The sequence below is a fragment of the Equus caballus genome, chromosome 12, assembly GCF_041296265.1.
Source record: "Equus caballus isolate H_3958 breed thoroughbred chromosome 12, TB-T2T, whole genome shotgun sequence".
NCBI lineage: Eukaryota > Metazoa > Chordata > Mammalia > Perissodactyla > Equidae > Equus > Equus caballus.
Genome location: NC_091695.1, coordinates 45056962 through 45197838, shown reverse-complemented (window position 1 = coordinate 45197838; position 140877 = coordinate 45056962). Strand labels below are relative to the sequence as shown.

The window sequence follows — 140877 nt, the reverse complement described above, 5'->3', positions numbered from 1 at the left end:
GCAGCCTCTGCGGCCCACGCCCCAGCCCCTCCCCTCGCTCTGTCCACAGGGCCAGCCTGTATCCGTCATCAGTTCACAACTCGCGACCAGCCCACTTCAAAGTGCCCTTGTCCTCCCCGCGGTCACTCGCCAGCAGCACGCGCATCCCCCACACGGCCTGTGCCCCACCTTCTTGTTGAAGCATCACTGTCCCTGAGGATGCAGAGCAAACATCGTCCCTGCTCCCAGCCATGTCAGGACAGCACACTGAGCAAAACCGGGAAGAACATCCACTTCAGACACACAACAGATGGACAGACTGGACAGTGTGCACACGTTTTAATTTTTAAATAATTTATCTCCCTTTGAAACAAATAAGACTCGGAGACTAGAATAACACCCCCCCGAGGCTCTCTTCAGAAGCGTCGGCAGGGAAGGCCACAGAGCACCTCCAAGAGGGCACTGGGCTGCAAGGGGAGCCGGGCCGGGACCGTCCCCAGGGGGATGCAGGAAGGGCTCACAGGCTGGCAGCCTGCAAACCACAGCCAAGGGCCACGCTCCAGCCCGCTGCCCTACAGCGTCAGGGTGGGGCCACTGCAGCCACCGGGGAGCCACAGACAGACGGGAGGGGCTCAGCGAAGTCACGGTTCTGACAAAGGGCGAGCAGCCACACGGGACACACGGAGAAGTGGCCAGCGTGCAGGGGCCACCGCCAGGCACATTCTCTGAGCTTGCGAGCGCCCTCTCTCCTCCACACAGGCAGGAAGCTGGCTGGCCCTGGACAGCAGGATGTCACTGTCAGGGAGTTTGCGGCCCGGATGCCTCTGGAGGGGAGTGGACCCTTCCCGACCCTCACGGCAGCTCCCAAGATTGAGACGGTGGATTTCAGTCTTGACAAGGAGGGAGGGAAGAGACTGGGAGACGTCCGAGGCGGGAGTGAGGACGGAGACGCAGTGTGCCCGGGCCTACCCCTCACCAGGCCCCGAGGAAAGGTCAGCTGGCACTGCCAGAGCGCCCGGGCGCCTCCTCCACCAGTGGCCATGCTAGAAAGCCCCCCACAGGGCATGTCGCCCTGCAAGGCCTGGGTAGAGACAGCATGGGGGGCGGGACTGTCACCCAAGCAGCCACAGGGAGCGGGAGCTCTCGGGCAGCCCTGATCGCCCCCGCCACCTCTGCACAGACAGGCGCCCTGGCGGCCGCGTCCTCTGAAGACGGTCCGTCACTTCTCCCTCTCCTGCCTCTTGCTCTTCCTCTGGCTGGTCAGCTCGCCCAACTTCTTATCCAGCTTCCTCTGCAGCTGGGCCCTCTTGGCTGGGTCCAGGGCCCTGTCCTTGGTCCCACTGCCAGCGTAGAGGACTCCTTCCCGGCTGATCCTCTGCCGGGCGTGGGCTCGAGCCCGCTCACCACAGCCATGGATCTGGGGGGACACAACGGTCAGTACTGGGCCAAGGGGGACGAGGTCCTGCAATTCTGCCCATCGCAGAGCTCAGGGACCATGAAGCCCCAGAGTAAGATCTCGGAGGGACTCCCTACTCTGGCCACACATGGATCCTGCAGGCTGCTGGGGGCGGGGGACACACCACACCCGTCCCTCCCCGCTCCTGTCCTCTGTGCTGATGTCAGCGCAGGGCCGGTTCCCCACAAACTCCCTGCAGGGTGAGGTCATCCTGTACATGGGTAACACAGGCCCACGTTTTGCACGTGTGACACATACGGTGACACGTCAACACGCTATCTGTAAATCACACTAGTGAGGTCACGCTGTCTTTCCTCCTAATCACTTCATGGCACGCATCCCAACTAGGATTAGATTCCCCTCTGGGAAAACTACTTTCATGTATGTCTTCCACATGCTAGGCCTATCATAGGGGCTCCAGTGACAAATGTCCATCGCAGGGGGACATGCATCCCGCTGCTGTGTCTCAGGGAAACCCCAGCATGCCTCCCGTGCCTGCAAGGAGGGAGGGATGGAGAGGGAGGCAGGAGGGAAGAAAGCACCCAGCACCCCGTGCCAGCACGTCCAGGTGCCCGACGTGTGCGATTCTCGGACTCCTCCTGGGCAGCGGAGGGGCGGACTGAAGCTGCGGCCTCCGTCCCCAAAGCCAGTGCCTCCTCTGCTGCACGAAGCAGGGTGTTCCCCTGGGAACTGCCAGGCGGGACCTGAGTTAGGGCCTAGTAAGATTCCAGAACAGCTACTGGCTCACCCAGCCCTGTGCACAGGTCACCAGGAGCCCGGGGGCTGCCAGCTGCCAGGGCCCATCAACACCCAGCTCACTGAGTGTCCTCAGCCCCGTCCTCTGCCCCTTCTGGGCTGTCCCCACCCGGCAGCCCTGGCCCAGGGCCTGCCACCACAGCTCTCCCAGAGACAGACGTGCAGTCACCCCTTCCACAAGGCCCAGGACCCACATCCATCACCATAACTGCTCCTCACAGCCCAGGGGACGGGGCCGGGGCCAGGCACACAGTCCACCTAACAGGTGGGGAGAGGGGCTCAGAGCCACCGTAATGTTAATCTGCCCACGTTACAAAGTGAGCAGGTGATGGGGCTGGCGCTGGAGGCCACATCCCCAATACCGAGCCCTGTGGTGCTTCCTCGAGCCCTCTGCCCGCACGCCGTCTCTGAGCGGGGGATGTGCGCCCCGGCACAGCCCCCTCTCCTGCTGGAGGAGCCACTGTGCTCCCCCTCTGATGGCCAGGCTCGAGGAGCCCACCAGCTCCCTGTCTCGGTGTGGGAGCTGCTCCTGCACAGGAGCCGCCGGGGGCTCCCCACCCCCACGGCACTGGCGACACGCACAAGCCGTGCAAACTCGCCCCCAAGCCTTGCGTTTGACAACTTATAAACGTTGTAGGTAAAAACCTTTCTAAAACACTGTATGTTTTATCGACAGGCGTGAAGACGGGCAGGCTGCTTGGGTGTGTGAGGAGGGACAAGCCCCTCGCCCGGGACGAGGCCCTTCCTGGGTTCAGAGCAGGGCACAGTTGCCCAGCGGGCAGGCAGCGCCAACCCCTGACCTGGAGCGGGGACCCCCCGGGACTCCGGTGCAGCCCCTGCAGGACGGTGTCACCCCAGGGGCTGCACGCCCTCCCTCACACCTGCCCCCCTCCGACTTCAGAGAGCCCCACTGCCGGCCTCCCATCTGCCCAAACCAGAAACCCGAGGGCCACTCTGGGTCCTCCTTCCTCCTCTCAGCCTGACACACAGCCGATGGAGGCCGCCAATCCACGCCAACTCCCTTCCCGCCACACCTCGGGGATGGACGCCCAAGACCCTCACCACGTCCCTGCGGCCGCTCCAGCCTGCCTCCAGCCTTGTCCTCACCCAGGCCAGGCCTCCGGAGTCCCGGCCCTGCTGAAGCGCCCAGGCCCCCCCACGGCCTTCAGAACCAGGGCTGAACTCCCCGAGGCAGCTCACGGGGCCCTGCTCACACTCAACTCTCAGCATCCCGCCTCACACTCTCCTCCTGGCTGCCTGAATGCCACCACCTCTCCCTGGGGGCCCCGTGCAAGCCGTCCCCTGCCCCGCTCCCCACCTCCATCTGCCACGTCGGCCCCAGGGTTACTTCCTCTGGGAAGCCCACTCTGCGGGCTGCATCTGGGCAGCCCCCACCCCTACTGCACCTTGCCCCCGCATCACTCCCTTGGTGAGGCGCTCAGCGCACTGTACCACATGCTGGTCTCTCATCCAGCTCGCCCGCCCAGGGCAGAGGTGAAGCCTGCTCTGGCCCCCGCTCCCCACACCTGCAAGAGGAGCTCCCGTCGACACATGCTCAAGGAACGAACGAACGAGCAGCCAGGCTGCCGGCCCACTTCACACAGTGGCCCCCAAGGCCCTACCTCCCCTCTCCCCTGCGCTGACCCACCGACAGAACCCAAGGACGCTGGCACCACATTCCCTGCCCAGAATGCCCAGGATGTGGCCCTAACTCAGCAAAGGTGACGTCTGACTTACTTGTGCCCTGACACACTCAGAACAAACCGAGAGTCAACGTCTGCTTTAAGGCTGGCAGAGCTCACCACCAGCTGCCGCTTCCATCTGGAGCGTGTGTGCCCTGGCTCCGAGCCCTGGAGAGGAGCCCGCCGCCCTCCCCACTGCCTGGGCCGGGATGGGCCGCGTACCTCGGGCAGGTGGTGGCTGAGGCAGTACCGGCGGCCACAGTGCAGGCAGAGCTGGCCCAGGGTCACCACGCTGGCTGTGCACTTAGCGAAGCCACAGGTGTTATCAGCCTTAATGGCAGCCGAGACGAGGGCGTCAAAGTCCTCCTGGGCAGGCAGGTTCATGGCCGCGTGTCCTGGAGGAAAAAGAGCGTCACTCAAACAGGGAAGAAGGAAGTTGACAAGGACTCTCCCGCTGGGCCCACGTGGGCCCGCCGAGCAGCTGTGCCCCGGGCCCTGCTTTTGGGTTCACAGTGAGAGAGCAAACAGCGCAGCTGAGCTGGGACCCTTCTCCACGGAGCTGATACCCACTCGCTGCCGGGAGGCGAGCACGGACTTCCTACGAGGGGCTGGCTGCGCATGCAGAGTGCCTCTCAAAAGCTCAGCCTCTTTAATCCAGAAAACACTTAGGCACGAGGATGTTCCTCACAATGTTAACTATAGAAACAAAACCCCAAAGCACACTCGACACGCCACACCCGGGAAAAGGCCAGATGGACCAGAGCGCACCCACGGGGCATGATGTCAGGAGACCCTGATGTTTGCAACCAGATGCGTGGAAGTCTTAAAGTCACAGGAAGATGCTCAGGAGTGGAAAGGAGATATAAAACTCCACGTGGCTGTAATTCCGTAGAATGCACATGTGTAACAAACACACACACCAGGGACGCAGCTGCTCAGGCAGCAGTGGGAGGGCTCCACCCTGGGCGGCTGGTAGTGACGATCCGGGTGACGGGCACAGGCAAGATTCGCCACCGCTTCCTGAGTCATTCTGTCATGGGAACCCCAGGTGCACAGCACACAGGCCAGGACGGCCAGCCTTGGAAGACACCGGGACAACTGTGACACCGCCCAGGGGCTCTCAGAGCCCCCACTGGCCTGCAGCTGCCTCAGTCTGCAGCAGTCACTTCAACCCTTCTAGGCAGATGCTACTTTGCCATGGCCCCCTGTAAATGGGGAGATGCCCCCACCCCATCCCGGCAGACAGGCTGTAAAGCAGACACGCTCTCCTGCACTCACACAGGCCCAGTGGACACTGGGCTCAGGGCAGGGACATGAGCACTGATGCCCCGAGAGCAGCACCGGGAGGCTCGGAGAGGCCTGGACATGCTCGCTGCCCACAGGTGCCCACTATCTCACGGATCAAGTGACCTGGGGAGACGGACGAGACGCAGCGACCAGGCAGAGGGTGTTCAGGCCCCAATCCAACAAGAAATCTCATCCACACAAGTGCTGGCCCCTCTCCTCCAGGGACTGCGCACCCACCGTCCTCACCCCGTGACCGGCAGGCCGTCAGCCCTCGCTCCATCCGGCAGCGCCCTGCGCAGCGTGGCCTCCAGCTGTGGCCCCGGACCTGCTCAGGATGGCCTCTGCTTCTTGGCTGCTGGGACGTCAGCACAGAGGCCAGAGGCCGACTAGACAGGCCACGTGGCGAGATGGACTCTGAAGGCGGCTGCCTGAAGGCCTGCTCCGACCCTGAGCTGTGCCAACAGCCCTGAACGGGCCAAGCCCCAGGACAGCCTGTCCTCAAGCACCACGCCGCAGGCCTTCTCCCGGAAGGAGGCCAGGCCTGCAGTCTCTCCCCCGGCCCCGGCCCGTGGCGGAGTCTGCTGCATTCTCAGTGCGGTTCAGGAAGGCGCTCAGCGTCTCTCTCCTCTGTGGGACATTGGCTCCTGGAGGCAGGGGCGACGCCTGTGCCCTGGAGGCCCAGCGCATGGCAGCTGCTCACTCGATACCATGGAGTGGACCCAGCAGAACCTCCAACCCTGGGAGGCCAGTATGAAGCCCTGATTGTGCTGACGTAGTTGTGCTCGCAGGAAGCACGTGAATGAAGGGGGAGCTGAGCGGCTTCATGGTCCTGCTGAGGGGAAAGGGCCGCAGCAAGATGCCCCAGACAATCCAGGCCGTGGCCACCAGGACACTCACCAGAGTGCCAGACGGGGCATCGCAGATGCCCACAGGACCACCGAGACACAAGACAGCGTCGCACGAGCATCTGAGTGGGCAGCAGGGCTGGCACTGCAGCAGGGTGTCTGTGACGCTCCTCCCACCCGGAGGCTCCCCACGCCGCCCCCGCTGCTCTCCAGACCCCTTCCCCACAGTGCTGCCATCTGCCAGCCCTGCACATGCCCTGGGGACGCCAGGATCACGTGACTCGGCGCCACCCTCACGGATCTCAGGCCGATTAAAAATAAGGTGCAAAATGCAGAATCAAGCCAGTACCACCAGGAAGAAGTCTTAATTCTTCTCAGGGGCAGTAGGCGGGCGGGTTTCAAGTGGGGCAAACACCCGGTTTAGGGGACAGCAAGCCTGTGCCCTCGTGAGTTGACCCGACTTACCTTTACCATCTTTCTTCTTCTTCTTTTCCGGCACCTTCCGCGGCCCTGAGCCTGCGGCCTGTGGCCCGTCCTTGGCCCGCCGCTCCTGCCCGCTCCTCTCCCTCTGCAGTCTTTCCAGGTGCAGGGCCTTCAGGTCCAGCGGGTCCCGGCCGCTCTGCTCCTGGACAGGGGGCTCCGTCTGCACGGGGCCTGGTGGCGGGGGTGGGACCGGTGGGCTCGCCGGGACCCTCTTGCTCACAGTTATGAACCTCTTCCTGCCCTCTCCGGTGCTGTCGTGCCTCAGCCCGTGCTCCTCGGCGATCTGGTGGACCTGCATCCTGTCGTGTGAGTTGAGGGAGGCGGGAAACTCCAGTTGTGTCTCCTCACTTGCCATAAAGTCGGCGATCAGGGCCCTGAAGTGGTCTGCACTGTCTCTGCTCTCTGCTCCCTCGGGGCTGCCTCCGTTGAGGCTGGGCTGACAACGCGCCTCAGAGCCCAAAGCCCTCCCGCCTGGCTTCTGGCCCAGCCCGGCAGCCGCCCGGGCCCCCCGGGGCCCCTCCTGCTGCCTGCTCCTGGGAGCCTTCCTAGCAGGCACAGCAGAGCCTCGCGACTTCACGCCAGCCTGGCCAGGGCCCTGGGAGCTCTCATGGGAGTAGTTCTCGGGGACGATGTCGTCCAGGTACTCAAAGGCTGTGCGCACCTCCCCATGCACTGTGCAGTAGTCCAGCAGGGTCTTCAAGAAGGCGTGGTTGTTGACAGTGCGAGAATCACAGACGACCGCCACGTGGCGCCGAGCGCGGGTGACAGCAACATTGATGCGCCGGTCCTCGGCGAGGAAACCAACTTCCCCTGAAAAACGAGCCGGAGTGAGTGGCAGGGCAGGTGGGAGACTAGGGAACAAGGAGCTGGGCTTTCGCCCCCTAATCAGCAACAATCACCCCACAAGGACCATCCATCCCAGCGCCCCATCCCTCCCGTGACATCAGTCACCCCCCGTCGCCCACCATGATCCACCCCCAAGCCGCTGCCTAATCCGCCGCACGAAGGCACCGCCATGACACAGGTCATGCTGGTGGCTTACCACAGCCTATCAAGCCTGGCGCCATGGCACCTGATGTGATTTTGGCAGCTATTTGACTGTTGCTCATTTCCAAGAAGGACAAACGCCTCCTCCCTAAGCCTAGACCTAGGAGATGGCGCAGAAGACACAGCTGCAGTCGATGCGCAAGGGAACGCACACGTTCCAGTATCGTCTCCCCACTGCAGCTTTTCCCTCCTCTCTCATCTGTTTTCAACCTTGCCCTGAAAATGCTTTACAAAGCCCGTGGACTGGAAACCACTCTGGGTTCGACTTTCTTACTAAATGAGACATCCACACCCCCAGCAGCACCAAAACCACAGCCTGAAGCTACACTCACCTGGAAGACGCAAGACCACCTCTGGCTTTGGGGGGCTCCGCCTCCTCGGCAGGGCGGCTGGCCAGCCTGCACGCCCAGCCCACCACTCCCACCGCACACTCGTGCCTCTGAGCCGCCACACTCTGTTGCCTCTGCCTGGAACACCTTTCCCCACCGCCTCCCCAGGCTGACACCAGCTCATCCTGTGACCCTTGGCTCAGATGTCCCCTCCCCAGGACCATTTCCTCCCACCCCAGGTGCTGCTGGCCCTGAGCAGGTTCCCATTAGCGCTCTCGTCACACTGCACTCGGGCCAGCCTTCAAGTTAGTGCCCTTGCCTGACGGTGAGCTGGTAGAGGAGAGACTACTCCACGCAACGCTCCCAGCCCCCGGCACAGCCCCTGGCAGAAACCCGGCGTGCCCTCTGAATAAACAGCTTGCTTCTGCGCTTCCCCTTGGGCTCTGACGAGTGTCCGCACCTTTCCTATTGGACCTGACGAAGGACAGGATCACGGCCTCCTTCTCCCGGCCCTGGAAGCCATCGACAGACTTGATCTCAAGCTCGGGGTGCCTGTGAGCGAGGCTCTGTCTGAGCAGGTCCACCTGGAAGAAGCGAGGCGCGGCCGCGTCACAGCCCAGGTCAGGCGGCTCTGACGCTCTGCCCTTCAGCTCGGCAGAGGGCCTGGGGCCGCGGAACCGCCAGGACCGTGGGAAAGTCCCGGAGCGACAGTTTCCAAGCCGCCCTGCTCCCAGGGGTGCAAACGAACAGACAACACAACACGTCAACATGGCAAATGCAACCCCCAAGCCCCCGCGCTGATCTTCTGTCACTCCTCTTGGTCCAGGACAGCTCCCACCCCAGACACCCATGTGAGGCCTGTACACCCGGGAGGCGCCATGCTCACAACACTTCGAAGCAGGTGCGTCTTCCCACCAAAGGAGATGGGCTTTGCTTCCTAAGCGCACAGGCACGGAGAGAGAAAATGTGAGAGAAACTGAAAAGGAGGGAGCAGACGCCTGTCGCTTCTGCTAGCCCGCCATCTACGCCTCTCCAGGGACAGTGGCACCTCTGATTTCCCTAAGGAAACCGCCGCTCCCATGCTCAGTCCTCCCGGAGCCCATGAAGCCACGCCTGCCCCAGCCCAGAGATGGGTGAGGGCCCCAGCTCCCCACCACAGCGACTGGCTCAGGGATGGGGACCGCCTGAGCCAGACCAAGATGATTCAAAGCTGAGACTCTGGGAAATGCCGCAGGAGGATAGGCTGCTCCCCCGGGACGGCCCGTGTCAGGACAACTGGGCTGCAGATGAAGCCAACACAGGGAACCAGGCCGAGAGGTCACGACGGGCGGGGTGTGGCACAGCGAGTGAGACAGACAGACGGACACACAGAGGCTCTCGCTAATACCACCTCAGCCCTGGATCCAGCCACGACGCGGTCAATCCCACCCTGGTGCTTTCTGTCACAAGAGCCGATAAACTACCCTTTTTCTCCAGCCACTTTGGGGTGGTTGAGTCCCACCGATATACACAGAGAGGCGCGAGGGGGCCCTCTCACACCTGGAGGTTGTACGGCGTGATGACGGCAATGTCACTCGCGCAGACACCAGCATCCACCAGAGCCTGGACGTGCAGAGCAACGAGGCGCACTTCACCTGGAGGGGCGTAAACAGGTTCTCAGTACAGGGACACTGAGCTGACACCTACCACCAATGCTTGTCTTTAAGCGCTCCTGTCTCTCACAGCGAGCTGATTTTACATTGTGCCTGTGGTAGTGTCCTGGGAGCTGATAACCTGAGTCGGACGGTTGCCAGATTTAGCAAAGAATCAGGAGCCCCAGTTGCACCTGCGTTTCCAGAAACAGCGAGCATCTTTTAGTCCAAGCACGGCTGGTTCCTCCATTCACCTGGCAGCCCTGGGAGTGGATGGAACCCAGCAGTCTGCTACCACCAGCTGAGCAACGATCTCGCCCCCGGGCTCCGCCAGGCAGCGCTGGGCCAGCCTGCTCAGAACAAGACTAGAAACCCCGCCCAGGCCTACGTCTTCCCTGGGGAAGAAAGCGATGGTGCTCAACCTTCTGGAGCTTGTGGCTCAAACCTCCCACAGCCCGTCAGTGCCGCGTGCCCCCCCGCCTTTGCTCAGCTCGTCTCTGAAGCGGGCAGTCTGGAGGGACTTCCGTGCTTGGAGAGGAGCTCAGGTGTGTTTAAGCTACAGGCCGGCCCTTCCCAAGCAGGCTCACCAGGGTTCCCCTTAGACTGCTCATCCTCCTCTTCCAGCTCAAATAGCCCGCAGCCAGCCGTGTCCACCAGCAGCAGGGGGACGCCCGTCTCCTCCGTGGCAGCCACGCCCGGGAGGTCCCTGCTCGAGGGAGGAGACGGAACAGTGAGGCCGGCAGGAAGGAGTGCTGAGGCCCTCAGACCAGACCTCGCCTCCCCCTCACTCCCTGCAGCGCGGGCCCCTCCCCCAGAAAAATGGGGAACTGCCCCACGGGGAACACAATGAGCATGAGGAACGTCAGAGACTCAGAGGGGCCCAAACCCAGCCCTCCAGGGCAAGGCCACACTCCTTCCCAGAACACCAGGCCCAGAGCCAACTTTTACCCTAAAATCTTTACGGAACACAACTCAGGTGACACGGGGGGCTCTGTCAGGCAAGGAGGATGAGACAGGGGACGCCAGGCGGGGGTGTAACTGAGTCACTCACCGCAGGAGGTGCCCAGCCACGGAAGGGTGCGCCGTGAGCTGCCCGGCGTACAGGGCCTCCGAGGCCCATTGCATGATGGCCTGGTGCATGCGGTACTGCACGGTCAGCGTCCGCACCACCCTGGCGCCATACTCCTGGTCCAGGCGCTCCATCAGGCTGAGCGACAGCCCGGCCAGCGCAGCCCTGCACCCGAGAGGAAGGAACCGGAAGGAGGGCCTGAGTCCCTGAGTCCAGCTTGAAACCAGGGCCCAGGGAGGAAAGCGGTCCTCAAAGCTCAGGACCTAACAAAGCCCCTGCTCTGACCTAAGCTAAGTGTGTGGGCAGCTGAAGAGTGGCCCCTCAAAGACGCCCACGTCCTAACCCTGGGACCTGAGAACATGTGACCCTATGTGACAAGACGGACTCTGCAGACGTGATGAAATTAAGGGTCGAGATGCGAGACGATCCTGGATGATCCAGGTGGGTCCAATGTCATCACGAGGTCCTTAGAACAGGGAGGCAGGAGGGTCAAAGTGGGAGAAGACGAGGGGACAGGAGAGACAACTGAAGATGTTATGCTGCTAGCTTTGAAGACGGAGGAAGGGGCCACAGGTTAAGGAATGCGGGCACCTCCAGAAGCAAAAAGACAAAGGCACGCATCCTTCCCTGGAGCCTCCGGAAGGGACGCAGCCAACGCCTGCACGGAACCCACTGAGGCCATTTTGGGTCCGACTTCCAGAACCGTACGAGATAATAAATCTGTGCTGTTTAAGTCTGCGGTAAGCTGTTACAGCAGCAGCAGCAACTAACAGAGACATTCTTAAAATTCCGCACTCCAGGGGCTGGCCCCGTGGCCGAGTGGTTAGGTTCGCACTCTCTGCTGCAGGCGTCCCAGTGTTTCGTTGGTTCAAGTCCTGGGCGCGGACATGGCACTGCTCGTCAGACCACACTGAGGCAGCGTCCCACGTGCCACAACTAGAAGAACTCACAACGAGAAATATACAACTATGTACTGGGGGGCTTTGGGGAGAAAAAGGAAAAAATAAAATCTTTAAAAAAAAAAAAAAAAAAATTCTGCACTCCAGCCGTGAGAGTCCATCGCCGCGGGGACAGAGGCTGACGTTCACTGAGCATTCCTCCGTGCCAGGCTCTGCCCTCAGCACCTCACAGCCATCCACTCGCCAGCTCCCCCTCCAGAAGCACTTCTCCCCCACGACAAGCCTTCAGAACACACTGCCGCCTTTACTCCACCCCAAACGTCCCCCTCCCAAGGCCTCACTTGAAGCACCATGTCGGATAGCCTCGTTCTCTGCGGGCCCCTGACCGAACCGCCCCCAGCTCCCTGGGAGGCTGCACCTGACACACTCGCTTGCACATCTCGACTCAGAAAACAACGAGAGTTCCAAGGCCGATCATGACTTCCACGCACACGGCAGCAGAGAACTGTGTCAACCAGCACCAGGAAGAAGAAAGCGATCTTCAAGTGACTCGGGAGTCTTCACGGGTTTCCTTCCTTCTGGACACGGACTCTGGAACTGCCTTGTAAAAGGCCAGTTTGTTCACAGATACCCACATGCTAGGCTCTGTCCCCAGGCCTCATGTGACCCACATTCTAGCTGGGAGGATGAACGAACAAGTCCACATGTGCCACCACAGGGAGTGACGAGAGCTAAGGAAAACGAAGTAAGCTGACTAATGGACCGCAGGTGACGGGGATGTCCCTGCGACGGGGCGGTCACGGGAGACCACGCGGAGAGTCCAGCTGAGAGACAACTACGTGAAGGGAGGGCGTGACCTCCAGATATCCGGGAAGGAGTGGTCCAGACGGGGGGCCCTCACGCACAGAGGAGGCCAGCGTGGCCAGAGCAGGGAGGGAGGGGGAGTGGTGGGAAAGGAGGCGAGGAGAGGGGCCAGGCGGCAGCGGCACGTGCCCCACCCAGGAGGGCGCTGTGCTCGGTCACACTAGGGACACCGCGTCTCTGCAGCGGGCAGGATCGTATTTACTGAGTCCCTCCTCACGTCCCAGGCTCAGAGAAGCCGTGCTGGGCGGTGAGCTTGTCGACCCCGAGGTGAGCACAGCCCTCGCAGCGGCTCTCACGGCAACGTGCGCATCAACCTGCCTGGCTCCCTGACTCACTGCGGGACGCTCCACTCGGCAAGCGCGGACCGAGACCGTACCAGGTGCTGAGGCTACAAAGATGATCGCCATCTGACCCCTGACCTCATAAAGATGAACTCCATCCGACCCCTGACCTCAAGGAGCGCACGGCCTGACAGAGCAGACGTCTAAACGACTCAGTGCAACACGACGGGGTAGAAGTGCCATCAGGAAACGTGCAGAGGAGGGCAGACCCAGGACCTCCCGGTGAGCCCGGCGCCTCTGGGCTGGACTTTGAGGGATGGACCAGAGGGGTGGCGGGCGGGGGCGGAGAAGGCCCTCCCGCAGACGCTCTTACTTGTGAGAGACGATGGTGGGGGGCAGCTGTTTGTGATCTCCAGCCAGGACGCACTTCCTGGCCTTCAGCAGGGGGATCCAGCAGCTGGCTTCGAGGGCCTGGGCACACTCATCGATGACCACCACGTCGAAGTAGCCGTCGGGCAGCAACTTCAGAGGGCCGTCGGGAGAAGCACCTGCCGGGAACCAGAACCGTGAGCCCTTCCAGGAGGCACTGGCGTGTCCTAACAGCAGCAAGCACACCGGAAGAGACACACAAGCCAGCTGTTTCATAACCCAGTCTTGCATTAAAGACTGTGTGTGATAACCTTGAGTCTTGGAATAAACACTTGGGAAGGACATTAAAAAGCTCATGGTTCCAGCCCACCTGTGTCTAAGAGGGCAGCGGTGTGTCCCTAGCCACGGGCCACTCCGACGTTTCAATCAGCAAAATCAATCACCCCTTTGGGGCCGGGACCCCAAATCCTGGAAGGCTGTCTTATTTCTAAATATTACTTCCGTATCATTTTCTGAATTTAGAATTTAATTAATTCTCCTCTAAGTTCTTCTTGAACACACAGAACAACCAACTGCTGAGAATTCACCAGGAGAAAAAAACTCCGTGTACGTGACAACATAAACCACCATACCAGCTCCTCCTTCCTGGAACGCAGAGTGGTACAGCGGACCAAGTCCAAGCGTGAGCAGGACCTGAGCCCCACGCCAGCTCTCGCGAACTGCGGCGGGGCCCGGGCAAGCCACCCAACCCCTGCACCTCATCCACAAATGTGGACAAGGGCTGCATCTCTTCGATGGTCGCGATATCTAAAAACTAATATACCACGTGCATGCCAAGTAGTATACAGAAATCGCAAAAGGATGCGTATAAAAATAAATACGTGTATTTAATAATATACATAAAGTGCCTGCCACAAGAAGGCAGGTTTTAACACATGCTGTAAATGCTAGCTCTTGCCCTTTTCTGCCCTGGTTAATTATGCTGAGATATACAGAGATGCACACCCCCACATACGTTATTTGATGACTAAGATAGAGAACTTGAACCTCCCCAGCTTGACCCTCAGGACACGGGCGGAAAGCGTCCCCAGCACAGTGAGACTCAGGACCGCGGTTTGGAGAACTGAGAGGCGAGTTTAGACTATGTGAGCAACTTCACGGAGCAAAGGGAAGCCAGCAGACTCCTTCCAGCTCCCCAAGCCAACCAGCAGGGACCTAAAGGCCACACGCCGACCTTGCGGTGGGGGTTGGGGGCCAGCTGCTTTGTGATTTACAGAAAGCGCTGCATTTAAAGTCAGTCGGAGAGGATGTCAGCAGAGACGGCTGAGTAAGGACCTGAGAAAGTTCCCTCCCCGACTAAAGCACCGAGAACACTGGCAAAATTGTCAGGAGCAGCTTTTTCAGAACTCTAGAAATTAACCAAAGGCTTGCAGCCATCCAGGAGCATTTATTCAAAAAATAGCTAAGTCTGGGCAAGAGCAGCAAGCTTTATGGCGTTCCTATGGAGCAGGCACTGCTCCCCAGTTCCATGGCAGACTTGAAGCCAACAGCCTGCAAGCACGGTGAAAACCAGCAGCCTGACAGCCACCGGGGAACAGGGCTCCTTCAAAGCCCCATCCAAGAGAACTGTCACCACCAGACCCATCTGTGGGTCCCTAGTAAGATCTCCTCACACTGCCGTCAGCATCTGACCTGACCTGGAGCTCGCCCCGTGCAAACAGCCGTGTCTCCGGGGGTGTCTGCTGAAACCATCAGAGGCAAGTGTTGAACATCAGAGCTCTCGGGGGCCATGGGCAACAGGTGGAGCCAACGACAGGAGGACCAAGAGCTTCAAACGAAAAGCGAGGCAAAGAGAGGTCCACAGGGTCTTTGAAAAGCTCTGACACATTCCTGCGAAGCCAGAAGGCCACGTGCGTGTAGGGGTGTGTGCACACCCAGGAATGACCCGAGGAGGCCCCAGGTGCGTGCCTCTGGCTCACCTCGAGGCTCTGCACGAGCAGGAAGTGAAGGCTGTGCTGCAGACTGCCTGGCTGGGCACTCAAAGTGCGCCCCTACACACTCGGAGCCCCTCGGCAAAGACAGGAGACTTCCTGGTGCCAGGAGTTCAATGAATCGATTTAATCATGACCAACCGCTAAGCTAATGAGCAGAGGCTTCAGTGGCCACCCTGGGCGAAAAACACAGACTCTGCAGAATCAGCTCAGAAAAGTCACTAAGCAAACAAACAACAACAGAGCAGCGACAACCAACCCTGGGGAGGGAAGAGAACCTGACGTCTAGAGGGGCCACGGGATGTTATTGCAAATGTTCAGGCTTCCAGGGAAAATTCAAGACGGGCAAGGAGACACAGTGTGGCCCACACACGAGGAAAGAGCAGTCACCAGAACCTGTCCCTGAGAAAGCACAGACGTCGGTCTTACTAAACATCAGCTATTTCCAGCCTGGTGGCGCAGCAGTTAAGTGTGCACGTTCTGCTTCAGCAGCCCGGGGTTCGCCAGTTCGGATCCCAGGCATGGACCTACATACTGCTTGTCAAGCCATGCTGTCCCACATATAAAGTAGAGGAAGATGGGCACGGATGTTAGCTCAGGGCCAGTCTTCCTCAGCAAAAAGAGGAGAATTGGTGGAGATGGTAGCTCAGGGCTAACCTTCTTCAAAAAAAAAAAAAAAGCAAAACCACCCAACAGCAAAACAAAATGTTCAAAGAGCTGAAGGAAACCATATCTAAAGAAATAAAGGAATGTATGAGAATGATGTCTCACCAACTAGGAACTATCAATAAACGGACAGAAATTATAAAAAAAAGAAATAGAAATTCTGCAGCTGAAAAGTATAATAGGGGTCGGTCCCGTGGCCGAGTGGTTAAGTTCGCATGCTCTGCTTCAGCAGCCCAGGGTTTCACTGGTTTGGATCCTGGGCACAGACATGACACCGTTCCTCAGGCCACGGAGGTGGCATCCCACATGCCACAACTAGAAGGACCCACAATTAAAATATACAACTAGGTACTGGGGGAATTTGGGGAGAAAAAGCAGGGAAAAAAAAAAAGATTGGCAACAGTTGTTAGCTCAGGTGCCAATCTTTGGGGGAAAAAAAAGTATGATAACCAAAATTCACTGGAAGGGCTGAACAGCAGATCTGAATAGGCAGAAGAATTAGTGAACTTGAAGAATTATTCAGTGTGAGGAACAGAAAGAAAAAAGAATGAAGGCAAATGAAAGACTGCAAAGACCCATGGGACACCATCAAGCGCATCAATATCCATACCACAGGAGTCCTGGAAGGAAAGGAGAGAAAGGTGCAGAAAGAATATTTGAAAACATAATGGCTGAAAACTTCCCAAATTTGAGGAAAACATCAATCCACACGTCTAAGAAAGCCAGCACACTCAAAGTGGTTTACTCAAAGAGCCCCGTGGAGACACATCGTAATCAAGCTGCCAGAAAACGAAGAAAGCAGCCATTGGTCACGTACCAGGGAATCCTGGATACGGTTAACGCCCACTTTCTCATCAGAAACTTAGGAGGTCAGAAGGCAGGGGGTGACAGAGTCTTAAAACCAAGAGAAAGACTGTCAACCAGGAATTCTACATGCAACAAAGCTATCGTTCAGGAAGGAAGGAGAAAAAAGATACACCCAGATACAGAGAAGCAAAGAGGACTCGCGCACAGACCTGCCCTTCAAGAAATACTGACGGGCATCCCCTGGGCTGAAATGAAAGGACTCCAGACAGGAACTCAAACCCACAGGAGGAAACAGAGAGCAGAGAGCACGGAGGGATCTGGTGTTTGACTCTTCTTCTGTCCTATCTGATCTAGAACACAAGTGGACAGAACGCTAATGATAAAGCCAATCAGAGCCTGGACTCTTCCTCTGTGCCCCACGTCCTGGCCCCCTGCTGTGCACGCCTTGTGCGATCCCCCCACTTGTGCGGCCCAGACCTGCGCCTTGCTTCTAACCAACAGAATATGGCAAAGGTGACGGATGTCACGTCTGACAACATTACGTAGGATTACGGCCCCTCCTGCTGTAGGCTGTCGCATGCCGGCTGTGAACAACGAGCGGCTGTGCCGGGAAGCAGCTAACCCCATCGCCAGCAACTGATGGTTTTCACACCACAGGAGATTTCAAAGAAAGAACATTACCAGTGATAAAAATGCTTATTTCATAATGATAAACTGATTAACGAATCAAGAGAACGTAACCTGACATTTATGCTCCTAATAAAAGAGCTTCAAAAGAGATGAGGCAAAGGGGCTGGCCCCGTGGCCGAGTGGTTAAGTTCGCGCGCTCCGCTGCAGGCGGCCCAGTGTTTCGTTGGTTCGAATCCTGGGCGCGGACATGGCACTGCTCGTCAGACCACACTGAGGCAGCGTCCCACGTGCCACAACTAGAAGAACCCACAACGAAGAATACACAACTATGTACCAGGGGGCTTTGGGGAGAAAAAGGAAAAAATAAAATCTTTAAAAAAAAAAAAAAAAGAGATGAGGCAAAAACTGACAGAACTTCAAGGAGACAGACAAATGCACAAGAGAGATTTCAAGGCCCCTCTCTCAACAGGCGATAGGACCAGCAGACAGGAAATCAGCAAGGATAGAGAAGACTCGAACACAACCATCAACTATCAAGAAATCGATGAAATATTCCAACAAAACCAGAAAACACACTCTTTTCAAGGGTCCACAGAACATTCACACAGACCGTATTCTGGACCATAAAACGAGCCTCAGGGAAACGATCCAAGTCTTACGCCCCACGTCCTCCGACCACACAGAACCATGTTAGAAATCAATGACAGGAAGGTATCTGGAAAATCCACAACTATTTGGAAAGAAAATAACACCCTTCTAAACAACCACGGGTCAAAAAAGAAATTGAAGGGAAATTAGCATTTTACAAGGGATGAAAACGAAACACAGCACATCAGACTCTGTGGGACAGCACGCGAGCGGTACTAGGGGACGTTTATAGCAACAAATGCCCATATCAGAAAAAAAGACAGGTCTCAAATAAACGGAAATCAACGACCTCAGCTTCCACCTTAAGAAAGGAGAAACAGAAGAGCGAACTAAATCCAGTGAGCAGAGAAAGGGAATTAATAAGGATCGATGCAGAAATTGATGAAACAGAAAACACAAAAACTAGAGAAAACCAGGGAAACCAAAAGATGGTTCTTTAAGAAGATCAATAAAATTAATAAACCTCTAGCCAGAAGATCAGGAAAAAAACAGGATACAAACGACCAACATCAGGAATGAAAGAGGAGACACCATTACAGATGCTGGAGATACTAAAAAGATAATCAGGGACTATCATAAGCAACTTTACACCTATAAATTCAACAACTCGGATTAAGTGGACAAAGTCCTTGGAAAATACAAGCTCCCTCGGGCAGAGAGAACCTGACCATCCCTACATCGATGAAAGAAGCTGGATCTGCAGTTAAAAACCTCTCTACGAAGCAAACTCCGGGTCCAGAAGCTTCATGGGTGAATCCCCCAACACTAAGGACGATGCTACCCAGACCCCTCCAGGACCCTGAGGAAGAGACCACCCCGCCCGCTCCCGCTGAGGCCGGAGGGCTGGAGGACGCCCCTCCTCACCCGTGTTTGTCGCAAGGACCACGTCCGCCGACGTGAGGCTTTCCAGCATGGCCGCCTCCTCCCGTTCCTTGAGTTCTTTTCTTAGCAGCTTGATTTCACTGCGAAAATTACTTTTCTCTTGCTTCTCCTGGATTTTTTTGTTTTTCACCTACAAAGGAAAGCAAAGAAAATAGAATTATTCGGACGTGACTTTGTACTTATTTAGCTCTTTTTCATTGATGAGGTGCTTTTATTTATAATCAGTTGGTCCACTTCAGTAAGTTCTTTAAAAGACACTAAAAGTCAAAACTCTTTCTTGAAAGAGGACACACACACAGGTGACTAGGCGCCTGACAGCCCGACGGGCCTCAGAGCCGGTGTCGCCTGCACAGGGAGAGGCGGAAAAGGAAAGTCCAGGGCCTCGAGGCAGATGGCGTTTTACTCTGAATGCAGACGAGACCAAAAAGTGGCCCCCAGCCCTGCCCTGCCCAGAGTCATGGACGTGCTCTCAGGGAAGAAAAAGCCCCTGCTCGCCCAGGGTTGGGGTGCGAGGCGCTCACACAGGACAGGCTGAGCTGCACCTCCCGCTCCACACTCGTCAGGAGGGAACAAGACTGCTTCAGCCATAAAAGGCTCACCTGAACCTCAACTGACTCTAACACCGGAAGACACGTAACCCCTTCCTTATCCCTGATTTCTGCTTTGGAGGATGGGGGTTTGGCAGGAGTGACACGAGGGGTTTTATCGTGCCTAACTCACAGAGAAGGAAGTCCTGACTGACTTAAACAGGAGCGAGGAAATGAAATCCCCCACATGTGGGATGGAGCAAACAACGTCGCTGCACATTCCTGGACAGCTTTAACTGCGTTTGCCCTGTTCCCACCCCGCTATTCCCAATACGGCACCCTGCGCGCTATCCCACTACTCCTCGGGCCCACGGGACAGGCTGACCCACAGCACCGCCCTGAGGGCCCAGGACACCGAGGAGTGCCGACCTGAGGCCGGGAGACCAGCCGATGGTGGGCAAACACAGGGCAGGACAGGCAGTTCAGGAAATTCGGGCGGACATGGAAACTAGAGAACCAAAGAGCTCGGAAGTACTGGATTGCCAGAGAAAATGCCATCTCAAATTGACCTGTCACTGACCACGCTCTCTTTCACAAGGATAAGGCAAAATGGACCAAAAAATTGGGGAGGGTGCATATTTTCTGAATTTTTATTTTCAGGTTTTTTTTGGTTGCCACTATTACCCAGACAACATGACCAGCCATGAGGAATACTTAAGAGAAATGTTTTTTTTAAGACCATCCCTCAGCTTCTCATGGAACTACCCTGAAGACAGCTGAGTCCCTATGAAACCCTGAGTAGAGGTCTCTATCAGAAAGGGGCAGACACAAGGCTTGAAATGATCAGATGAGTCGATGGAGGCCAGAGAAAGGCAAGAAGAATACAGACAGATAAAATCCACTCCTTGAAAAGGCCGCAGATCAGAACACCACACACTAAGTGCACACTGGCTGAGAGACACATACAAAGACCTGGTCGATGTCCTTTCTGATATCTGCGACAATCTGTGCGTTGTCACTCCGCGCTAAAACCGCGTCGAGGGAATGCTGCTGAATGGATTCCAGAAGTCGGGCAGGGTGCCCGAGGCGCAGGATCCTCTGCTTGCACTGAGCCAGACGCTCCACCAGATTGTCCACTGCGATGTTGGAGGGCGCACAGCACAGCACCTGGGGAAGCAGAGAGCCACTCAGGCTTGGTGACTTCCTTTTTAATGAAACCACTTAAGTTTATGCTAGAATAAACAGAAAGCCTTACAGGTACAGACAGGCGGGTGGAGTGTGTACAAGTGGGAGTGTTAAAGGGTAAACACACAGCTACAAGGACGAGCAAAGACGCCTAAAGGGGACACAGCACTGTGCACTGACACGACATCTGGGTGCCTAGCGCCAGGTCTGAAGAACCTTTAGTCTCCAAAGCACCAGAAACAGTAAGTGACTTGCAACTGGAAGGAAAAGGACTCGAAGATTAAAGTGTGCCCTGAATAACTGAGGCTGGGACACCCATTATCACCAATCAAACCATTCTACCATCCGACCAAGTGGGACAAGGAAACTCTTTCTGAATGGGCCCAGTCTGGCTCCAGAACCGCAGCCCCACTACAGACGCAGGTGGCAGCCGGCAGAGGAGGCAGGGAGGAGGGTCGTCACCCGCAACAGGCGGCTGGGCCTCCCCACGTCCTGGCATCGCCCCGACCCACACTGGGGTGGCCAAAGGCGCACCTGCGCCCGAGCGTGCACACAGGCGCGTCCGGTCTCACCGTGTAGCGAGACAGAAGGCACCCAATTAAACCACCAACTCTGCTGCCTGCCCATAGGTCATCTTGTGATCCAGTTTTCAAATGTCTGTGTCAAGACATCCCTTTGTAGGAAGGCATTAGCCATGGTTTTGCAACCGAGTGACAGATTCCCTGCAGCTCCCAGGAGCAGTGGTTCTGCCCAGAGGCTCTGGAGGGACCGTGTGGCCGGGCTGAAATCCCAGCCCTGCCGCTCACCAGTGAACGACTGGAGCACGTGACCCTGCTTCGCAGCTTCCTCTGTAAACTGGGGCCACTGACCGACCATGGCGCCCAGGGTCTCTGTGGGGATTAAAGGAGCGCATATGTGGAAAGCACTTAGAAGGGTGCCCGGTTTATAAAAAGCACCCAGTAAACGTCAACCTACAAGTGTTGACCGTTATTATTCCAATTCTCACCATTATTCAACATTTAGAAACCAGAAAGATTTTTTTAAAAGCTTTCTTGTTCTCAGAATCCATGATGACTCGTGTTGATGCAGATGAGGATGAAAGAGCCTTTCCCAACCATTAAAAACGTACGTGAACACTAACGCACATTAGAGTCCACGTGTTGGAAAAACCAGTGACCTGCGCACTGCACCCGTGTGTCGTCTCAATTAACCAGACCACCTGACTGCCCATAAGCCATCCGTCTCTCCCAACCAGCCACACCTCTGAGGGACACAGGCGGCCTCAGTCCATGGCACGCCCCCTGCACACCCGGCATGGGCCTGAACCCAGAGCGTGGGCCCACGAGTGCACTGAGGGGACCACCTGGACTGGGACCTGGTGACAACAAAGACCTCAGCCACAGAGGGCTCGCAGGGCCTTTCTCAACAACTTAGACCGAGTGCCTGGGCATGGACACAACAATGCATGCAGCTGCCGAAAACCAGAAAGGGCTGAAGCCAGTGCCCGGTCAGCGAATAGCCAGGAATGTTCCCAGACCCCAGGCTGGGACCCCACGGGCGCCCACGAGCACGGCACACCGGAGCCGCTGGGTGCTGCCGGGACACGGTGTCTGCTGCCCACCTTCAAGCCCTGCTTCACAACTTGGAGGATGACTTCAACTACCGTGGTGGTCTTCCCAGTGCCAGGAGGCCCGTGGATGACGGCCAGTTCCTTCTGGGACAGTGCAAACTTAACAGCTTCCTTCTGGGAGGCGTCCAGGGAGGCGTTGCAGAACGTCAGCGGGCCTGCAGGAGAGGCGGCAGCGTCAGGCTCCCCGCTCGGCCCCTGAGCTCCAGCCACGCAGAGCACACGGAGGACACAAGGAGAAAGCCGGCCCTGCCCAGGAGGCACCGTCTATGCAAAATCGATCTGCTTTGTTTCCAGAGGGTTCTCCTAGAACGGGGATGGGCGACTGTGGACCACAGGCCAAACCCAGCCCGCGCCTGCTCCGTGAGTCGGGTTTCACTGGAGCGTGGCCACGCCCGCTCGCCTGCACGGTCTCCGGCTCTGGCCCGCCAAGCTACAACATTTACAACCTGCCCCTTTATGGACAAAGTCTGCCAACTCATGCTCCAAAATAACAGACTTTTCTGAAATAAATGTTTCCTGGAACACATCTGTTTCTACCATATTGTCCCTTTTAAACTGCCCGTAAAATGACAAAAACAAATAATAAAAAGAACTACGAGCAAATTCCAGGATTGCGTTTCTATTCTGCATCTTTCATGACCAATACTATCTGCTCCGTAGGCCCTGGGCTTCCGGAGAGCAGGTGCTGCTGTGTCCAGCTCTGTGCCCACAGCACCTGCCACAGGGCGCCTGCTCCCCAGAGACGCCCGACACAGGAGCGCGCCCGTCTCTCTGGCACAGGGCACCATCCAGCCTGGACGACCCAGACAGACTAGGAAGCCGTCACAGGCCGTTGGACCGAAGTCCCAGTGCGCGCTGCCCTGCTCCATACCGTGGCCCTCTTTCCCACCACGATCAAGATATATCGTGTTCCTTCAAACATAAGAAATAAATGTCTAACTCAGTTTCCAGCACATAGCAGCCTCTCAATATTAACATTTGGCAGAAATAAAATATCATTGAAATGTGAGTGCTTTTAGAACTTGAAAAAGTCCTACAAAGTCGCCCCGGGTTTAAAGCCAACACAAGACTGGGTGTGCCAGCACGGGTATGACTATGGTTGCGGGATATCCTTGGGTTAGAAGTGACTGAAGGATGCTGGAAAAACTGGCCAAGTGCAATATCCAGAGGATCGTTAAATTATAGGCAGCCGCTTGAGGAGATAATAAATGCTTCTCAAAAATGAGGTTCTTCCAGAACACTCAAGAAGGATAGGACAAAGTGCACAGACTACCATAAGTTAAAAGAGCATGCGTGTGCATACACGTACATGTACATACGTAAAACAGACATACTGTTCTGCATGGAAGTGGAAAAAACTAGAAGAATGCCCACAAATAGCAGTGAGGCTGACTCTAAATGGGAGGTTTTTCACTGATTTGTTTCCCGTGTTTGTATGCCTCTTTATTTCCAAATTCTCTATAATTAACACATATCACTCTTATAATCAGAAATAAGCCATCTTCAGTTTGAAGGATGCTGAGAAAATAATCAAATGCATTTAGAATTGAGAATTTTCAATCCCTGAAAAAAGCTATGGAGCATAAAGTATGATCAGCTAGCCTCTATTTTCACAGAGCACTGGGCTACGAGAAATATCCCTACGTTTCAAAGTAAAATATTTAGACATTAGAAACAATGTTACCAAAAAGTCAATGAATGAGCCACTCCTTTGACATCTGAGTACAGAAAAGAGTCCAGTTCATTCTAAGAAACTGACACAGAGATAAGAAGGTGGGTTTCTTCTCATAGTACATTCTCAAACTCTTGCTGAAATGGCCCGAGGTCACGCTGTTCCCGAGACTTTCTGTAGTGATTTCAATCAGAAAAGAAAAACCAAAGGTTCTTACCTATTTCGCTGGCGGGACTGGGGGCTGACGCGCCGAAGAGGACCTCTATGAGCGAGGATGCTGGGCCAGAATGGTACTTCCTGAGGGTAATCAGAGCTCTGCCGAGGGAGAAGAGAGTCAGCAGCTCGCTGACAACCAGTAGCTAACTCAGCGCCCGAGCCCTGCTCCCACCTCACGCGAGGGGCACGCGAACCACCCAGAAAATGGCGAACCACCCAGAAAATGCGGCCGCTCTCTGCCCAGCGGGGGAAGAGCAGCCGGCAGGAGGGAGCTGCTCTTGAGGAAAGCATCCCACGTGGTTCCCAGGCCCATGCTTACTTCTTCTGTCGCTTATACGTGACGTCATTGGCAAGTTTTAAAAGTCTGTAGGAACTCTCTCGGTCCAAGCTCAGCTGGCAATCATGGGATTCGTCAAAGGCCACCGAGACCGATTTCTGGGTGATGCGGGTCAGGATCCCAGTGGCCAACTGACTGCCTTCATTAGCAGCATCATACAGACCCACTATATCACCTGCGGAAACAGAGGCTCGGTTACATACAATCCTGGACAAAGTTAAATGTGAATTATTCCACATACGAGGTCTAGCATACTTCAAATATCAGATCTGTTACTTTCTTTAGAAACGAAATCAGTAGCAGTAAAACAAAATTTTCTTAACACACATCTAACGAAAACTGACTTGAGATCACTGAGCTCAATGAACAGCTTGAGACAATCAGCAGAGTCTGCGCAGCGGTTACGTGCCTCCTCGGCCAGGCACTGGTCTAGGCGCCGGCCCGAGGAGGAATAAAACCCAGGCCCTGCCCTCCCACTGGGGACAGAGGAACAAACACTGCCGTCCGTCAGACGTCCGCGTGGAGGGCTCCGGGGAAGACAAAGCACAGGGCCGGTGGGAGGAGCCAGGCCTCTGTGGGGACCCGTAAGCAGGGTGGGCCCTGAGGTGGGGGCCACGGGCACATCTCAAGGACAATGTTCCAGGAGGAAAGGAATGTCGACAGAGGAGGGCCAGGGAGTGTGTGCTGCCCACTCGGCACAGTGCTCCCCACTCGGTGATGCTGTGCGGTGATTTACCCGGCCACCAGGTGAGTCTGAGGGGTTTCCCCCAACGCAAGGGACAGAGCAGGCAACCCACGCTGGAGCCAATCAGGGTGTCCCAGCCCCCCAGTGACTGGCTCAGGGAGAGCCCCTGAGAGAAGAGACACCCTTGCGTGGGCATGTGGGAAAGAAACCCTCCCTCTTTGCAGCTGACCAGAAACCTGAGAGGACACAGGGGCTAGCACTGCCACCACATGGCACCTGAGAAGGAAGCCAACCCAAGAGAGGGCAAAGCCAAGAAAGGGAGAGAAGCTGAGTCCTCCCAGCCGCGAAGCCAGCCTGCCGCTATCGCGACCAACGCAACCCTTCCTGCCCAAGCCAGGCTGGCCTGGGTTTCGTCACCTGGAACACAGATATTCGGACCCAACAAGAATCCACTGAGACAAAACCAGGGCTCCCCCACATCAGCAGCCCCTTCAGTCTGTGTGGGAAAGCACGCGCCACGCCGCAGCCAGGCGCAGACTCAGCCCCAGGAGATGACTTCTCCTGCACCTGACTCTTTCCTCTGCCCTCTCCCCGACTTTTAAAGACAAAGAGCAGGCTGCGGCCACGCCGCTGGGGCAGAGGTCTGGACCCGTGTGCCGAGACCGCCACGGGGACCCCACCGCACTGTGCCCTCTCCGTGGGCGCCCTGAAGAGGACCTCACATCTCGGAATTTACGTCTGTGAGCTACTGAGCTTTCGAACGGCCCCTCGGAAGATGAAAAGTAACAGCTCCACCTAAATCGCAGGAACAGCAGCAGAAGCACACGGAATTTCCAGCTCGATACTTTTCCATTAAAGGCCACTTTCTCCGACTGCCTGTCACTCCTCGATCTCTGAGGTCACTCACTCCACAACGCTACTAACTGAATGCAGATTGTCACCTTTGGTTTCCAGAGTTTACAAGCCCCTGCACAATCAGTCCTGCTCACTGAATCCCGACGGCGAGGCCGAGAGGCAGTGCGGTGACCCCTTAGCCCAGGCTCCAGAGAACGGTCACTTACAAGGAAGCGTGAGACCTCAAACTCCGCTCGGGGAGGACTCGGACCAGCGGCTCCCCTCATCGCTCTCCTCCCATCTGTCTCCAAACCCAGCCAGTGTTCCAACCACTGCGGGACAAGCATCCAGGAAACCAACAAACTGCCCCACCAAGACGAGGCACAGAGACACATGTAGGGAAAGTCAGCGGGGCTCTCTCCAGGTTTCCAGTCTGAGGTCCGCACAAGCATCCCTGGCATGTGGTCAAGAAGCTGCCTGTAAATGCCCCTCCTTTCCAGCAGGGCGGCCGCAAGCTTAGCTGAAGTGTGCCTGGACGAGAAGGGTGTGGGATACAGAACTACGCCTGCTGCACCCTGAATGATGGGGACCAGGGCCGCCCAGGAGAAAAATAATGACAGTCATGTGTAACCTTCAGCTTTCCAGGAGCCAAGTTAACAAATGTAAAAGAAACAGCTAAACTGATTTTAATAATAACATATCTCATTACTCAACCCAATATATGAAAAACACTATCACTTCAACATGGGGTCAGTATTCAAAAAAATTACTCTTGAAGGATTTTAACTTCTTTTGTGCTAAATCTTCCAAGTCTGGTGCGTGCCTTACACGTGTAGCCATCACCAGCCACACAACTGCCACTCAGGACAGTGCCCATCTGGGCTACGAAGAGCCACGTAACTGCTGGACTTCTAATTAAGCATTCATCATGGCAACGCTTTCTCCTCCAACTGATCACGCGCAACCCAGTCCTCGCGAGAGTAAAAGACACAGGCTGCAGGCCAGCAATAGTCAATGTACGTCAAACATGCACAGACCGGAAGTAAAGCTGTTACTGGGCAGCACGGCCGAAGACACACATCTCCGGGGCTCAAAGGTGACCAACAGCCGTCCGTACAGCCCGGTGCGCTGGCTGGACACCTGCAGCTTCAGCAGACAGACGCCTCGGCTCTGGAGTTCCTTCAGAGAGATGTTTTCCTGCCAGGACCTGGAAGACACGATATTGAAAGCTTCATGCAGGAGGTATGGAAAAGGGAGAGAAAAGCAGACAGAGATCTGTGCCTGGGCACTCACTATGACCCAACGAAACTCCCAACCTGCCCCTCTCGAACCTGCCCCTCCCACATCCTCTGGTGCAGTCATGCCACGGCCCTTCTCCCAGGTCCTGAGACAGAACCTAAGGTCTTCTCGACTCTCTCCCCACATCCCAGTTCCACGCGTCACGAAGGCCTCGCAGGCCCCCCATTTTCACCCTCGTGACTCCGCCTCTGCCTCTCATCCTCGCTGCCACAGCCTCGGTCCAGGCCCCCATCACTGATCCTCCAGACTATCGAGCCTCCCACCTGCCTGGCCTCGGGGCTCTCCCATCCAGTCACGGGCAGCAGCGCCCAAGTGATCCTGCCAAAATGCCCATCTGTTCGCCTCCCTCACCCGATTTAACTGTGCTGGGGACCCCCTCTGCACACAGGACAGCACACGAGCTCCTTGGCAAGGCATTTCTCAAACTGAGCCCTGTGTGTCTTTTCGTGGGTGCTGACTCTGCATGGGTGCCACGCTGAGCACTTGATTCACAGAGATCACTTCATTCTCACAGCAGTCCTGTGGGGTGGGAATGACCTATTTCACCGCTGCAGTAACTAAGGCTCAGAGACGTAACCTGCAAAGTTGCACAGCCATAAACAAAGGAACCCAGATTCCAGTAAGGACCGAAACAAGCGGGGCTCTGGCTGGCTCCTTCCTCACAGGCAGGCTGCCCGCCCTCCCAGCGCCTTTGCCAGGAATGCTCCTCTGCAGCCACCTAACTCCTATTTTCCTGCAGTGCCTCCTCCTCCCTGAAGCCACCTCTTTTAGCCGCCCCCCCACCCCAGGGTGAGCCGCCGTCCCTCTGTCTGTCCACGGCGCTGTTCGTACCTGCGCTTGCACAGGTCACGCTGCAAGGGCACTGCCCACGCTTCTATCCACCCCCCTGCTTGGACTCGGGCTCCGGGTAACCACACAGATCGCCCCTTCCCTCGGGCCTCTGGGGGATGGGTGTGAACATGCACAGGGACAACAAGAGTGGACCAGAGTGGACAGGCCAGGAGGAGGGTGGACGAGCGTGGACGGGCTGGGACGAGAGTGGATGAGCCAGGACCAGAGTAGAAGAGAGTGGACAAGGGTGGAGGAGAGTGGATGAGCCAGGACGAGAGGGACGGGCCAGGAGAAGGGTGGACGAGAGTGGACCAGAGTGGACCGGCCTGGACAAGCGTGGACAAGAGTGGACGGGCCAGGACGAGAGTGGACCAGAGTGGACGGACCGGGACGAGAGTGGACCAGAGTGGACGGGCCGGGACCAGAATGGACGGGCCGGGACGAAGCTGGAGGCCCGCGGGGACGCGACCGGGCAGACAGGCGGGCCCGCGCGAACGTGCAGGGGGCACTCTGGGAGAGGAAAGAAGGGGCTCCCAGGGTCCAAACCGGAGCGGGCTGCCGGGAGCGGACGCGATGTCCATCCCCGAGGCGGCTGCTGGGGCCGAACCCTCGGAGGCCCGCCCGGGGCCGAGCGCGACGGGGCTGGGGCCCGGCCGCCGCCGTACCTGCGCTCCTCCACCTCCGCGTCCCTCTCAAGCTCCAGCAGGTCCAGCTGCCTGGCCACGAAGCTCTCCACGGCCGCCGCTGCCATGGCCGCCGCCTGGCCCGGCCCGGAGCCGCCGAGGTCCCGCCGCTGCGCGGGCGCTGTTCGCCGCCGGGCGCGGTGCGTCGACGCACCAGGTTCGCGCCGCTTCCGCTTCCGGCCGAGGCTGCGGGAAGATGGCGGCGGCCGTGGCGGCCTGGGCCCTGCCGGTCACCTTCGGGCGTGTGGTGTCCGCGTGCAGCCGCAGCATCCGCAGACCGCCGGGGCCCGGAGCAGGTGAGAGCCACGGGTGTGTCTGTGTCCGGCCTGTTGCCTTCGGGGCTGATCGCCCTTGTTGATGCGCTGAATACAGCACGGGCTTTGGAGTCGGGGGCACCTGGGTTCAAATCCTGGTTCCTTTAGGTTAGTAGCTTAAATACGGACGATAGCTCTTCAACTTTTGAATATGCTCTGTGTTACCGGGGAAGCAAACAGAGGCTCAGAGAGGTTGACTAACTTGCCAGAGTCACCCAGCAGGGAAGTGCGACAGGAGTGATTCAAACAACTCGGTCCGGCTCCAAAACCTGTGCCTTACCATTGCCCCCAGGCTTCGAGCCACTTTCTAAGCCTCATTGTCGTCATCTGGAAAATGGTGGTGAATGTCCTCGCCTAAACTTAACCCATTCGGCAAAAACCAACAGCTGTCTTTTAGGCCCTGAGTTGTTATGAGGCCCGAAAAGGGTTATGTTCATCAAAAACATAACCTTTATGCCAAAAATGTAACCATCTGCCTAAAAACAGTCCGAGTGTGTGTTTGTGTGCATGAGTGCTTATATATGGTTTTAAATTGGGTTAGATGTGTATTTGATGATGTTAAAGAATTTTCCCTGTTTTAGGTAATATGATAGTGTCGTCGTTATGTTGGGTGTTTTTGAACAAATACTTACCTGTCATAGAAGTATACTGGCATCTTTACTGATGAAACAGTATATGATTTGCTTTAAAATAACGGCAGAGTTGAGCCAGAGGCAGTGGAAATCGAACAAGACTGGTCGCGGGTTGGTAACTGTTGAATCCAGAGACAGAACTTTGAGGGCTCAGGACTCACTATTCTCTTCTCTTCGCTTTTGTATGATTGACATTTTCCATAATAAAACTTGAGTTTAAGTAGCAGGGAAGTTTTTACAAAAGCAATAGGACTCACTCTGTTCTGCTGACGTGAAACCGCCTCTCGAAGGCGGTGTTCCATCCCAGACTCCAGCTGTTTAAGAGAGAAACACAGAGGAGGTGTCTCGAGTACAGAGAAGGTGACCAAAATAGTGAGCAGGTGGGGCCTTGAGGAGTGAGTGAAGGAATTGGGATGAGAAGAGGCAGTCACAGCCCTGAGACTCTGAACGACGGTCCGTGGAGAGGAGGGAGCATGTCTGTGTCCTGTGGGGTCGAGGGCTGGGCAGAGACCATGGGCGAGAGGTGCAGGGAAGCAGGGCGGATGCAGAAACTGACGGAGCTTCTAGCGGTGGGACGGCTCCCAGGAAAGTGCAGAGTTCCCAGTCATGGAGTGTCCAGGGGCCTTCGTTCAAGGACGGAGCAGGGTAGGTTTCATTCATTATTCACCATTTATTGAGTACCTGTTAGGTGGGGATGCGTCAGGAATAAACATAAAACAATAGTCCCCAGCATCCTGATGGGAGAAGGGGTCTGCGGAGAGACAGCAATTTTTAAAAATAAGCACATGACATAGCATGTTGAGCTAATGGGTCTTATGGAGAAAACTAAGGCGTGAGTCGGGAGGGAGGGGTTCGGTTTTAAATAGGATGGTGGGGAAGGTGTCCCGGCTGAGATGGTGTTTGAATAGAGACCCAGAGGAAATGAGGGAACTAGCCTTGCAGATCCCAGAGGGGCAAGGGAGGTTCCGGGGGAGGAGCCGGCAGGGCACAGGCCAGTAGGCAGGCACGTGTGCCTGGCGTGTTCTAGGAATAGCGAGGAAGCCAGAGTGAACGGGGGAAGTGCTTGAGAAATGGGCTCCAAGTGACAGAGGGTCACACTGCCCGCCACCCTGTTGGCCACTGGAGGGGCTTCGAATTTTTCCCTGAATGAAAGGGGAAGCTCTTGGAGACTTCAGCAAGATAGTGACATGATCTAAGTCTGAACACGGTTACTCTGGCCGCTGTGCAGAGAAGGGGGACGAGAGGGGGAGGGAGGTGTTCATCATCATCCAGGCAAGAGGTGGTGGTGGCTCAGATGATTCAAGTGGTTGGAGCCTGGATCTCTTGAATTGAGCCAAGAGGACTTGCTGATAGGTTGGCTGAGGTGTGGGAGGGAGAAGGGTCAAAAATGACCGAGCCTTTTGGCTGGAGCAGCTGGAGGATGCCGTCGCCCTTACGTGAGGTGGCGGGAGTCTGGGAGAATCAGGCGTGAGGGGGCGGTCAGGAGCCTTGTTCGGTTCTGAAATGCTGTTAGACGTGCACGTGGCCATGGCAGTGGACAGGCGGCTGTCCAGGCCCGGGCTACAGGGTAAACCCGGGAGTCAGCGGCACAGTGATCCTTAAATCCAGTCGACTAAAGCCATCACCAGAGGAATGGCCACAGATGAAGCAGAGGGGAGGTCTAGGGTCCGAACCCCGGGCACCGCACCATGGTGGGGAGCTGAGAAACCAGCCAGGGCGAAGAACAGGGAGCGGCTGCTGATGGGTGAGGTTTGAAGGGTGAATTTGTGGTATGCAAATTATAGCTCAGTTTAAAAAAAAAAACAATAGTTACAGAGAAATGTGTCCTCTGCTTTCTGCCCTAAGCACGGTGCGTTTTGTGCCTGAGCCCTGCCCGCCTCTGTAGACTGCGAGGGCCTCTGTCTCTCGGTGCGTTAGTTGTCTACTGCTGTGTAACAGATTGCCCCACAGCTTAGCCGCTTCATGTGACTAACTTTTATCCCACACCATTCCTGATGGTCGGGAGTGCAGGAGGGGCTCAGCGGGCCTTCTGCCTCCTGTCTTTCCATCTCTCGTCGGATTGGAGTCACGCTGTCAGCTGGGGCCGCACTTCCCTCGAGGCTCCAGGAGGCTGGAGAGTCTGCTGCCCGGCTCGCCGCCCCGGCTGTGGGCAGGCAGCCACAGCTCCTCCCCACGCAGTCGTCTCCATGGTTGCTCACAGCCTCTACAGCCAGAGATGAAAGAGTGCACAGCCAGGGGGAGCCACGGTCTCTCCTAGTCTCGCCTCGGGAGCGGTTCCATCGCTCTGTCACACGGCGCTGGTCACAGAAGCCAGCTCCACGTGGGGCGACAGCACAGGGGCAAGGATGCCCCGAGGTGGGCTCACGGGGTCATCTTGATGGTTTCTGCACACGGGCACAGCAGGACCTGAGCCTGCTGGGCGCTTGGTGGTCAAGGAGTGGGTTCTCGGGGGTGATTCGGTTTGAGGCTCTCAGGAGGAGGGTGATGAGTGCATCTGCAAGCTCATAGTAACAACGAGTAGCTATAAACTATGCTCTTTTCGTTTTGTTCACTTACTTTCCTGTAGACAAGTCGTGATGCGGTTTAAACTGTCGCCAGTGACAGCAGCTGGCGTTCAGCATCGTGACGGGCAGTGTGCGTTTCGTGTTGGTAACCACCCGTGTCTCTCTTCCTCCCTCAGCTTCCCTGTGGTCCGCTCCTCGGAGGTTCCGTTCGCAGATCGCTTCATCTCCGCAAGGGTAATATCAAAATGTGGGTCTTGGTGACTCTCCTCCCTTCATTTGTAGGACTGTCTTTCTAAAGTCAAACTTGATACGTTGGGGTTTTCAGGAATGTTTAAATTTTCCCTTAACTTTTTTGACAGTATTTTTCTCAGACCCTAAATGTGGGAGAACTCCCAGAGTCCACACAGGAAGGGGTTCCTGGGCCTGCCGTAGCTCTGTGTTATTAAGGAAAAGCTTTCACCTCCCACTGAGAGATTTCTAACTGGGTGGCTGAATCGCAGGCGGTCTATGTCAAAATCTCTAGGAGGAACTTAGGTAATTTGGAAAAGCATCTTCAGTGTTAAAATTCTATGCTTAGGAAAACACTTTTTTTTTTTTTTTTTTTTTAAAGATTTTATTTTTTCCTTTTTCTCCCCAAAGCCCCCAGGTACATAGTTGTGTATTCTTCGTTGTGGGTTCCTCTAGTTGTGGCATGTGGGATGCTGCCTCAGCGTGGTCTGATGAGCAGTGCCATGTCCGCGCCCAGAATTCGAACCGACGAAACACTGGGCCGCCTGCAGCAGAGCGCGCGAACTTAACCACTCGGCCACGGGGCCAGCCCCAGGAAAACACTTTTTATATTAACATACATTACAGAAAATAAATGACGAAGTCACACTCGCTGGTAGGAATAAACGGGAGCCACACAGGGAAGCCCCTCGGGGTCTATCCCAGCCCCTTGCAGCCTGGGGACCCGGAGCTAGTGGTCCACTCTGAGCTTTGTGTCCTCTTCTGCAAAATGCAAGTGGTGTTAGTATCTACCTCACTCGGTTTCTGTGAGAATAGTCATTTTCTACGTTGTAGAAGGTAAGTTTCTGCATTTGAAGCGCTCAGAGCAGTGCGTGGCATGGAGCCAGCACTCAGAAAATGCTGCGGCTGCTGCCATCACTGTGCCAGAGACTCAGCCGGGGGAGACCCCCGGGGTCTTGTTTGTGTCTGAAAAGAAGTTAAAAAGCCGAAGCAGGATGTGGGGAGAGACCCTGACTGGGCATTTGAGTGAATCTGGCTTTTTCCTTGTCGCCTCGATGAAAGCCACTGCCTTCCCTCCAGGCCCCAGGTTTCCAGCCTTCGTTCCTCTCATAGTCTTCCGTGGGGCCCTCCCAAACAGGCCAAGAGGCGGAGGTCCCGCGGGCAGATGGCTCCGAGGGGAGAGGGGAGAGACCAGCCCTCCCGCTCCTCCGTCCCTCGGGGCCATCTCGGCCACAGAGTGTGGCGTTCGTGCTCCCAGGTGTTCTGAGCTTAGCACGGCGGGGGAGCTCAGTTCACTATTTTGGCCAATTAATGCCAAAGGGCCAGTGAGCTCCAGCGGGGAGAGCATTCACCCGTTGCACGGGTTTGCGTGGAGCACCTTTGGGCGCCGCTGGCAGAGACGCTGGGGCCTGTGCTGGAAGCCAGCTGTTTTTCCCTGTGGAGCAACTTCCTTTTCCTCATGCAGCCCTGGAGCAGAGAGACTAGAACTTCACTTTCTGGTGGCAAACAGCACCAAGAGCTTAAAACCCTTCTGAATGATTTGATTTGGCTCTGCCAGCCTCTCCCCTCTCTGTGGACTTCAGGAATTCGAGGCAAAAATAGGTGTGGAAGTTAGGGAGACCCCCTCCTCCTTTCACTTCGAAGCTCCCCTCCTTGTTGTCCCCCTCCCCTCACGCCCCACTCGATTGCCCCAGGCGGAGGGCAGACAGGTGGCCCCAGCACAGGACGGACTCGTGGTAACAGTGCTCCCGAGCACTGCCTGCATCTCCACTCTGCCACGTCCTGCCGGGCCCATCATCCCCTCTGATCCCCACGGCTTTGCAGGCAGGCGCTTTTATTGCCGTTTCTCAGTTAAAGACAGCGGGCCGCGGAGAAGCCACATGCTTGCCGAGGTCACATTCGTCTTCGGTGGCAGAGCTGGGCTTCAGACCCAGCCCGCCCGCCTCCCGTCTGGGCTGGCGGAAGAGGCGGCAGCTGCCCGGTGGGACTCAGAGGTGGGCTGAGCGGCTGAGGGAGAGCGAGGGAGGTGGTCGCATCCAAGCAGCTGCAGGCAGGGATTGGAGGTCCATGAGGGCCCTTGGACGCCGGGTGAGGCATGGGGCCGAGCTTGGGGGGCAAGAATGGTTTCTTGTCCCCGCATTGTGTCTTGTAGGGAACGAGGGAGAAGGGGGCAGCGTTTCAGCCTGGACCTCTGAGAGAACGTGTGTCCTCAGGGCACCAGGAGGGCGCAGCCTTCCTCGGAGGGCCACCCTCCCAGGATGGAGTTATTCCAGGGAGGGGCCCTTCTGGAACAGAGTGCTTAGGTTCCTGTTCGATCATTGAATGATGAGCCATTCGTCCTTGAAGTGCATGGCCCTTCTAGAAGGATATGTGGGAGCCTGTCCTCAGGATGACGCCAAAGGGTGGGTCTGTGCTAAGGAGGCACGCCACGCCGCACATGCTCGCCCCCTCCCGCATCCGGGCCTCCCGGGGATGTGGGGGCGTGGCTCGCTCTGGCTGCAGGGGCCGCCCCAGCCAGTGACATGAGCATCCGAGACGTGAACTAGGGACGTCGTAGGTCCTTGTCCACCTAGTGTTTTGCGCACAGCCGCTTAGAGATTTTGAACTGCCGTTTCACATGTGTGTGACATGCATCTATAAAATATTTTTTACAGATATGTTCCTAAAACATCACTGAGTTCACCACCTTGGCCAGAAACTGTCCTGCCAGAGCCAGCTGAGGAGACCAGACACCATGCAGGTAAAAGAGGCGGCAGCTCAAGGCCGCTCTGGGAAACGGCCCAGCGGGAACCTGAGGTCCATTTTCTGCCACGCAACAGCAGAATGCAAAGCCTCATTCGTTGAGCAGATACTCCTGGAGCACCAGCCGTGTTCGGGCGGGTCGCGTGAAGGATGGAGGGGGCCATCGGTCCGTCTGTCTTCACTGTTGGGAGAAATGTGGGTTGAGGGAACGACTTCCCTCCAGTCAGAAGAATGATACGCACGATAATCAGTGGGGCCGGTGCTGTCCTGGTGTTGGAGAAGCCATCCGGGTGTCAGGAAGCGTGTCACCTGCACCACGGGTGGTGAGGACGGACAGTGTGGCCAGCCACCACAGCCACCTTCGCATGAGGGAGAGCAGGATGCTCGGTTTTCGAAAAAAACGCTGGGGATCTGAATTCCCATGCGGGCCCTCCCAGCATTAGAGCAGTTTCAGACGCCGTGTGAGATCACCAGACCAGGCTGCAGGCTGGGGCTGCCCGCTTGCAGGCGCGCTCTGGTCCTGACTGCAGGGCAGGAACTGGATCGTGTTCATGCCTGGGCGCCCAGCCCCAGACAAGGCCGGTGGGTCGGTGCCCAGTAGATGCTGTTGTGACAGTGACAGAGCAGGTGGAAGGGCTTGTGACCTGTCAGGCAGTGACCACAGACACGGGAAGCAAGGAGCCAGAATCCAGCGCCCCAGGGTGTAATTCAGGTTTCCTTGTGGGCAAAAGGGGCTCTGCTCTCCCTTCCTGGGGTTTGCACACCCCCAGGCCCCTGGCTCTTTCTCAGCACTGTCTGGGAGTCCAGCATCGTGACAGTTTTCCACCCCAGCGTCAGAGAGAACGAGCCAGGCATGCTGAGGGCGGGGCCAGAAACTCTCAGGGCAGGGAGCATTCTCTGACCTCCAGGGACCCTCCATCTGTAAAGCCCCATGTGCGCACGTGCAGAGGGACCGGTGCTCCTCGGAAGAGCAGGCGGGCCCTGTGCCCAGGTGCCAGGGCGTGCAGTGGGGAGAGCGAGGGCGCAGCCACCAGCAGTGAGCTCACCCCACAGGAGGGGCGGCTGCGACACCCGCCCTGTGCCACTCCACAGGAGCTCATGTCACCTGCTGCAACCTCAGAAGCAGGCCGTGGTTAACATAGTGGAGTCCCTGCGGCCTCTGCAGTGGTGAGTAACCGGCTGCCCTCTCCCCACAGAGGTCGTGGGGAAGGTCAACGAGCTGATCGCCACGGGCCAGTATGGCCGGCTCTTTGCCGTGGTGCACTTCGCCAGCCACCAATGGAAGGTCACCTCTGAGGACCTGATTCTGATTGAAAATGAGTTAGACGTTGCGTGTGGAGAGAGGATTCGGCTGGAGAAGGTGAGACTCAGGGCTTCCTTGTGCATTCAGGGGCTCGGTCACCACGTGTGCAGGCCCTGCTCCCCGGGGTTCATCACGGGGGAAGTTTCCTGAAGTCGGGGGGAGGCTGACAGTGGTCAGAGCCAAGGGAGGGGGAGCGAGAGGCCAGCCTCCTCCCCCAGGAGTGCGGCGCAGGCCAGGCGGGTGATGTGGGCAGAGCCCTCCCTCAGGGGTTCCTCCTCCCGGGAGACGGTCAGTGTGTCTGTCAATTGTCTCACATCTCCCGAACGTAGTCCTGTAGAAAAGTGTTTGATCTCAGATACACTAAAAATCCCAGCCAAGGATGGAAAGAGTTTTCAAGCCCATATTTTTTTCTTTTTTAAAGATTGGCACCTGAGCTAACAACTGTTGCCAATCTTTTTTTTTTCCTTTCTGCTTTTTCTCCCCAAATCCCCCTAGTGCATAGTTGTATATTTTAGTTGTGGGTCCTTCTAGTTGTGGCATGTGGGACGCCGCCTCAGCACGACCTGACAAGCGGTGCCATGTCCAGGCCCAGGATCCAAACCGGCGAAACCCTGGGCCGCCACAGCAGAGCGTGCAAACTTAACCACTCGGCCACGGGGCTGGCCCCATCAAGCCCATATTTGTGAGGAAAAAAAAAATGCTCAGTTCTGGCTAGAACACCACTGTGACGTTAGATTTGATGGCCACCTCGGCTTTAGACGGTAAGGACTGGTTCGGAGGCATTTCCCTGGGCACCGATGTATCTTCCTGGCCCTTCTCAACCGATGGCCTGTCTGTTGAGCTCAGCATTTCCACCCGTCGGTTATGATTCTGTTTGCTGCATTTAGGGGATCTATTTGTTTTTGTCTATTCTACATATAGAACTATATATAAAACATTAAGCTCTCTGGGGCCGGCCCGGTGGTGCAGCAGTTCCACGTTCCGCTTCAGTGGCCCAGGGTTCGCCGGTTCGCATCCCGGGTGCGGACAGGGCACCACTTGGCAAGCCATGCTGTGGCAGGCGTCCCACATATAAAGTAGAAGAGGATGGGCACGGATGTTAGCTCAGGGCCAGTCTTCCTCAGCAAGAAGAGGAGGCTTGGCAGCAGATGTTAGCTCAGGGCTAACCTTCCTCAAAAAAAACACACATATATAAGCTCTCTGTATGTACTTAACTGTTAATATAGGATGTACTCAACTGTTAATATAATGTAATATATGAGATTTTCCTTGTTAAGTGAAACTCCTCCTTCCTTTGTGATGGCAGAGTTTTTGCGTATTTACACCAAGGAGAGCATTAACCTCTGTTTCTCTGATGGTCTTCTCACAGCCTGCGGCCTGAGCACAGCTGCTTAGCTCAGAGCTGGACTAGTTAAACGATAGGACGTGTGCAGCCGGCAAAGCTCGCTTCTCCGTGACGTCAGTGACTGTCATGAGCTCATGAGCAAGAGCACATTTAATGTCTGAGATAAGTAGGAGACTTCAGGAGTGTAGCTGCAAAGATTTCTAAAAAGACATCATTTTGAAACATTTCACATTAAAAAAAACGTTATAGAAAGCCCCACTTAATGCCGACTGTTTTTCATAACTTAGGAAATCCGGTGGAGAGAGCACCTTGCTCTGACAAGTGTTTTATTGTCTGCCGTCCACTGGTGTGATCATGAAATAGGCTTTGTCTTTAATCATTTAAGTTTAGTCTGATCGGATTTTTTTCTTAGGAGTAAAATTTAAGGGTCTTCCAACATCTAATAAAAACCCCGTTGCACTTGGAAGACAAAGATGTCTCCTTCTGAGGCCACACTTGGCGTCCCAATTCCCCTGACTCCAAGAACGTTTGCCTGACTGTACGGAATTCTGCAGTCATTAGAAGTTATTGAAAGAATACCTGGAACCTAATCTTTGCACTATTAGCAGTGCTGTGAACGGCTTCAAAAGGCAACAGAGTATGATCTGTGCATTTTTTCCCTGTATATGTTATACTTCAATAAAAAGTTTAAAAAAAGGCAGCCCCAGTGGCCTAGTGGTTAAGTTTGGTGCGCTCCGCTTCAGCGACCCAGGTTCAGTTCCTGAGCGCAGACCTACACCACTTGTCTGTCAGTAGCCATGCAGTGGTGACAGCTCATGAACAAAAAGAGGAAGTTGACAGTGGATGTTAGCTTAGGGCAAATCTTCCTTAGCAAAAGAAAAGTGTAAAAAGAGAAAAGAAGCCACCATTTCTGTAGGATTTTAACGCACTTATCTGGATGTGTGGTCACCACATCGAGTAATCAGTTTATACCTGCCTTGCCGCCATCAGGCTGGGACATATCCATAAGCTGGCCCCAGGGCTGTCGCACACCCCCACATTGTCAGCTTGCGTCCCCCCTTCTTTAAAGTTAAGGAAAGAATTAGATAGCAGATCAAGTCCGTATCTCAGTTTCAGGTACCAATGTGTTTCTCATTTCCCAGTGCATTCTTGTCACTACCTCTTCTGGCGACTTTTCAATTACGTGTTGGTAATGCACCTGTTTCATTTTCCAGGTCCTGCTGGTTGGGGCTGACAACTTCACGTTACTTGGCAAGCCCCTCCTTGGGTAAGTTGCTCTCAGATGCTGGGCTCTGGAGGGCGCAGGCAGCGAGGCGGGCGGAGAGCCTCACACCAAATCGTTGGTCTGTTAGTAGTTCATTACAGTGTGGCCTTTAAGATTTGTTAACAGACTACACCGTTCTTTATTATGCTGCCTTGTCACTTTCAAAATGTCTACAGGGAGGGCGTGTTACTTTTATAATCAGCAGAAAAGAAGGTAAACCTTCATTTTAGAAATCCTTACATAAAGTCTCAGTAAAGCTGAAAAATAATCAAGAAGGTATATCATTGTTTCTTTTCCTCCTTTTTAGAAAGGATCTTGTTCGAGTAGAAGCCACAGTCATTGAAAAGACAGAATCATGGCCAAAAATCAATATGAAATTTAAGAAGAGGAAAAACTACAGGAAGAAAAAAAGTAAGTGACAGAAAGCGTTAACTGGCCCGGAGTGTTCGAGTCCTGCTGTGGGTGTGACCCATGCGTCCTGCTGCTGGGCTGGCTCGAGCCGGGCGCCTCTCTGCCTGGCACCATTGGGGGCACGGTGGCCACAAAGACCATTGAGAGAGCTCTGCCCCGGTCTGCAGGGTGTGACGGGGGCAGGAAGAGGTCCTTCTGAACCAACCCAGGGGTTGTGGAGGGAAAGGGCCCTGGGAGCCCTCAGACACTGCCGCCAGACGTGACCTGGCCAGTCATTGCGGCGAGGTGAACATTTGCCCTCCCTGCAGCCAGGCACAGCACGGGCCACAAGACACATATGGAGACGTCAGTGGCACCCTCGTTCATGCTGGAAAACACCAGAAGCCCCGTCCGTGTCCACCACAGGGACTGGACAGATATGTGGAGGGGTGCTCTCAGAGGAGTAGTATCTGGGGGTGGGAAAGGACTCTCCCTTCACAACCGGAAGGAGCCTTAGGTCCCGGCAGGGCGACGCCTGCAGGTGAGCAGACTCAGCCTTGCACTTCCGGGCCCACGTGGTCCTCGTACGTTATATATGCTCATCCGTGTGCACAGAACATTTCCCAAGGCAGCACAGCAGTGCACAGGCTATGGTGGTGGTGGTCGTCTGGAGGGGGCAGGAGAGGGGGTCCGGTAGACGCAGAGGCTCTGTCGCATCCTTTCAGGTGCATGTGGCGGCTTGCCCAGCTTGTCATGCTGTTGGCCTTCAGATGGCTTGTGTTGGTCCACGCGTTCTTTCCTGTTACAAGGGTTACATTAAAATCCACCACGTGGGCTGTGAAATAGAAGCGGGAGGGCACAGTATCCTTTGAAGGTGATTAGAGGTGGCGGCAGGAAGGGGGTGAGGTCAGGAGGGGCTGGTCCCTTTTAAGTGGCCGGAGGTGGAGGAGGGGCACTCCTGAAGCCTGGAAGAAGCGAGACGTGGGCGAGGAGGAGAAAGAGGAAGGCAGTCTGGAGAGGTCCAGGGAGACCCAAGGGCGCATGGCCGCTGGGGGTGAGGGGTGTGTTGGTTGTCCGAGGCGTCTGGATGCTCTGAGCCCCCAGGAGGAGCGTGGGCTCTGGGGCACAGGTGGGGAGAGGCCTCGGACGGGCAGGCCCCCATCCTGGCTCCGGTGAGATGAAGGGGCACCCAGTGCGGCTGGGTTTAAAAGGTGGGTAACAAGGCCAGGAGCCAGTGGGAAGGAGAGGAAGCCCAGCGCGTGCGTGGACACGGATGTGGACAGAGGGGCTGCTGGTGGCACGGAGCTGAGCCGCAGCAGCAGCCAGTCTGAGGGGTGGTCTCGCCCGTGGGTGTCCTCCCGGGAGGGCGCACAGGCAGTGGCCTTGTTGACAAGCGCGTGAGGGGGCGGAGGGGCTGGGTGTGGGCTCTCAGCCGGTTAGCGGGAAGTGAGAGGAAGCTCCCCTGAGTGGCGTTTTGCATCCATCCTGAGGAAGGAGTGTTGGGCTGACAGCCCCTGGGTGGGTGGGGATCAAGGCGAGCGGTCTCGGAGGGAGGGAGATGTGAGTTCCTCCGCCCTCCCTCTCGGATGGGTGCTGGGCTCCACGCCTCCGGGACGAGGGCAGTGGGGCACGTGGGTGGTGGGGAGGAAGCCCTGGGCAGGTCTCGGTCCAGCCGGCACTGCCCACTTCTGCCGTCCTGTGCTGGAGGGAGCCCGGCCGAGGCCTGGCCTGCGCGCTCCGGTTCTCCTGGAGCCGTCACGTTCCCTTCCTTGATTCCGATCCCCGGCCGCCAGCACTGCCTGCGTGCTCCACAAGCAGGACAGGGCTGTCCTCGCAGGAGCCTACCCCAGAAGTCACAGTCCCCACGAGGCGGCCCGCAGGCTGGAGAGTCTGCGGCACTCACATCCTCGGGTACAGCAGTGACCGCTGGCCTGAGCTGCCGCTCACGGGGAGGGATTGCCACATCCCTGAGGCAGGGGTGCGGCCTTACCCAGATGCAGGTCAGCAGGAGCCTCGAGGGCAGCGAGACGGGCCGGCCACCCCGCTGCAGTCCAGGGGGCTTGTGGTGTGCATGCCGGGGCGGGGGGAAAGGCTGGGGCCGCCGCAGGGGCTCTCCTGGCCACCAGGCTTCTGGGGGTCACAGCCTCTGCAGCTCCGGACGGGCTCACAGAGCCAGTGGGGGACACAGTGCAGCCCACGAAGTCCTCGGGGCACGCGGCCAGCAGGGCCCACGTGGGCTGTGGGCTGTCACCTGGTGCCACCTGGGGGGGGCTGGTATGCGGCAGAGCCCTCGTGGAAGGAGCGGGCGGCAGGGCTCCCGTAGCCCACTAACAGCATCCGAGTTTGTGGTCCAGCTGTGACCATGTTCTCGCTCTGTTCCAGTTATTGTGAGCCCGCAGACTGTCCTCCGGATAAACACCATTGAGATTGCGCCCAGCTTGTGTTGATCGTCCTGCTGATGGTCACAGAAATGTAGAAATAAACTCCTGTTTTCTGAGGAGACTGCGTGTCTGTGTTCACATGGGAAAAGCTCTGCGTCCTGTTCTCGATGGTTCTCCCTTGAGCGCCGGGTCTGTGAGCTGCTTCTCAGTAAGCGGCAGCCTCCCTGAGCCAGAGCAGCCCGGAAGTCGGGAGGAATTACAGGCGGCCCTCCTGGGGCTGGAGCCGGGATGCTTGTGTAAGAGACTAGCGGGTGTTCTTGGCTGCCCTCCACCCGCACCGCAGGCAGCAGGCCGAAGGGTGGGGATGCAGCTGGGCCCCGGGCCCACGCCAAGAGACACAGGCTGGACTCCCCCTCTGGGCCAGATGGACGAAACACCAGCCAGCTCCATCTCGGAGTAATCCCGCATACCTGTTTCTGGCGATGTTCTTTTTTTAAAAGCTGGTATTCAAACCGGGCAGGCAGCTAATGCAGGTACAAAAGGAAAGGTCCCCAACCCGGAGTGGCCAAGGAACGCAGGGAAGGACTCAGGGGAGCAGGCATGGGGCAGGTGGGGCTCTCAGGTGCCCCAGGGCCCTGGTTCAGAGTCCTTCACAGAGGCGGGGACTTCCTCCATGTGACTTCCTTCAAGGGACATCGCAATAAAACCTTTTAACAAACCGGAGTAAATACTTTCTTCTGCATGATTCCTTTGGGAATCTTCCCTGTTTTGCAGAAACAAGAAAGGAAGGCAGGGCTGCGCCAGGAGGCCTCGCCCATCCCCCCATCAGTCATCCCCATTTCAGGTACCCTGACCCCCTGGGGGGATGCTGGCCGGCCCATGGGGCGCACTCTCCACCTGCAGTGCCCTCCGTGTACAGCAGGGGGCAGCCGTTGTGCTGGACGAGGGGGTCTGGAGTCAGGCCCTTGCAGCTCCCGCAGTGGTTGCTGGTTCCTGTGTTGGTTGCAGGCTGCGGTGATGCTGGGGTTGGTGGGGTGGTGGGACCCAACCTCGGAATGTGGCGTGCTGTCCCTCAGTGCTGCCACCTCGGGAATTTTTGGTGGCTTTCTACATGCTGAGGCTCCCGCCAGCTGCTCTATCTGAGACTGACACCTCCAGGGGCATGGTACCTGGTACCTGGTGTTCTCTTGGGGGTCTCTCCCTGCCAGCCTGGTGCCGTCTTGTGTGGTATTGTTCCACATGCAGGCTGTGAAACATGCAAGACAGGACTGACCTCGCACATTCTTTAACTTGCGCACGTCCATGTGCTGAAATCTAGGGCAGGTCCTGAGGTCGTCCGCTGTGTCAGGCACTGCCGCCTAGTGCTCGTGTGGGTTCTGGAGCCGGACAGCCAGGTGGGAGCCCCAGACCCACCCCCAACAAGCCGTGTGTGGTCTCGGGGAAATTACCCAGTCCCCGGGCCTCAACCTCCTCATACGTCAAATGGGAGTGATGCCAGGATCCACCCTGCTGGACCAACGTGGGGACTCAGGACACCAGTAATTGCTCAGTCAACATTCGCCATTTGTAGGAACAGGCAGAGCCACCAAGCGGGGCGCTGGTGACGTGCCTACAGAGCATTCCTGTTGGTATTGAACTGGCGAAAGTTTACTCCCTTTAAAAACTGGACTAGGGGCCAGCCCAGTGGCGCAGTGGTTAAGTTTGCACGTTCTGCTTCAGCAGCCCAGAGTTCACTGGTTCGGATCCCGGGTGCGGACATGGCACCACTTGGCAAGCCATGCTGTGGTAGGCGTCCCACATATAAAGCGGAAGAAGATGGGCATGGATTTGAGCTCAGGGCCAGTCCTCCTCAGCAAAAAGGGGAGGATTGGCAGCAGATGTTAGCTCAGGGCTAATCTTCCTCAAAAAAAAAAAAAAAACGGACTAGGCTTGGTTCACAATAGCCAAAGGCAGAAAGTACTGAGTGTCCATCAAGAGGTGGACGAATAAATAAATGTACCCTGACCACATGATGGCACGTCATTCAGCGAGAAGGAATGAAGCATGGCCACATGTCGTGTTCACCGCGAGACAGGTGCACCTTGAACACACTCTGGTAAGTAACAGGAGCCAGACACAAAAGGACAAATACTGTCTGATTCCACTGCTACGAAATACCTACAATTGGCAAATTCATAGACACAAGCATGAAAGCTTACCGGAGGCTGGGAGCCCGGGAACACGAAGTTCTTGCTTAATGGGTACGGGGTTGCTGTTTGAGGTCATGAGAAAGTCTGGAAGTAGATGGTGGGGATGGTTGCACAACATTGTGAATGTCCTCAATGCCGCTGAATTGTCACTTAAAAATGGTTGAGGTGGTAAATTGTTATGTGTATATTTTACCATGATAAAAAAATAGAAAAAAAACTGGACTAGGTTAACGATGTCACTTGACTTTAAAAAAAGGCAGAAAACAGATCCAGGTAACTTTCTGCAGAGGGTGCATGTTCCCTGCAGGTTCTTCCTGACGCAGCTGTTCTGGGCGAGAGGTCACAGCCATGCTGCGGGTCAGCTCGGGGTGGGTAGGAGGCTCTGGCCCACACCACCCCCTGCTGTCTCTCATGCCGGCTGCTGGCTGGGTGCGCCCGGGCCAGGATTCTCTGTTCCCTTTTCTGCAGGAACGCTTGGCTGCTCAGTGAGCAGCGTGGCCTTCACCCAGGGGCCTCCAGGCTCCTGCTTGCCTGGCCTCCCGTTGACCCAGCCACCACCTGGTCAGCGCCCACCTTGGCCCACCCTGCTCCCGAGGCTCTGTGGCTATCCTCCCCGAGCATTTCCCCTCCATCTTCCCCCGGGCTTGCTCCCCTGGACTGCAGAGCTTGGCTCACCCTCTCCGGGCCAGGCTGGGCCCGAGGCTGCTGCCACCCCAAAACCTCCCAGCCAAGCCTGCGTGTACCAGAGATGGCAGTAGGGGGAAGGCATATAAGGAGGGTGTGAAAGGGGACAGCGCAGGACACAGGACAGCCAGGGGTTAGGCACAGGGACTTTGACTCTGACCGTCACCTCTGTCACTAACCAGCGTGCCTGACAGCTCTTGACGCATGTCCTAGCTCAGATGGGGCTGCCCAGCCCTCGCATCTCAGGAGGTCCCTCCCTCAGGACCCTGCCCACTCCCTGACTTCTTCCTGGTGTCAGCACATGCGTGTTTATTGGTCCAGGTTTCCCCCACCTCGGGGAGGAGGGGCGTACATCTGTTGGCTCGCTAAGGGACACCCAGCGTCCGCAGCCACGACTGGCCCGCGGCAGTCCTGCAGTTGGCACACTGGATGGGTGCGGGTCTCCCTCAGAACCCCGAACCCCTCACTGCTGGTGAACAGGGTTGGTGCCGTGTGGAGGGCTGGAGTGGCTCCTTCCATGAAGTGCAGACACTGGTGGGGGGGTCCCCGGCCACATTCGGGGATTGGGGGCCATCGGTGGAGGCTGCCCAGTGGTATCCGGTGAGGCTGATGGCCCAGCGCTTTGTGGAAGAGCTGAGTCCCTCGTGTCTGCTGGAACCACATAAGACTGCTCTGGAAGCACTAAACGTGGAAATTGTTGTCCTCTGGGCAGGCGGGGCTCTGCCTTGTCTAAAGAGATCACAGAAGGGGCTGTCCTCATTCCTGAAGGCGGAGCTCAGCGGTCAGAACAGCAGCTGTGCGAGGCATTTCCTCCCAGTGTCCCACACCCTGGGGCCACTTCCGCCAAGGCAGGCGCCACCCCACAGTGGCTCTGGGACATAGAGCAGCACACCTAGAGAGCCAGGCGACCTTTCACCCACTTCCTGCACAAACAAGGCAGCAGAGACGGAGGAGTTGCAGAAACCCAGGTCACCTAACGCCCCAGGAGAGGCCGTCTGGCTTTCTTCTTTCTTCCTTCCTGTCCATGGGTACCAGGACATACAGACGTTCCTCTCGGGAACCCGCGCCAACCATTCCAGGCCTTGACGTGCATAACAGAACTGCAAGGTGAGGGTCTTAGCCTACAGCCACGCTCCTAATGAAAGTTCAGGGCTGGCAGAGCCTTTATGAGATTGTCTCTGAGAATGATCTCTGAGGACAAAGATCAGTCCATCGAGGAACCATTTGAAAGTAAAATTACACTGCATGGGGCTGCCCTGGAGCCCCTGGTCTCCTGGCCCAGGGGCCGGAAGCCCAGGGCTGGGAAGGCCCAGGTGTGCTGTTGGGGGCCAGGATGTTGCCATGGTAACATTGGTGGAGCCGGTACCATGTGCAGGTCGCCCAGCCAGGTGTGTGACAAAGGCCAACCCATCTCACACCCCACAGCCCTGTGACCCAGATACGGTGATTTTACCCACATTTTACACATGAAGAGACGAAATCACAGAGAGGCACAGCAACTCCCAACCATGGCGGCACTTCAGAATCATCTGGTGTGTTCGTCAGGGCAGACCGCACGATGCTACGTAACAGATAAACCCCAGACTCTCAGGGGCTTAACCCAGGAAGGTTTCCTCTTGCTCATGGAAAACCTGGTGCGGAGTGGGGGACCCTGTCCAACTTGTAGTTATGACCCCAGAACAGGTGGGGTGCTGGGCGGAGCCGCTCGGCTGCAGCCTCCCCTCTTAACCAAAGGTCTTAACCAGAGGGCTCCTCGGGGCTGCGGGTTTGGATAAATAAGGAACTGAGGGGACTTCTGAATCACTCGAAGCAGAGTCTGTCAGCCTGGCAAAGCTGAACCCCATCCCCCACCGCTCATGCCCCCTGTGCCCGGAGCAAGTTGGTGCTGTCAAGTGGGGCCACCAGTGGTCCCCAGCTTGCCTTGCACTGGTGGGTATGTAGGGGTAAATGTCATCGTCCTTGTCATGTCGGTGGCTAATTGTTAATACGTGTAGCTCTATGGCATGCTGACAGTTTCTTGCCTTCCAGAAAAGTCTCTTCTCCCAGGATGATGCAATGCATACAAACAGAAACTCGTCGTTTGCCTGCCCCTTTAAAGGAAGACTCGATCTAATGGTCAAACCCATACCTTGAAATTGAAACTGATTTCACCCAATGAGGAATGTTTTCCTGAAGAAAACCTTCCAGATCGCTGAAGGAACCCAAAAGGACATATCCTCCCGAAGGGCCAGGCTGAGGCTGCGTTTGGAAGCCAGGTGGATCTCTGACGGTCTCTCCTTCTGACACCCCGGGCCCCGCCTCCATCTGCTGGAGCTCGGCTTCACGAAAGGAATCGCCAAGGCTCGGGGCCTTCTCTCTCCCGGGAAGGTTTGAATTGGACTAAAAATCCTAGGATGCAAAGTGGGGCTGTTTCAGGAGGCAGGGTTTGAGGCCTGGGTTGGGAGCCCTCCGTGACCCCCAAAAATTACCTCCTGCCACTGCACCTTCCGTTCCCCATAAAGCCCCCTGTTCTTCCTGCCCCCTCCCCAGTTATCGCGTTTCGTCCTGCTGTGTGAGTGACACTAAGCACTAATGAGCGTTCCCCACGCTCGCTATGCCAGGGCTGTGGGGGGTTCTCTTGGGGATCCCTTCACCACCTGGAGACAGGTGACCTGGTTTGGAGTCCCGGCTCTGATGGGCAAACCGTTTGCCCTCTCTGAGCCCCGGCTTCCTCCTTGGTAGAGTGGGGCGACAGCAGCTTCCTGGGGGCACTCACCATCTGCCATTAGCCTGTGCACCCGGAAGAGCGGAGTGCCCCTTCCCTGGGCTCTCAGGATGCTTTGCCAGTCCCTCGATTACATGCCAGGTGGTCGTCTGGGCAAACGTCTTTCTCCTGGCCCCCAGGGAGCTGCCTTTCTCTGTTTTAAAACGTAGGACTTGTTATTATTCAAGTGTGGTGAGGCCAACAGATCAGGAGACGATACCACTGAAAAGATGGTTTGTAACAGTTCCCAGAGGAGGGGCACACCGTGCCCCGGGGGCCACCCGGGGAAGCACCAGGCTGGGTCAGGAGGCAGAGGGAGACAGAAAATGTGGGAAGGAGTCTTTACTGTGGCTTCCTCAGGAAGGAACGGAGAGGTGGGGTAAGCAGTCTGAGGATTGGCCAGTCTGAGTAATTTCAGGGGGCTCAGGGGCATCGCGCATCCCAGTCGTGCGGTACCTGCCCTGGGACGATGAGGGCAGTGGGGAGTGGCCCCGAGTGTGAGGGCTGGAAAGAGGTGGGGTTGGGTTGTGGGCTCTGGATTGGCTGGTTTGCACTGGAAAGGCACGTTCTCGGGTAGGTTGTTGACCATCTCTAGGAATTGGCACACCCAGGGAGGGGCCGTCCACGAGGTCAGCCAGGCCCCAGAAACACAGACAATAAAGGACGTGATTAATACACCTCGGGCAGTCAGGTGTGATGGGGAGGAACAATGGGTTTAGGGTCCGGATCCCAGATTCCTGCCCCAGCCTGACAGGTGTTGGTTGTGTAACAAAACAGAAGCTTCGCCAGCCTCTATGCCATCATGCACAGTGCAAACAACTCCCTCAGCGACTTGTGCAAATCCACGGCCGCCCCGTGCCTCATGCCGCTCCGAAAACCGGAGAGCCCTGTCCGCGCGTGCGGAATCTTCCCAAGGGCAGCCCCCTCGTGCATGCACGTGCACACATGCGTACATGCGTACACACACACACGTGCACATGCACACTTGGCATCCTGTTAGGCTCGTCTGTCACACAAGTCCAGCCTTGTGCCGAGAGGCCTGTGCTGGGAACGCCGCCATCGACTGGGCAACTGGCCAACACAGAAATCAACAAGGTGGTTGTGGGGAGCGCTGGGAGCTCAGCAAGAGAAGCAGGGAGCCGTGGCAGAGAACAACGAGGAGGGGACCCCCAGATGGAGGGCCAGGCGGCGCCTCGATGCGGAAATGACACTGACAGTGATGCCACTCAGAGGAAATAAAAGCCACAGAGTTCCCGAAGCTCCAGAGGCAAGAAAGAGCTGGAAGGTCCCGGGAACTGTCCATCTGGCCACCACTGGGGAGGAGAGGCAGAGATACAGGAGATGGCCAAAGAGAAGGCTGTTACTGAACACTGGACTTTGGAATCAAACCTCTCTTTGGTAAGAGGCAATATGGGATTTGATGCAGATGTATTTTGACTGGTTTGTTTCGGGAAGCATCTGAATAAAGTTCTGAGCCCTGTGGATAACAAAATGCAACCCGGGGCCAGCTTCCTGGAACAGAGCCCAGCGAGGGTGTCCAGTGAGGGTTCCAGAGGCTTCCGCTCCTAGTGGAGCCGGGGCCTGGGCACGCAGTGGACACTCGGTAACTATCTGTTGGAAAGTCCACGTCCTAGGTGTGCGTGAGCTGAGATCCAAGAGCATCTGGCCTCTCGGTTGGCATCTTGCAAAGAGGCTGTGAGCAGGCGTGCCCACCTCTATTCTGAGTCCTGAACTCTCCTCACAGTCACCCAGGTGAAAAGCCACAAAGATTGACACGGTTCTCCCAGCGTAGCTGGGCTCTGCTTCTGCTCCCTGCGCTGGCAACAGAGCCCAGGCACCTGTCGTCACCCACAAGCTGCATCCCAGGGCCCTGGCTACCCAAGGGGAATCTCAATCCTAATCTCAAGGGGCCTGGGGAGCAGGGGGACCCCTCACAGCCCGCCCCTGAGAGCGCTCGTGCACATATCACCAGGGCTGACGTGGAGATGGGAGGGGGCCCCCCTAGACAGCTTGGCTAAAAGAACCAAGGGTGGTCATCAGGGGTTGAATTCAATACCCCCCAATTCACCTATTGCAGTCCTAACCTCCAGCACCTCTGACTATGACGTTGTTCAGAGACAGGGTCCCTGCAGATGGTTAGTTAAGGTGAGGTCACACTGGACGAGGGTGGCCTCTAATCCACCGTGACCGATGTCCTTATGAAAAGGGGGAATCGGACACAGGCACAGGGAAAACGCATTGAAAGGTCGGAGTTTTGCAGCCACAAGCCGAGGAGCTGCCAGGAGCCAGGAGAGAGGCCCGGACGAGCCCGTCCAGAGCATCATAGGGGTGCCAACCCCTTGACCTTGGACTTCCAACCTCCAGGACTTTGAGACAAGAAACTTCTGCTGTTGAAGGCCCTCGGTCTGTGGAGCCTCGTTACAGCAGCCCCAGGAAGCTGAGGCAGTGGTGAAGATGTGGAACAAACCCCGAAGGCACGCTACCGAATCAGCCCACCTCTGACCGCCACCAGCAGGGGCTCCCCGTGGCTGCGGGCGTGTGGCTCTGCCCGGGTCTAGCCTGCGGACCTGATCCAGGTGGGCTTTGTTTTCCTTCAAAGGGCAAGCCAGGCTTCTAGAGAAGAAGTTCCTCCTTGCCCCGGTGGCCTGAACCCCTCCAGGGACTGCCCAGCACCAGCTGGCTGGAGTCGTGGAGGAGCAAACCCAAGTGGCCTGCCGCCAGCTGTCGCCCTTCACCTTGACGGGGCATGACCGTGACTTGGGCGCTGGTTACAAGACCGAGCTTCCCAGAAGTAACCTCTGGCAGCACAGGAACCTCAGTTCTCTCTTGTTACACACGCTGGGGGCGGCTAAGAGCAGACGAGGCCTCCGGTCCCAACCACCTCTCCTGTCTTCTGACTCCAGCCCCTCTGGACCCTTTGCGCCGCACAGAGCTGCGGACACCAGGAGCCTCCCCTCTGGAACCCAGGGCCCGTGGGTTTGAATCCACTGTAAACACGTTCCTGGGTGATGAGCAGTCAAGACAGGTGGGGGAACTTCCCACCCTCTCCTCAAGCTGGCTTCAGTTCCCAGATATCCCCCGTCTGCCGGTGGCCATGCAAACAACCACAGGAACGCTTCCGTGTGTCCGGCCTGTTCTCAGAGCCGGTGTCGCAGCCCAGCCTCAGTGCTTCCCCAGGACGAGGTGGCTAGGACCCTACTCAGGAATTCAGTTTCACGTATTTGCAAATATTTTTCATGACTACAGCTTGTCTGAGACATCAGCTCACGAGGGCACTCTTTACCAACATTCATTCGTTCATGCATTCACTTATTCATTCTTCGGTTTATTTACAGACCCTACATTATTTTTGTAATTCATTCACCCTACATCCTTCATACGATTCTAAGCACTTTACCTATTATCGTTGTGCCCGTTTTGCAGATGAAGAAACTGAGGCAGAGGCAGGTTAAGCAACTTGGTCCAAGGTCACACAGCTTAAAGGGGCAGAGCCGGGATGCAAACCCCGGCCGACAGGCTGCAGGGCCTGGGTGAGTGCGTGCTGTGGTCCGTGAGGACGTACTGCGCTGGCTGTGCTCCCCCAACCAGGTCAGGAAACTGGTTGTCACCTTGTCCCGTATGGGGCACTGGGTCAGACTTTGTGCAAAACCCAGAAGCTACGACCACATTGTCCTTGTTTGCAAGGAGCTCAGCCTCCCTCCCAGGGGACACACAGAAAGACTCAGAGAGATTCCAAGTGCGTCTGCAGCCCTGGCCGCATCTGGAGTGGAGGGCATGGAGGCAGGGGACTGGCCCGGAGGCTTTTGGAGGGATCCAGGCATCAGCTGACCACTGCAGTGGTGGAGGACGCAGATCCAGGAGGAACAACCCAAGCGAGGCTGGGGAGGGAAAATGGCAGAACTCGTGACCAGTTGGCTCAAGGAAGCGCAGGAGGAGGCGGAGGGGCGGGTGGCGGCACGCGGTCCTGGTCAGGTTGCAGGGGACCCAGCTCAGGGGAGAGATGATGACTCCAGAAAGAACTCTTCATCTCCTTCCCCACCCCCTGCCGTGGGCCTCGTGTCCCTACATCTGAAGATTCCCATTTCACTGGAAAAAATGCAGAAAAGTATGTTTGTCAGCGCGTGGGACATCTCTGGCAGGCTACACAAGAAACTGGCAGGAGTGTCTCTCTCCAGAGTCGGGAGCTGGGGGGCCCAGAGGCCAGGAGGCGTGCTTTTTCCCATATGCCCTTTGTACCTTTGGAATCTTTGCCAAGGGCAAAGTATTCCTTGTGCAAGAAAATAAATTCAACCTTAAAATTCTAAGTCACAGGAACTTTGTGGGATAGGCGCGTGAAAATTCTACGCGTGAGTGAAGAATTGGGAGTAGACAAGAGAGAGCCAAGGAGCTCGTGGATGGGGCAGGAGGCCCTGGTGCCACCGGGCAGGGCCGTTCCTGAAGGCAGAGGAAGAAATGAGGGGATTAATCCAAGGAGATGACCACACAGATGAGAAGAGTTTGCACCTGTGTGCTCGAAATGGGAATACTCCCCACCTACACTGTCACCCACAGGAGCCTCATGCAGTGAGTTATAGCACAGCTACAACTGGAATATTATGCAACTGGTAAAAAGAACTAGGTAACTGTAGGTAATGTTGGTGCCCTGGAACGCACCTTCCAGGACGTGGCCCGCCGTGTCCTACTAAAGGCCCCAGTGGCCTGTTGGGTTTCTGCTCAGCCCCACAGGCAGGGCAGGCTGGCTGTGCTGGGCAGTCGACAGTCCCAACAGCTTTCACATCTGACGATAAATATGGGAACATCCCATCCCTCTAGGGGCCAGCAGCACGGCATGTGCTACGGGTCTCCCTCTGGGCCTGGGCCTCGGTTGCCCCAAATTGGTGACCTGCTCATTAGTGTTCTCGGTCTTGCTTTCTTTTCCTTCCTTGTCTCACTTCCTCCATCCCCCACCCGTATGTCGTGGGGTCCTCTGGGATCACTCCCAAAGCAACTTTCACCCAAATCCTTGTCTCAGGGCCCACTTCCGGGGGAACCCGATTGAGAACCATTTGTATCAACATAGACAGATGCCCTGCTAGGGTACTAGTAAGATACCATATAACAGAGTAGCGTGTAGAGTGTGCGCACATGGGTATGAATGCATACACACACGTGTGTGTACACACATGTATATAGTGCTGGGGCCCAGGGCAGGCCACCCCAAAATATCCCACAATGCCATATTGACGATTTTAAAGTTACTTGAGAAGCAGTCAACACAAAAAGGGCATTTCCCCTCCTCTCTCTGTTCCCCCCGACAGCAGGAAATAAATCTCCCAGTGAAGGGTCCCCTCCCCACAGCAGGAGCTGGAGAGACGTCCTCCCCACCAGAGCTGGGGAATTCAGGGCTGAGAAGCCTGCATAAACAAACTTGTTACTTTTACTAATTTAATACCTCAAGCCTAAACTCTGCCTAAATTCCTCACTAATTACATTTCCCAAAGCTGAGTTTCTTTGTCCTGTCAATTCCTCACAAATCTATCGTTTCTTTGTGTAAAAAGATATAAAAGCAGCCTGCTTAGCCCATCTCGGACAGCATTATTTTTATGATCTCCAATACGGACGTATTAAATTGGTTTTTCTCCTGTTAATCTGGTCTTGTGTCAATTTTGTTATTAGTTCAGCCGTAACTCAGAGAAGGTACAAGGGGGATTTCACCCCCCGACGATGCACGTGTCATACACACACACGCACCAAATATGTCCACACCCAGGGTTAGCAGTACTGAGTGCTATGTGATGGTATTTGAAATTTCTTTTTTATAGTAAAATTAATTCATTTTATTTTTATGTAATAAGTATGAACATTTTAAGAAGTGGAAGGCTAACTTTTTTCTTTTAAAAGGTGAGGAATCTTGGGGCCGGCCCATGGCTGAGTGGTTGAGTTCGAGTGCTCTGCTTCAGCGGCCCAGGGTTTCGCGGGTTCGGATGCCGGGTGCGGACATGGCACCGCTCATCAAGCCATGCTGAGGCAGTGTCCCACATGCCACAACTAGAAGGACCCACAACTAAAGATATACAATTATGTACCGGGGGGGCTTTGGGGAGAAAAAGGAAAAATAAAATCTTTAAAGAAAAAAAAAAAAAGGTGAGGAGTCAAAATGAAAAGTAAGGGGGCTGGCCCCATGGCTTAGTGGTCACATTCAGCAGGCTCCACTTTGGTGGCCCAGGTTCACAGGTACAGATCCTGGGTGCAGACCTATCCCACTGCTCATCTGTGTAAAATAGATGGAGACTGGCACAATCTAACCTTCCTTAAGCAAAAAAAGAGGAAGATTGGCAACAGATCTTGGCTGAGGGCCAATCTTCCTCAGCAAAAAAAAAAAAAAGAAAGAAAGGAAGGAAGAAAAATAAGGCCTGATGGCTCTGAGAACAACAAAAAGGTGGAGCATAATTGCCCAAATGCCTAAAGAAACAAACAAAAAGCCTGCGAATAGGCAAACACTCCCGTGTGTCTTCTCTGCTCTGCTCTGTACGAGGACCACACTTCTGTACTCTCTGTACTTCACTTCTGGCCATTCAGTGTGAGGTTGTCCCCCCACACCAAGCAATTCTTAGAGTCTCTGGACACCAGCTGGGTGCCCTACAATTGAACTCGATTCTGACACTGTCTGCACGCAGATAACGTCAGATCCCACAAGTTAACAGCTCGGTCCCACAAGACCGCCCTCCACTGCAGGCGCCAATGGCAAGTCCCATCGTCACCTGTGCTTCTGACCGACCAGCTATGAACCGGGGGTTCCCACGACGCCCTCCTCAGGGCCGAGTATTTGCTACAGCAGCTCACACAACTCGGGAGACGGTTTACTTCCTAGGTCACCTATTTCTTACAAAGGATGTTACAGGATACAAAGGGACAACCAGATGGAGAAGTATCCGGGGCGAGGGCTGAAGGGTCCTGAGGACAGGACCTTCTGTCCCCATGGAGCTTGGGGTGCGCCAGCCTCCTGGCACGTGGATGCATTCTTGTTCACCGAACCGAAAGCTCTCCAAACTTTGTACTTTAGGGAATTTTTTTTTTTTTAAGATTGGCACCTGAGGTAACAACTGTTGCCAATCTTCTTTTTTTTTTCTGCTTTTTCTCCCCAAATCCACTAGCACATAGTTGTATATTTTAGTTGTGGGTCCTTCTAGTTGTGTCATGTGGGACGCCACCTCAATGTGGCCTGATGAGCGGTGCCATGTCCGTGCCCAGGATCCGAACCAGTGAAACCCTGGGCTGCTACAGCGGAGCCGGCGAACTTAACCACTCAGCCACAGGGCCGGCCCCCTATTCTAGGGATTTTTAAGGAGGCTTCATTACATAGGCATGCTTTGTTTTTATAGGGAAAGTGTTTTTCTAGCTTTATTGAGATATAATGACATATGACACTGTGTAAGTGTGAAGTGTACAACGTGTTGATCTGACCCATCTATACACTGGGAAATGATTACCCGCAGAGAGCCAGCTAACGCCTCCGGCTCATCACAGAAGCCCTGCACAGCCCGGTTGATTGAATCATTGGCCGTCGTCGGTGATTAACTCGGCCCCTCTCCCCTCCTTGGAGGTTGGGGGTGGGACCGAAAGTTGCAACCCTCTAATCACGTGGTTGGTTCCCTTGACCTCCAGCGCCATCCCAAGGCTGTGTGGGGGCCTTTCCAAAAGCCACCTCCTTACAGAAGCTCAGGGGTGGCTGGAAGGAGCCAGTGAGACAGATGCAGCCTCTCCACGTTGGTGGCTCTTGCCACTTAGGGAACGCCAGGCGTTCTCAGAGCTCTGCACCAGGGACAGGGAGGAAAACCAAATGCTGCAGACGCTTCTCATTACAGATCACAACATCACGGCTTGGAGACCGTGGCATGGGGCGTGTGATGCAGGGGAAACAGGTGGAGGAAGTTAGAGAGGCTTAGGAAAAGCTCTAGTTTGCAGGAAAAGCAGCCAGGCGGGAAGCAACACAGATGGTCAAGATAGGGCCCTCGGGTCTGAGAGGGCGTTGGCAGCGGGAGGTTTTAGGGAAGGCCCAGAACCCCCTCTGGGACGGCGGAGGTCCTACTGGGGTTGTCACAGCAGGACAAGGATTCGTCATAGTCTCCCACCAACGCAAAGTCGGCCAAGGTTGACCCAACTGGACGTGGGGGGGGCAGGGCACCTGGGCACCTCCAGACACCCCACCTCCACTAGAGACTGTTGCTTGCTCTTTCTTGTTGCCATGGATACCTGGGCCCCTGGTCCTTCCCGGGAGGATGGGGAGGGGCCCAGGGTCGGGCACAGGCTAGGAAGTTGGATGGCAGGACCTGCCTTGCTGTCCCAGCAGAGAGGATGGAAGGACCTGGGGGCCCTCATGCTTCCAGCAGACTGGGGGAGGGTGGGGGGGGGGCGGGTAGGGAGTGAGGGTGGAGCAGAAGGAAGCTTAAGACCACCACTCCACCCCTGTCCATCTTACCTGTGGTCCCTTTCCAGGAGGAAGGAATTTCCTGGGGCAAAGGGAGTGGCAAGACCTCTGCCTAATACCACTGTTCCCAGGCTCCCTTCAACTTTGACCTTTGTGGTTTCTGCCCTAGCATCCCACCACAGGTGTTATTATTTTCTTTAATTTCCCTCATTTTTCTTTTCTTTTCTTTTTTTGGTGAGGAAGATTAGCCCTGAGCCAACATCTGCGTCAATCTTCCTCTATTTTGTATGTGGGACGCCACCACAGCACAGTCTGGTGACCGCTGTGCAGGTCCACACTCAGGATCTGAATCTGCGAACCCCAGGCCACCAAAATGGACCAGACAAACTTAACCACTATGCTGCCAGGCTGGCCCCCCTCATTTTTTTTTTTTAACTTAAACTCCTCCTGGAGCCTTGCCATAAGCCACTGCAGCTATGAATCCTAGCCTTGATGTAGCAGCTACCCACTGATGCATATTAAATAAATACCTGACTGTGAAAACCAAAACTGAGGTCAGCTTACAGGTGACTGCCCATGGCCCACAGAAGCTTCCAGGGGAGCATCGCTTCCCTCTTCTGTTCTCCTCTACTCTGCGGCAAGGTGTCCGAATGCCCCACCCGCCAGCTGGGTGCTAGGGCTAGGCACCGGGGCTCCTCCCATCCCATCACTACCTTTCACTACAGGCCAGGAACTTTCCATGAGTTATCACATTTAATCCCAAAAATAATCCCATTGTATTAGTCAGGGTTCTCTGGAAAAACGGAACCAATAGGATACGTACAGGTGCATGGACAGAGGTTTATTATGAGGGATTAGCTCACAGGATTATGGAGGCCAAGAAGTCCCACCGTCTACCGTCCACAAGCTGGAGGGCCAGGACAGGAGAACTGGGTCCGAACCCAAGGCCTGAGACCCAGAGGCCCCAGGAGTAAAGTCCGACCCGGGGCTGAGGGCCCGAGAGCCAGGAGCTCGGATGTCTGGGAGCAGAAGATGGATGTCCCAGCCGAAGCAGCCAGGGCGCCCACCTTTTGGTTCTATCCAGGCCCTCGGTGGGTGGATGGGATGGGCCCACCTGTACTGTGGCGGGCAAGGGCGACTCTTTCCTCGGCCCACCCGTTCCAAGGCTGGTCTCTTCTGGAAACACCCTCATGGACACACCCAGAATTCACGTTTCACCAGCTCACTGGGCAGCCCTCAGCCAATCAAGTGGACACACAAAATCAACCACCACACCCAGACAACCTCCCGATAATCCTACAGGGTAGGGTTTGTTATCCCTGCCTTACAAACGAGTAACTGGAGCTTAGAGAAGTTAAAAAAACACATCCACTGCGGGCCAGTGGAGGCACCTGGATTTGAGGTCAGGGGGCCTATGTCCAGAGCCTGCCCGGGAGCTTGATGCCAGTAGGGGAGGCAAAAACTCTTTTCCTCTCCCCATCTTAGCTCCTCCAGCCGGGGCCCCATCAATGAGACCGGCCAAAGACAGATTAACAAGAGAAAGGCAAACGGAAGTGTATAACCACGTGCATCACACGTGGACACAAGGGAGCACCCGGCCAGGAGCAACCCAAACAGGTGGTTAGAATTTGGGTTTGAGGCGGGCTCGGTGAGACGAGGAGTCGAAAGAAAGATTTCTTGGACTCTGAAGGTCTGGCAGTAGTGCTCTTTTATTCAGAGAATAGCATGGAGTAGCATGGGGACAGAACCCATGGCAAGTAAAGAGCTGTAATGTGTTGAGGGTTAGAGCTAAATTTATAAGGCATAGATATGTGAATTATTTCCTTACAAGACAAAGGAAAGATCATGAAAAAAATCATTAAAATGGTATCAGTGCAGGTGGAGTCTGGTTATCAGGTGGTCCTATAACTTTAGATAAGAATCAGATGGGATCAGGTCGGGATGTCCTATGCTTCCCGGAGACTGAAACAGATCAGTATGTAGGGCAGGACGCCTTGGGCTTTTCTCCCTGGGGCAGCCTGGATCCTCATCAATATCAGTTCTTGAGAAAATAATCAGATATGTGGACAAGAAACATGTATGTAGAAGGATACGCATCCTGTTACGGAACCAGGCTCGTTTTGCACGAAAGACCAATCACTGGGACGAGTTTGCAGCAGAGAAAGGCTTAACTGGCACGGCGGCCAAGTGAGGAGACAGGAGAACAAATCTGAAATCCGCCTCCTGGAAAACGGGGATATGTATGGGGTAAAGCGGTGGCTGGTCGGAAGTGTGGGGACAGAGGACTGGATGTGAGGAGGAGTGAGGTGATTGATGCTCTGTGCAAGCGTAGTCAAGCTTCAGAGCTCTTCATAGGACGTCTGTTTACGATATGGCAGCGTCACCATGATCTGAGGGTGGAGTTTTCAGCTCCTTGACGTCAGAAGGTCACCCAGCCAGGCACAGTGGATGAGTCGGTGGTCTTAACCAGCCTGAACTGGACAAGAAGTCGACTCTCAGTTCCTGGAAACCTTAAGCACATGGAGACCCAGGCACCAGAGGTGTCCCCTATAGGGTGGGCTTTAGGCGTGCATTGTCTGACTCCTTTCCAAACAGACAGCCAACCGAGTATAGTTAAAGCGAGTCGGCCCCTGCTTTCCATCCTAGCGAGATCAATAAATATAAAAATGGGATAAATGTGGCTGTCTAACAATAGAGGAATGCTCAAATAATCACGAGAGAGCCACACGGTGAAAACCACGGAGTCATTATCTAAAAGGAGACAGGCCTTTGCTTGGGGAGAGGGTGGGAGGAGGGGGGACCCCCAAGGGCGAGAAGAAGTTTTCGAGGTGATGGTTTCATGGGTGCATACGTGTCAAAACTTACTGAATTGTACACTTTAAATATGTGTAGTTTATCATATGTCAATTATACCCCAATAAAGATTTTTTTTTAAAAATGCAGTCACTAAACTAAATTTCAAAGTTATTGAATAATATGGCAAATGGTATTGAAATAAAGTGCAGAAGGGAGAATAAGTCCCTTGCAGCCTTTTTGGAGAGCAATGTGGCCGATTGAAACAACATTTGAAGTGCCCTTAACATTGGACCTGGAAGTTTCCTTTCTGGGTATTATTTCATCAGGGAAACAGCTGTAAAGCTCTTACCTACAGCTCTTCAATACCAGTACACCCCAAGTAAAATCCTCCTTCACACAGTTACCATAAGGCCTTCCGTGACCTTGTTACTGAGCAAGGACTCCCCACCCAATATGCAGAGGCCGACACGGTGGCATATCAGCTTTTGAAGGCAGAAAGGCTTTATTGCGAGACCAACCGACAAGGAGACAGGAGCCCAGGCTCTCAAATCTGTCTTGCCTGTCCAAGGTGTGGGGTAGAGGTTAAGGGATCGGGGAGGGCCAGCTGGTATGGGGAGGCCCTGGCAGGATGAGTTTTGATTGGCAGGTCAAAATTTTCTTTTCTGCGCATGCTCCTGGCTCGCTGCCCCTGAAAGATAGCTTTAACTTTCTGTTGTTGAGATGGGGTCAGTTATGGAAGGTTACTGGGAAAAGAACAGTAAACAAGGGTAAAGTCGTTATGCAGATGTAAGTCATTGCCTTCTCCATCTATAAGAGTTTCTAGAGATTTAGAAACTTCTGGTACAGAGAACACACCCTTACAAATGGAGATTTCTCTTATAAACATAAATCGCCCTTACAAAAGGGCAACCTGTACTGTGTTTCCAGAGCTTTTCCCGTGTCCGCTCTTTTTTAATAATCATCAGCTCAAAATAGCCCTTACGCCAAAGAGGCATATTTTGGGGCAGCATATTCTGTTCCTGGTCCTGTGGTTATAACCTGGCCACCTCTTAGAACCCATCTCTATGTTCTCGGCCTCCTCACCACCTGTAGCCGCACTGGCCTTGCTATTCTCGGACCTGCCAAGCTTCTTCCCACCCTCAGACCTCTGCCGTTGCTGTTCTCTTCATCTGTGATGCTGCATGCCCTTGCACACGGCTCCTTTCCTCGCTTCGGTCCTTGTACTGTAGGGGCGGAAAAACTTTCCGTTCCTCCCTTCGAGGTTCTTTGGCTGGTTTAATGATTAAGTTGATATAAGACAGATGAACAGGAGAAAAACAAACAAAACTGTGTACGTACTGGAACCTCATAAAGATATGGAGACTCAAAACGCAGCCCAGTCCTTGATATATAATGACCTGAGCCCAGGGAAGGGGTGGGGTCTGGGCATCGGAAGGGGAGGAAGGCAGAGGAGATGCTCAGAAAATAAAAGTTGTCCTGTCATGCAAATATATTTCTTAGGTCAAAAGTTCTCTCTGGTAATAGCTCTCTTCTTGGTACAGGCCCCCTTTCCAATGCAAATTTAGGCAGTTGAGCCGGAGGTAAAGAGCTTTCCTTGAATCTTCTGATGTTTGATTGCTTTTAGCTCAAAATAATCCTTATGCCAAAGTGGCATATTTTGGGGTGACAAATTCTGCTACACTTCAAGGCAAGTGTCACCTCCTCACACCGGGCTTCCTGACCAGCTGATGGAAATTCTTCCCCTCAAGAGCGCCAGGACACAGCGTGGAAAAAAGAAGGAAGTTGAGGCGTATTTCACATTATATGCCAGAACAAAATCCAAGTGCATCCAAATTTTAAATGTCAAACCTGAAAGCACAGAAGTACTAGAAGAGAATATAGGAAAATTTCTCGATAATCCTAGAGCGGGGACAGTTTTCTCTCTGAGTCAAAATTCAGAAGCCATAAAAAAATAATAAGGTTTGACTATGGGAAAAAAATCTTCATGAAAAAATCTTCATAAGAAAATCAAAGTCAGGGGCCGGCCCCGTAGCCGAGCGGTTAGGTTCGCGAGCTCCACTTCGGCGGCCCAGGGTTTCAATGGTTCAGATCCTGGGCACGGACATGGCACCGCTCATCAGGCCATGTGGAGGCGGCATCCCACATGCCACAACTAGAAGGACCCACAACTGAAATATACAACTATGTACTGGGGGGATTGGGGAGAAAAAGGAAAAAAAAAAAATTAAAGTCCGAAGATGAACTAGTGAGCCATCAAGGAAATGAAAATCAAAGCCACAGTAAGACAGTCCTTCACACCCGCTGTGATCGAAACTACAGGTAATGACAAGTGTCGGTGAGGATGTGGGAAAAGAGGAACCCTCATACACTGCTGGTGGGAATGCAAAATGGTGCAGAGCCAAAAGGTGGAAACAACCCAAAGAGCCACCAACAGATGAAAGGATAAACAAAATGTGGTCCATGCATACAGTGGGATATTTGTCATAAAAAGTACTGACATGTACTCCAGCATGGATGAATGGCAAAAACATCGCGCCAGTGAAGGAAGCCAGACACAAAAGACCACATATTGTATGATTCCATTTCTATGAAATGCTCAGAACAAGCAAATCCATACAGACCAAAAGTAGATTCGTGGTTGCTTAACCCTGGAGCGTGGGGCAAATGGGAAGTGACTGTTATAGTAGGAGGGCTCTTTTTGGGGTAATGGAAACTTTCTCAAATTGATTGTGGTGATTATTGCACAAGTCCGTAAAAATACCAACCATTGAAATTTACACTTTAGATGGAAAGTTGGATCATCTGTGAATTATATCCTGACAATGCTGTTTTAAAAAAGACACACTGGTAAAAAAAAAAAAAATTTCAGCCCAAGAAAAAGATCCACAACCTAATAGAAAAACAGGGGAAGTGTAGACAGCCATTGGTCATGTGGGGATATGACAGCGATACGTTCTAAGACACGTCTTGTTAGGCAATTCAGTCGTTGTGCGAACATTCTGGAGTGGACTCACACAAACCTAGCTTATAGGGCCTGCTACTCACCTAGGCTGTATGGTACTAATCTTAAGGGACCATGGTTGTATATGTGGTCCATCGTTGACTGAAACGTCGTTATGTGGGGCACGACTGTATTAAAAAGGAAATACATCCAATAGCCAAGTTATGGAAACAACCTAAGTGTCCACCATTGGATAAATGTATAAAGAAGATGTGGTACATATACACAATGAACTACTACTCAGCCATGAAAAAGAATGAAATCTTGCCATTTGCAACAACATGGATGGACCTTGCGGGTATTAGGCTAAGTGAAACAAGTCAGAGGGAGAAAGACAAATATCGTATGATTTCACTCATATGTGGAATCTAAAAGAAAAGAAATCAAATGAGCAAACACAAACAAACTCATAGATACAGAGAAGAGATTAGTGGTCACCAGAGGGGAAAGGGGTTGGGGAGTGGGCAAAACGGGAGAAGGGGGTTCACTGTGTGTATAATAAGTAAATAAACAAAAATTTTAAAAAAGGAAATATAGGGGCCAGCCTGGTGGTGTAGTGGTTAAGGTCACACACTTTGCTTCAGTGGCCTGGACTTCACTGGTTCAGATCCCAGGCACAGACCTACGCACCACTCATCAAGCCAAGCTGTGGAGGTGTCCCACATACAAAATAGAGGAAGGCTGTCACAGATGTTAGCTCAGTGACAATATTTTCAAGCAAAAAGAGAAAGATTGGCAATGGATGTTAGCTCAAGGCCAATCTTTCTCACCAAAAAAAAAAAAAGAAGAAGAAGAAAGAAATACGAGAGTCCTCAAATTTATAAATACTCAGCCTTACTCATATAAAAAGAAATGCACATCAAAACTGCACAAAGATACCATTTTTCACTTCTCAGACTATGAATAATCCAACATTTTGACATACACTTTTGGTGAGACCCATTGAAACAGTGCTCTCATACCTGGCTGGCAGGAGGGCAAACTGGGAGACCCCAGGGGAATGTGAGGGTTAATTTTATGGTCAACTTGACTGGGCCACAGGGGGACCCATTGGTCAAACATTATTCTGGGTGTGTCTGTGAGGGGGTTTCTGGAGGAGATTAACATTTGCCTCAGTGGGCTCAGAAAAGCAGATTCCTCTCCTAATGCGGGTGGGCCTCATCTGATCAGTCGAAGGCCTGAATAGAACAAAAAAGTTGACCCTCCCCTGAGTGAGAGGGAAGGCCTCCTGCCTGACTTGGAACTGGGACATTGATGTCTTCCTGCCTTCAGACTCAGACTGAAACCTCGGCTCTTCCTGGTCTTGAGCCTGCTGCCCTCTGCACTGGACCGATACCATCAGCTCTCGGGGCTTACAGCTTGCCTACTGCAGATTCTGGGACTCGTCAGCCTCCATAACTGTGTGGGCCAATTCCTTACAATAAATCTCATTATATTATATTGCATTATATTATATTATATTGCATTATATTATATTATATTTAAAATAAGATATACATATAAAACTCCTATATCCTATTGGTTCTGTTTCTCTAACACTGAGGGCAATTCGGTGACATCCATCAACACTGTGCACACACATGGCCTTGACTCAGCAATCACAACTCTGAGAATCCACCTTACGGACAGATTCAGGAAAACTGACCTTGGTACAGTTACTCACTACAACGTTTATAGGGCAAAAGATAGGAAACACCCAAGTGTCACACAGGACAGAGAAATTGTGGGGAAATAAACCACAGAATGGAACACTGTGTGCTCTTAATATGTAACAACGTTAAGCAAGACAGCTCCCCATGTGATGATGGGGAAAAAAAATGCGAAGACACGTGAGTGCATTTTTTAAAAAGGCGAACACAGAGCAGGCGACTCCAGCAAGCTTCCCTTTACATGAGAAAGAAGGGAAATAGACATCTATACTCATCGTTGCTTGTATTTTCATAAGGAAATACCGGGAGGATGGCACAAGAAATGAATACACGCGGCTACCTGTGTGTCAGACAGGGAGGACGTGGGAGTAAGACGTCCCCTTCCCCTTGACACTTTTTAAATATTGATTTGATATTTGAAACATATTAAGGATTGGAACAAATTCCCAGGTCAAAAAATAAAGCGCCCCTCCTCACCCACTTGCACTGTCCCTGTTCACCGCCCTTGGAGAAGGGCAGCCCCGGGGGGGCCTGGCCTCTAAATTGTTCAAGGTTGTACTTCTGGAAGCTACAAGAAGCCTGCACACAGCAGGTGCTGGAGAAACATTCGGGGCAGTGGATGAGGAGAGAAACTGGAAACAAACTAAAAACAACAGAGGATGCTTGAAATAAATGAAAGTGCTTTCAAACTAGGCAGTATCCTAAAGCGGTTAGGAAGGAGGTAGACCAAGTGACTTCCAGAATATACTGAGTGGGAGAAGAAAGAGCAAATTCCAAAATTACACACAGAACGCAATCTGATGGATGTAAGAGCGCTCCCTAAAATAAAACTATGTGTTTCTGGATATATATATATATATGTAAAAAATGTAAAAAAATGTAAAAATGTCTGGAAGCGTATACAGCCGACTGACAGCCCCGGGTACTTCTGGAGAGCGGACCTGGATGGGGGCGGGGAGGAAGAAGGTGACCAGGGGGCTTCCGGCCAGTTTCCATTTATTCCCGTTTATTCCCTGGGAAAAATGAATAACGTTAAATGAAGAAAAAGAGAATGGAAACGCTTATTCCCATATGGCTTCCATTCTGCAAATACGCACGAAATGAGCGCGAAAAGATACACACAAACCGGCACAGAAGAGCGAAGAGAAGCGCTGCCCGATGTTATCAGGGGGTGAGACTTCAGACAATTTTGAGAGCTTTTTGTTTTGTGGCTCAGCGTTCAGTTCTTCCACAAGGAAAACACCTTGAGTGTGTAATTGGCAGGTTTAACAAGCGGGGCCGGAACAGCCAGCCCCGGAAGCCGACTCCCGCTCCAGCCCCTGGGGGCGCTGGGCCGCGGCGCGGGCGGATCCATCCGGCTGGCTGCAGTGTAGACGAGGGCACCCCGAGGGGCAGACGTGGCGACAAGGGAGCGCTCGCTCCGCGCGCGGAGGGGCGCAGGGGGCGCGCTCTGGGCTCCTGGGCCGGCTCGGGGCGCCCCCCGGGCCGGGTGCAGTGTCCTGCGGGGGTCACGCTGCCGCCCCCACCCTCCCCACTCGTGGCCCCGGATCGGCCAGCGGGCGATTTCACACCCCCGCGGCGATGCGGATCGGGGCTGGAGCGCCGCGCACGGCCGGTCCCTCCCGCGGTCTAACTCTGCCCCCGCGCGCGCGGGGCCGGATGACCTTGACCAGCCGCGATCGTCCTGAGCACTCCCTCCCGCCCTCCGGCTGACCCCGACTGACCCCTGCCCCGGGGCGCAGTGACGACCGCCTCCCCCTTTCAGATCCAGGTCCTCCTCGTGCGTGAAAGAAGGGGTCTAGGGGGCACCCTGGCGAGCAAACGGGGCATCCAGGCGCCCCCTCCCCACCCGCCGCCAACTGCCCCCAGGGGGCAGCATCCGCGGCTGCGCGAGGACCTTGACCTGCCCTGGACCTTGACCGCGCCCTTGGCCCCAGCCGAGGAAGTGAAACTGCCTCCTGCCACCGCCGGCTCCCGCTCCCACCCCATTCCCTCCACGCCACTGCCGCTGGGGCCTGTCACTTCCTCCTCCCCACCCTACTCCACCCCCTGGAAGTTTCTCGGCTCTTCTCTCCTCTCATCCAAAGCAAGTGACCTCAAGGAAACAATTAGCTTATCTGGTGGCCAGTGAGCGCCCAGCCACTTTCCCTCTTCTCCGTTCCACCAAAGTTTTGGCGGGGTGGGGGGGGCCAAGCCCAGGGGCTCGGAAGTTCCAGCTCTGCAAAGGGCCGGGGGAGGGGCCTCAGAGCTTAGAAGAGGCCTGGTGTCCTGGAACCAGGCCCCGTGGGAGGGCCCTGAGGAACCGATGATCAGTCTGTTTCGGGAAATCCGGGTAGCCTTCTTGGAGCAGGTGGTGTCTGAGTTGGACTTTGGAGGCTGAGTGGGAACTTTTCAAGTGGGAAAGGACAGCCCTGCGGCTGTAGTGCAGGGTCAATGTCAGCGTGGTCCCAGGTGGACTGGCAGCTGGTGTGTGAAAGAGCCGTGGGCATCCATCAACGGATAAATAAACAAACAAAATGGGGTGTATCCGGACAATGGAATAGTATTCAGCCGTAAAAAGGAATGAAGGCCTGATACTCGCTCCAACGTGGATGAAATTTGAGAACATAATGCGAAGTGAAAGAAGCCAGACCCGAAAGGCCACATATGAGAGGATTTCATTTGTATGAAATGTCCATTAAAGGCAAATCTATAGAAAAGGAAAGGAGATAGTGGTTGCCAGGGGCTGGGAGTGCGGGGGGGGGGGGGGGGGGGGGTGCAACTGATGGGAATAGGGTTTCTTTCAGGAGAAAATGTTTTGGGAAATGTTCTGGAATTAGATTGTGGTGATGGTTGCACAACCTTGTGGATATAGTAAAAACCACTGAACTTTACACTTTAAAAGGATGGATTTAATGGTATCCATGAGTCATATGTTAGGAGACTTTTACAGAGGGAGGGCCCCATGTGGACTTGGCAGCATCCTCCTTACTGCCCATTTTGCAACAGAAGAAAATTTACCTGCTCTGGGCCTCACCGCTGGGCGGGGCCACAGAGGAGCCAGAACGCAGATACCCTCCGAGCATCTTCTCGGGAGCGTCAGGGCTGGGTCTGGTTTACCCCATCTCCCTTCCTGGCAGCCAGCCCACGGCTGGGAACAAAGACATGAGGTGCCCGGGCATCGGGAAGAGAACAGGCGCCCAGAGGTGGGAAGCGGGGCGAGGTCTTGAGAGGAAGGAGCACAGAGTTCGTTGAGGTGGTAAACACAGGCTGGGGTGGTCCTTTGGGTCCAGATCTTGAAGGGTCTTGCGGGCCTGCCCTGGAGACAGGACTGGCTTCATGGGTGTGCAACCCACACAGTGGCCCAGAGCCAGCACCCAGACAGCCCTGTGGTGGATTGAACGCTCACTTGTCACTGTCTTGAAATTCTTAATAGTTTTTGAACAAGCATCTCTACATTTTCCTTTTGTGCTGGATCTGGCAAATTATATAGCTAGGTGTGCCTGAGGCCACAGGATGCGTCACAGTTGTTGAGACGTGGAAGGTGACCTCAGGCACACTATTGTAGGGGAGGAGGACATTTCTTCTCCCCAAATGGGGGTTCGTCTGGCTGGAGAACGAATTAAATTCACATGAGACAGAATAGCAAGAGAAAATTAAACAAAGCTTTATGAGGAACCATGGCCCGGGGCCTTTCTTCCCGAAGGAAGAAAGGGCACTGAAGAAGTAGGGTGCACAGAGTGGTTATATAGCCCCCAAACGGGGCGTTTCACATATGATTGAAAAGTCCCTTTTACAATAGTCACGAGGCTGCTCTGTCAGCACAGCGCTTGATGGAAACGGCAGATAGGTCTGCTGTCTCAGTGAGCGCCGCAGGGTGGCAGGTGTGTTACCTCGGGCTGGGGGGTCACAGATGAGAGCTGCAGTCGGTTCCCAGCCTAAAGAAAGATGCTTAATCTTTAAGGAGATGCCAATGTTGGGAGGGGGAGGGAAGTCAGTTACAGGAGGTTACCAGACTAGCACAATAAAATGCAGATTTTAAGTCCTTGCCTTTGGTATTGATTAAGAGTTTCTAGAGAGAAGGTCATCTCCTTTCTTCTTCCTGGTACAGAGAGGGAGGCACCTTTTACAGGTAGAGATTCACCTTACAAATGTAAATGTGTCCTAACAAAGGGCAAGTTCCATTCCTCCTTCCCTGTCCCAGTTTATCAAAAGCAATCAGCCTCAAATAATCCTGATGCCAAAGAGACATATCTTGGGGTGGCCGATTTCAGGTCCCCACTCTATGAAGAAGGACAGACAGGATTGTTTAGAGATTCCTGCAGGAGAATTTGAGATGGGGTGAGGGCCTCGAAAGGAAGGACTAGATGAGAGATGTAAGGGAGCTAAGCCTGGAGGGCCCTCCACCCACCCACCCATTCACCCATCCACCCACCCACCCATTCACCCATCCACCCACCCATTCACCCACCCATCCACCCACCCACCCACCCTTTCACCCATCCACCCATCCACCCACCCACCCATTCACCCATCCACCCACCCACCCACCCATTCACCCATCCACCCACCCACCCATTCACCCATCCACCCATCCATTCATCCATCCATCCATCCACTCACTCATCCACTCATCCATCCATCCATCCATCCATCCATACATCCATACATCCATACAACCACCCATCCATCCATCCATCCATAAATACATATATACATACGCCCACACATCCATCCATCCACCCATCCATCCATCCATCCATCCATCCATGCATGCACCCATCCACCCATCCACCCATCCACCCATCCATCCACTCATCCATCCATCCATCCATTCATCCATCCATCCATCCATCCACTCATCCATCTATCCATCCATCCATGCATATACCCATCCACCCATCCACCCATCCATCCACTCATCCATCCATCCATCCATCCATCTATCCATCCATGCATATATCCATAAAACACCCATCCATCCATAAGTACATATATACATACACCCACACATCCACCCATCCATCCATCCAGCCAACCAGCCATCCATCCATCCACCCACCCACCCACCCACTCATCCATCCATCCATCCATCCATACAACCACCCATCCACTCACCCATCCATCCATCCACCCACCCATCCACCCACTCATTCACTCATCCATCCATACATACATACATATAACCACCCATCCACTCACCCATCCATCCATCCACCCACCCATCCATCCAACCATCCATCCACCCATCCATCCATCCATGCATCCATCCATCCATCCATTACTCAATCCTCAGTCAATCATTCAGCTAACATTTCTGAGACCCTGTGATGTATCAGGTGCTGGTTACAAGGGCCCTCACCCTTAGCAGCTTATGGTCTATTGCACCGATGCCCCAGCCGCCAACCAGCCTGACATAGGCCATGCACACTCTGTCCCACCCCTGTTTTGTTTTTCTCCTTTGCCCTTTCTTTTCACATGAAAGGGCATTTGTTTCTTGCCTGCCTCTCCCACCAGAACGAGGGCTCCTGTGGACAGGGCTTGACCTAAAGGCTCTGTCACTGCGGAGTCCCAGTACCTAGGACAGTACTGGCACGTAGTGGGTGCTCAGTGCATATATGCCGAATGAATGAGTGAATGAACAAATGGATGGATATGGGTAAGACCAGAGCTGGATTCAGAAGCACTACTTGGTCAAAGGATTACAGTGACTTCCTCAGATGTAATTAAAAAGATATATACTAAACTCAAATAAGAAAATCCATCAAAGTTCTCCTCCTGGGGGACAACACTTGCGGTCCTCAAACGGGTGGAGGTTTCTCCTCCAAACGAAAGAGCAATTCTCGGACACCGACAGGGCATCCAAGAATTCAACTGGATCCTGAGGCTGCCCACCCGGAGGTGGCGTCAGAGCCCATGAGACGGCCCCCACCCCTTTAGACACCAGGCTCAGGGCCCTCTGCTTCTCACCAACCAGCTGTAGATCAGAGGTGCCCACGGCCCCCTCCTTGAGGTCCATTAATTTGCCAGAGCAGCTCTCAGAACTGAGGGAGACACTTCCTTACGTTTACCAGTTTATCAAAGGATATGAAAAAGATATTTTTAGAGTTAAAAAGGAAATCTCCTGGGGCCGGCCCAGTGGTGCAGCAGTTAAGTGCACATGTTCCGATTCAGCAGCCCGGGGTTCGCTGGTTCGGATCCTGGATGTGGACATGGCATCTCTTGGCACGCCATGCTATGGCAGGCGACCCACATATAAAGTAGAGGAAGATGGGCACGGATGTTAGCTCAGGGCCAGTCTTCCTCAGCAAAAAGAGGAGGATTGGCAGCAGATCTTAGCTCAGGGCTAATCTTCCTCAAAATAAATAAATAAATAAAATAAAATAAAAGGAAATATCTTAGTGATAATAAAAACATGACGCATTTTTTTTTATAAAGCTGTCCTATAGCCACAATAGGCAGCTGCTACAGTATGTTCGATTCAAACTGGGGGAAAAGGACACGGGGAAGAAACACACAGTAGGGAAGATCTGGGGTTTTCCCTACACAGAAGGTAGACAAAATCTGAGTTTTTCCTAAGTAGATACGAAACTGGTTAATATCCTACAGGGCAATCAAACCTTAATTTTGGGGAATACTTTTTTCCTGCCGACAGAAATCCTTTGCGTTTCTGTTGGACAAAAATGACCAGTTAACACAGAACTTCATAGAGTCTGAGGCCTGGCCAAGGTCTCTTCCCGGAGAATGAGCTAATCCTTGGATGGGCCTGTTGGACAATGAGCCAGTGAAAGGACGTTCCGACATCCTTTGCCTTATTTCCAAGTTCCGGATAATTTTTCCTAATCTCTGTGTCAGGAGTCTCTCAGTGAGCTTTGGAAGGTCCGTGAGTGAAATTATTTAGCACCGTTTGTGTGTGTGTGCATTTTTCTGGGGAAAGGGTTTGTAGCCGTCGTCAGGTTTTCAAAGGGTCAGCGATCACCCCCCCCCCTGCCCAAAGCTTGAAAACGATGGACTCAAGGCATTACCTGCTTGTCTCCTTCTCCTCCAAAGGGGAAGAATCTGCATCTTGACCAGAAGGCTGCTGCCAATGCTCTCGTTTGCATATTCAGGCGTCTGCGAAAAGGAGTACAGGAGTGTCACCTCTTCCCCGTCTCTGAGGTCCCAGTGTCCAGGCTGGTCTGGCGCTGGCTGTAGGCCTGTGGAGACGCCGATCTCAAAGAGCACCCACTGAGACGTCACCCGCTCTGCGCCCCGCACGCTGCTCTGGCCACGCCAAGAAGTGCGCACTCTCCAGGTGGGCTGGGCTAGTGGGGGCCTCAGAGATGACTGGGATCTGAGGAGGTCGTAATGGCGACCTTTGAACTATTCTGACCTTTTCAGAAAGCCTTAAATAGGTTCCCCATTTGTCTGAAGTGAACCTGTACGGATCAAAAGGTCCAGCTGGTTGGCTCTTGGCTGCAGTCGCCGGGGCTCTGCCGTCCCTGTACTTAGGGACCAGCATCCCGTGAAGGGATGAACGCACCTCATGCTAATCGTAAGCTCCAGCTGCCAACTGTGCCCACGGTTCTCATTAATAAACAAGGAAATAAGTTATTCTTTCATCACATGAGCTGTTTACAAACAAAGGCTTTTAAAAAACATGGGCTCCACAAAGGGGAAGAAAATAATAATCACGGCCAACGCTTATGTGGCGCCTACTGTGTACCAGGGAATGTTCCAGGTGCTTGCCATCTGTTACTCATGTCATCTTCCTTAAAACTCTCCAAGGCAGCTTCTGTTACTCTCCCCATTTTACAGATGAGGAAACCGAGGCACAGAGGGGTTAAAATCACTTGGCTGGTAAGTGGCAGAGTCAGGATTTGAACCCAGGCCGTCCGGCTCTGGCGTGCACACTCCTGAGAAGCTAGAATTACTGCTTCTCCAGAGAAATAAAATATGGCAGTGAAAAGGTTGCTCCTTGGTGCCTGAGCCCAAAGTCTCACTTTTTTTTCAGTGGGGAAACTGAGGCCCGGGTGGAGGAGTGAGGCAGCCACGCAGCCAACCAGAGGCAGACCCGGGCCGGCAGCAGGCATCCCCACTCCCAGGCTGTGCTCGTGCTGCTTTACTTGATGCCTCCCCGGGGGGGTGGAGCTCTGCTGACCTTCCTTGTGGCCTAAAATGGGTCATCAGGTCTTTCTTTCATGATGGACGACCTCGATGACCTCACTCTTGCCACCAACAGTCAATGCCCCACTCACCTCTAAATCCTTAATTTTTTTTTGGTGGAGAAGATTGGCCCTGAGCTAACAACTGTGCCAATCTTCATCTATTTTGTATGTGAGATGCCAGCACAGCATGGCTTGATGAGCGGTGTGTAGGTTCCATGCCCAGGATCCGAACATTCGAACCCTGGGCCACCAAAGCAGAGTGTGTGAACCTAACCACTATGCCACTGAGCTGGCCCCTCTTTTAATTTTTAATTTTATTTATTTTTTATTGCAGTAACATTGGTTTATAACATTATATAAATCTCAGGTGTACATCATTATATTTCGATTCCTGTGTAGATGACATCATGTTCACCACCCTAAGTTTTACAATTGAGGCCTACCGTCCAGGTAGCAAAGAGCATAAAATGCATAATCTGAGGCACACAGCGAGATGCATTTTCACGTCACCCCACTGAGCCCCCTGCAGGTTCCCTCATGCGTTTCGCAGTCAATGTCCATCCCTGTCGTTAAGATGCCTCACTTATGTCATTGCAATTATACTCAGTGTATATATTGTGTGTGTGTGTCTGACTTTCTTTTGCTTGACCTAAGATCTGTAAGATTCACCCACGTTGCGTGCGTCAGTAGTTTGGTCTTTTTTTCTTTTTTTTTTTTTTTTTTTTTTAAAGATTTTATTTTTTCCTTTTTCTCCCCAAAGCCCCCCGGTACATAGTTGTGTATTCTTCGTTGTGGGTTCTTCTAGTTGTGGCATGTGGGACGCCGCCTCAGCGTGGTCTGATGAGCAGTGCCATGTCCGCGCCCAGGATTCGAACCAATGAAACACTGGGCCGCCTGCAGCGGAGCGCGCGAACTTAACCACTCGGCCACGGGGCCAGCCCCTGGTCTTTTTTTCTTGCTGCTTATTATTCCACTGTATGGAGAAACCACAATTTCTCTACCTATTGTACTGTTGGTGCACATTTGGATTGTTTACGGATTTTTGTCAATTTGAGCGAATCTCCTGCCAACATTCCCGTACGCGTCTTTGCGTGACAAGCTCTCATCTCTCTGTGTACACCCAGGTGTAGGGTTCCTGGGTTCAGGGCAAGCCTATTCAGTTAAAAATACATTTTCGTTGCTGCTGTGCATTCCTTGCTCTGGCGTATTGTTCCCCTGTGTTAAGCTGGGTTTGCTTGCCTTACCTCATTTTGTCCTCACCAAACCCCGGTGATGCCGGCCGAGCAAATATTGTCACCACCCTCACGTGGAACTGCCGCTGTTTACGCAACGCCCACAGGAGCTCAAGGTTCAAGTTCAGAGGGGCTCAAGGCCGTGGAGAGGAGACAGGTTCAGAACCCCGAGATGACAACATTGTTTCCTATGGGAAGCGGGAGCTGAGTTCCAAAGAAATCTCAGGCGGGTCTGGATCAGAACGTGCTGGCAGCTGCCAGCAAGAAACCAGGCTGGGGCCAGAGCAGGACTCGGCTGCCCTCCTGGCAGACTGACAGGCTTTACAAGTTTGCCTTACAATTGTTCCTCTATTTGAGGTTGGACAATGGTATTGTGGTTATGTTTTTAAAAAAGAATCTGTATCTTTTAGATATTCTTACTCAGGAACTTGTGGACAAAACAACAGGATTTCTGGATTTGCTTTAAAGAGATGACTCGGGCAGGGGCATGGACGAACACCGGGCTCCAGCTTGATCGTTGTTGGACCTGAGTTTTGGTTACATAGGGCTTTACTATACTATTCTCATTAATTTCTTACAGGTTTGAATTTTTCCATAAAAAGGTATTTTTAGAGTTAAAAAGGAAATCTCCTGGGGCCGGCTCGGTGGTGCAGCGGTTAAGTGCACACGTTCCGCTTCAGCGGCCCAGGGTCCGCCAGTTCGGATCCCGGGTGTGGACACGGCAGGGCTTGTCAAGCCATGCTGTGGTAGGCGTCCCAGATATAAAGTAGAGGAAGATGGGCACGGATGTTAGCTCAGGGCCAGTCTTCCTCAGCAAAAAGAGGAGGATTGGCAGCAGATCTTAGCTCAGGGCTAATCTTCCTCAAAATAAATAAATAAATAAAATAAAGTAAAAGGAAATATCTTAGTGATAATAAAAACATGACATGCATTTTTTTTATAAAGCTGTCCTTATAGCCACAATAGGCAGCTGCTACAGTATGTTCGATTCAAACTGGGGAAAATTTGAAAAAAAACAGAGCTTGAGAAAGATTACTCCTGCTTGGGAGGCAGACTCGGGGCTATTTTTGGCCCCGAGGGAACTCAAGATCGCCCGGGCCCCAGCTCCCCAGGGGTTCAGTTCCTGGCTGTTTATTAAAAGCCGCTGCCAGGCCGCCCGGGGAGGGCAGTCCGGGCGCAGAGCATGGGCGTGGAATGGGGCCCCCCTTGCGCGGCTGGTGGGCGTGGGCTCAGCACCGCCGCAGAGAGCAGGGCCACGGGGTACGGGGTGGGGGGTGGGGGGGGCGGGCAAGGCGCAGCACCCGGGGCTCCCTCGGACCTCACGGTCCCCGCCCCTGCCCCGCCTGGCCTGCAGGTGGCACCGAGGCGGCACGCCGGAGGAGTGCATGGTCAAGGCCACAAGACCCTGAGAACAGACTGGGCGTGGGCCAATCCCAGCGGGGCACAGGACGGGGCACCTAGGGAGGAAGGGAAAGTGATGCTGCGGTAGGGACCTGCTGGGGTTCCAGGGAGAGGAGAGCAGGGCATTTGAGGTAAGGGGGACAAGGCAGCTTCTGAAGCACAGGAAGGCCACGCGCAGGTGACACTGGAGCGGCCAGGGCAGGTGCAGTGGAGCCGCTGGGCCAGCCCCCCTGCCTTCTTGGGTTTCGAAGGGCCTGGGATCACTCTTGGGTCAGACAGAAGCCAGCAGGAGAACAAATCTCCAACTCCTCACCTTAAATAAATGCAAATTAGGGGGGCCAGCCTGGTGGCCAAGTGGTTAAATTGGCGGGCTCCGTTTCCCGTAGCTGCAGCGGGTTCCCAGGTTGGGACCCTGGGCATGGACCTACCCACTGCTCATCAAGCCATGCTGCGGTGGCATCCCACACAGAAGAACTAGAGAGACTTACAACTGAGATATACAACTATGTACCGGGTCTTTGGGGAGAAAAAAAAAAAAAAAAAAAAGGAAGATGGGCCAATCTTCCTCTCAAAAAAAAAAAAAGCATACCTTGAAAAAAAGAAATGCAAATCAAATATGGAGCAACCTCTCCCCGCCTTTTAGGATTGTGAAAGATGAAAAGAACCGAGATGACAGCCAGCGTGGGTGAGCTCCTGGAGACAAGGCTGCACTCCTAGGCGCCCGGGGGAGTGGACACTAGTAAGCTTTCCCAGAGGGCAGCTTGGCAGGTGGCACCAAAATGTCACACAAGCCTGTCCTATGAACAGGTCGCTTCACTTCGAGGTATCTGCAGAGAGAAACAGGGGCTCAAAGACCCACGTCGACGGCCAATGCAGCTTTATTTGTACCTGCGATGGCCAAAAAGGGGTGCCCGTGTCCATAGGGCGGTTAACTGCTGTGAAAGACGAGGTCATCTCTGGGCCTCCAGAGGGAACTCTGCCCACCACATCCGCCGAGTGAAAATGAGAGTGATACCGGCCGGTCACTCTTGACACGGGGCCTGTGACTTCATCTAAGGCAGCCTGGAGAGTGTGCACCGACATTTAAGCGTAGCAGTAGCGGCAGGGGTGGGGGCGGGAACAAGAGGGAGCTTTCATTTTCTCTTCCGAATCCTTCTGCGCCGCCACCGACTGATACCGACAGAAAGCCAGATGCCAGCACGGAGTTTCCGTCGCCGAAAGGAGCGACTGACCTTTAGGAGATCCGGGTGCTTGTTCATAAAATGGGTGCATTTATGGAGCACCTGCTGTATGCAGGGCCGCCAGCCCCGGCCTGGGGAGAATTTCGGGCAAAGAGAGGGGAGGGGCGGCTCCCCCGGCTGGAAGCGCACCGGTCGCTCTGCCCCCGAGCCCCCCAGGACTAGACCCCCGGGATGGGCGCCTGAGCAGTTTCCACTCCGGCCCCTCTCCGGAGCCCGGCGACTGGCACATGGGTCTCTCGGCGGTCCCCACCTCCAGCCATTCCTTCCCTGACACCTCCTATGCCTTAGGCGCCTGCTTAATTAGTCCACGACATCTGCCAAAGCTCCGAAAAAGGGGCATTTTTACCCCAGTTAGACGAGGAGGCGGCTCAGAAAGGCACCCGGAACTGCCATTAGCGTGTTGGCCTCCGGATCGCATCAGCTGTCACAGGGGGACGAGGTCTGATGTGGAGTCGCCCTGGGCCCAGTGTCACATCCATCCTCTCAGCTGTGTGGTCCTGGGCACGTTAGGGACCCTTTCTCCGCCCAGGGGGGCCGTGGGAACTGTAAGGGGTTAACGCCGCTCAAGGGCGAGTGTGACCCAGGTCAGCACCTCGCCGAGCGCTCGGACGAGCCCGGCCCTAACGAGGTGGCCCATGTCTCGGATGGGGAAATAGGATGGTGAGGAATCGCGCCCTAGGCTCCATCCCGACGGAGGCGGCGGCGGCGTCCACGCGCGCCAGCCGGTCTCCGCACCTGACACGCTCCCCGGGGGCCCCGCCCCGCCGCCCCGCCCCCGGTCCCCTGCCCCGCCCCGGTCCCCCCCCCCCAAGTCCCGCTGCGCGCCCCGAGTCACCGCCCGCGTCCTAGCCCCGCGCGCCTCAGCCAATCGGCGGCGCCCGGCGGCCGGTGCACCCGGCCTCGCCCGCGGGCCGCCCACCCCCGGCGCCCGCCCGCCGCTCGCTCACTCCGCCGCCGCCGCCGCCGCCGCCGCGCGTCCGTCCGCCGACTCCGTAAGGCCGGGGCGAGGCCGCGCGCCGCGGGGAGGAAGGGGGACGCGCCCTGCGGGCTGCGGCGGGCTCCGGGGCGGGAGGGGCGCGGGGGCTGCCGAGGCGGGGGTTCCGAGGGGCACCCGCAGCAGCCCCCTCGGACGGCGGAGTTGGGAGAGAGCCCGAAACGGAGGGGATGGGGAATCCTGACCCCCCGCAGTGGGTTGGGTGGGGGGTCCGCCCGGAGGTCGGTCTGCCCGCGGCCGGGTCCAGTGCGGCAGTGGGAAGGGATGCTCAACCCTCTGGATTTGGCAGGACGCCCCGGGCCCGGGGCCTGTAGGAGTACCGGCTCCCTTCCCCGCCCCATCTCATCCCCACTTCCCAGGAGTGGATCGGGCCTGGGGGTCCGCCGCAGAGTCAGTCGGCGCGCGAACAGGTACAGTGCGGGAGCTGCGGGGATGCTTGGCTCTCCTGCCTTGGCAGGACGCCTCCGGCCTGGGGCCACTAGGGCCGCCGGCTCTCTTTCCTCTTCATCTTACCCCGCTCTGCAGTATTGGGTCTAGGGGTCAGTCCGAGAGTCGGTCAGCCCGCAGGCGAGTCCCATGCGGGAGCCAGAGGGACGCTCGGCCGTCGGGACTCCGCGGGGCGCCGCGGACCCCTCCCCGCGCCTGCCCCCGCAGTGCTGCGGTCCGGACACGCCCTTGGCGTGGAGACTCCTGGCGCGGTCCGAGCGCCCGCCGTGGACCGGATGGGGGTGCCGGCCCGGGGTCTCTTCTGGCGAGCGCTCCCCATGCCCCGGTGCGGCGCTCATCAGGGCAGGTGGGCGCGCCGGGCCACGGAGCTGCGGCGCCGGAGGGGGTGTGGGGGTGGGGGGCGTCACGTGACCAAATCCGGGCGAACTTGGTGTGCGAGTCTGGACGGCGCGGTCAGGTCGTCCGAGCGGCCGGGGCACCGACGCGGGCATCCCCTGACCCAACTCCCTCGGCGAGCCGACAGCCAGTTCTTTCGTTTTCTTCGGAAGGGCCGTGGGTCAGCGTGTTTGTAATGTAAATCGGGGGCTGGTTTTCCTTACAGCCGAAGGGGACAAAGATGAGGGCCGGTTTCCTTTTTTCACTCCAGGAGTTAAAAAAAATCCCAAGTAATTAACCAGGTTAATACTCCCAACTCGGGACAGACTTTGTATTTTGTTACACAATTTTCTTGCACAGGCGTCCTGTTTCTGGTCAGTCCAGATATTCAAGCGTGTTTCTTTCCTCGTGAACCACAAACCAAATGAATAAAAAATGGCCGAACTCGCTGGTCTTGGATTGACGCCAGCCAGCATCCCCCCTCCCCCACCCCAAAGTATTTAAGGTGACTCGCACTGAGTGGGGCGTAAGTATAAGGACATTACTGTTGCTGATATGCTTATCGTTGAGGTGAAGGAGTGCCTAGCTAAGTCATCTGGGACCATGGTGTCTGGTGGGAACTGAATGCAGCATCGAGAGGCAGGGTTTTGGGTGGTTTGGCTTCGGTGTGCCCGGGGGGGCTCTTCTCGCACCTAAATGACCGGTTTCCTTCCAAGGAAATGTTGCTAGACCTGACCTTGCACGTTGAACTCCATCTGAACAGCTGATGGAATCAGACAGCAAAAAGGGCCATCTTTAGGAGTGCGCGTGTGTGCATCCGAGTGGCAGCCATCAGCATCACGCCCAGGCCAAAATAACTTTTCGAGTTTGTACTGAAAACAAGCGGAGGCGAAGAGGAGAACCTGGCGTCCCTGCCGCCCTTGGCCCCGACCCCGCGGTCACCAAGCGGTCAAGCCTCAGTCTCCGGGGAGCCCTGGGGCCCGAGCCCGCGCTTGGGCAACCCCGGCCTCGCCTGCCCATTCATAGAAACACCGTTAATGCTTCCTCGGGCTGCGCAGCGAGCCCTTTCCAGACGCGCTCTGGGCTCGCGGGGGCGCAGTGCCGCGTTCCTGGCGTGGAATGTCCTCAGGCGCCCTCTGCTCTTAAGTGTCCCCAAGGTTGGCCACGCAGGGCTCGGCCTTCCCCAGGAACAGGCACCGCGTTTCGCCCGCTGACGCCGGGGTGGCAGGGCCGGCGACGCGCCAGCTCGCTCCGGAAGGTCTCTCCGGGCACTGCCGGTGGAACAGGATCTGAGCGCCCGGGACGCGCCAGGCCGGGGTCGGGGCTCGCCGTAACCTTTCCCCTACTTTTCTCGGGCGTCACGTGACGCCCGCGGGGGGAGGCGCGGGGCGGGGGCGGGGGCGGGGCGTGCCGGCCGCAGTTGCTGGCGGTGGCCCAGGGGACAGGAGGAGTTCCGAGCGAACAATGAAAAGACGCAGCCTGAAGTCGAAAGGCGGCGCGGAGGTGGGAGGGCAAGAACGCGCACCCGTTCCGGGGCTGCTTCTGCAGTTTGATCCGGTGCCTTTTTTCCTTTGTTGGAAAAAGTGTTTAGTCACTCTGCATGGTGGTTATTGGCAGGCCAGAGCTGTGCTGCCGGTGGAAGCCTGAAATTGAATTCCAGAAGAATTGGTACTTTTCAGAATAGAATTGTGGTTCAGGCTTGTGTGTTTCGGAGATTCCGTGTCTCATGCTTGCACGGGGCCTCTAACGTTCTTTGAATGGCTTGAGCCAGTCTTGAGCCTTTCCTGCGAGGACTTTTCTGTTCCCCAATAATACAGGCGCATGGTGCAAACGGAAACGGGGGGAGAGTGCATACAGGGGTGCAGAGGTGACCTCCTCACTCAGTTTCCCTCTGCCGAAGCCAGCACTATTAGTAGCTTCTTCGATGGTTCTAGAAATAGCCTAGGATGAACAGGGCATGTTTTAAAAAGAATCTGTAAGGGATGTTTTGTGCTTGTTGATTTCCGATTATTTTGTTTCCGGTTGATGAACTTCACCTTTTACTGCTAGCAAACATCGGGTGGACGTTAGGTTTTCCGCTGGTCCTGGGCTGAGACCAACTTGACCTTTCTGGCTAAGGTCCCCGGGAGCCTCAGTTCTGTGGAAAATCCCCCCTTTACTTTTGTGTGGGTTGTTTGTTTGTTTGTTTGTTTTTTAAAGATTTTATTTTTTCCTTTTTCTCCCCAAAGCCCCCCAGCACGTAGTTGTATATTCTTCGTTGTGGGTCCTTCTAGTTGTGGCATGTGGGACGCTGCCTCAGCATGGTTTGATGAGCAGTGCTGTGTCCACACCCAGGATTCGAACCAACGAAACACTGGGCCGCCTGCGGCGGAGCACGGGAACTTAACCACTCGGCCACGGGGCCAGCCCCTATGTGGGTTGTTTTTACGCCCAGGAATGTTCTTGGAAGTTAATAATTGAAAGAAGTTGTGCTGCCAAGTGAGGTTTGCGTCTCCAGGGTGTAGAGTAAGGTAGTCGCCCTGTGGAGGGTCGGGAAATAGGGCGGCTGCTCTTCTGCTTCCCAAGAATGATCAACCCATTGGAGGACTCCGAGTTCTTTGCCTAAAAAGGGATCTTCCATACCCTTTTTTTTTTTTTTTTGAGGAAGATTAGCTGTGAGCTGACTACTGCCAATCCTCCTCTTTTTGCTGAGGAAGACTGGCCCTGAGCTGACATCCGTGCCCGTCTTTCTCTACTTTATATGTGGGACGCCTCCCACAGCATGGCTTTTGCCAAGCAGTGCCATGTCCACACCCGGGATCCGAACCGGCAAACCCCGGGCCGCCAAGAAGTGGAATATGCGAACTTAACCGCTGCGCCACCGGGCCACCCCTTCCATACTCTTGACACGGCACCCATCCCAGGAAACTAAATCTAGATTCTTCCCAGCTGTCCCCTAAGCCTCACTGGCTACTTCTGCTTCCTAAATGGCTCTTAAACTCACCTTCCTTCCCATTTCTGTGAGCTGGAGTAGGCATTCGGATGTCTGTTGAATGAGCAACAGGAAGTTTGAACGCCCTTTCTCGCCTGGACTGCTGCTGCTTTGGGGTGGGGGTGGGGGGGTCCTTCGGGGCATGGGGAGTTCCTGGGAAGGAAGCACGGAGCAGAGGGAGCTGCTGGGTCCTTCCTCTCTGTGCACCTTGCTTCACCTTATAGCTGTGGTCAAGGACTTCTGGAGTGGACACCGGCAAGCTCATTCCTTCCCCAGGTCAAGGGGTCAGTGGCCCCTTCTCCCACCAGTCCTGCCTTCCTCTTCCATGGCTCTTGATCCCCAGCACAGCATTCAGCACGTTGTGTTATTTTTTATCTTTTTGAGGAAGATTAGCCCTGAGCTAAGTGCTACCAGTCCTCTTTTTGCTGAGGAGGACTGGCCCTGAGCTAACATCCGTACCCATCTGCCTCTACTTTATACGTGGGACGCCTACCACGGCATGGCTTTTGCCAAGCGGTGCCGTGTCCACACCCAGGATCCGAACCAGCGAACCCTGGGCCACCGAAGCGGAACATGTGCACTTAACCGCTGCGCTGCCGGGCCAGCCCCAGCACGTTGTGTTATGACACCTTGGTAAGGGGTATGCTCCATGAGGAGAGAGTCATTGGGTGTCTGAGGGGTCAAGTTAAGAGATTAATTCTCTCTTTAGAATTCTCCTTTTCTGTTAAAAATAACATGTATTAAAAGCAAGCACAAAATAACCTTGCTTTTGAGAAATTGTCATATGCTCCAACTCAAACGTTGCTTTCTGTGGAATAATTCTTCATTTATAAAATTATGCATTTATCACTGGTTTTTCCCGAGTGTCAGCTCTATGGTCCTTAAAAAGATCTAACGCGCAGAGTTTTGGTTTTTCAAACAGACCCTGTTGTGCGATGTGAGGCACAATAAGGTATGTTCAAAATAAGTCAGCCACGCTGCTGAGAGTTAAGTGTCAGAGACAACTGGCCAGGGTATCAGATGCTGGCGAGGGGCAGTGGAAAGAGGAAGGATGGAGACCCACGTTCTTGGAGGACCATCTGGCAGCAGGTGGCTGAGGTTGGGAGGGTAAAAAGAACGTGTTCCTGTGTTAAATAAAGCCGTGCCGCTTTGTGGGGCCTGTCATGCGCTCTCCTTCAATTGACGTGAGGGCCGGGTATCGTGCATACTTTATCTGCCGGGAAACAGGTCCTACAAAAGCTGGTGACATTTGCTCAAGGCCTTGCACACGTCTGAGAAAGCGGCAGAGCTGGAATTCGAACCCGGATCTGTGTTCTGCAAAGCTTGTGCTCCCTCCCTTTTCCAGGCTGCTTCTCAGACACGGCGCAGGCCGCGGGCCTGTGTGTTCCCATCACCTCCGCGCCTGCTGGATGTCATTGGGCTGAATCCACCGGGCACATTTCTGGGTCTCCATTTCCTCTTTTGTAAGGCGGTGTCTCTGATGTCTGTTCTGCCTCACAGGGGTTTTAGGAGGATCCAGCAAGAGGCCAGATGTGAGAATAGTTTTGAGGGTGTGAAACGAATAGAGGTTCTGACAAACACTGCCGTGGCTGCAGGTGGGTTTTATGGGGACGAGTGGGTTCGGCAGTCCCCGAATTGGAATGTGTGGTTTGACGAGCTCATTTGCACTTCTGGCTGCAAAGGTGAAGAGCGTGCGTGGGAGATACAGGGCACCCACCCGTGGTTTTAGGAACGTCTGTGGGAACAGCATCCTGGTACGAGGGAAGGGTCCGGGATCTCTGGGGTGGATGCATGCGTCTCCCAGCAGTCCTTGCTTGTTCCCTGGAGGCAGGTCCTTCTGGGACCGCGTCCAGAGAAAACACCAGAATAGATAGTGCAGCTAATCGGGGCCTGCCAAGACGTTCTGTATTTTCTTTGCAAAAATCTGACCCTCAATGACCTTTCCCCCAGTTCTTTTTCTTGCTAGGATCGCATTTCTCTGTATTTATCTATTAGCCATTACTTGTTGACGTGGTGCGCTGTAAGGGTGACATTTGAATTTGCTTTATTTTTACAGTACCTGGGTAGGCAGAAGCTGTGTTGTTTTTTGCAAGCTGTAGAAGAAAAGTGTAATGCTTCAGAATTCACTGAATGACCTGCCTTGACTGAGCACATTGACCCTGTACACCTGAATGGTTTGTTACGATAGACTTCACCGCATGAAGTTCGCCGTGGGCCGGTTTCAATCATGCAAAGATTGAATGCGCAGTCATGCATTCAAGATCCAGCCCTTCGTAAATGAAGGTTCCTGTGCTTTTCTTGTACGTGAAGCCCTCGCAGAAACACAAGTGAGTTTTTCTTTTTTTTTTTGAGGAAGAGTAGCCCTGAGCTAACATCTGCCACCAATCCTCCTCTTTTTGCTGAGGAAGACTGGCCCTGAGCTAACATCCATGCCCATCTTCCTCTAATTTATATGTAGGACGCCTACCATAACATGGCTTTTGCCAAGTGGTGCCACGTCTGCACCTGGGATCCAAACTGGCGAACCCCGGTCGAAGTGGAACGCGTGCACTTAACCGCTGTGCCACTGGGCCGGCCCCATAAAGTGAGTTTTGACTGGCACAGTTTCACTTCTAAGGTGCCTCCTGAGGTTAGGGAAATAGTAATTTGTATTTGCATACATGCTTACTGGCGAAACACACAATTGTGCTGAAAAAGAGCACAATTACAGAGAATCACGTCTGCAAGTGAGTAAGGATGTGGCTCGGACAAAGAGGGTGTGTGCCTCGCGGGGGTGGAGAGGAGCTGTTTCTGCTTCCCGTTCTTGCCAAGTTTTGCCTGCACTGAAGTTCTCACCCGAACCAGCAGCATAATGGCAGGAATACTAAGTGCCAAAGCACAGTGGGGGACCTGAGAAGAGTCAGGAACCTTGCCGCACATGCAGGTCTCAGGGAAACCCCTGGGCTGGTGATGCCCTTCCGGAACTTTCCTAATGCTTTCCTTTCAGTTCCCGGGATGGCAGCGCTGAGGCCAGCCTGGGTGCCACCTTGATAGTCACTCATGGCGGAAATGTGGTTTCCCCAAGGTGGAGCCAGTCCTGAAGAACAACACTGGCTTTGTTTAGCCAAGCAGCACTCTCCCAGGTGTTGGTCACCAGACTGGAAGAGTATGTTGTAGATGATAAGATAACTTTTTCACCCTCCGCTAAAGATGCTGCTGCACATTCTCTGCCTGCTGCGGTGTCTTCACTCCAGACTTTTTCCAGGAGCGGCGCCCCGCTGTCATCCAGACTCGCTCTTTCTCCCCGATGACAGCTCCAGCCTGTGCTCCTGGAGACCCTGCCTGCTAGTCCAGCTGCGCTAAGCTGTGCCTTCCTGCGGGCGCCCTTTTCTCAGAGGATTTCGAGCACAGTTGTTGACCGCTAGATGAGATGGGCCACTGGTGGCTGCATTTTAATAGCGGGCAGGGCCAGCTCCTGTATGCGACTGAATTGTGCAATTCTGGCGGGAAGACTGGGTCGCGCGAATAATTTTAGAGTTGGCACCCGTCGTGTTTGTAGTTACTATAGTTTTATTGCCGGCAGCAGTCACATCCTTTTGGTTACAACGGGGTGACCTAATTTTACATCTGTGATGCAACTGTAGGAATCTTAAGTGGAACTTTTTGCCGAATACTTAACCACTTCACTTGATAAGTAAGAACGTGAGTGCCGAGTTGGAGCTGGGGCTGGCCCCCAGCTCTGCTGTTTGCAGGCTGTGACCTTGGGGCAAATTCCTTGACATCCAAGCCTTGGTCTTCTCATCAGTAAATGGAGATAGCAATAGTCCCCGTTTCCTAGGGTTCTAGTGGAAATGAAATGGGTTAATGAAGGTGAAATCCGGATCACATTGTCGGGCATATGCCAGAGACTGGTGGGAGGAAGAGTTTGTACCTTGGTTGTTAGTAGCACAGACATTCATCTGTGCGCCTTATGTATCCGTCTGTCTGTCTCCCCACCCACCTACCTACACGTGTATCTACCTGCTCACCTACGGATCTCTCTACTTATCTATTGATTTCAAGCCTATGGTGAGAGACTTCTTACAGGCTCGTAATTTGGTTCCATATCTTGGTTGCCCTAAAGACCGTTTTAGTCTGCTGTCACATGGCAAGCTTTATTGTTTGTTGTATATTATGGAAGTGATTTCCACATCTCAGTTTCCCCCCAGGGCTTGTTTTGAAAGCTGCGCTGCTCTTTGTGTCATGATGACCTTTCATCTCCTCTCCTTAGCCTGCCACCTGTCGCCAAACCTGGGTGGCCGGGAGGGATGGGGGGGGGTACCGCACTGCAGGAGGGCAGTGCGGCCCCTGTTGGCGAGAGGACAGGGTCTTCTCCTTGAGGGGAACGGGACCCCTCTTACGAGTGGCTCCCTGATGACGTGGCCAGTGTTATGACGCGCAGGTCACTTACCTCCGAGGTGAAAGGTTTTTGGTTAAAAGGAATTGATTGTGGAGAAAGAGGACAATGTGAACACGTTTGAAAAAGTACAGCCCAACTTATGGGCTAAGGATTTGCGGAGGAGGCATTGGGCAAAGTTATTATAATTAAGGTTATCTTAGCAAAATTGAAGGAGATGCTGCAACGTCGCCGCCCCCCCACATTGTTCACTTGACATTCGGCATTGCAGAACTGTCAGTGGGCCCCATGCTTCGATTCAGAGAATTAAACACGGATTCATGTCCCTGAGAAGCTTACAGCTTAGTTTGGGAGGGTAAGCGAATAACTTACAAGTGAAAGTCATATGGCGGCAAGTGCAGGCACAATTGCTACAAGGAACCGGTGGAACTGTGCGTGTGCTTTGGGAATGTGTGTTCAAAGGTGGGCCCCTGGGACAGGGGAGCTTAAAGCTAGATGTGAAGCACGGAGGAGATAGAAATCGAAAAGACCAGAAGGCCTCCCAGCTGTGAGTTGAGTTAGCAGGCAGATGGTCATGGCTGGTGGGCCTGGCTGAGGCCGAGGTGACCCGGAGAACAGCCACGTAAGAGACCAGAGGTGTGAATTTTTGCAAATTGTGATAAATAGGTCGTCGTTCTCAGTTGGAACGTCTTGTTCTGGGTCCCTGCGTTTTTCCGAGAGCCGATTAGCATAAGATGCTTAAGTGTTCTGCTGCGGACCTTGGAGAATCTCTCTCTGTTAGTGGCCCTCACGGTTTCTAAAGCAGCACCATGGTGTGCTTCCCATGCTCAGCCTGGGCGCTTCTGCATCCCAGGGGGGGTTCCAGGCTGGGAGGTTGGTGAGCTCTCTGTCAGCTGCGGCTCTTGGGGGGCACGCTCCCCCTGGCGCAGCCGGAGGTGGTTTCCTACAGCCGGGGAGAATAGACGGATCTGCAGCCCCTCGACGTCCCAGATCTCAGACAGGGGGGGCTCCTGTCTTCAGCACGTTGCATGACTTTCTGGACATCGCCCCAGCAGCTGGGTGGGTGCTGCTACCAGTAGCCACCTCCAGTTTACCTGTGAGCTGTCTGTCCCCGAGGGGCTTTCTCTCATCACCCAGCCAGCCCTTCTAGGGGAGGAGCAGCCAGCCTGTTCCCACACGGTGCTTCTGCTGTCACTGTTTTGTCCAGTTTAGAGTTCTCTCCCAAAGGGTCTCCAGGAGTCGCTCAATGATGATTTGAGGGGACGGTGAATGACAGAAGAGAGAGTTCAGCTCCCTTTGCATCCGTCTCTATTTTCTCTTCTCATTTCTTCTTTGCATCCTTTCTCTCCCCTTCTCTTCTCTGCTTTTCCTGCCAGTATGTGTGTCCTCTCCTCTGGCCATCCATCCGAGAGCTTGGGGCGCAGGTGCATGCTCTGCTGTGCTGGCGGGTCCCAGCGGTCATGCCGCGTACACGTAGTCCTGGGGGAAGTCGCCTCTCTCTGCCTAGGTAGATGGGTGCCCAGGTGGTACTGGGACGGGGGCCAGCATACCTTTCTAAATCAGCAGGTTCTGGTGCCGGTACCCAGCACGAGGGTGAGGAATCCTTAGCCTGTCCGTGCCCAGGCGTGGCGGGCAGTGGCCGTGTTACAGGAGGAGAGGTGGTGGAGAGGGGGTGGCAAAGATGGCGGGATTCATTTTCCGTTGGCTCGTCTTGGCCTCGGTGGAGACGAGCCTGAAACATCGAGTCTTGTGTGCGCAGGTAGCAGTTAAGGCTTTGGGCAGGCCCTGTGGGTGCAGAGGGACCGGAAGAGGAACGGTGACCCCCAGCTCAGAAGCCAGAGAGGGGCTGTGGCAGCAGCTGATAAATTGATAAGACCGTCCACGTGCCTGGTGACCTTCTCCAGGAGGAAGAAGAAACTGGAGGTGGGGCCGGCGCACGGAGAGCAACGGTTTTGTTGTACGCCATGGGTAGGACATAGCAGAGCCCCCCTCCAGCCCCGGGGGGCCTTGCGGGGCAGGGGCGCCTGCTCGCCTGACCCTTGCGGCCCAGCCCTGCCCTTTGCTGCCATCCCGGAAGGCCGAGGGGATCCAGAGGAGAGGCTGCCCAGTGTCGGTGGCCTGGATCCATCCACACACAGCCCTGGCCTGCCACGTGGCCCCAAGGCTGTCCTCTCAGTGTGTTGGTGTTCCCAGCTGCGATGACAGAGTGACCAGACAAGCATGCCCATCCTGGCGGGTGTGCCCCAGGACTCCAGGGAGGCCAAGCCGGGACGGGAGCCTTGGGGACGGGGCAGTCAAGTCAAGATGGGAAAATAGGACTATCTGTTCATTCCAGGAGGGGCACGTCGGTGCTGTTCTCTGCTCTTCTGTGTTTGCAGTATCTCATGATTTAAACCGTTTCAGACAGACGACAGCCTTGGCATGTGTTTAACCCAGTAAAGTTCGCTGGGGCTCTTGTGAAGCCCTCGTGATCCCTGACTGTCTGTGAACCTAGTAAGGGCTGGCTGCCTTCCACCTGGAGCAGGTCCCCCTTCCCCTGCTACCCAGCCCAGGTGCTTCACCTGGCGGCTGTTTGTTCACAAGGCAGGTGTGGTCGGCCCGCTGTGGGCAGGGCACCCCTGGGTGGCCCCAGGCCTGGGTCAGCTCCAGGCACTTATGCAAGCACCGGGGCAGGGGTGGGGGGACAGCTTACCTGATTTCCTGGAGCAGGTGTCGCAACCTGAGGGACAGGTTGGCTTTCTGGTGGGGAGATGTGTCAGTCAAAGCAGGAAATCTGACCATTCTCACCATGTTTGCTCAAACTCTGGTCTGGGAGCACGCCATCCTTTCGGGCCGTGGGGAGCGGGGTGGGGCGAATGGCTTTATCCTCTGACTTTCCCTTTGATGGAAAAGGTCCCCAGGTTTAGAGACGTTAGGACCCCTGCAGGCCGGCCTTTGGGGAACAATGGTAGGCGTGTCTTCATCACTTACTCTGGTGGCTGTTTCAGGGCGGCTGGGAGGTGGGACAGGCAGGGCAGTGTGGTCAGGTTGCAGCCACACACTCCTGGGGGTAAGGTAGGCGCTGGGCGTGCGTGCTCTGTGCCAGTGCAGAGGTGACTGTCCCTTCGAGGGTGCTACGGGGCAGAGGGTGTGTGACCGACAGGCCGCCTTGCTCCCCCTCTTTTCTTACTGCACCAGATGGAGGTGGGTGGGTCCAGCAGGTGTTTCTATGCTGCGGACCCCGTGGATGAGTGCCAGGGCAGGGTTGTGGACGGCAACGACCCTGGAGACCTCTTCCCCTCCTGATTTGATCTTCTCTCCATGCGGGCTGTGGGGCCTGGCTGTCTCTCGGCTGATGCTTGATTGCGGATCTGTGTGGCTGACGGGTGAGATGTGTGTGCTCCCCAGAAGGCGGCCACAGAGGAGCCCTTGAAGGGTCTGGGGAGCTTCGAGAGTTGCTCTGCAAGCCTGAGATTTCGCACCGGCTTCAGCAGACATGTGTTTATTTCATTAAACGTATTTTAAGAAACGTCTAGAGGGGCTGGCTCCGTGGCCGAGTGGTTAAGTTCACACGCTCCGCTGCGGCTGCCCAGGGTTCGGATCCTGGGCGCGGACTGGCACCGCTCGTCAGGCCACGTTGAGGCAGTGTCCCACATCCCACAACTAGAAGGACCTGCAACTAAGATATACAACTTTGTACGGGGGGGACCCAGAAAGATAAAGCAGAAAAAAAAAAAAAGGAAGATTGGCAACAGTTGTTAGCCCAGGTGCCAATCTTTAAAAAAGAAAAGAAACGACTAGAAAAGATCACAGACTTATGCAGGAGAAGAGAGACTAGCATAACGGACCCACTGGCCAGCTTTCCCAGTTCTCACACCTGGCCAGTTCATACCTCTGTCCATCCGTGCCCCAGGCCCCCACCATGATTTTGAAGCGAAGCCCATAAAAGATAAAATTACATTGGTAAAGATTTCAATATGTATTGCTAAAAGATAACAGCTCTTTTGAAATACCTTAGGCCACCCCCAAAAAATTTAACAGTAATTTCATAATGCCACGAGGTAAGAATTGTTCGCAGGAGTCAGTGTGAATGGACACTAGGGTGGGCGTACTCGGGGAGAAAGGAGGAGTTTGCAGTCAACTTTGGAACATTTTTGTCACCCCGAACAGAAAACCTCCTCTCCTTGGGCATCACCCCCAGCCCTCGGCAGCCACTACTCTGCTTTTTGTCTCTGTGGGTTGGCCTGTTGTGGGCGTTTCAAGTACATGGAGCATTCAATGGGTGGCCTTCTGTGTCTGGCTTCTTTCATTTAGCAGAATGTTTTCAAGGTTCACCCACGTCGTAGCCGGTGTCAGGGCTTAATTCCTTTTTATTGCCGAAGAACGTTCTGTTATATGGAGAGACCACCTTTTATTTACCCATTCCTCAGTGTAAGGCCATTTGGGTTGTTTCCACATTCTGGTGGTTATGAATAATTCTGCTGTTAACATCCGCCTCCATGGTTTTGTGTGGACATATGGTTTCACTTCTTTAGGGCAGACGCCCAGGAGTGGGATAGCTGGGTCATGTGGTAACTCTGTGCATAACCTTATGAGTGATTGCCAGACTGTTTTGCCCAGGGCCTGTACCATTTTCCTCTCCACCTTCAGTGCCTGAGGGTTCTGGTTTCCCCACATCCTTGCCAGCACTGGATCGTCCATCCTGGTGGGAGTGAACTGGGTTTTTGCCGGAGTTCTGATTTGCATTTCCCTGATGGCTGCAGGAGGCGGGGTTACAAAATATAAATATTTTTAAGCACGAGGCTCTGGCTGCCAGGATCGTGGTGGAATTTTCGCTCGTTAGAGTTGCACAGGGAGCCGTTCGAGCTCGTGTCCTGTTCGCAAGGCCTCGCGTATGGCTGGAAGAGCGAGAGGCTGGCTGAGGACCGCTGTGGTGGCTGCTGCGAAACTAGAAAACCAAATTGTCCATTTTGGGGGCGTTCAGGACTCTTTCATTTGGTTCTTAGTCTGAATCAATCAAAACAAATAAATCCTTAGTTAAGTTCAGAGAGTTCTGACAAGGCTGTTTACTCTTGGAAAGTGACCGTAAGTCGCTTAGACTATAAATCTCAGTCTGCCTGCCTCTGTCTGGCAGAAGTCAGGTTCCTAAGCAAACAAACCTTTGGAGAAAATTGGCTGCAAACACTATATTGCTGTTTAATCTATGGCCATTAATAATCCCTTCACGTTCTGCATAAAGCCCTTGACAGATCTTGTAAATCGTTGAGAGGGTCGCCGGTCTCATCATTTCATCTGCCAAGATGCGTGCCGTGCACAGCTCTGCCTCCTGTTTACTCCGAAGCCTTTGCTGGGTGAAAGGATTAAGAATTAACCTGGGGGAACCGGCCTGGTGGTGCAGTGGTTAAGTTAGCACATTCCACTTCAGTGGCCTGGGGTTCACCGGTTCGGATCCCGGGTGCGGTCATGGCACCGCTTGGCAAGCCATGCCGTGGGAGGCATCCCACACATAAAATAGAGGAAGATGGGCACGGATGTTAGCTCAGGGCCAGTCTTCCTCAGCAAAAAGAGGAGGATTGGTGGCAGATGTTAGCTCAGGGCTTATCTCCCCTCCCCCCAAAAAAATTAACCTGGAGGCCCCGGGAGGATCTCAGAACCTCGATAACTGGCTTCAGAGCTGTTGGCGTGGCTACCCTCGCCAGCGTTCTCAGTTTACCTGTAGCAAGCTTCGAGATCTTTCTGCTTTCAAAAATGGGATGTTTCTTCAGAGCTGGTGGGACCGTGGTGGCTTGCCCCATGCCCTCTGAGTGATGTGTGCCATTCTTGAATGCTTTGCGGGCTGCACTCAACTCAGGTTTTCTTTTTTTTTTTTGCTCACTTGCTCTTTTCTGTCAAAATCATCAGAGCAGAACTGTCAGGTTCTGTGTGCTGACAGTTCCCAGGTGTGCCCACCGCTTCCTTTCCCTCTGCCCCCGCATCCTCACCTGCGACGTCCAGCGTGGCGGGTCCACGTGTGAACTCGGCCCTCCCAGCCCCTATCCTGTCGTCCACACGCTGAGCGACTGGCTCAAGCCGGAAGCCGCCACAGGGCGCCTCAGAGACCCGTTCTGGAGTGGGTCATCCTCCTGCCCCTACTGTCACCACTCTGGGTCGCTCTCCTAGAAGACTGCCTCAGCTTCCTACCGGGCTTGCTTCCCAGCCCCTCCCATGCTCCATCCCGCAGCCAGAGTGGTCCTCTTTAGAACAGTAACAGGAACCGACACCCCCGCCTTGAAGCCCTGCATGCTTCTCCATCCCCTTAGCATAAACCCAGCTGCCTCGCATGGCCGCCCCTGGGCCTTCCTTTAAAGTTAGCCGTCTGCCCTTGACCCCAGCCACCCTGCCCTTGACCCCAACCACCCTGTCCTTGACCCGAGCCACCCTGCCTGTCACTGTAGCCACTAGCCCTGACTCCTGCCACCCTGCCCTTGACTTCTACCTCCAGTTCTTTCACAGGTCTACCTCTGGGCTTAAAGGCTTGCCCTCTGGCTGATCCTTCTGGGCTGTTTCTGCCTCCCTGTCTGAGCGGTGGGAAGGCAGGGGGACCTTTTCTGCCGACATCGATCCTCCCCACAACAGGCACCTAGGATGCAGTCAGCAGACACTGGTTGAACAAACAGATGAATGAGAGTTGGGTGCCTTTCGCCGGCCTGCTCATGGAATCGTGTGTTCTGATGAGCTGAAGACGGAGCGAGTCTGACTTTTGTATCTGGGCCTCTTTGTTCCCCGTTGACTTTGATGGGTCCTACGTCTGCACCCAGTAGGCTTATTAATGAGTCAAAACAGGAAAAAGAGCAAGTGATGAGAAAACACACGCATGCAATGTGGGGTTTTTATTATGGTTCTTGATAGCTTTGCCCCCTCTTTTAGCTTCTGGTTTATCCACGTGGGGCTCTGGGGGCAGGCAGTTTAGGAAGAGATGGTCCATCACCCACCTCCAGAAGGTGGCAGAGGGGCCAGCTCCGGGGGAGCGAGGCCGAGAGGGAAGAGGTGGCACTTTCTAGGGGTGGTGTGTCAGGGGTCCGCCGAGGAAGAAGACAGGAGCAAGGATGAGGGAGACTCGGGATACACCGCAGCCTTGCGAAGCAGTTGAAATGAAATGAACGTTCTTTTGCTCGGCGGTGGTGGGGGGGGATGGCCTGGGGGGCTGGCGGGTCCATGCGCCTCTGATGGTCACCCCCTCGGGTTGTTGATGCCACTTTGATTTCAGGCCCCGCCTCTGAGCAGGAAGGCCCGGGTCCTTGCTCTAAACGCCCACTTGTGGGATTCTGCGCGTCTGATTTTCGTGGGGTCGTCTTTGGTACCCGAGATGGTTTCCCAGGACAGCAGCCACCCTTGCGCCAGAGGCCGAGGCGTTGGTCCTGTGTTCCCATCTGAAGATTAGGGGTTTAGGGCTGTGGTGGACTCATTTCTGGAGCCTCGGGATTTCTTCTGTGCTGGCCTCCAGGAAGCTGGTGGGCGAAATTAGACCTGCCTCTGCATTGCCTGTTGCTAAACAGACGCCAGCTTCCCATGTCAGCTGGAGAGACGGCCAGGGGCCAAGCGGGAGGGATTTCCACGAGCCTGGGGACTGGAGGACACGGGCCAGGGCTGACGGGTTTCACTCCCGGACTCCGCTCCCAGGGCCCCTAAGCAGAGGCAGCGATTGTCCCTATAGTGCTGGACGGGTAGGGGAGGGGGCGCCGTGGGTCGTCACAGAATTTGCTCTTAGTGAAAACTATTACGTCTGTTAAATGGGGAGGACGAACTGAAATTCAGAATGAATTACGCCTGCGTCCGAGGGGTTTTCTCATAGCCTGTAAAATGCTACACTGTGTCACCTTCTCCCTACTTCTTCCCAGGAGATCCCTAAAGATGGCAGAGGCTCACCAAGCCGTCGCCTTCCAGTTCACGGTCACCCCGGACGGGATCGACCTGCGGCTGAGCCACGAGGCCCTGAAGCAGATCTACCTGTCCGGACTTCATTCCTGGAAGAAGAAGTTCATCCGATTCAAGGTTTGCAGCGACTCGCTTAAATCCGTCCGGTATTCGCTTGACCGTCCGAGCCTCGTTGTCGAGGTGCAGTGGGAGGACAAGCATTTCAGTGTCCTTGGCACTTAATTTGTGTTTCCGAGGTGCTCTAAGGCTGACGGCCTCTCACGTACACTGGGTTGCTGAGTTCTTGAAGAAACTCTGTAAGGCAGGTAGGAGGAGTCCGTACCTGCAGGACAGGTGAGTAATCCAGGCCCATAGAAGGCAGGTCACCTGCTCGGGAGAAGCCGAGGAAAGACTAGAATTCCCATCTCCTGCTCCGCGTCCAGAACCCTTTACCCATTGTAGGAAGAGGATTGTTTTCCAGCCGTGTGAAACCGCAGCGAGTCTAACAGGCATCTCGCTGATAAAATCATCAAACATCACAAAAATCGGCACGTCCATTCAGACACACTTAACTTTGCATGTTCTCAATTCGGTTCACCTGAACGAGCGGGAAGGCAGTCACTGTTTTTAAGCACCTGCCTTGTTTTTAATTTATTTTAAAAATCACAGAAGGAGTAAATGAATGCCTGTTTAAAAACGTTCGAACAGGATGAAAGTACCTCCGGTCAAAGGTGCTCCCTCCCCGTTCCCCGGGGTGACCCAGACCACCTTGTCCGTTTCTTCTCGTTTTCCTTTTCCGAGGGTGGCGCAGGTGAGGGCTGTTGAGAAAGGCCCGGGAGCTGGAGCGGGTGACAGCGGGGACAATGGGAAGGTGGGCGGGCCCCTGGCAGCCGGCCTGGCTGGACAGGTGTCGCTGGGCTCTGCCAGTGGGCTCTGGGTCACATCCCGTGTCGCTTGTCCCTGCACCGGCTGGCGTGGTCCACCCAAAGCGGAGGAGGGCACCACCCACAGGGGAAGGAAAGTTCGCCCGCCTGGCCTTGCTGGGAGCGCCTCCTTTTTACCTTCAAATCAGGAAAATAGAAACTTGGGCGCAGAGGTGTGGCCGTCTTTTCAACCCAGTGGAAATGCTGTTCTCTGATTTTAAAGACCTTTTAGTACAATCGAGGCAGCAAGACTAACAGACATGAAAACGTACAGTGAACAGGATGTGGCCGTGCCAACCAATGGCTCAGGAGAGGACCATCTCGTGCTCGGAGGGAGGAGGGGCCGGCAGGGCTGTCAGCGCTGCTGCTGATGCGGGGAGGGGCGCGGGGACGTGGTGAGCCGGGACATTTCCTCTAGAACCTTCCTCCCTCCATTTTCATTTCAATCAATCTCTTATTAAGATGGTTTTAGGGGCCGGCCCGGTGGCCCAGTGGGTTAAGTGCCCCTGTTCTGCTTCGGTGGCCTGGGGTTCACTGGTTCACATCCCGGGTACGGACATGGCACAGCTTGGCAAGCCATGCTGTGGCAGGCATCCCACATCTAAAGTAGAGGAAGATGGGCATGGATGTTAGCTCAGGGCCAGTCTTCCTCAGCAAAAAGAGGAGGATTGGCGGCAGATGTTAGCTCAGGGCTAATCTTCCTCAAAAAAAAAAAAAAAAAGATGGCTTTAGTAAGAATTTTTCTTTAATTGGAAATTTCGAAATATACACAAAAGTAAAAGAGAATCCGGTGCTGTCCCACTTGCCTCCTGGTTTCCACAGCCATCAGTGTTTTGCGTTTGTTTTCATATTCTTCCTCCTCGGCTCCTGCTACTTTTTTTTTTTTTTTTTTTAAGGGTGCGTGGAGGGTTTTGGCTGAAGTATCTTACAGCAGATTCTCGACACGGAGTGAGGTCTCCTGTTAATCCTTTGAGGTTCAGCAGCATCGTGATTCTAGAGTGGCAAGAGGCGTGGCTTTGGAGCTGGGGTCTGGGGCATCCTAGGCGTAGCAGGTTGTGGGGGAGGACGGCACGGTTGGCTCAGTGACGTCCTTAACCTGCAGGGTTTCCTTAGCCCGAGGGTGTGGTGAGGCAGTCTGGGTGGAGTTCCGGAATCTGTAAAACTGGTGCCTTGGGTGATTCTAATGTCCTGGGGTCACTCTCAGGGAAACTGTTTTAGGAGGGTTTTGGCTCGAGGAGAGGAAGGGAAGGAACTGGACACACAAGTTGGAGCAGTTTCGAGGTGGAGGCTCTGGGAGAGATTTCCAGTAGTGACCGCGGGGTCAGGTGGCTTAGCCACCCACGTGCTGGAAACATCTCCCACCCACTGCCTGACATCTCACTGGTCCCCATTGCCAGGGGCCGTGGGGTTTTGTGGGAGGGACCTTGCTCACGACGCCTGTCTGTTTTTAGAATGGCGTCATCACTGGCGTGTACCCAGCGAGTCCTTCCAGTTGGCTCATCGTGGTGGTGGGTGTGATGTCAACCATGTACGCCAAGATCGACCCCTCCTTGGGCATCATCGCAAAGATCAATCGGACCCTTGACACGACGTAAGTAACCCTTTCAAATCTCAAGTGTTCTAGGAAGTTATTGATTTTTTGTGGTTGCTGATATTTTTATGTCTTTTCCAATATAGCGACCATTACTGGTCTGGATTCTGTCTGAAGCTTTGCTCTTGTTACCATGTCAGGTCCTGGGCTGGTGTTAAGGTCCCCCTGGAAAGTTTGTGGTCCCTTGTGGCCCTTTCTCTGAAGACCAGGGGTGAGAAGAGGCACGTTGGTCCAGGGCTACCCGCTGGACCGTGTCGGGGCCCGAGGCGGTGGCCAGGCAGGGTGCGCTTAGCCTGGCAGGTGGCGTCCTCTAAAGGAATTTTGGCTCCAGGAGCTGGTTGTGGACACAGTCACTTCCTTGCACTGGAGTCCCTCCTGGGCTTCTGTGGCCCTGAGAGCTGACTGCTGTGGGGCGCTCTGGGGAGACCTCAGCCCTTGGTTCCCCGTTGGAGTGGCTTAGAACCCCGGGGTGAACCCCAATACCCTCTCCTGGGAGTTTTAGATTTTTTTCTAGGAGCTTGAAAGGCAGCTTTCTTCCTACCGTGAGATTTGGCCCCGAGGAGCCTTTGGGTTGATGCTTTTCTCTAAAGGTATGAATACCGAAAGGTTGGACGTGCCCTAGAGGACATTGATGGGACCCCTCTTATGTCCTTGCTTCCCTCCAGGCCCAGGGGTGGCCCTGACCCCCACGCAGAATCTCCTGCGGGTGGGACCCTGCGCCGTGGTGACCTCTCTCACTGAGGTCTCTGTTGTGAAGGGGAGACATTCAGAAATGCAGATGCTTGCCCAGGGTCACAGAGAGAGGAGGTGGGAGGCTGGAGTTCAAACCCCACTCTGCACACCTCTGACATGTGTGCTTCCTGCCAAGTGCCCTGAGCCCCCCTCAGGGCACCTTCCTGCCAGACAGACAAGCATCGCTGCCTTAGCCACGGATGGCCAGACGGTGGGACCTGGGCCGGCTCTGCTACCCTGTTCATGCCCGTGGCCCTTGCTTTGGAGTACACATTTTTATTTTTTGCTAAGAAAGCTCCCAGTTCCTCTGATGCCCCCATGGCTGCCCGGTGCCAGACCTTCCATCCTATTTCCATGTTGCTTGTTTACATTGGTGATCAATTTAGGTCTCTTACTGGAGAAATAGTGGCGCCCAAGTCCTCGTCCCATAATGGGGCTTTGTTTCTTGGGGCAGGCGTTGCGTGTGGAAGGTGGGGGCCCTTGGGGGACGAGATGGCAGCCCAGGTGTGTCCCCACGTTTCCCGGGCTGTATCTGTGGTGCTGGGGTCTGGCCTAAGCAACACCAGGGAACGTTTGGGCCTTTCCAAGAGCTAGCAGCTGCTGGTCGTTGGATTCAATATAGTTCCTTCAGAAAGGAGCAGGAGGAAGGGGCCGGCCCGGTGGCACAGCAGTTGTGTGCATGTTCCGCTTTGGCGGCCTGGGGTTCGCCAGTTCAGATCCCGGGTGCGGACACGGCACCACTTGGCAAACTACGCTGTGGGAGGCGTCCCACATATAAAGTAGAGGAAGATGGGCACGGATGTTAGCTCAGGGCCAGTCTTCCTCAGCAAAAAGAGGAGGATTGGCAGCAGATGTTCGCTGAGTGCTAATCTTCCTCAAAAAAAAAAAAAAAACAAAAACAAAAAGAAAGGAATAGGAGGATAAACTGGCAGAGTGTGACATGAATGAGAACTTATGGCTCGCCACTGAGTTTGATTCTGATGACCCTAAAGAAATGATTGAGCAGTTTTAACTTAAAGGTGTGGATTTTTTGATGTGGCTTTGAGCGGGAGTCCTTGCCTTGTGAACACTTCAGGAAGCCCCCGGGACACACGGGACACAGCCTCCAGCTGCCTCTCGAAGGCTGGGTGACGCCTTTGTCAGTGTCTGCAAGGACAGGAGACAAGTGTCCTGTCGAGTTGGTGGAAGCCTGCCTGCACGGGAGGCCTGCCAGGTTCCTTGGCCGGGGAGGCTGGGGCAGGGTCCCTGTCACTCTTGTCACTCCTGCCAGAGCCTCTCTCCTCTGGTCCATTGGTTCCCGAGGAACCCCAGGCCTACCCCCTGCGCAGACAGCTCACCTCTGCACGCCCTGTCGTGCTGTTCCTGCGTGCTTTTCAGACGGTTGTGGGTTTAACACTGGTTTTTAATTGGCTCTCCAGTGTGGGCCGTCTCCTAACGCTGGATTATATTTAGAAGTCCTGGCTATTTAAAGCCCTTTATAATCTGGGTCTTTATAAGATTTGTTTCTTTGTCCCTCTAAACCAATTGTGGTAACTGGGCCATCCCCGGCCCAAATTTAGAAAAACCAGGTTAATTAAGCACCAGTGTTTCCAGGCTCAGGGGCCGTTCTGGAACTGTCTTCCTGGAGAGGATCCCCGACATCTCTCGGCCGCTGCTTTCACAAGGGCAGGTGTCTGGGGCCGTGTGGGGTTCGCTGTGTCTTTTTCCCTCCCCTGCAGCCTCGGAGGAAGCTGTTCGTTAATAGAAAGCTTCCTGCGAGCGCCTGTTATGAAAGTGCCTGTGTGTCTAGATATAAAAAGTCCTGGGCGTGTCATTTATCTGTGGACATTAAGATGCTGTTTGGTTTTTGTGAATCGAGTAAATGTGTGTGTCTTTTCCTTTAGTGATGCAGTGCTTAGAAATCTCAAGTGTAGACCATCTGAAAGGTAGGTTCTTAGATTCCTGAACCCAAGCTTGCCTGTAGATGACACCCTCAGAAAAGACCGCATAGGTTTAAAGTAGAGACGACAGGGAAACTGGACCGCAAGATTTGACACGCTATAGAAGGATAGGAGTTTTGAAGCAAGAGTATTTTAGCTTGAAGATATTTGTTTCTATGTTACTTAAGTTTTTTGTTTTCTTTTTAAAGATTGGCACCTGAGCTAACATCTGTTACCAATGTTTTTTTCCCCCTTCTTCTCCCCAATGCCCCTCAGTACATAGTTGTATATTTTTAGTTGTGGCTCCTTCTAGTTGTGGCATGTGGGATGCCGCCTCAGCGTGGCTTGATGAGCGGTGCCATGTCTGCGCCCAGGATCTGAACCTGCGAAACCCTGGGCTGCAGAAGCAGAGCGTGTGAACTTAACCACTCGGCCACGGGGCCGGCCCCAACTTAAGTTTTATAAGGTGTTAAATTGGTGGTTTCCAAATACTGGCGATACCTTTAGGGTTGTATTAGGGCTATATTGGTTGTTTTAGGTTATATTAGGGCTATATTGGTTGTTTTAATAATATGAAGCACACACAAAAATTGTTTTTTAGTTTTTTTGAGGAAGATTAGCCCTGAGCTAACATCTGCTGCCAATCCTCCTCTTTTTTTTTTTTTTTTTTGGCTGAGGTAGATTGGCCCTGAACTAACATCCATGCCCATCCACCTCCATTTTATATGTGGGATGCCTGCCACATCCTGGCTTGATCAGCGGTGTGAAGGTCCATGCCAGGATCTGAACCAGTGAACCCTGGGCTGCTGAAGCAGAACATTCTAGATTACCTGCTGTGCCACTGGGCCTACTCCTTTTTTTACTTTTTTAAATGAGATATGATTGACATATAACATTTTATTGGCTTTAGATATGCAATATAATGATTTGATACATGTGTGTATTACAGAATGATTTCCACAAGTTTAATTAAAATCTGTCAACACATCGGGGCCGGCCCTGTGGCCAAGTGATTGAGTTTGTGCACTCCACTTCGGCGGCCCAGGGTTTCACCGGTTTGGATCCTGGGCGTGGATGTGGCACGGCTCATCAAGTCATGCTGAGGCAGCATCCCGCGTGCCACAACCAGAAGAACCTACAACTAAAGTACACGACTATGTACTGGGGAGTTTTGGGGAGAAAAAGGAAACATAAAATCTTTAAAAAAAAAATCTATCAACACATATACTTACAAATTTTTTCTTCTCGTGATGAGAACTTTTAAGATCTACTCTCTTAGCAGTTTTCAAAAATATACAATACAGGGGCTGGCCCCATGGCATAGTGGTTAAGTCCAGCACGCTCCACTTCAGTGGCCCAGGTTTGTAGGTTTGGATCCTGGGCTCAGACCTACACCACTTGTCAAGCCATGCTGTGGCAGTGACCCACATACAAAACAGCAGAGGAAGATCGGCACAGATGTTAGCTCAGGGCTAATCTTCCTCAAGAAAAAAAAAATGGAGGAAGATGGGCAAGAGATGTTAGCTCAGAGCAAATCTTCCTCACCAAAAAAAAAAAAATTTTATATACATATATATATACACATATATGCAGTTAAGTATAGTTACCATTACATCCTTAGGACTTATTTATCTTTTTTAAGGACTTATTTATCTTATAACTGCAAGTTTGTACTTTTTGACCAACATCCCCCATTTCACCCATCCCCCTCCCCCCTAGCCTCTGGCAACACCCAGTCTGTTCTCTATGTCTATGAATTCAGGTTTTTTTTTTTTTTTAGATTTCACATATAAGTGTGATAATGCAGTATTTGCCTTTCTTTCTCTCACTTAGTTCACTTGGTATAATGCCCTCGGGGTCCATCCGTGTTTTGCAGATGGCAGGATTTCCTTCTTTTTTGTGGCTGAATAATATTCCATTGTATATACATGCCACATCTTCTTTATCCACTCATTGTCGATGGGCACTTAGGTTGTTTCCATGTCCTGGCTGTTGTGAATGACGCTGCAGTGAACATGGGGACGCAGATGTCTTTCTGAGACAGTGATTTCATTTCCTTCAGATGAACGCCCAGCAGTGAAATTGCTGGATCATATGGTAGTTCTATTCTTAATTTTTTGAGGAACCTCCATCCCGTTTCCCGTAGTGGCTGCCCCAATTTACATTGCCACCAACAGTGCACAAGCGTTCCCTTTTCTCCACATCCTCACCGACATTTGTTATTTAAATTGTTTTATTTTTAAATATTTGATGGTTTCGAGAACATCTAAAACCACAAAGACGTATGAAGAACTACATTTCCTCATTTTTCAAGTCCTATCTTTACCATAAAATATATTACTTTCCTTAGCAAATGAAAACATTTTCTCTGTCTAAGTTTATTATTTAAATGGTCATTTTAGGGGCCAGCCCCGTGGCTGAGTGGTTAAGTTCATGCCCTCCACTTCGGCGGCCCAGGGTTTCGCTGGTTCGGATCCTGGGCACAGGCATGGCACCGCTCATCAGGCCACGCTGAGACGGCGTCCCACATAGCACAGCCAGAAGGACCCACGGCTAGAATATACAATTATGTAGTGGGGGGCTTTGGGGAGAATAAGAAAAAAAGAAGAAGATTGGCAACAGATGTTAGCTCAGGTGCCAATCTTTAAAAAAATAAATAAGTAAAAATAAATGCTCATTTTACACGATCAGTTTCTTCCTTTATTTGTGATAAATATTCCTGCCTAGAGCTCTTTTCGATATAAATAGTTGAGGTCATGGTTTTGCCAAGGGATCCAAGTTTCTTATGAGTAATAGTGAAATCCACAGGTATGTTTGAAAATAAAAACCCACAAGGAGCAGGAAGGGAATAGCACAGACTGGCTGCGAGCGGCCAGCCAAGCAGATGCCAGCAGGTCGATCTGAGGCTCGTTATCCTCGGGGCCGGGCCACAGCCTCACAGAGTCCCCTCTGTTGTGGTCGTCCCTAGACCCTCGAGGCACTGGTGCGTTTTTCCTGATCACACAAGTCAGCCTTGGCTTGTTTCGAGTACCACCGACACAGGAGGGGCTGGTTCTTCTGGAGGCAAGAAGAAAAGTGCCGGAGTCTTTTGAGAGTTGGACTAATATGAATGTCCTCGCTTTGATTAGACCCAACTCTGATCGGGGCCTGCGGTCCCCTTTGTGTCCACGGCAGGCCGATGCGGTGTCTCCCAGAGCCGCGGCCCACGTCTTTTTCGCACGCTAACGTACCCGCGTTTTGTCCTGTCTCGGTAGTGGCTACATGTCCAGCCAGACGAAGAACATCGTCAGCGGCGTCCTCTTCGGCACAGGCCTGTGGGTGGCCCTCATCATCACCATGCGCTACTCCCTGAAGGTGCTGCTGTCCTACCACGGCTGGATGTTTGCGGAGCACGGCAAGATGAGTCGCGCCACCAGAATCTGGATGGTAATTGATCTCCCCTCTCTGTGGGGAGCTGCTGTGGGGTTTCTTAACCGCTTTATCGAGATGGGCTTGACATACAAAAAGTCGTACCTATTTCACGTGTACGCCTGATGTGTTTGGGGGTCAGTCGACAGCTGTGAAGCTGTCACCACCGTCGCTGCCACAAACGTGTGCATCTCCTCCCAGAGTTTCCTCGTGCCCCACTGTTTTTTTTCCTTTTGTGGTAAGAGCGCTAAACATGAGATCTCCCCTCTTAGCAAATTTTGTGTGTGTGTGTGAGGAAGATTGGCCCTGAGCTAACGTCCGTACCCATCTTCCTCTATTTTTGTATGTAGGGTGCCACCACAGCATGGCTTGATGAGCAGTGCATAGGTCGATAGCTGGGATCCAAACCTGTGAACCCCTGGCTGCTGAAGCTGAGCGTGTGCACTTAACCGCTATGCGACTGGGCTGGCCCCCTCTTAGCAGACTTTTTTCTTTTTAATTTAAATTTAATTTTAATTTTTTTTTTAAAGATTTTATTTTTCCTTTTTCTCCTCAAAGCCTCCCGGTACATAGTTGTGCATTTTTAGTTGTGGGTCCTTCCAGTTGTGGCATATGGGACACTGTCTCAGCGTGCCTTGACGAGCTGTACCATGTCTGCACCCAGGATTCGAACCAGCGAAACCCTGGGCCACTGAAGTGGAGCGCGTGAACTTAACCACTTGGCCACAGGGCCAGCCCCTGATTTTAATTTTTTATTTTTTTTAAATATTGACATCAGAGCTAACATCTGTTGCCGATCTTTTTTTTCTCTTCTTCTTCTCCCCAAAGCCCCCCAGTACGTAGTTGTATATTCTAGTTGTAGGTCCTTCTAGTTGTGGCATGTGGGACGCCACCTCAGTGTGGCCTGATGAGCGGTGCCAGGTCCACGCCCAAGATCCGAACCAGCGAAACCCTGGGCCGCCGAAGTGGAGCGCATGAACTTAACCACTTGGCCACGGGGCCGGCCCCTGCATATTTTTAAGTATATGATACTGTATTGTTAGTCCCAGGCCCTGTGTGGTACAGTGGATCCCTGGAACTTATTTATTTCGTGTCACTGAAATTTTGTACGTTTTAACCAATGCATCTCCATTTCTCCTGCCTCCTGGCACCCATCATTCTACTCACTGTGTCCGAGATTCTCTGACTCCTTTAGGTTCCACAGATCAGCACGGTCAGGCAGTGTTTGTCCTGGGCCTGGCTCATCTCACTTAGCCTAGTGTCTCGTGTGGACGGCTTTTACGTTTTTTTTTTTGAGGAAGATTAGCCCTGAGCTAACATCTGCTGCCAGTGCTCCTCTTTTTGCTGAGGAAGACTGGCCCTGAGCTAACACCCGTGCCCATCTTCCTCTATTTTATATGTGGGACGCCTGCCACAGCATGGCTTGACAAGCGGTGCCGTGTCCGCATCCGGGAGCCGAACCGGCGAACCCCAGGCCGCTGAGAAGCGGAACGTACACACTTAACCGCTGCGCCACCGGGCCAACCCCGAGGGCTTTTACTTTTGAAAGTGGTGTCCTCCTGGGACCTTTCCTCGGGACACTTGGTTGGTGACTTGGGTGTTGACCTCTAAGTGCTGGAGAGGTCTGATTCACCATGACTCATAAGTTTAGGTCAAAGGGTGTTTTTCTTTAATGATGTTTGTGAGTTCTGAACATTTCAACTAATGTCTGCTAGGTTTGTCATCCAGATCATCCACTGAATAAAAATCCCGTCCGTCCACTTTTTGGAGCTTTTCCGTCCGGCTTGTAGTTGGGCGTTAAGAGGTTTCCCTAGCTGACCAGTCTGACCCCGACTCCCTGACTCGGCCTTAGCTTCCGGCATGTTCCAGTAGCTCGCCTCGGCCCTTTGCCCGAGTGTCACATATTTGCCATGTGCATGGATGCTTGTCCCGATTTCACCGAAGGACGGCTCCGTCCGTGGGCTGGACGCCGCCTCTGGGGCCTTGCCCCTGAGTGAAGCCTGGGAGCCACGGTGGTGCCGGCCCCACACTCCTGCACTTCCCTCTTTCCCAAAGTGACTTCCTGCTGGTGCTGGTGTTACCTTTTCTGAGTTCCAGAGAAGCAGAATTTAACGCCCAGAGCGGATCAGAGATGGCTTCCCCTCGCTTCACCAGACGGGTTAAGCGGCGTTCCCCTAGGATGGCATTCATGGCCAATGTCCCTTTGAGTGCCAAGGCCCTTCAGCATCAAGAACAACCCCTCCCACACCATGAGCCCTAGAAAATCACTTATGGTCTGGTCAGCATGAGATGACCCGTTACACCAGGGTTAGATCATTCCAGCCTAAATCAAGGGCCGATAGAAGGGAGGTGCGTGCTGTCCACGAGGTTTGACAGTGATGGAGGGGGCCACACTGCTTCCCCTGGGGTGGCTCGAGGTCCAGGTGCCTCCACTCAGCCCCTCCTCACTGTTGCCAGAGCTTCCAGCCAATCCCGAAACCAGGGGCCTCACAGGAGGACGTGGGGGAAACTTGCCCCCATGCAGAAGCCGAAGTCAGACTGCAGAATCGTGGTGCCCGCGGAGCGGCACCTCCTGGACGGGGCGGGACATCTGGAAGCATCTGCCACCCCCAGGCTTTTTTTCAATCATTCGGCCTGGTTGTTTTGGGGGGCATTACCTGCAGATTTACTGAGGCCTGCGAGGGTAGGGGCGCAAAGCGGACTGGAGGAAAAATACACCACGGAAAATCAGGAAACAGTCGACGGCTTGTCTACGCTTGAGAACTGCTGTCGGATCTTTAACGTAGTCTCAGCTTTTAAAACGTACCTTTTTTTTTTTTTTTCCTCCCCCAAGTGTATGGTCAAGATCTTTTCTGGCCGAAAACCCATGTTGTACAGCTTCCAGACGTCCCTGCCGCGCCTGCCGGTCCCGGCCGTGAAAGACACCGTGAACAGGGTAGGTGGAGCCGCTCTCTGCAGTGCTGCGTCCTGGGGCTTGAGGTCTAGGACCTGAGGATGGCCGTCCGTGAATTTGCCGTCGTTGGCTGTCTTAGCCCTCGGGAGTGCACCTGGTAGGCCTGTTATATGAGATCTTTTTTTCCCCAATGTATCAGCACATCTTAGATGTTTTTTATTTATTTTATTTATTTTTTTTTTTGAGGAAGATTAGCCCTGAACTAATATCTGATGCTGATCCTCCTCTTTTTTGCTGAGGAAGACTGGCCCTGAGCTAACATCCGTGCCCATCTTCCTCTACTTTATATGTGGGACGCCTGCCACAGCATGGTGTGACAAGCAGTGTGTAGGTCTGCACCCGGGATCCTAACCCGAGAACCCCTGGCCGCTGAATTGGAGAGTGTGAACTTAACCACTATGCCACGGGGCTCCCCCCCCGAATGTTTAAGAGGATCACTCCACAGCCTTTGAGTGCCCCTCAGCTGCTGTCTCTGGGGCCCCGTGGGGCAAGGCGTGGAGCAGAGCGTGGATCCCCTGTAAGACCTGTCGTGACAACAACCACAGCCATCATTCACCCCTCAGAACCGCTCTGCAAGGGCGGGAGCCACTCCATTTCTTTTTTTGTATATCGTTAAAATATGCATAACGTAAAATCGACCATTTTCACGTGTACAATTCTGTGCCATTAAGTACGTTCCCAGCGTTGTGCAACCACCACCACCAAGTCCTTCTAGAACTTTGTCGTCACTACCAGCCTGGCGTCCACAGCAGCTGCACCGTTTCGCATTCCTCCCCGTGGTGTGGGAGGGCTCCGATTTCTCCACGTCCGAGGGCCCCGTTTTCAAAACTGTGTAGTAACTGGGGGACCTCTTGGCTTTTGAGTCGGGGCTTAGTTACTTAGTCTCGCTTGGCCTTTTCCAGTTTCTCCCATCTCTGTGCCCTTGCCTATGAAACAGGCGGTGCAGAGAGGAGGGAGGTGGGAGGCCCACGGCTCTTCCCGGGAGATGCCTGGGGCCTGGGTGTCCGCCCGTCTTGTCAGCCCTGAGGTTCACTTTGACGCTTTTGTGCTGGTGCAGGATCTGGGGAGCCTGTGTGCCAGTAAAGCCTGAAAAAGTTTAATTCATGATCCTGACGCTAAAACATCATTTCTCGCTTGAGCGAGCTAACTTGCTTGAAGTTTGGCGAAACCGGCTTGGGGAGGATTTGAAAATCTCTGCCGTGGGTTTAGATCTGTTCTCAGGCCCACGCGTGCTTTAGCCCGGCTTGTGTTTCTTCCAGTATCTGGAATCGGTGAGGCCTCTGATGAAGGATGAGGACTTCAAGCGGATGACGGCCCTCGCCCAGGATTTTGCTGTCAATCTCGGACCGAGGTTACAGTGGTATTTGAAGCTGAAATCCTGGTGGGCTACGAATTATGTGAGTCTCTACGCATGCTGTTTTTCTTGGTGGGATTTTTTTGTGTGATAATACTACTAAATCATTCCACGAACCAGCTGAGCGTCCCTCTGCCTGGCGGCAAGAGGAGACGTTTGGCGCGTGAAACGAGGCGGGGAGTCTGGTTTTGAGGGACTAGCTGGTGTGGGAGAGAAGGTGTTAAATAGGGGCAGGCGAGACTGATGGATGAGGCTAGAGGTGATTGGTGGGCAGTGAGTGGAGGGAGGGAGCCAGAGAGGCTGGGGGTCACGTGCTGCTCTGGATTAGGGGCTGGTTACACAGGTGTGTTGAATTCTTGAACATTTGCACACATTCCCTCAGACTCTCACGTGCGCACCATTCTGTGTGTGTATACCCTTTAACACAAAGTAGGAAAAAAAGTGGTCCCTCGCTCCAGAAGGATGTGACCGAGCCAGAAGCTTGTGGGTGTGGTTGTGACCGCTGGCCATCTCGGGATACTGGGACGTGGCCCTGGGGTGGGGGGGGGGGGGGTGAAGACAATGCACGTGGGCCCGTGTTAGTGCGGTGGCTCTGAAAGGGAACCGAACAGGATTGAGACCGCGGCTGCTGTGGGGAGCCCCGGGATGCGGGAAGACGAGAAAGAGTCTGCAGCGCCATTTTAGATAGCGTTGACTGTTATGAAATGTTAGCAAACATTGATCACCTATTTTCCACTTGGTCTTTTCTTTTTAACTGTGTGTAAAATAAAGGTGATCTACCTTCTAGCTATGTCATAACCTAGAAAAAAAAAAAAACCACTTTTGATTTCTCGCTTTGTTGCGGTCCACTTAGTTAGGGCTGCCTTTCTGGGAATGGCCCTGAGAGAGGGACATGATGCCAGGCAGGCGGGACAGAAAGCCCTCGGCGCTCCGCCTGGGGCCCTGGCGACCTGGGTTGCTCCCGTCGAGCTTGTCGGTTGGTCTCTCCTCTTTGCCCCCGACAGGTGAGTGACTGGTGGGAAGAGTACGTCTACCTCCGCGGCCGGGGGCCTCTGATGGTGAACAGCAACTACTACGCCATGGTGAGTGCCCCAGGCCGGCGCCACAACGCCACAACGGGTGGAGACCCAGCGGCCGGGGAGGCGACTTCCTGGCGCCGTGGGCTGCCTGGGAAAGCTTGAGGGCTTGACCCCTGTTCCTCCTGGTCCTGCCTTCCTGTCCATCGGGGAGCCCAGGACCTGCTTTCCAGGCCAGAGAACACTGTGGATGCCTTTTGTGTTTGCAAAGTAGCTCAAGGGCACTGAGCTACTGCGGAGAAATTTGGATGGCAGACGGACTCTCTTGACCAACAGGAATTCCTCTCTGTGACAGGATCGGCTGAGAGTTTGCCCCCGGCCGACACAGAGCTTGGTCCTTCTACACCCTAGGACACCGGGGGTTGCATATCATGTTGTTTTCATGTCTCTTTCTAGACATCGATGGTCTGGGAGAGTATACACCATTGTTTTATTAGAAGCCTCTCAATTTGGGTTCTAATAACCAGTGTTTAGTAACTTTAATAACTGGCAAATCTAGTTCTTTCTTTCTCTTTCTTTCTGTTCTTCATTTCCTTCTGTTTTTCCCTCTTTTCCTTTTTTTTTTCTCTTTATTTATCGTTTGCTTTTTCTTTCCGTCCTTCTCCTTTTAAAATTTTTCTCTTAACTTTCTTTTCCATCGGAAACGATCTCAAACTTAGACAAAAAATGGTTGGGACGGAACATGGAACTTCTTTTCTGAGACTGAGCCGTCCGCCTGGTGCCCTCTTGTTCCTGGAAACTGGTGTTTGTTTCCCACCGGCCAAGGCACTTTCCCACATCACTGGGGGCGTGCTGTGCACATAGGTGCTCTCAAAATGTGGTTCAGATCCGGGCCCCTCGGCCTTTTCCTCCAATCGGGGAAAATCGAGGCATTTACAAATGGGTCTCAAGATTTAGAAAGTTGCAAGCACTACTCTACAGAAAAGCTTATTTTAACCTTTGGTTAAATCTCCTTCAGGAAACTTCCTAGTTATCTAATTGTTCCCTTTTATTTCTGCTTTTCTTTTAATGCTTTCTATGAGGATACGTGGGGCAAAATACTGTTATCTTTTTAAAAATTTGAATTATATTTATTGAAAATTTAATTTTAAAATATACCATTACCTTTACTAGCCCCAGAATTTACTTGGGGGCTTATGTTCTTATAAGATGGGAACCAAATAAAACTGACAAAGTGTAGGAAATGAAATTACAACCTCCTTTCTGGGAGCAGGTGTAATGTAGCAGACGCGTGGAACCATTTTAATAGTGTGGAAGCGCTCTGTGCGGTGTTTCAGTTGGCTTGGCTTTCCCCGGGGGACGCTCTCTCTGCTGACACGGGTTTTCCGTTTTCAGGATTTGCTGTACGTCATACCGACTCACCTGCAGGCAGCCAGAGCAGGCAACGGGATCCACGCCATCCTGCTCTACAGACACAAGCTGGACCGGGAGGAAATCAAGCCAGTATGTGAACAAAGTGCTTTTTTAAAAAAAGATATTTTAAAACAGCTTTATTGAAGTCTCGTTGACCTATCACACAGGATGGAAGCGTACGATTTGATAAGTTCTGGCACATATATGTAGGTATATCTGTGAAACCATCCCCGTGATCGAGATACCAGACACTTTATCACCCCCAAAGGCTCCCTCGTGCGCCTTTGTGATCTCTCCAACTCTCTCCTGGTCCTTGCTGGCCCCCGTCATCACCGCCGGCTCACCCCTCACCTGCTGTCACTGTAGATTCGTTTGCATTTTCCAAAGCTTTATGTAAACGGAATCGTACAGAATACACTTTTTTTTTTTTTGGTCTAGCTTCTTTCACTCAGCGTAATTTTTTTGAGATTTAATTCTCCTTGTATATCCTAAGTGGATCTGTGTCTCATGTACCTTAGTTCTGCGATTTGCCCTTCAAAGAAACTCCTGTTTGCTTTTGAAGGACAGTGATGTGGCTGGTGCGCTACTCGTAAGAAACAAGACATTTCCTTCTTAAAGCCTCCTTTGGTTTAAGTGTCAGCTTATAAGTGACCGACTGCAGAACGTTATTTAGGAATTACGATTTGGGAAGTTGCGCCCTGGCGTGCATGGGTCAGCAAGTCCTCAGGGAACAGCTCTCCTTTATGGAGTTCGGAAAAGATTAAGTCCAGCCCCACCACGAGCACAGAAAACAAATCTAGCGTTTCAAAGGTGTGGTCTTACGTCGCTCCTGTTTTTTTCCCCCCTGTGGAGTTTCTGTTTGTTTGAAACATCTTTTTGTTCCAGATTCTTCTTTTGGGGTCCACAGTTCCGCTCTGCTCGGCGCAGTGGGAACGGATGTTCAATACTTGTCGGATCCCAGGGGAGGAGACAGGTGAGTGCAGCATCCTCGGGGCGCCCGTTGGGAATGCTCAGCATCAGAAGATGTCGAAGGAGGCCACACTGACTCGTGCTGACCCCTCCCGAGAGTCAGAGAGTTCAGGCTCCTGAACGTTCCTTCTGTTGACGCTCCTTGGTCCGTCTTTGGCCTGGACGGTTGACCTTTGTTCAGAGTCACTTTCTCCTCGGTTGAAGGCTGTCTTGTAGGGTGTTTACTCAGGTCTGGTTAGGAATATTCTAGTTCTTCATCTGGATCCCCCAGGGGTGTTTTGCTCTGGGTCGCATGCGCACTGCGGGGTTTAGTGGGGAACGAATGCTGGATTGTCCTCGGGAAGCTGGATTTGTGGTCCAACAGCTCACTTATGGCAGCCTGACCTTGGACACTGCCCCCCACCCCCGAATGTAAGGTGGCCACATAATCTGGCCAAGCTGGACACCCTCGAGAAGGCAGGGGAGAGACAGCGGCTCGCTGGGACCGTCCCAGCAGGGCTCAGGCCGTGCAGTCTCTGAGCATCCGGACGGCCGTGTAGGGAGGAAGTACCTGCCACTCTCGATTGACCAGCCGGACCCTGTCTGAGACATCACAGCGGGCCCTTGTCATGAACCCCATGCTGCTTTGGAAGCTGGCTATACAGAGTTCCGAGCCGATCCAGCTTTTAGGGTGTGTCATCACAGCCGGTCCTTCCGGACTATGAGTCGCAGGCAGTAACCTGCACTGTCATGATGGGCAGGGGGCCCTTGGGCAAAAATCCTGGCCCCTGGCTGGCTTCCCTGAGTGGACTGGTCGCTTTCCTCTGGCCCGGCGTTCAAAGGCGCTCTGAGAACTCACCCCATGTATGTTCACGCTCGCACAGTGTGGGGTGTTTCCAGCTAAAAAGTAGACCTCTCTGTCACGTGCAGGAGATCATTGACCTGTGCCCAGACACATGAAAAATGGATAAGTTGGCCAAAAAAAAGCAGTATTGGGACAGTTGGCTATTTGTAACGAAGTCAAGTTGGCTCTCTCCATTCTCTAACAGTATTTTTTAAAATGATTTTAATGAAATGTGCAGCTTTTCTTCGTAAGGGTCTCGTGCATCATCAGTTGGAGTTATTCCAAGGCACCTTGTTGTTTTTATGGTTTTAGGTTATTTTCAAGTTTTTGGTTACTGACTGTTAGTTTTCTGGGGCTGCTGTAAGCAAACACCACAGCCCGGGGGCTTACACGGACATTTATCTCCTCATCGTCCTGGAGGCTGGAAGCCTGAGACCCAGGTATGGGCAGGGCTGGTTCCCGCTGAGGCCTCTCTCCCTGGCGTGTAGACGCCGTGTCCTCCCTGTGTCCTCACACGGTCATCCCTCTGTGTGTCTGTGTCCTCATCTCCTCTTAGAGGACCAGTCCTATGGGATCGGGGCCCACCTTAATGACCTAGTTTTAACTTAATTACCTCTTTAAAAGACTCTGTCTCCACATACAGTCACATTCTGAGGTTAGGGCGTCAACATATGAATGGGAGGGGCGCAGTTCAGCCCATCGCACTGAGGCATGGGAATGCAAATGTTTCATGAATCGAGTTTATACTCAGCTGTATTCTTATTAATTTAAACAGCCGCTCAGATTGGTGGGAATTTCTCTGTGGCTGATCATGGCTGCAGAGGACGACGTTGATAGTTTCCTTCCAAGCCCTTTATTTCTTTCTTTTTTCTGATTTTACCGTACTGGCCAGGGTCTCTCGTTCATGTTGAATAGAGGTGGTCATCGTGTGCGTTTTCTGATTTCTGACTGTAAAGTAAAGGCTTTAAGTGCATGTTTGGTGTAGTTTTCTGCTAGAAACCTTCAGCAGGGTAAAAAAGTTCCCTTCCATTCCAGGTTGGCCGAACATCTGAAAAAACTAGGTGCAACGTGGATATTAATGAGTTCTGTGCCTCATATGGCCAATTCCTTCCTAAGTGGCATGTCCTCAGTGGGTGGCACATGGCTTTCTCAGCATTTCCAGGCTAGAGTGGTCCATTGTTTTATGGTTTCTTAGCGGGTTTTTTTTTTTTTTTTTTTGGTGAGGAAGATTGGCCCTGAGCTAACATCTGTTGCCGATCTTCCTCTTTTTGCTTGAGGAAGATTGTCCCTGAGCTAACATCTGTGCCCGTCTTCCTCTACTTTGTATGTGGGAGGCCACCACAGCATGGCTTGATGAGCAGTGTGTAGGTCTGCACCCAGGATCCAAACCCATGAACCCTGGGCCACCAAAGCAGAGCATGCAAACTTAATCACTGTGCCACTGGGCTGGCTCCATTAGCCTTTTATTCTTTGTAACACTCATCATACTATTAATTATGTCTGTAGGATGTCTTTCCCACCAGCCTGTGTCTGCCTCATTCAGACATCATTGTGTGCCCCACACCCAACAGTACTTAGGAGGGAGGACTCCATAAATATTCATTGAATGAATTTACTTAATCATACTCCTCTGATGTTTAAGCTTTTTAAAGTTTCTCTCTAGGGTGCATTTCCCCCCCCAGTTTTTTTTTATTATGGCAAAATACACATAACAAAATTTACCATGTTAACCTTTTTTTTTTTTTTTTGAGGAAGATTAGCCCTGAGCTAACATCTGCTGCCAATCCTCCTCTTTTTTGCTGAGTAAGACTGGCCCTGAGCTAACATCCATGCCCATCTTCCTCTACTTTATATGTGGGACACCTCCCACAGCATGGCTTGCCAAACAGTGCCATGTCTGCACCCAGCATCCGAACCGGCGGACCCCGGGCCACCAAAGTGGAACATGCTCACTTAACCACTGCACCACCAGGCCAGCCCCAGCCATGTTGACCATTCTGAAGTGTCTAGTCCTGTGTATTAAATACATTCATGATGTCGTGCAGCCATCACCACATCCACCTCCAAAACTCTTGTCACCTTGTAACACTGAAACTCCACCCCCATTAACCACTAACTCCCCTCTTGCCCCCTCCCCCAGCTCCTGGCAGCAACCATTCTGTGTTCTGTCTCTATGAATTTGACTAAGTACCTCATATAGGTGGATTCATACAATGCTTGTCCTTTTGTGTGCGGCTTATTTCACTCGGCATAATGTCCTCAAGGTTCATCCATGTTGTAGCAGGTGTCAGAATTTCCTTCCTTTTTAAGGCTGAATAATATTCTGCTGTCTGGATAGACTGCATTTGATTTATCCATTCATCCATCAAAGGACACTTTCCTTGCTTCCAGGTTTTAGCTATAGGGAATAATGCTGCTTGTGAATGTGGGTGTGCAAATATCTCATTGAGACCCTGTTTCCAATTCCTCTGGGTGTCTACCCCAGAGGTGGAATTGCTGGATCATATGGTAATTCTATTTTTAATTTTTTGAGGATCCCCCATACTTTTTCCCAGAGTGGCTGCACCATTTTACAGCCCTGCCAACAGGGCACCAGGGTTCCAATCTCTTCATATCTTTGCCAACACTTGTTTTCCGTTTTTTTGGTGGGAGCCATCCTAATGGGTGTGAAGTGGTATCTCATTGTAGTTTTGATTTGTATTTCCCTGATGCCTGGTGATATTGAGCATCTTTTCATGTGCTCATCGGTCATTTGTATGTCTTCTCTGTAGAAATGTGTATTCAAGTTCTTTGCCCATTTTTGAATTGAGTTGTTTGTTTTTCTGTTGTTGAGTTTTAGGAGTTCTCTGTGTATTCTGGATATTAATCCCTTATCAGGTATGTGATCTGCAAATATTTTCTCCCATTCTGTGGGTTGCCTTTTTATTCTGTGAATAGTGTCTTTTGATGCACAAAAATTTTTAATTTTCATAAAGTCAATTTTGTCTGTTTTTTCTTTTTGCTGCCTGTGCCTTTGGTTTCACAGCCAAGAAATCATTGCAAAATCCAATGTCATGAAGGTTTTTCCTGTGTTTTCTTCTAAGTTTTATAGTTTCAGGTCTTATATTTAAGTCTTTAATCCATTATGAGTTAATTTTTATATGTGGTGTTAGGGTCCAGCTTCATTCTTTTGCATGTGGCTGTCCAGTTTTCCCAGCACTATTTCTTTAAAAGCTTGTATCTTGGCCCTCTCAAAAATCATTTGACTACATAGGCAAGAGTTTATTTCTGGACTCTCTTGTCTCTTCTGTTGTTCTGTATGTCTGTCTTTATGCCAATGCCATACTTGTTTTGATTACCGCAAACAGTTCTGAAATTAGAAAGTGTGGGTCCTCTATCTTTGTTCTTTTTGAAGATTGTTCTGAGTATTTGGGGTCCCTTGACCTTCCATATGAATTTTAGGATGGGTTTTTCTATTTTTCACAAAAAAAACACCATTAGGATTTTGATATGGATTGTAGTGAATCTGTAAATTGCTTCTGGTAGTATGGACATTTTAACAATATTAACTCTTCCAACCCATGAAAATGGGCCGTGTTTCCATTTATTCATGTCTTCTTTAATTTCTTTCCCCAACATTTTGTAGTTTTCATCGTACAAGTCTTTCACCTCCTTGGTTAATTCCTCAGTATTTTCTTCTTTTTGATGCTCTTGTAAATGAAATTTCGTAATTTCCTTTTCAGAATATTATTTGTTACTGTATAAAAATACAACTGATTTTGCCTGTTGATTTTGTATCCTGCTACTTTCCCAAATTCATTTATTAGTGCTAACAGGTTTTTTTTTTTTTAAACAAAGCTTTTTTTTTGTTTTTAGCTGGGGAAGATTTGCCCGGAGCTAACGTCAGTAACAGTTTTTTTGTGTAACCCTTGGGATCTTCTACATATAAGATCATATCATCTGTGAACAGAGAGAATTTCACTTCTTCCGTTCCAATTTGGATGCCTTTTATTTCTTTTTCTTTCCTAACTTCTCTGTCTAGAACTTCCAGCACTATATTAATACAAGTGGTGAAAGTGGACATCCTTGTCTTGTTCCTGATCTTAGAGGAAAAGCTGTCAGTCTTTCACCGTTGAGTACGATGTTTGCTGTTGGTTTTCATAGATAGCTTTTATTATGTGGAGGAGGTTTCCTTCTATTCCTAGTTTGTTGAGTGTTTCTATCCTGAAAAGGGTGTTAAATTTTGTCAAATGCTTTTCCTGCATCAAGTGAGATGATCATGTGGTTTTTCCCTTCGTTTTGTTGATGGTGGCGTATCACACTGATCGATTTTTGTATGTCGAACCCTCCTTGCATTCCAGGAATAAATCCCACTTGGTCACGGTGTATATACTTTTAGTATGCCGGTGAATTCTATTTGCTAGTATTTTTGTATCCATATTCATAAGAGATATTGGTTTGTAGTTTTCTTTTTTTTTATAGTGTCTTTTTCTGGCTTTGGCATCAGACTAAGGCTGGCCTCATAGAATGAGTTAGGAAATATTCCCTCCTCTTCATTTTTTGGGAAAAGTTTGAGAAAATTGGTATTAGTCCTTTAAATGTTCGGTAGAATTCACCAGTGAATCTTTTGGTTGAGATTTTGGGGGGGAGGGGCCCAGGGGAAGATTTGTTATAAGCTAACATTTGTGCCAGTCTTCCTCCTATTTTCTTCCTTTTTCCCTCCCTAAGCCCCAGTACATAGTTGTATATTCTAGTTGTAAGTTCTTCTGGTTCTCTCCTATGAGTCACCACCACAGCATGGCTCCTGACAGACGCATGGTGTAGGTCTGTGCCCGGGAACTGAACCCAGGCTGCTGAAGCAGAGCAAGCCGAACTTTAACCACATGGCCATCAGGGCTGGCGCTCTTTGTTGAGATTTTTGAATCCTGATTCCATCTCTACTAGTTTATACGTCTATTCAGATTTTCTATTTCATAGTTTCATCTTGGTAGGTTTTGAGTTTCTGGAAATTTGTCCATTTCATCTAGGTTATCAATTTGTTGGCATAAAGTTGTTCATAGTTATCTTTTATAATCCTTTTTATTTCTGTAGAATCAGTAGTAATGTCCCCACTTTCATTTCTGATTTTGGTCATTTGAGCCTCCTTTCTTTTTCTCTTAGTGTATCTAGCTAAAGGTTTGTCAATTTTGTTGATCTTTTTGAAGAAACAACTTTGGATTGTATTAGTTTTTCTCTACTGTTTTTCTGTTCTCTATTTCATTGATCTCTGCTCTTAATTCTTTCTTTCCTACTGCTAGCTTTGGATTTAGTTTGTTTTCTTTTTCTAGTTCCGTAAGTTGTAAAGTTAGGTTGTTGATTGGAGATCCTTCTTGTTTTTTAATGTAAGTGTTGATAGCTATAAATTTCCCCCTTAGCACTGCTTTCACTGAATCCCGTAAGTTTTGGGATGTTGTGTTTTTGTTTTTATTTGTCTCTATGTATTTTCTTTTTCCCATGTGATTTCTTCTTTGATCCCTTGTTTTTTAAAAGTGTGTTTAATTTCCACAAATTTGTGCCTTTTCTAGCTTTCCTTTGGTTATTGATTTCTTTCTTTTTTTTTTTTTTTGCTTTTTCTCCCAAAATCCTCCCAGTACATAGTTGCGTATTCTAGTGGTGACTCCTTCTAGTTGTGGCATGTGGGATGCTGTCCCAACATGGCCCGATGAGCGGTGCCATGTCCGCGCCCAGGATCCAAACCGGCAAAACCTTGAACCGCCGAAGCAGAGCACACGAATTTAACCACTTGGCCACGGGGCTGGCCCCTCATTATTGATTTCTAATGTCATCCCGTTGTGTTCAGAGAAGACACTTTGTATGATATCTGTCTTTTTAAATCTGTTGAGACTTAATTTGTGGCCTCACACGTGGTCTATCCTGGAAAACGTCCCACGTGCACTTGAGAAGACTGCATATTCTGTTGTTGGGTAGAGGGTTCTGTATATGTCTGTTAGTTGGCTTATTGTGTAAATCCCCTATTTCCTTACTTATCTTCTGTCTGGTTGTTCTGTCCGTTGTGAATGGGCTCTGGAAGCCTCCAAACATTATTGTGGAACTGTCTGTTTCTCCCTTCAGTTTTGTCAGTTTTTGCATCAGATGTTTTGATGGTCTGTTATTAGGCACATAAATGTTTATACTTCTTATATCTTGTATTGAAGCTCTTATTAATATATAATGTCCTTCTTTGTCTCTTGTAACCTTTTTTGATTAAAGTCTGTTCTCTCTGATGTTGGTATAGCCACTTCTGTTCTCTTTTCATCACCGTTTACATGGAATATCTTTTTCCATCCTGTCGCTTTCAGTCTGTTTGTGTCTTTGGATCTGAAGTGACTCTCTTTTAGACAGTATATAGTTGGATCGTGGGTTTTTATCCATTCTGCCAATCTCTGTCTTTTGATTGGACAGTTTAATCTGTTTACTTTTAATGAAATTACTGATAAGGAGAGACTGAACTTTTGTCATTGCGTTATGTGTTTTCTACATGCCTTCTAGCTTTTTTGTCTCTCATGTCCTGCATTAGTTTTCTTTTGTGTTTAGTTGATTCTTTTGTAGTGAAATGTTTAAGTTCCTTTCTCATTTCCTTTTGTGTGTATTCTATAGCTATTCTCTTTATGGTTACCATGGAGATTACCTTTAACATCCTAAAGTTACAACACTAATTTGCATTTTTACCAGCTTACTTTCAATAACCTACAAAAACTGATCCTTTACAGCTCTGTCCCCACCCTTCATTTCTTTGGGTTTTTTTCCTAAAGATTTTATTTTTCCTTTTTTTCCCCGAAAGCCCCTCAGTACATAGTTGTATATTTTTAGCTGTGGGTCCTTCTAGTTGTGGCATGTGGGACGCTGCCTCCATGTGGCCTGACGAGCAGTGCCATGTCTGTGCCCAGGATCCGAACCAGTGAAACCCTGGGCCGCCAAAGCAGAGCGCGAGAACTTAACCGCTTGGCCATGGGGCCAGCCCCCACCCTTCATTTGTTAATGTCACAAAATTACATCTTTAGACATTGTGTTCCCCAAATCATAAACTAATAATTCATTTTTTTATACAAATTGTTTTTTTCTTTTTCTTTCTTTCTTTCTTTTTTTTTTTTTTTTTTGCTGAGGAAGATTTGCTCTGAGCTAACATTTGCTGCCAGTCTTTTCGTATCTGAGCTGCTGTCACAGCGTGGCCACTGACAGATGAGTGGTGTAGATTCACGCCCAGGAACCGAACCCAGGCCACCGAAGTGGAGCGTGCTGAACTTAACCACTAGGCCACCAGGGCTGGCTCCTACTAATTCTTTTAAATGCATTAGTCTCCTAAATTATGTAGAAAACAAAGTGTAGAATTACAAACCAAAGTTACAGTAATGCTTTTAGACGAATGATTGTTTCTTTTAAAGATTGTATCAGTCTCTTAAATTATGTAGAAAACAAGACGTGGAGTTACAAACTACTGTTACAATAATACGAGCTTTCATAATTGCCCGTGTATTTACCTTTACTGAGCTCGTCATTTCTGCGTCTGGCCCTGGCCTCGAGTTGCTGTCTGGTCTCCTTCGCTTCCCCTCTCAGGATTTCCTTGAGCATTTCTTCGGGGGCGGGTCTGGGGTCATAAACTCCTCCAGCTCCTGTTTATCTGGGAATGTCTTAATTCCTCCCATACTTTCGAAGGACGGTTTTGCCAGGTCGAGGCTTCTTGGTGGACAGCTTGTGTTTTGACACTTTGGATGCGTCAGCCCAGCGTCTTCTGTCTCCGAAGTTGTGATGAGAACTCCTCTGAGTCTGTTGCTGAGGGTTCCGGGGTGCATGCTTACGAGCTCTCCTTCTTTGATTTCCCACTTCTCTCTAAGAACGTTTTCTAAGTTGCCCGTTGGAATTAATTAATAAAAAGTAACTATGCTGTCTGAATGCTTGCTTTGTGTAAGCAGACATTTTACGATTGTCGTCTTTTAGTTCTTACACATCCTCACGAAGGACACGAGATCTGTCTCCATCGTAGAGATGAGAAAACAGAGCCTTAGGTAGGGTTAAGTCATTGGCCCGAGATGCCACGTCCGGCGAGTGGCCAAGCAGAGCTTGGAAGTCGGGCCTGTCTGATTCCACAGCTCTCAGCTCTGCTCCTGGGCTCATCTCCCCAGGCTCTTGAGAAATGGACTCGTGAGCCGAGAGGAGTGCTGCGGGGTGAAGAGGTGGTGCCGGGAGAAGTTGGGGGTGCCTTTCTCACCATCCTCTAACCTTGTGCATCTCGATTTTGTGTCTCGCCCCGCACCCCTCCAGACACCATCCAGCACTTAAGGGACAGCAAGCACATCGTCGTGTTCCACAAAGGGCGCTACTTCAAGGTCTGGCTCTACCACGACGGCAGGCTGTTGAAGCCCCGGGAAATCGAGCAGCAGATACAGAGGATTTTGGACGACCCTTCGGAGCCTCAGGCTGGGGAGGCGAAGCTGGCGGCCCTCACTGCCGGAGAAAGGTATGCAGCTCCTCTGTGACATAGGTTATGGGGACACCCACGGTTCTCTTCTTTACCCAGGGCCCCCGCTGGAGGGGAGGCCCGTGTCCCTGCCCTGCGATGACAGCGGAGCGGGGCTGGAGCCTTGTTGGCTCAGCTTTGTTCCAAGGGAGCAGGTCCCACCCCTGTCCGGTGGGCCACCCTGGGCATGTGTGTGTGTGACAGGCAGGCGTGTGGACGGATACCAGGGCGCCACATGGAAGGGGCTGGGCTTTCTCACAGGGCTCTGGGCATATTTAATTTAGGAAACAGAACAAGTTTAAACCAAGGCCTCTGTGTCAGGGATAAATTTCCTGCCTCATCTAAAGATCGTTCAGAGGATGCTTTTGTTTGTTCGAGGAATTGGCTTGTGCAAATAGAACAGAGTTTCTCAACCTTGGCTGTATACATTTGGGGCTGGATAATTCCTTGTTTCGGTGGAGGACGCTGTCCTGTGCATTGTAGGGTGTTCAGCAGCATCCCTGGCCTCTATCCACTGGGTGTCAGTAGTGACCACCCATTTGTGACAAGCAAAACTGTCTTCAGACTTTGCCCAGTCAACGACTGAGTTACAGCAACGTGGCAGCTGTTAGGGCAGCGTGGGGAGCAAGGTGGTGAGTGACCCTTCTGCAGAGAAGAGGAAAATGCCCCAGGCTCCAGGCGAGGGCACGCAGAAGGTGGCAGTGAGCCAGGAGGACCAACCAGCGGCAGGGGCCTCCAGGGAGCAGACTGCATGCTGGGAACTGCGGAGTCGGTCAGAGACGCTGCACCTGAGGCGGGGAGGGTCCCAGGGGCCGGAATACATTTGGGCTTGAGTCTGAGACCAGATGTCATTAAAGGGACCACTTCAGGCTGGGGCGATTGAAGCAGATTTACGAGGTTATTCTGGTCTGGGGGGGGGGTCCTCAAACAGTGAGGATTGGAAACGGGCAATGTGAGCGGGAGGGGAGACCCAGTCCGAGATGCCCATGAGTGTTCGCATCCCTGGGGCATCGACACAGCTGGAGGAAACAATGGTGGGGACTGTCCTGGGCAGTGAGGTCCCTTCCCGCAAGCTGATAGAGCATCCACGGGGCCCTGTGGGGCTGGGTGGGCGCAGGTGCCGCTGAGGAGCGGGTGCACCTGGGGACCTGCTCGCCCCATGGGGCTCGTGATCTCCCAGCTCCCAGCTTCACCGATGGGGCATTGCCCCATCTCAACTACCTGAGCCCCATGTGTAGACACGAGCATGTCACCTTCCTGAGCCTTCCAGAGCCTTGAGTGCATAGCAGACATCCTGTTGTCACCATTGTTCCCAGGCACCAATAAGAATGGTCGGTGCTGAGTTTGTGTCGGGACCCATTGTGTTTACAGGCTGGTTGATACCATGGGCTGCCTCATCCGAGCGCTCTGGGAGAGAAGAGGGAGACAGAAGCCAGATGGCCCTGGTCTGGAAGGGTGGGCCGGGGCAAAGGACCTGGGGAGGGCCCGAGTGAGCGGGGCCCGGGAGCGATTGGCTGGGATGACTCTCAAGAAGTGGATGTCGTGTCAGCTCCCTGTGTCCCACGTGAGGTGGGATTAAAAGAATCCTTTGACTTTGGCTCTCAGGGTGCCCCTCATCCTGGCGATGTCATGTGGTCCTTAGTAGCATGGACTTGGGGCAGGCTGGCTTGGGTGTAATCCCTGCGTGCCACGAAATAGCTGTGACTTCATCTCTGTGCCTCAGTTTCCTCGTGCGAAAGATGGGAATGGTAGTGTTCCTCAGTGAGCTAGGCCATGAAAAGTCTCGGAGCAGACCCTGGCAGGGGGAAGTGCCCACACGCCCTTGCTGTGACTTCGGCTGTCAGAACTTAGGATGGTTCCCGGGAAGGGGGTGCGATGGGAGTAGGGCCTGAAGACGTGCAGCAGAGCTCTCTCTCGGGGTCTGCTGCCTGCCGGCAGCTGAGCTCCCAGGGCCGGTCTGCATTCTCGTCGTTCATTCAGCATTTATTGCAGAAAGTTCCGTGCTGTGCCTTCTGCTCTGCCTGAGATGTGAGGAGATGCGGCCACGGCCCGCAGTGCGGTCCAGCTGCAGGCTGTTGGATAACTGCAGGTGGAGAACGTCGTAAATGTGTGGTTTCCTCACGGTCCTAAAAAACTGTGGAAAACATCATTTCAAATGTCATGTGCAAGGAGATGTCACCACTGGCTGCAGGTTTAACCATATTTAATCCTTACTGCAGAGTACCCTGGGCCAAGTGTCGCCAGGCCTATTTTGGGCGTGGAAAAAATAAACAGTCTCTTGATGCGGTGGAAAAAGCAGCGTTCTTCGTGACCCTGGACGAAACGGAACAAGGATACAGAGAGGAAGACCCGGACGCGTCCATGGACAGCTACGCCAAGTCCCTCCTGCACGGCAGGTGTTCTGACAGGTACTGCACTTCCCGCCCGAAAGATGGTAGTTTGGCTGTGACATGTGGCTGACAACCAGCCTTCCACTCTTAAGGAGTAAGGCTAGCAAAGAAATAGAACTTTCTGTTTTCTTCTTCTCCACCCAAACTCACGCACACACACACGCGCACACACACGCACAAACGCACACATGCACACACATGCACACACACGCACATGCACACACGCACATGCACGCACACACACCCCATGTAAGCAGCAAAGTTGAGATTCTGCCCCTCTCTGTGCACACCTGCCTCCGTTTGGACATGCTGGTGTGAGGAGTGCCTGCTGGGTGCCTGGAACCAGGCGGGAAACATGATGGGCGGGGCCTGAGCGGGATGTGGGCTGTGGCTTTGGCCACTGGTCATGTGACTGTCATGAGGCTGTTCCACGTCCTGGAGCCTCCTTTCCCTTATCTGTAAAGTGAGGTCCTGCCTGCCATCAGGTTGGGGACGAGGATCGCTGAGATGGGGGGTGTGCGGGCACATCCAGCCTCCCGTCTCTTCTCAGCTGCCTTCTGCATCCTTCTATGTTATAAGAGTGCATCCTCTTCTTCTAGTCTCCAGTGCATAATGCTTACCTCTGTCTGAACGAGGACAGAATGAATCACTCCGGGACCTGTGTGTGCTTTGATCCTCTCTCCACGGAGATTTATTAACATCCGCTAGCTGTTCGCGGGGTGGGTGCAAAGTAAATGAGCCCATCCGGAATAAAACAAATATATAGCTTTTGTTTACCTCTGTCTTTTTAAACATTTAAATTCCATAGATGTCTTTTTTGCACGTAGGTGGTTTGACAAGTCCTTCACATTTATTGTTTTCAAAAACGGCAAAATGGGCATGAACGCGGAGCACTCCTGGGCCGACGCCCCGGTCGTCGGCCACCTTTGGGAGGTGAGTCTTTGCAGCTTCCACTTGAATGCGGGAGTTGCTGTTGCAAATCCAAACCCCAGGAGGAATTTAACTTTGTAGTACCGTCATGCGCCGCATAGCGACGTTCTGGTCGGTGATGGACCACGTGCATGTAAGACGGTGGTCCGTAAGGTCAGTACCACGTAGCACAGGCGTGTCGTGGGCTGTACCGTCTAGGTGTGTGTAAGTCTCTCCAGGCTGTTCGCACAGGCACACAATCGCCTAATGACGCACTTCTCAGAGCGTATCCCTGCTGTTAAGTGACACGGGGCTGTATTTGACTGTATAAGAATTTTTTTTTTTGAGGAAGATTAACCCTGAGCTAACTGCTGCCAATCCTCCTCTTTTTGCTGAGGAAGACTGGCCCTGAGCTAACATCCGTGCCCATCTTCCTCTACTTTATATGTGGGACGCCTGCCACAGCATGGCTTGCCAAGCGGTGCCATGTCCGCACCTGGGATCCAAACTGGCAAACCCCGGGCTGCCGAAGCAGAACGTGCGAACTTAACCCCTGTGCCACTGGGCCGGCCTTTCCTTGACTTCTCTTGACTGTCTTACCTGTGGTTAGGATCTTGGCAAAACCTAACCTGCCATTCCTTCGGCCACCAGAGATTTTCTATGTGGGAAAAAGGATAAAAAGGAAAAAACCAAAGTGCTGCAGTGTTGAAGACAGCAGTGTGGTCCTCAGACATTAGTATATGATAAAAGCAGCCAGTAGCTAAAAGGCTCCTCACCATCCTTAAGTCTTTGCTGATGCCGACAAAGGCTCAGAGATCCTTTTATCTGAAAATCCAGCAGAGACCTGACCGCCTTCGGCACCTCGGAACACAGCCTCTGGACCCTCTTAGATCTCTTTGCAGGGCATAGTCGTCCAGGCCCATGACACCCTGTTCCAAGGACGTTCTGCGTAATAAGTGCGTAAGGGCTGTTGCTGGGTACAGGAGGAAGAAGCTGAATCACGGGCAGGCTGGACCACACAGGGGAAATTTACCAAGTAGAGGAATCTACTGGGTATTGACGAGGTCAAGCTTCTATTTTTAAGTATCTGGATAAGATAAGGAAAAAGGAATTTAGTCTTAGACCAGGGTGACCAGTTCAAATTGGTGGGTAACTGTTAACCACTCAGCTGACGGAATGGCCTGTGACTCCAGGGACCGGACAGGGGCCCAGATGCTCTCCACGTGGATGGAAATTGACCCACTCTCTTGTCCTGGAGGCCCAGGCCAGAGGAAAACAGGCCGGTGCTATGAGGCCAGGCCAGTTAAAAACAAACCAGGTCAGAGGCAATGGTTGTTTGCTCTCAGTGTATTTCTGGTGTTTATGTATTGGATCCTTGGGACTCTGATGCAGAGCAGCTCAGACACACGTACCCTGGCTCCTTCACTCTCTCAAATCAGCACGGACCCCAACCACACATGTACGTGGCCTCCTCCATGCTCCCCACCCTGGAGTCCCCACCCCCCTCGCCATCTGACAGTGTCACCATCTGACTTTGAGTTGTTTTTGCCTCCCCCACTGGAATGTAAGCTCCTTGAGCACAAGGATTCCTTTTTTTTTTTTTTTTGGTGGTGAGGAAGATTGGCCCTGAGCTAACATCTATTGCCAATCTTCCTCTTTTTACTTGAGGAAGATTGTTGCTGAGGTGACATCTGTGCCAATCTTCCTCTATTTTCTATATGGGATGCTGCCTCAGCATGGCTTGATGAGCAGTGTGTAGGTCCGTGCCCGGGATCCAAACTTGCAAAACCCTGGGTGCTGACGTGGAATGCACAAACTCAACAATTGCATCACCAGGCTGGCCCCAAAGATTCCTTTTTTAAAAATTATTTTTATTATTGAGATACAATTCATATACCATAACATTTACCCTCTTAAAGTATACAATTCAGTGGGTTTTGTGTATTCCCAAGGTGGTTGAGCAACCACCAGCGCTATTGAATTCCAGGACATTTTCATCACCCCCAAAAGAAACTCCCCATTCCCCCTTTTGCCCTCTTTCCCCAGCCCCTGACCACTGATCTTCTTTCTGTCTCTGTTCATTTGCCTAATCTGGCCACTTCATAGAAATGGAATCGTACAGTACGTGGTCTTCTGTGTCTGGCTTCTTTCATGTAGCATAAGGTTTTCAAGGTTCGTCCATGTTGTAGCGTCATCCATGCTTCATTTCTTGTTTGTGGCTGAGTAATATTCCTTATATGATTATACTGCCTTTTGCTTATCTGTTCATCACTTGATGGACATTTGGGTTGTTTCTGCTTTTTGACTACTATAGATAATGCTTCTAGGAACATTTGTGTACAAGTTTTACATAAACGTGTGTTTCCGTTTCTCTTGAGTACATACCTGGGAGTGAGGTCGCTAGGTCATATGGCCGTGTTTCACTTTTTGAGGCAAGGCCGAAATTCTTGTCCGTTTTATTCACTGTTGTCGCGGTGGTGCTCAGAAAGGCCGCCGACCCAGAGTCGGTGCCCAGTCAGTCCCGTGGAATAAGCGGGCTGAGGTTTCCCGCCCGCGAGAAGGAGCATCCACACCTGGGCTCGGGTCCCGGCTCACCGAGGAGGGGCCTCGCACAGCCGCTTCACCCCTCAGAGGCCCAGTTTTCCCGTTTATCCATGTGGGAATAATAGCTACCGCCTTGCAGGCTGGATGTAAATATTCAACTGGCGAGCACCAGAGAGCACTGGCATGCAGCCGGGGGCCCAGGAGTCGGCTTCCTGTGCCGCAGACGCTCTCTGATTCAATCCCAGCTCTGCTCCTTGCCAGTCCGCGGGCTGTTGAACCTGTCCACGTTCATTTTGTCACCTCTAAAATGGAGATGAGAGCTGTCCCGTTAGGTGGCCGTGCAGAGGATGTGCATACTGTAAGCACATCCCGGTGCTAGGTAACTGTCGTTGAGCCTTGATACTGTCTCCATAAAGGATAAGGATTTGTCTCCTTTTGGAGGTCAAATGCGCTTTACGTAACGCTAGTAACTGTAATAATCCTCTCTGACTTCACATGTATATCTTGTTGTTTTCGACAGTATGTCATGTCCACTGACTGCTTTCAGCTGGGTTATGCAGAGGATGGACACTGTAAAGGGGACACCAACCCCAACATTCCATACCCCACCAGGCTCCAGTGGGACATCCCGGAAGAAGTAAGTGCAAGTTATCAGACGATGGTTAATGACCTTGGCTGGGAAACGAGTTGAAACTCTCACCGTCGAACTTTCCACCTGTGCTTCCTGAGCATTTGTGAGCTCAGTTGAAGACCACAGAGACTGGGGCCGGCCCGGTGGCTCAGCGGTTAAGTGCACGCGTTCCGCTTCTTGGCAGCCTAGGGTTCGCCGGTTCGGATCCCAGGCACGGACATGGAACCGATTGGCAAAAGCCATGCTGTGGTAGGCGTCCCACGTATAAAGTAGAGGAAGATGGGCACGGATGTTAGCTCAGGGCCAGTCTTCCTCAGCAAAAAGAGGAGGAGTGGCAGTAGTTAGCTCAGGGCTAATCCTCCTCCTCAACAACAAAAAAAAAGACCACAGAGTCCATCTCGGGAATTTTCCCTGGGCCCATGGAGCCCTGTAGCTCCTGTTGCCTTGGAAGCCCTGATGGTGTTTCTTCCATTTAAAGCTTTTGGCTGAGATTGTCAGTAAGATTTGCAGCTCGAACTTAGCTCCACATCACAATGTAAAAGTGAAAAAGAGAATCACTTCGTTTCGAGTTGAAATATTCTCCATCACTAATTTATAATTCTTCCAGTTAACATGGTTTTCGTTCCTCTTAAAGATTCTCAGTCTCTGCTCAGTAGAAGCCCTTTGGGGAAGGAATTTTAGGGTTAGAAACACCAAATCGCAGCTCATCTAATCCAAGCGGGAATTCCTGGGCAAGAACCGATTCTCCACATAGAAGGTCCTGTATCTTGCACCGCAGCCTTACGCCGCTGCTCCCGCAGTACGCCGGGCTGGTGTGTGCCTCCTCAGAGCGGGGTGGCCTCTGCTCAGGTGCCTGGGCTCGGGGTCCTTGTAGTTCACCAAGTCACTTGCCACTTATTTAAAAAAAATTTGTAATAAGATTTTATTTTTTGAGAGCAGTTTCAGCTTCACAACAAAGTTGAGCAGATGGTTCAGAGATTCCCCATGTGCCCCCTGCCCCCACAGATGCACAGCCTCCCCCGTTATCAACAGCTCCACTGGAGTGGTGCTTGTTATAAGGCATGAACCTTCATTGACATGGCATCGTCACCAGACTCCACAGTTTACGTTACGGTTCCCTCCTGGGGTTGTACGTTCTGTGGGTTTGGACAAACGTATGATGTCGGGTACCCATCATCATGGGAGCCCCCAGAGCAGTTTCACTGCCCTAAAGATCTGTGCTCCGTCTGTTCATCCGTCCCCACTGCCAGCCCCTGGCGACTACTGATGTTTTCACTGTCTCCGTAGTTTTGCCTTTTCCGGAAGGTCATATAGTTGGAATCAGACAGTATGAGGCCTTTTCAGATTGGCTTCTTTCACTTGATAACATGCATTTAAGGTCCTTTATGTCTTTTCATGGTTCGATAGCTCACTCCCATTGTACGGCTCTACCACAGTCTATCTACTTTTTAAAATTGTTTCCTCCATCGCCACCACGTGACAACAGTGGATTTCACAAACAAAACCCATGACTGTTCGACGTGCCCTTTGGGGTCCCCCTGGGACCCGGGAAGCCCCAGTCTCTGTCCTGTGTTCCCCTGCTTGGGCCACCCCACTGCTCTTCAAGGACGGGGCGGGGATGCCATATCGCTAACACACCGCGGCTCCTGAAAAGTGATCCGTGTTATCTCTGAGCACCAGCTCTGTTTGTGCTGCACTGAAAACTAGCTCGCGATTTTCTTCAGGGTGGGTGTCACTACTTCCCCTGCAATAAGTAAAACCTTTTTCTCCTTCTTCTCAAGTGTCAGGATGTGATAGAGACGTCCCTGAACACCGCGAACATTCTGGCCAGCGATGTGGATTTCCATTCTTTCCCGTTCCACGCTTTTGGTAAAGGACTGATCAAGAAATGCAGAACGAGCCCGGACGCCTTCGTCCAGCTCGCCCTGCAGCTGGCCCATTACAAGGTGAGAGCCCCGAGCTTGCACCTCTGTCCCGAGCACCTTCGGGGTTCCTGAACGCAGGCCCGAGGCCATTGGCCCCGTGGGTAGGGAAGGCTGGAAACCTGTCGCGGGATAGGGTGGCCACGGGTGCGGAAGCGCAGCGGTGCTCGGTCTTGCGTGTCACGCTGTGGAGTGTTTCTGCCACATACAGGGTGAGACATGTGTTTAGCAGAACCTGTCTTCAGTAGCAGTAGTTTTCTGTGTTACCCAGGACAGGGAGGAGCTGGGGGACGGGAGCACACTGAGATCTCATTGCTCTACAACATGAAGAATTAGACCTTAATATAAGCCAGGAATCGTAGAGTTTAGGAAAGCCGAAATACTCAGGGCAGATGACTTGATGTCCCTGACCTTTGACATCCTCTTCCATCAAAGCGGATATGACCAGCCCCTGGAGGTCTCTGGGATGGATGGGGTCCCTGTGGACACAGAAGCACGCAGTGTTGCAACCTCCTTTCTCATAGCACCCGGTCGCATTCAGCTTGCACGTGGTGGCCCCATTGGAGGAAGGGGCAGGCCCCTAGGAGGACCTAAGTGGGACTTCATGCCTGTTGGAGGGAGCATTCTAGCCCAAACAGGGCACCCTTGGTTTCTCGGGGCAGTGGAAGTCATTGTGGCATTGGCTCAAGATATGCCCTGTTTTTAATTGAAAACTCCTGTTGTGGAACTTGAGTGCCATGCTGAGTGCTTTGCAGGAGCTGGGTAACCCTCGTGGCAACGAGGAGGGTACTTTCATCTCCGCTTCACACAAGAGGGGGCGTGGTCTCCTGTCTGGATCTCCGGCTCATTGTGGCAAGGCTGAGCTTGGATCTGGCAGGCTGGTTCTAGAACCTGTGTCTTCAGCTGCTGTGATATAGCTTAATTGGATGGATACACCAAAAAAAGAAAGCCACAGACCAGTTTTGCTCATGAATATAAATGTAAAGAATCAAACTAAAATATTTGCAAATAGAATTTACTAGTATGAGAAAATTGTAGTTATTAGCAACAGCTTATACCAGAGGCCGGAGGATGGTTTGATGTTAGTAAATATGATAGTAGATTAAATCGTATTACTACATCAGAGAAGAAACCGGACAGCCACTTTGACAGATACTAAAAAGGCATTCAGAATTTACCGTCCATTCCTGATAACAGCTCTTGGTAATAGCGGCTGTTTCCTTAACATGATAAATATCATCGTGTATCAGTAGCCAGCATATGGATTTGAAGGTGAAAATGTGGAGGCAGCCCCATTAACTTAAGAAAGATGAGGCTGTCTCCAGCGGCTCCACTGTTCTTGAATGTCTTTCCATAAGTGCTGAGAGCAGCCGACAGGATAATTGGGCAGGGGGAGCATTCGAATGTTTACTAAGAAGATGGAGCAGGTGCGAAGGTTTTACAGTGAAGAAGGGAGCTCAGTATGGGGCCCCGTGCAGAATTATATAAAGACCAGTGCCTTCCTCATATAGCAGTGATAGTCAAGCAGAAAAGATAGTGGAAACTAGAAACAAAAGTCTAGGATCCCCAGGCAGCCTTTATAAAGCAGATGGGAGCTTTGCAAAGGAAGGCCTAGAGCCATGGAGCATGGATGGTCACGCTGGGAGTCGCGGGAAAGGCCATGATTTCGGATAGAAAGACTTGACACCGTAGAGGTGAATGCTCCCAGTTCACATGTTCGCTGTGAACGTGGTCAGAGGTCTGAAGATGATTGTAGGAAAGGAGCTTGACCGATTGATCTTCAAGTTCATCTGGAAGAGCTGACATTTGCAAACAACCGGTAACATTCTGCAAAAAGAAGTCACAGGGTGGAGGCCAGGCAGGATGAGGTGGAGGCCGGGCAGGATGAGGTGGAGGCGGGGCAGGATGAGGTGGAGGCGGGGCCGGGTGAGGTGGAGTCTCGCTCTTTCAAAGCCTGAAATACAGATGTCAGAAGAGTATGGTAATTCACGTGGTGTGGTCCTGGCGCGCAGAGTTCCGTGGAAAAGTATATGGTAAAGGACACCTTTAACCTCAGTGGGAAGGAATGAGTTGGGAAAACTGACTAGATGGTTCCATTTGGGAAAAAAATAAACAGCTCAATAGAAAAATGGAGTCAGAGCAGAAATTGGTGGTTCCCAAGAGGAGACAGATACAGATGGTCAGTGGATGCCCACAGAAAGTTTATCCTTACAGGAATCTAGTAAGTGCAGCTTCCACAAGACTGAGTTTTTGCCTGTGCGGTTTGCAAAGGTCTTTTTCCAATCCCGTGTTTGTAAGGGTGGATCAAGAAGGGTTTGTAGCAGCAGGAACAGTCATCTGTGACACCCATGCAGCCGGGAAAGAGTGTTGTGAAAGCATAACCCTTTGCCTGGAAAATTCTCCTTTGAGAGTTGCATCCTTTAGAGACAGGTCCGCAAAGGTGAGTATCAGCATGCCCCTCTCTAAAAATTTGAAGCAATCAAACGGTTATCAATATGAAACTTGTTAAATTGTGATATTTTTGTACAATGGGATATCGTATCACTGCTAAATGATGTCAATGGTACAGTCTGTAAAAAACTCAGTCATCAAACAGTATGTCAAAGTTAATCATTTATTAGAACGACCTGCAAACTCTGGCCCACAGGCCCCTTCCAGCTCTTCACCTGTTTTTGCACGGCCTTCGAGCTGAGAATGGTTTTAACTTTTTAATAGTTGAAAAAGTTGAAAGAAGAATACTCTTTGGCGATACGTGAAAATCAAATGAAATTTCAGTGTTCATAGAAAAGCGCTTTATTGGCACAAGCCGTACCCACTTTTTGACGTGTCCACCGCTGCTTTTGAGCTATGATAGTAAAGCTGAATAGTTGCAACAGAGACCATCTGGCCCATAAAGACTATATTTACTTACTTGCCTTTTACAGAAAATATTTCCCGACTCTTGCTTTATTATTACCTGCAAAGTCTAGAAAGGATGGATGGAAAATGTTAGTGGTGCTGTGAAGCTTGATCTTTATTGTGTTCTATTTTTCAGTGTTTTAATTTTTTGCACAGGCATGTATTACTCAAGGAAATCAAGCTACTTTTCCAAAGTTAAGGATTATCTATTTTGATAAGTCAAGCCCTTGTATCTCCTCTTTGCCCTCTGGCTAGAAACTGTCAGGATTGCGTTCTTTGCCCCTCCCCCATGTCACTTCTTCACATAGCACTCGATCTATTAAAAATGATCCATCTATCGAAGTGATCTGTTAAAAATGTAAATCAGAGGCCGGCCAGTGGCGCAGTGGTTAAGTGTGCACATTCCGCTTCAGCGGCTCGGGGGTTCGCCAGTTCGGATCCCTGGTGCAGACATGTCACCGCTTGTCAAGCCATGCTGTGGCAGGCATCCCACATATAAAGTAGAGGAAGATGGGTATGGATATTAGCTCAGGGCCAGGCTTCCTCGGCAAAAACAAGAGGATGGGCAGCAGATGTTTGCTCAGGGCTAATATTCCTCAAGAAAAAAAATAAATAAAACAGATTCATCCAAATTCTTTCGTGGCTGCTCGCTTGAGTGCCAGCTTTGTTAGGAACGGGGCTCTGTGCAGAGCTAACATTCAGACCCATCTCTGCCCACCTGGGCGCTGCAGGGCCTCGATGGGGCTCTGCACACATCCATGTGTCCTGCGTGGTCCTGGGGGTCTGCTCCAGGCTTCCGAACCTTCTTTGTGCCCGAGACCCCTTGGGCAGTTTCAGAAAGCTTTGGGGACCCCTTCTCTGAATAATGTTTATAAAGCATAAAATGAAATACACAGGGTTACAAAGGCAGCCTGCTAATTAAAATGCAGATGTCGAAATATTAAGCATAAATTTGTGATACAGTAAACATAATTTTTTGTGCACTCAATTTTGAGTAGCAGGCCTAATTGCTGTAAATTTTGAAGTAGTGATAAGCGTGGATGATATTTTGGGATATGTGCAACAACCATAGTTTGATGTGAAAAAGCTATGATTTTTCTATTCAGTGTCACAGGCACTGCTTGTAATTACTGAAGTTTGTTGCCTGTGCTTCTAAATGATGTATTTCAGCTTGTGGTTAGTGAAAATTAAAATATATATATTTCCCATCCAACTTCACACATCTCCAGGTTAGTAACCATTGATCTGATCCCTGTCTACCCTTCCAACCTTCTCGAATAAGACATTGGGCCTCATTCACTCCGTTTTTGCCACACTGGCCTTTCTGCTGCTCTTGACTATGCTGGGCTCATTCCTACCTCAGGCCCTTTGCACTTGCTCTCCACTCACAGTCGGTGTTTTCCAGATTGAGGTATAGGTGCTTAGGTCTCTGCTCAGGTGCCACCATCTCCTATTTAAAAAAGCCCCACCCCATCACTCTCTTCCATCACCCTGAGTTCTTTCTGTTAAGTGCATGCATATTTGTCTGTCCCCCATCTCTCCCACTGGGAGGTTTGCTCCTTGATGGCAGAGACATGATCCGTCTTGTTTGCCACTGTATCCCCAGTGCCAGGCACGTACCAGCCACAGAGGAAGAGGTGTCAGTAAATATAGATTGGATGATTGATTTAATGAAGACGCTGGGCAGTGGCCATAATTCTGGCCTATAGCTATCTGCTTCCTGCTTTGGGGTCAGATTTATTTTTCATCTGGAAACTAGAATCTGTGAAAAATTCTCCCAGCGCCACCACCCTGAGCAGTGAGCCACGGGGCCACGGTCCCGCGGTGGAGGGGACTGCGTTCTCACGCCGTGCGTGTTCGTATCTTTAAAGGTTTTGTCTTTTGATCCTGCTCCTTAGAAACTGGCGATGTTTTGGCGGAGGCGAGCGGCCGCTCTCCCGACAGCGACAGCGGCTGGTTGTGGCAGGTTAGGTGGGGCTGCAGGCGTAACCCAGCTTGGCTCTGCGACGGGACTCTGAGCATGCTAATACTGAGTGCATTTGCCAAGAGGTTTTTTCAGACAGTTATTTTAAAAATTGTAGGTGTAATGCATGATTGTGTTGACCACTTATACAGTTAAAATTTGACGTTGGCAAGTTGACTTCAGATCAATCATTGCATCGTATATACCAAGTTAACCTTTATTAAATGACTACAATACCGAATATATCCTGTTTCCTTGCCTCCTCCCCACTCCGCCCTCCCCTCCACTTCATCATGAGCCCCTTTGAAACATCTGTAACCTGGGAGCCTGTAGGCAGTTCTCTGAGAGGCACATTGGATAAATACCCTGGGACCCCTGCTTTCATGGGGTTGAACGAGGAGGTGGAGCCCTCTTGGGCCCCATCCGAGGGAAATGTAATGACTGATGTGTCAAAGAGGAGTGTCGTGAGTTGTGGTGCTTCGGGCTGGTGGCACCGTGGAAGCCTTCAGCGGGGAACATCGGAGGCTGGGGTGGCCGTCATCGCAGTGTGCTCCCCCAGACCTCCGGGCCTCGGACCTCACCCTGTGGCCTGCTCACTTCCTCGCTTTATGTGCAGGCCAGGCAGGGATGGCGAATGTGACATCACCCCCAGCCCATGGGGAGGGAAAGAGCCCCTCGAGGCCATTCATCGGCCTGGACTGCCCCCCGAGAAGTTCACCCTTGCCTCTGGCACCCCCTCCTGGTTTTCCTTAATGGTATCGGCCTGTCGCAGAGTGTCCTGTGTCACCCTGGGGTCACCAGGACCCAAATGCCCAGAGGGATGTTGTCTGGTCAGGAATCATTTGGGGCCACAAACTGCCGCCTATCACTTTCCCCTCCATACTGGGCACCTGGTCATCTTGCTGGCCTGGTGGCCCTGGGCACCCCCTGGGGCAGTTAGCAGATGACTCCCCGCCATGCACTCCCTCCGACTCTGTCTCTGTCCTCCACCTGGAGCCCTTGCTCTGGTGTCATCTCATCACCTCCAGGGTCTCACCTCCGGGCGCCACCAGCCCTCCTGTCATTCCAGCCCCCTTCTGGTCCCTGATGCCTGTGTTCCTGTGCCCCATCAGGGCCTCCACGCTTCTTTCCGTCTGCGCATCCTGCCTCCTGCTTCTCCTTTGTTGGCGTGGATTCCATGGCCTGTGGCCATCACCCCGACCTCTGCCCCGTGGCCCCGAGCACAGCCGAACTGCCCCCAACTCAGTGCCGCTCTTCACCTGCTTCCATCCTTTACCCGAGAGGTCGGCGTGGCCGGAGAAAAACCCCGCACTGCCAGCTCGTCTCACTTCATGAATGAGCACTGACTCTGGCGGGCCCCGAAGTGCCCATTACACACCCCGTGTCTCTGACTTCCAGCACCTCCCCCGATCCTCCTCCCAGCAGGCCACCTTTCTTCTGGTTTCACTGAGAAAATGAGAATGTTCTGAAGGGAGCTCCCGTGTGCTCCCCCACGGCTGTTCCCTCCTGCTTTATCTTCCCTCTGTCCCGGGGGGCACTGTCTGGGCTTCAGGCTCTGGACACCCGCCCACTTCCCGCCCACCTGGGGAAGGGCATTCCTCCTGATCCATCCCCTCTCTTGAAGCACCGGTCTCTCTACTGGGTCATTCTCGCCATCATCTAAAGGTGATGGAATATCTCCCATCAACTCCTCGTGTCTTTAAATAGTCTCAGACTCCTGCCTGCAGATCTCCTTGCCGTGTACCGTTTTCCTTCCATAACCGTGTTGTGCTCGGGTAGGTGTGTGAAACTCAGGAAATTGTGTCGTGGCATCCGTTGTATGAAAACGCAAACCTGGGTAACCCAGAAGCTGACCCCCCAGCCCTTTCCAAAGCTAACGACGTCTCCATCTGCCTGCTGCATAACCCCGTGTAAAAACTGACGACGACTAAAAACTCAGGTGGACGATGAAGTCTGCTTTTCCTTGCTGATCTTTACCGATCCCTCCTTCAGCTTTAGAGGTCATCCGCATGCCCTGCCTTGTATGAAAATGCTTTTCCTTTCCCAGGACATGGGCAAATTTTGCCTCACCTACGAGGCCTCGATGACCCGGCTCTTCCGGGAGGGGAGGACGGAGACCGTGCGTTCCTGTTCCTCTGAGTCGTGCAACTTTGTGCTCGCCATGGTGGACCCCACCCAGACGGTAATGTGCGGCCAGGCTGGGAGAACCCTGCTTTTCCTAAAATGACTCTTCTCCGGTGAACCCCTGGGCATCCCTTCTTCTCCAGTGGCTCCGTGTGCAGCTGCTCCTTTCCTCGATCCCTTTTGAAGGAATAGAAAGTGGTAGAAGGCAGTTGTTGGGACATACACAGAGGTTAATGCTCGTGTCTGTTCTCCATCGTTCTGTAGCTTGTGCAAATCAGATTATGCTTCCCAAGAGTCTTTAAATTCGAACAGTACAGGACACAACCAGTGAATAAAGGGATTGGAGGTAGGTGCAGAGCAGTACAGGTAGTTGGCGGCCAGGTGAGAAACCAGTGACCATCCCCTGGGAGCCTTGCGCTTGGGTTACTCAAGTGCTGCCCACGCTGACAGCCCCCAGCAGGCTGGGGGCCCCGGGTGTTTGAAAATCCCAGCTGTGGGCCATGAAGTATTATCAGTTCGTTTTCCTAGGTAAAGGGACAGTGATTCGGATGAATTCGGCCCACTGCTGGGCCACACAGCTAGGGAGTGGCCGAGGCCAGATGGTGCCCCTGTCTGCCTGACCCAGAACACAGGCGCTCACTGCTGATGACGGGGGAAAACTTTGTTCTGGAAAGGCTTCAGTTCTGTAGGCGGACATCAGTGGGGATGGTGACAGATGGCTCTGGTTTAGCATTAGCTGCCTTCAAAAATAGCCTTGAAGACCAGGTCTCGAGTGGGTGGGTGAAAGCCTGGACGGGCGTCCACTTAGAGGGTGCGGCGCTGCCCTCATTCTATCATGGTCGCAACAGAACCCAGAAGAACCTGAAGCAGGCTTTTCGGGTCAGATTTAAAGGCCCCGAAGTGCTGTTTCAGCAGAGTTGGGACCAGACCACTGTAGAGGATTATTTAAGGCCCGCGGTAATGTCACGGTTAACTGAAAGGGGCAGAGCTTCATTGCCCGACAATGAATTGCCGGCTCCAGCTTTCTCACCTGCTCAGCGATCTCATTTGTGTAAAAGGTGAAATGAGGCTGCACATAGGACCCCAAAAGTGCTTCTCCAACAACCAGTCCCCCCGCAGCTTCCAAGTGACACCATTCGCAGCGTGAATCTGGGGAGGGGGCGGTTGGTCCATGGGGCTTCTTGTCAGGTCACCTTGGCAACCGCCCAGCGCGTGTCTCCCAGACACCCCCAGTTCCCTGCTGTGGGACCACTGGAGAGAGGGGCCCATCACCTTCCTCTTGGAGCTGAGATCCGTACTGCGTGACTTGAAACTTCCCATCCTTCATGATTTAGGTGAAACAGAAGCTCAGATTGTTCAAGATCGCATCCGAGAAACATCAGCATCTGTACCGCCTCGCGATGACCGGCTCTGGGATCGACCGCCATCTCTTCTGCCTTTATGTGGTGTCCAAGTACCTGGCCGTCGACTCCCCTTTCCTTAAGGAGGTGAGGCCCGTCTCCCCGCGGGAGCTCACCCAGTTTATTGGCTAAACCAAAACTCGGTGAGTCAGTACAGCCTTGCAGATGGGGACTGGGGTAGCCAATGGGTCTTTGGGCTCAACTGTCATCACGATGGAGAATTCGAGCTTTGGTTCTTCATCCCCCCGGCACACTTTGTTTCCGATTCCCCCACTTGACATACATAACCTCCAGAGCACAGGTAATAGTAAAGTGTACTAAAATAATTGGGAAGTGACTAACTCTCTGAGTATTTCTCACCTTCATTTTTATTATAGTGTATTTAATTTGAAGTTTACAAAATTTAACTTTTAATGATGGCTGTGTTGAATAAGCAGCTTGAAAAATTCCTGAAATATTAGCAGTCGGCTCCCGGGAGCTGGTACCAGCCTGCTCCAGCACACCACGGCCTCCGTTCCAAATCTTACTTAATGCATCCGCCACCTTTTCTGCCGGGGAAGCTGATAGGTGGGTGGCCCTCCAGTCCAGGTGCCGTCACCTGCTCTACCCATCTCTGCACACGTGCTGCCCTGAGCCAGCGATGCCCTTCAGGACCCCTGGTGTCTGAAAGAGTCCAAAGACCAAGCAAGCCTTGTCTTGTCTCCCACCAGGGCTCCTTAGGGACAGAAGGGGCTGGGATTGGAAGAAGTGTCATTGGGACGTTTCCCTGTTTTCCTCATCAGGTCTTATCTGAGCCTTGGAGATTGTCCACCAGCCAGACCCCTCAGCAGCAGGTGGAGCTGTTTGACTTGGAGAGGAATCCGGAGTACGTGTCCAGCGGAGGGGGCTTCGGACCGGTGAGTGACCAGGCGTCGATGTCCGCAGAGCTATGAGTTCCCACGGACAGGATGTGCCCATCCCCTCCACTGTAGGCCTGTCTCCGTTCTGAGTGCCCCTCATTACCTTGGCGGTGCGCCCCTTTAAAAGCATTCCTGCTGATTCTTCAGACAGATGTTAGTGGCAGTCTTTTTTTTTTTTTTTTTAAAGATTTTATTTTTTTCCTTTTTCTCCCCGAAGCCCCCCGGTATATAGTTGTATATTCTTCATTGTGGGTCCTTCTAGTTGTGGCATGTGGGACGCCGCCTCAGTGTGGCTTGATGAGCGGTACCATGTCTGCGCCCAGGATTCGAACCAACGAAACACCAGGCCGCCTGCGGCGGAGCGCGTGAACTTAACCACTCGGCCACGGGGCCAGCCCCCATAGTGGCAGTCTTGTATTGAGAACGTTAGAAGGTCCCCTCTTCTCCTCATCCCGTTTTCCAAGGTTAGATTAAAAACCACTTTGTTCCGTAGGTTGCCGACGATGGTTACGGCGTGTCGTACATTCTCGTGGGAGAGAACCTCATCAGTTTCCACATATCTTCCAAGTTCTCCAGCCCTGAGACGGTGAGTCCAAAACGAAGTTCCCCTTTCTAAAGATGGGGTGTTTTTACTGTTTTCTTTTTAAGGGGAGCACATCTTTAATTTGACAGAAAATTTCCAAGTGATTTTATACTTCTCCTTGGTTTGGATGTGTTCAAATAAGTGAATTTTAAAATCCTCTTAAGCTAGTTTTAAAGATATTATCTTCCTTGGTTGAAAATGTTTATCCTTGCTCATAGCAGTGCTTTTGAAACTTAACATTGGCGTCTTTGTGGAACGTTCAGACTCTGGAATGTTCGAGGGTGGACGAAGATTGGTGTTCACACGCTAAGAAATACGCATAAGTGACAAAGCAGGGGCTCTGCAGTGTTCTTTGTGAATGGAACACACGACCTCCTTCCTAGCGTGGCACACTTAATCCTTATTTATATTCTCTCCTTCACGTTGTACGTCGCCCGACAAGCAATGCCAAGTTCACCATTAACAGAGAAGTTTGGGGTGCATCCACTTACTGTGTTTTCTGTAATGCACTGATAGGGGAAGCCTCAAATCAAAAGCACATAGACTGTTATCTCTGTTAACTTTCACCTTTTCTCCAGAATGTCTAACTTTTAATGCTCAGGCCGTGAAGTCCAAGCTTAGAGAACTGGTAAAAAAGGAATGTTAGTTCTTTGAGTCAGATTACAAGTGAAAAGGCTTGAAATGCGGGAATTGCCATGTCGTAATGTGTTTCTGCCTTTTGTTTTGAAATGAAAGGATTCTCATCGCTTTGGGAAGCACCTGAAACAAGCAATGAACGACATCATGGCCCTGTTTGGGTTCAGCTCCAATTCCAGAAAGGAATTCCATTAGAGCTACCGTGAAGGAAAATGAGCTCTCCGGAGAAAAACCAAATGCGAAATAGCTCTTAATCCTGATTGTAGTTCAGGTTGAAAAATTGCTCTAAAAAACTCAAAAGTTTTCCTTCCATCCAGGGTTGGGTGTTTTTGTTTTTTCTAGAACAGCAGGCTCCACCTCGTGAAGTATGACCCTACTACTTCTGGGCAGGTCCTAACCCTGGGAACATTTGCTGAAGCCCCCAAAAGTCTTTGCATCGACATGTGGTTATTAAGGGATTAAAATATGGTTGCGCTAATTAAGGGATTAGTGGGGTTGTGACTTTGCACGCCTTGGAAATGAAAATGGCACGCTTCCTCGGTGGCCACTGAATCCGTGGTCCTTATGGGCATTTAATTTCATCAGAGCAACATAAACTTTTGTTCAGAGAGAAGAGCGTTGTTCACGTTGGAGAGGTTAACACTTACAGCTGACACTCACATGATATGCTAAAGAAAATGCTGTGCTTTTGGAAACATTTTCGTCTGTGTGGGTAACTCTGTCATCGTCTAGTTTGCTAGTGTGTGTCTGTCTCTCCACGTTTGAAGCAAGTAGTAGGACACATCTTTAGTTTCACTGATTGCAAGTCTTGAAAACCCAGTGCCTTAAAAACGGAAGGCCCTAAATGTAAGGGGGGGCCCGTATGAAAGGTTTATTTTATAAAGTCTTCAGGTGGAATCGAGGGTGTCTTACTCCCTTCTCACTTTACTGAGTGAATAACCCTAAATAAGCATTTTCCTGTCATTTCCCTACCCCTAGAAAGACCAGTTTCCTTGTGAAGGCAGCTAGGCTGGTTTCCCCCATCAGACTGCCTTCCTTTCATGATCGCGCTACAAAAGAAAGAATGGGTGTGTGTCAGAAATGGAGAGCGAGGGATGTAATGATCAAATATTATGTATCTGGAGCAGTCACTGAAGAGTGGAATAGAACATGTGCCTCAGGATTACCGCTTACCCAAACTGATGGCAAGGAGAGCAGGACATTTGCCACTAAGAAGGGAGCAAAACTTGACAAAAGGGAAGAGTGACCTCAAAATGGTCGAGGGTCAGCTCCGGTACGCCAGGAGGACTGCTTTCTCATCCCACACGGGAGAGGCAAGACTCACTCTTGTTTCCAAAGGAGCTGGAGGTAGCTGGAAACAGTATGCTGGGCCGTCTCAGTGACCGACTGGAACGTCACAAATGATGGGTGCTAGGTTTAACCCAGCCTACCCTTTTGATGGGAGTGCCTTTATGGAAGGAGTGTGGTTGACCAAAAAGCAATTATGCACTGAATCGTCTTCAGTATTTAATGTAAAAATAAAGGATCATGGAATGAAATGCCCACTGCCTCTGGGCTGTAATGACAAGCGTAGCTGTCCCTTTTTTAAATTGCGTATTTATTTTTCTGACCACTTTGTTGGGCTCGCCTGTAAGAGTTCTGCACTCCAATGATACGATGACGAGGCTGGGCTCTGGGAGGAGAGAACAGGTGCTTGGGGCAGAGCACATGTGTATTTTATTTTTGTATATGTTGTAATGTAAAAATCCCACCTCAATGGGCCAAAGATTTTTTTTTTCTCTTAAAAGCAAGAAGAAATGAAAACAGACAAAAAAGCAAAAAGGAAAACCAACAACTACAGTAATAAACTGCCCCCTGCCCCCCCCCCCCCGTTCACCTGTGGTGATATAGTCAAGGAGGGGGGGTGGGGATAGCCTGCTCTGCTCTGCCAGGCATGGCTGCCTGTCAATGCTGGCATCAGTTGCTATCAGAGCCACCTAAATCGTGCACTGTGGACCCCTGACAAGTCTGTATTACCTAGCATTCACACGTGAATTCGAGTGTAGACGTGTCAGCACTCAAACATATTTGGGCTTATCTCTCAGGTTTTAAATGTTTTCAGATGTAATTGTTGCAAATCAGTGCAGTTATCAATGCAATTTTATACTCCTTAAAAGAAGGAAGAGTGGGTTTTTATTGTACTTGTCGAAAGGAGGAGGTAAGAGTATTATGTATTTAATTTAATTTGGAACAAGCCATAGTGTCAACGGAGCTGTGGTTTGAATTTGTTATCTTGGACTGTCCATTGCATGTAAATACAATATGCTCTTTTTGATGTAAATCTTAGAAATGCAGTATGAAGGTTATCATTAATAAAAACATTAATCCTGGTCTACCACAGTATTAGTTTCTGTCCCTTTTCTTACACTAATAAGGAGATTATATAAGTCAGGCTCAGGCACTTGGGACAGGAAAGCAAATTTGCCTGTCATTTTACCTCAAAATCAGTTTATTTGGGGGGCTGGCCCTGTGGCCGAGTGGTTAAGTTCACGTGCTCTGCTGCAGGCGGCCCAGTGTTTCGTTGGTTCGAATCCTGGGCACGGACATGGCACTGCTCATCAAACCACACTGAGGCGGCGTCCCACATGCCACAACTAGAAGGACCCACAACGAAGAATATACAACTATGTACCAGGGGGCTTTGGGGAGAAAAAGGAAAAAATAAAATCTTTTTTAAAAAAAAAAAATCAGTTTATTTGGGAATAGCCAAAAGAATGCTATGGTGAACCATAGGCAAATCCAGCAACCAAAGGAGGGGAGCTGCTTTTATAGAGAAAAAGGAGGAGTGGGAGGGGCTGTGCTAACAAAAGGCCATTGGGGCAAAGTAACAGTTCAGGGCCAAAATGGTTTATCATTGGCCGAGCTGTGGCATTTCTCATTGGCTGAGCTGCGGCACTTCTCATTGGCTGAGCTGCGGCATTTCTCATTGGTTGGGCTGTTGCCCTGGTGAGAAAAATCATCCTTCAGTAATAAAGTAGTTTTACTTCCTGTGGAAGGTGTGACTTCACTCTCTTCCTGTTTGGTGTAATTGACAGTGTGTGTGATGGATGTGAGAGCTCCCTCGCAGGCCTTCCTGACTCCAGTTTAGTTAAGGTTTCTTCTATTAATTTCCACAGGACAAAGGTGGGACCAAGATATGCAGAAATGGCCTTGGGTTGGCCAGAGATTCATTGACCTGATGATGGAGGGGAAGCTGCTAAGGAGGGCTGTGAATTTTCACTCTATATTCATTTATTCATCCTCTCCCTTGTCCCGGTGCCCTAAAACAGTACATAGTAGGTGGTCAGATATCTTAAATGAATGCATAAATTTGGTTTTCTCAACAGTTCTTAGTGAGCGCCTACTGTGCGCCAAGCTCTGTCTAGGCCATGGGAGTACAGCTGGGACGCCCACCAGGTCCTGGTCGTCATGGAGATCAGATTCCAGGGGAAGAGGTAGAGACCCAGTGGAAGGATCTTGTGTTCCAAGGCAGATAAGAAGATCGTGTGTGTGCGCATGCGTGCGTGAGTGTGTTGGGGGGGGGTATGAGTGGGAAGAAGAGTAGTTGGCACAGGAAGAAGGCTGATTTACAGATGGGTTTGACAGTTTGAGCTGAGACCTGAATGACAAGACAGGCGGCTTTGGCCCATGCAGCATGTTCAGAAGAGCGTCTAGAAGCAAGCATGACAGAGTTTCCAGGCCTTTGATTCTGACCAGCTTGGTGACTCACACAGTGCCGGGCAGGCCAGACCCAATGCCTGACACATGGGAGCTGCCCCATGTTTGCTAACAAATGAGAAGTACAGGCCTTGTGGGTTGAAGTGCTTGCTCAGGCTATTCAGGCCTTTGACTGCTCTTCTCTGGCGTCTGCAATTTGTATTAGTCGCCTTCTGGATCCCTATAGTTTGGGGAGTCCAAGCTGTACTCTCATTCCTGCTCCCGAGCTCAACTAAGTTAACACAATGGGATTATTCCAGCCATCAAGTTAGAGTAAAGCTGTCTACACACACGTGCACAACCCCCCCGCCCCCCGATCCAAGGGACCTCATAGTGATCCCCTCTTTGAAAGGCAGCATGATTGGGGATGGCACAGTGCTAAAGCATAGGAGGGTTTACGGATTGTGTAATTAAAGGAAAAAGCTATCCTAATTTTAATCTGAAGAAGCCACCGGAGCTTTCTATGGAGTCCTGCCCCACAGGTCACAGGCACACAGGAAGTGAATTCTCTAAGAGGTGGACTTCATTTCCAGGGTGTTTGTAATGAACTGGTTGCTGGGAAT

General features: G+C 52.7%; 2 protein-coding genes and 2 long non-coding RNA genes across 11 annotated transcripts; 2 read left to right on the top strand and 2 right to left on the bottom strand.

Annotated features, from left to right (window-relative positions):
* Positions 1-303: 303 nt before the first annotated feature.
* Positions 304-28666, bottom strand: IGHMBP2 (immunoglobulin mu DNA binding protein 2). 5 transcript variants are annotated; one of them, XR_011424150.1, is made up of 16 exons: positions 28483-28662; positions 26725-26894; positions 24151-24343; positions 23833-23930; positions 21935-22098; positions 20095-20295; positions 18584-18731; positions 12982-13156; positions 10547-10729; positions 10083-10201; positions 9404-9498; positions 8325-8448; positions 6471-7298; positions 4642-6127; positions 4096-4268; positions 304-1396 (listed from the first exon to the last, which is right to left on the bottom strand). XR_011424150.1 is itself a non-coding variant. In XM_023654611.2 (15 exons), exons 1-15 carry the CDS (start codon positions 28566-28568, stop codon positions 1199-1201), a joined length of 2955 nt encoding a protein of 984 aa, XP_023510379.1. In that variant the 5' UTR covers positions 28569-28666; the 3' UTR covers positions 304-1198. The 5 variants fall into 5 exon arrangements, 2 of the variants coding, with proteins under 2 accessions (XP_023510379.1, XP_023510380.1); XR_011424149.1 differs by having other exon boundaries at positions 5398-6127; XR_011424148.1 differs by having other exon boundaries at positions 5407-6127.
* A 16568-nt stretch (positions 28667-45234) lies between these two features.
* Positions 45235-47894, top strand: LOC138916763 (uncharacterized). The gene is made up of 2 exons (XR_011424151.1): positions 45235-45583; positions 46505-47894. It is a non-coding gene; the product is annotated as an uncharacterized lncRNA (long non-coding RNA).
* Positions 47895-65941: 18047 nt separating this feature from the next.
* Positions 65942-76707, bottom strand: LOC111775987 (uncharacterized). The gene is made up of 3 exons (XR_011424147.1): positions 76580-76707; positions 70077-70164; positions 65942-66989 (listed from the first exon to the last, which is right to left on the bottom strand). It is a non-coding gene; the product is annotated as an uncharacterized lncRNA (long non-coding RNA).
* CPT1A (carnitine palmitoyltransferase 1A) lies at positions 75935-138958 on the top strand. 4 transcript variants are annotated; one of them, XM_023653766.2, is made up of 20 exons: positions 75935-76064; positions 81916-82186; positions 92091-92244; positions 94481-94620; positions 100526-100697; positions 103513-103614; positions 104892-105029; positions 105991-106068; positions 107398-107505; positions 108301-108388; positions 117485-117680; positions 119900-120088; positions 120898-121003; positions 124044-124160; positions 125936-126100; positions 132985-133119; positions 134396-134548; positions 135244-135357; positions 135854-135946; positions 136679-138958. In XM_023653766.2, exons 2-20 carry the CDS (start codon positions 82137-82139, stop codon positions 136772-136774), a joined length of 2394 nt encoding a protein of 797 aa, XP_023509534.2. In that variant the 5' UTR covers positions 75935-76064; positions 81916-82136; the 3' UTR covers positions 136775-138958.
* Positions 138959-140877: the final 1919 nt, after the last annotated feature.

Excerpts from the sequence above, each read along its gene's own strand:
- IGHMBP2 (XM_023654611.2), bottom strand. The coding sequence starts at position 28,568 with ATGGCAGCGGCGGCCGTGGAGAGCTTCGTGGCCAGGCAGCTGGACCTG. Across the intron at positions 18,732-20,094 it reads AGGACATCGACCAGGTCTTT|GTGAAAAACAAAAAAATCCA; the intron begins GTATGTGTCTCT and ends TTTCCTTTGTAG. Across the intron at positions 1,397-4,095 it reads TCAGCCACCACCTGCCCGAG|ATCCATGGCTGTGGTGAGCG; the intron begins GTACGCGGCCCA and ends GTGTCCCCCCAG.
- CPT1A (XM_023653765.2), top strand. The coding sequence starts at position 76,331 with ATGCTCAACCCTCTGGATTTGGCAGGACGCCCCGGGCCCGGGGCCTGT. Across the intron at positions 120,089-120,897 it reads CACGGCAGGTGTTCTGACAG|GTGGTTTGACAAGTCCTTCA; the intron begins GTACTGCACTTC and ends TTTTGCACGTAG. Across the intron at positions 135,358-135,853 it reads GCGGAGGGGGCTTCGGACCG|GTTGCCGACGATGGTTACGG; the intron begins GTGAGTGACCAG and ends TTTGTTCCGTAG.